Here is a 137,136-nt window from a genome sequence, read left to right as displayed (position 1 = left end):
ACAATATTTGGTTTCTAACACAAGTTACAAGTGCAGTTGAGAAAGAAAAAAACTTACAACTTGAAAATAAACATTTTTTGTCAACAAGTGAATTTAAAATCTTTAGAACCTAAAACTATCTGCATGTGAAATTGTGAACGTGGTGAGATTTGGCGGCAAGACAACCGACTTTCCGCGCAAACCGGAATCATCAACGGCTGTTTGTTGTATTACGTGATTCCCTAGGTCTATCGGCGTTAATTGCCATATGGTTTACATTTACCGTTGACAAAAGCAAGTAAAAATCTACAACTCTCACATGCCACGTTAGTTCCCCGACAGACCAACTAGCCCAAACTCAAAGTGTTCCCTCCCTTGGTTTTAAGGCCAGCCATCCCTCCTATTATTTTTTCTCATTTACTAATTTCGTGAAATAAAACAAAAATTAAATGTCAAAAGTAAAAAGTTAAAAAAGGACGGAAAGGTAAGTAAGAATCCGGAAGGGAGGACAGGAGGCAGAAAGGAACGTGAAGTAAGAGTGAAAATTCTAATGGTTATTTTTTTGAAAAAGGAAAGGGTTAAACTCGGATCAATGATGACACAAGTCTAACCCCCGAGTGGAGGTACATCCCACGGATAGACCTTTTCTTGGGCATTCAAATGAGTCGAAAACAATAACTCATATCCGTGTGGCCGGTAGGATTTGAACATGGGTTCGCCGTATTGGGAATTCTAATGGTTATTTATCTATGGGATCCTCCAATACAGAAGAACAGGTCAGCTCCTGTTTTATTTTTTCTATAAGAGCCGGTCCAACACATCGTTGATATTTTATTAAATATTACCATTAATTTCTTATCCTAATAAATTCTAAAGACACACTTGGAAGTAACTCTATGCCCAGGAGAGAGAAAAAGAGACAGAGTGGTTTTAGAGAGAAAGGGAGACTCTGTAGAAACACATAAATTGTCTTTCGTTGCGCTTTGTTGTTATAATAGCTTTCTCTTAGCATCTGAAGAAGGCGAATAAAGATAGAAAGGGTGTCTCTTGAGATATAGCTTTAAGGATTTGTTCTCTGAAACAAGAAGCAACAAGAAGAAGAATCGAAGGAAAAAACGATGGAGTTATCTGATTGCTCTAATGAATATGAGAAGCTTGTTGTACGGATGAATATGCCCAGGTTTTATTACTCGCTACTTTTTTCTTATAAAGTCACTTTTCTTTTTGATATTATGAAGAAAAATCAAAGATTTTATTACCAGATATTTAATTTTCTTCTTGTAATCAAATCATTCCAAACTTAATTTTTCTGCTAAAAAGAAAATTTATATTCCTTTTTTTACGTTAGTCCTTTCTTTAATCAATTCAGCAATTTCACTAAACAAAAATTAATTAACGTATGATGTGTTTGCTGAAACAAATAAGGTTTTCATGAGTTGATGGAAAAACAAAAGAATCCAACTTGTATGGAAGAAGTCCTTGTCATTTCATGGCTTTGCCGTATACCATTAGTATAATATACAGTAAAATCACAAGTCAATGGCACTTTCAATTTTATTTTTGTATTTTTTTTTGTGTGTTTAGTTGTTTGATTCATACAAAAGAGTGAGGTTAAAGGGTCACTGTCTTTCTGGTCACTTGCAGGGTCGTGATTGACAATGGAGTTTGCCCTAATTCAACTGTCGTCAAGGTTTTTACTCTCACGCAACCTTCCTCTGTTTCTTCCTAGCTATTAGCTTCAAAAATTATTTATATTAAATTATTAATTTTTTTCCTTTTTTTCCGAACTTCAATTTTTTTCCTTTTTTAAAAGATCGATAGCGCAAGAAGCCCAGGGATACTGCTAGAATCTGTACAGCTTCTCACCGATATGAATCTTTGGATTAGGAAAGCTTACATTTCCTCTGACGGAAAATGGAATATGGATGGTAAATATCCCTAATCTTACGGTAATTATACTAATTAAGGAAGTAAAATAAATTATTTGACTCGTTTTTCTTCAGTTTTTCATGTGAGCGATCGTAACGGAAACAAAATAACCGACGAGAACCTAATCCGTTACATTGAAAAGGTAAGAATAAGTTACCATCAACCACACCTTTATCTGTTATTGTTTTTTTTTGTATATTTGTGAACGTTGCTATCGGTATAACAATTTAAGACATTATTAATTTTACTAAACGTTTACAGTCGATCGAGACGTCTCATTACACTAAAAGAGAAGGGTACACCGGTTTAACCGCTCTAGAGCTAACCGGAACCGACAGAGTCGGTTTACTCTCAGAGGTTTTCGCGGTTCTAGCTGATCTTTCATGTGATGTTGTTGAGGCTAAGGCATGGACGCATAACGGGAGGATTGCGTCGATGATCTATGTTAAAGACCGTAACTCAGGTACTCCACTAGACGGAGATTCCGACCGTGTCCAACGTATAGAAGGGCAACTACATAACTTACTAAAAGCAGACGATGGTTACCAAAACGACACGAGGACATGCGTAACTTATGGTGGAAATACACATATGGAAAGGAGGTTGCATCAGAGGATGTTCATGGACCGTGACTACGAGAAGAAGTTTGACTCCGAGACATCTCCGATGGTTTCGGTACAAAATCTTCCGAAACGTGGTTACTCTGTCGTGAATTTGCAGTGCAAAGATCGAATGAAGCTTTTGTTCGACGTTGTTTGCACGTTGACGGATATGGCTTACATTGTATTCCATGCCGCGATTCGAACAGTTGGAGAAACGGCGTTTTTGGAATTCTATGTGAGACATAGTGATGGGAACCCGGTTAATTCAGAACCGGAGAGACAACGTTTGATCCAATGTTTACAAGCCGCAATTGAAAGAAGGACGGTTAAGGTATGATGAAGCAACAAACCATTTCTTATCCGGTTAAATGAATACAAACCCTATCAATTTAGTAGCTGTTTTGTTTTACCTTTATGCAGGGTGTAAGATTGGAGTTATGCACGGCGGATAGACCAGGATTGTTAGCGGAAGTAACACGAATATTGAGGGAGAATGGATCAAGCATTGCTAGAGCCGAGATATCGACTAAAGACGGTATAGCCAAGAATGTGTTCTATGTGACAGATGCAAATGGCAACCTTATTGATCCCGAGATAATCAAATCTATTAGAGAAAAGATTGGGATCAATGATCTAAGTGTTAAAGAACAGTTCCCGATCAGTTGCCGAGATGAAGTTGAGAAGGAACATCAACAAGAACCGCAAAATCACCAAGGACACAATGGAGGAGGGACGGTGTTGGTTTCACTTGGGAGCTTGGTGATGAGAAATCTATACCAATTGGGTTTGATCAAATCATATTTTTAGGAAAACTAAGCCGGGTTACCTACCTGTCCAAATATACCAATTCATTAGTGTTTGTTTTGTTATTAACCCACGCGGTTGAATTGGTGTATTTGGATCACAGATAGTGAAACGGTATTGTATTTAGTTTGGGGTGGGTGGCAAGTTTGGTATTGTTGTTGTACGTAATGAAGGTGGGAAGTTAGTTAAAAATTTGTTGGTCGGTCTTCATGTTGGACCAATAGGTAGTAGAAGGATGTTAGATTGTTAGGTCTTCGTACATTTACTATTTTATATGTACAGATAATATATAATGGTTGTTATTAGATCATTAGCTTGTAAGTCAGTGTATTATTTGTAGTCGTGTAGATAATAATTTAGTTATGGGTTAGTTTTACGCAAGGAGACATACTGGTCCTACATGTGTAATCTATTCGATTAGTTTGATTTGTTTTATGAATCTCGGTTTCATGTGATCTTAGCATGTTTGTAAAAGACTAATTATATTTCTTCAAGATGAAGATAATTGCTTTACATTTGACCTATAAACCATTTAAAAAAAAAGAACTATGGTTTAAGACCTATTGGCCATAGACGTGCGTCTCCATGACGTAACATCCACGTATGTTTATGACAAGTACGATGATGCATTAAAATCCTAACTCCATTGATTCATTTGCTCAAATATAAATTTCTTTTTTTTTTTTGCAAAAAAAGTTCTCTCGAATATAAATTTCATTTCGTTTAAATTTATAATAACACACCACATACGGAATACTAAAAGGGAATTTTCTTTTTGGCTTTTGTTTAAGAGAAAGACATTATGCCACACATGGATAAAAAAGTTTAAATTTCAAATATTGGGTTTTCTTACATACGATGTTGATTATCTGATAAAATAAGAATTAGGATTAAAAAATAGCACCAGAAATACTCTATAAAATCATCAAAGAAAAATATACAATATACATTTAAAATGATATAACTAATGAATAAAGAGAAATCATAAAAATAAAATAAATACGAGTTGATGTATATGGCATAGATGAAACTAAATTTAACATGAGATTAGTTATTTTTTTAAAAAATGGCATTGATATTACCACTTCTGAAAAAGAAGGCAGCAAATTTGAAAACTGAAGGAAGTTAAAATAAACAATTGAAAATTGAAGAATCGCACTCATCATCTGCATTTTTTGTGTGTACATGAGTTCCCTATGAACTAGTTCATAAAAAGAATAAACAATCGAATAAGAAGTTAAGAGAACCTAACTAATCAATTTTTTTTTTTAATTTTTATGTATATATTAAATACAAATGTTTTATCAAAAACTTCGTACGAAAACATTATAGAGAGAACATTTGGAAACCATTTGCATCTACTCAGGACTACATCTACTAAATACTATTACTAGGTCTTAGTAAAACAAAGCAGAATTGGAAATTTGTAACTTGAGGATGTTATAAGAAATAAAATTTGAAGTTAGCATAGATTTTATTTTATTTTGTCACAGAAAGTTAGCATAGAATTAAAAGACAGTATTTATGTAACTGTTTTCTTACACTATTTACGTTTGTGTGTGCGCTAAACTCAACTTGTATATATATATATTTCTTTTTTTCAACTTGTATATATTAGAAAACAAACAGTGATAAAACAGGGAAGAGAAAGAAAAACAAAAAAAACTCTGCAGGCCACCTTTATCTTTTATAAATAATTTTAAATATGAAAAATTCAAATTATTAGATATAAGTACCCACTTTCAGTTTGGACTTGTACTTTTAAAAATTATCTAAATAAAATAATAGTGGAAAAAAAAAGTACCCACTTTCAGTTTCTCAACTTATTCTATTTATTATTTATGATTCTTTTTAATTTATTAATATTACTCCCATCGGATTCCAGCTAGAACACGAATTTCTATATATGCCACCAAATATTACTTTCTCCAAGTTAAAAAATATAAATTTATTGTGGAGGTTGTATCATATAACGCTATACTAAATACATTTCCTTTTCACGAAAAATATTTTATTTTCGAGATTACTTAATTTATTCAGTATTAAATTATAAACGGACAGACAAGGAAAAAGTTAGGAAGGAATGAACACAAATCTTGAAACAAAATATATTAAAATATGTTAAAACGCTTTTAAAATCTTGATATTTCTAAATTCAATCAAATATATTAATTTCTTTAGTTTCATCTAAACCACACAGCATAAATAAATCTAATTTTCTCCACTTTCCTCTCAAACACTTCCTAATTTCATCCTAATAATTTCCAGTCTTTAATTCTTATAAATAACAAGAAAAATATTTTCTGGATAATTTCTTCCTCCTTGAATTTCTATCATAGTCTACTTTTAAAGAAAAAAAATATTCTTGTTCTTACTTTGATATTGCTTGTTTAATTTGTCGAATGGTTTAAGCTTAAAGATTTAGAAAATTAAATCTTCTTAAATACAAGAGAAAAATTTATTCGTCCTTCATATGGAGACTACCGGAGAAGTTGTTAAGACAACCGGCGGGAGCAACGATGGCCTTACAGTGGCGAGATCCAACGCGCCGTCGGACTTTCACACGGCTCCAAGGTCAGAAACTTCAAATCCACCTCCAACCTCCGTAGCTCCTCCACCTCCGCCGCCTCAAAACTCCTTAGCTCCGACCGCGCCACCGTCGACAGCGGAAGGCTTTCCCAGCGGACCGATGAAGAAGAAGCGTGGACGTCCTAGAAAGTACGGACACAACGGAGCGGCGGTGACACTATCGCCGAATCCAATATCTTCAGCCGCACCAACGACTTCTCACGTCATCGATTTTTCAGCAGCAGAGAAACGTGGCAAAGTGAAACCAACAACTGCAAGCTCCTTTGTCAGGACAAATCACCAAGTTGAGAACTTAGGTAATAATGTTTTTTTAAAATACTTGAAATCTTTTTTTTTTGTCTTAAATCGTGTTACTGAATCTGAGTTCTCGTGACTTACAAAGTTGAAAAGAGAGTTTTTGGGATCTTTCTGAAACATGCAAAGAAAACTTTTATTACAAGTGGGACCTCTTTAACTCAACACAACCTTTTTGTCCGTACATACATGGCCATCTACTTATACGTATACTACATGTATTTGTTGTGGTTTTGATTTTTGAAGGTGAGTGGGCTCCTTCATCGGCCGTCGGCGCTAATTTCACGCCTCATATAATTACGGTGAACGCAGGCGAGGTCAGGAGAATATATATATATTTTTATTTTTATATATAAGTATTTATATTGTTAATGGAAAGTGATGATGATTATGGTGGTTAACTTTAGGACGTAACGAAGAGGATAATATCGTTTTCTCAGCAAGGGGCTCTCGCTATTTGCGTTCTCTGCGCTAACGGTGTCGTTTCAAGCGTTACACTTCGTCAGCATGATTCATCTGGCGGTACGTTGACATACGAGGTATGGCTTCAAGCTTAATCCCTCTCTTCGAATATGTGAAAAAAAAAACTGAGAGGCAACGAACACAAACTTATGTAATAAACCGACTCGGTTTTGTCATATTAAGACAACAAACGTGAAATCGAAAACCGAACAAAAACCAAAAACGGTCTAGACTTAATTAGATTATATATCTATAATTCTCTTTTTTTTCATGTCACGTTACTTGATCTTGACGGTTGCTTCTCTGTTTTTTTCATTTAATTCAAGGGTCGGTTTGAGATACTATCACTGTCGGGATCATTCATGCCAGCTGACTCGGACGGGACACGAAGCAGAACAGGTGGAATGACAGTGTCGTTAGCTAGTCCTGATGGACGTGTAGTGGGAGGTGGGGTCGCTGGCTTGCTGGTTGCAGCCACTCCTATCCAGGTGGTCCTAGGAAGCTTCATAGCTGGAACAAATCACCAAGAACAGAATCCGAGGAAGCAGCACAACCACAACTTCCCGTCGTCTCCAATGCCTCCTCCTCTACAGATGGGTACATGGACACCACAACAACACAAGGAGCATGACTTTAACATCACTCTATAACTTGATTTCACAACTTTCTTGGATGTACTAGTTAGTTGAAGTTGTTATACTAAACCGAGATCAATTGATTTGAACCATCAACCCAACTACACCCAAGCGTCTTACGCAGTTTCTTCTCTTCCATCATCGCTCTCACACTTCTCGCATCGTCCCATCTACCAACAGACGTATATATATTAGCAAGATGAGAAAGATAACCAGAAGGATCACTCTCCAGCTCAACGCAGTGTCTACACGCTATCTCCCCAAACTCAACGCTGTTATGTAACCCACTAGCTAAAAGCAAGGCTCCCCAAACTCCAGCGTTCGGCTGCATCGGCATACTCTTTATCACCTCATACGCTTCCTCTAGCCTCCCTGCTCGTCCCAACATATCCACCATCACCCCGTAATGATCACCCGAAGGCTCCACGTTGTGTTCTTTCATCGAGTCGAAGCATTTGTAGCCGTCTTGAACACGGCCTGAATGGCTACACGCTGATAACAGTCCCGTGAACGTTACTTGATTCGGAGTGATCTTCTTGTCGACCATCTCTCGAAACAAACGGTTTGCTTCTGCGGCTAAACCGTTTATCCCGCACCCCGTGATCATAGCCGAGTAAGAAACTGTATCCTTCTTGTTTAGACCGTTGAACAGTTTAAACGCCTTGTCAAACTCTCCACCTTTCATGTAAAGATCGATCAGAGAAGTACTCAAAAGATCATCCGTTTCGATCCCATGTTCCGTTACGTACGTCTCAACCCACGTACCAAAACTCGTATCACCCAACTGAGAACTAGCCGAGACAACGCTCGAGAGCGTGATCTCATCAGGCTGAACACCTGAGTTACTCTCAAGCATCCGAGAGAACAGCTTCAGAGCCTCCTCCGCCTTCCCGTTCTGAGCATAACAAGCTATCATCGCGTCGTAAACGAGCTTCTCCTTCTTGGACATCTGTCCGAAAACCTCCTCAGCAGACTCGACATCTCCGGACTTCGCGTACCCTGAGATCATTGTGATCCAAGAGACGCTGCTCTTCTGCGGCATCGCGTCGAAGTAGGTCCTCGCTAGCTCCGTTTCGCCGCAGCTCATATACCCACCGATCAAAACGTTCCAAGAAGCAGAGCTTTTCGAAGGCATGGCGAGAAACAAAGCACGTGCGCTGCACATGTCTCCTCTTTTAGCATAGAGGGAGATGATTAGATTCCACGAGACCGCGTCCTTCTCAGGAATATCGTCGAACACCTTGCGAGCTTCCTCTAGTTCCCCGCTCTCTAGATACCCCTGCAAAAGCGAGTTCCAAGAAACCGTGTTCTTCTTCTTGTTACCGATCTCATCGAAAGCCTTCTTCGCCATGTCGACGAACCCGAGCCTCGAGTACAAACCGACAAGACCTGTCTGAACATACAGGCATCCGCAAAGCCCGGTCTTAATAGCCTGAGCATGAACAGAGTTACCATCAATCATCCTCTCTATCTTACCACAAGCTCTCAGCGCTGAAGTCACGGCGTGTGAGCTCGGAGGAACACCGGAGTTGTTCATCTCGATGTACGAGTTAACAGCTTCTTTGAACTTCCTATGCTGGCTCAAGAACCTGACGAGACATCCCCACGAGAAAGTGGAGACCTTTGAGCTCTGAATCCCCTTGAGGAGGATTCGTTTGAGGTAGCTCACGGCGTCTCGAGAGAAGTGTTTTGTGAAGTGGAGCGTTTGGTGGATTAAGATGGGCTCGAGATGGTTGCGGCGGTTCAAGAGTAGCTGAGCATGGACTTGCTTGGTCTGTTCAAGTGCTAAGCTTTTGTGAAGGAGGAATCTCAGCCTAGAATCCATCATCGGAGAAGCTTTGCGACGGCGTCTTCTCTGTTGTATAAAACCTGATTGTGTTTTTTGGCTGCTTGCAAACACTCTGACTCAGGCAGAGGCTTTACTGTCTCAGTTTTTTTTTCCCTGTTTGCAACCCAAATTGCTAATAATTTTCTTTCTCTCAATTAATTGAAAACATTTCATCCATATTCCAATTTTTCAAATTTTTATCTCATAACATAGATAAACAAACTAACACATTAGAATTACATAAATAGAACGCTTATCAAAACTTTCTTCTTTGTTTTGTGTCCTTTGGTTGGTTTAGTTTTCAGAGATTTCTTGTCTTTCCGTTGGCTTTGTTAACCGGGATTAGTCATAATTGTTCACCGGTTCATCCAATCATTATCCATTTTCTTGATAAAATCATATGATATTTCATCAAAGAGTAGCAGCAAAAGCATGGTCAACTTACTGCTTATTTATATTGTTCACTATTTAGCAAGTATAGAGTTTGAGTTACAAACCAATACCGGTTTTTACTTACAAATACATATGTAACAATCTATATGAAGAAAATATAGTACAGTTTTATAAAATAATAAACTGTTCTTACTCTATGAGATCATCGGGAGCAACACAAACTAAATATAATGTGCCACGCTCGAAAGTATAGTGTAGTATGGTTAAACCTCATTGCGTACATACCAATATGTTCCATAACTTTCTCGTTCGCCTCAAGATTTTCCCAATAAACTGAGCTATACACGATTCAATCAAGTTAGACGACGGAATAAGACTCGTTCTCACCGGTGAGATCCCGGCGAAACAAACTCCGGTTTCATGAGCTCTCTTTCTAAGGTAGAAGCTTCTACTTCCTATTTCTCCGATTATTTCTCTTTTATCCAAACCTGAGAAATTTACATTAAACTATCTATATTTTAATATTTCATATCAGTTCAATTATGTGGGGAAAAAAAAGCTAAAATCATCAGCTCAAGTAACCTTTTCTTAGTATAGGTTATAGCTCATGAATTATGATGCCTTTCTTTTACATGATCCATGAGTGTGATTTAAAAAATACCTGATTGTTGGACGTTAAGCACAAACTAGATAGTCTAGTACATATATATTATCGAACTAACTATATATCAAACTGAAAACAATTAGTTTTTGTTTTCAGCCAAAACTTTATTTGGTGAAACTTTTAAAGAGTGTTGTCTATAGCTTACACTGGATGCTGAAATGAGAATGATGCAATTCAAAAGCAGCGCCTTGATCGAGTTTTGGTGTTCGTCCTTCTTTGCAATACTTGTCCAGGACGAGTTTAATAGTTTCTTCGACGCTGCAACTCAATTTAACCATTGTTCGTACAGGTCCAGGACTTCCTTCAACTGCTACGTTGATTACTACTTTTCTTGCTTCTCCTTTATTACCCTAAATAAATTATGTCCAAAAGAGCAGCTTTGAGGGGTAAACCGCAACATTTGAATATATTAGGTATTAATAACAGAATCTAAAACCTTGTGGACTATATAAAGAAATGTAGTTTTACAGAATTGACGTCATGAGTTTTGACTTGAAAACTAGTAAAACAGAAATGAGAGAGAAACAGAGTCTCTAACCTCTTGATTGGTCGGAAATGGAGACGACGGCGAAGACAAGCCTAACAACGACGCAGAAGAAGCGAAAACCTCAGAGCGAATCCTTGGCAAGTAGGCGATCGGGTCTGATTCTTCCGTCGGTAAACAGCTCATCGCCAAGGATGGTCGCCGCATGCAGCTACCGTCTCCGTCACGGCGACGATTGAGATTGGAATCTGAAAGGCTTCGCTCGAAAACCTGACTAGTATATTTCGAGCGATGCTTATCAAAAACGTATCGGGACGCCATGCCTTTCGTCCTGAGGCTATGACCTCCGTTTCCGACAGGGACCGGAACTCTCCTCCGGTGAGTCGAATCTGACATTTTGGTGAATTAATATGAGTTTGCTTGAGGAGAAGGAAGAAGAATGAAGCTGAGAGGCTTTGGTGGGTTGCTTGGCAAAGAAGCGAACTGAGGGATTCTCTCTGCTTTACCCTTCTTTTATTTATTTATTTGTTGTTTATAATGTTTTTTTTCAGTAGATAGTTTTGCATAGAAGTAAGTGACTTTTAGCATTTTCAATTCCCAGCCGACCAAAAAAAATCCGACTAAAGGTAATTCAGACGTGGTTCTTCTACTATGATATTCATTGTTACGTTTACAGAAATAATATTTTTTGAGAATAATTATTTATTATTATTTTCTCGACCTATAACTATTATATGATATCCTATCATTATTCTTACGTATTGTTTAACTAAATTAATATGGAAATGCGTATATAATGGTTGCATTGTATTTAAGAAGACTGTAGCAAAAACTATTACTAAAAGATGATAGATTTATGAAGCCAAAACATTTAAATTTTCTGTAATAAAAGGCGTTAAAAGTAATACTACAGTTTTGGATCACTGGATAGTATAGAAGATTACTTCAGAGTCTCTTACTTTTTCACAATCCAAAAGTGTTTATACAGGGAACAAAACTCTTGGATTTGTAGAAATTTGACACGTTAGTCAATAAAACGAGAAACCCAAACAAATTTCGTGAAACCAAACCCTATAACCAAAGTGATAAATATTTTTTTCTGCAGTAAAGTTATAAATAAGCATATACAGAGAGACTTAATTCTCATGTATTTTTATGAAAGTACTATTAGTGATGGGCCTAACTCACACCCAAAAGCTAGCTCAAGAGTGGAGGATTGCCCAATCACATATATATTGCCCAAGGATCACATCATTAAACGATGTGGGACATTCTAATAGCCCCTCTCGAGATGTGGGTGGGAAACGGTCCAACACGGAAACAGCCCAAGCCCAACATCTCGGACATACCACAGCAAGATGGACCATTTTTATAGGCTACATAGATAGATAACTATTTATATGGGAAATCATCTGCTGGGCTTTCACCATGGGCTCTGATACCATATTAGTGATGGACCTAACTCACACCCAAAAGCTAGCTCAAGAGTGGAGGATTGTCCAATCACATATATATTGCCCAAGGATCACATTATTAAACGATGTGGGACATTCTAATAAGTACTACTGACTAAAGGATATAATACTAAACTCATACACTAAAATCAATTAATAAGATTGTTTAGACCAAAACAAAATAAAATGAATTAAGATTTATTAACGTCCAGAATAACATTAGTCTTGTGTGGCTAAGATTGGTCCGAGGTTTGCTTTCAACTTTCTCATTGTTTAAAGAACTTTTAGGCGTGTTGTTAAGTCATCAATGTGTTGGTGTCGTCGACTCTTAAGCTTGATAAAGAGGCGCATCTGGGTCACATCTCTTATTCCATACGCACTCACGTTCACGCGTAGCACACTTGGTTTTTTCAGTTTCCACCGTGTATTACAAGTTTACAAATTAGAACAACCGTTTGTTTTACATTTAAATACACTTTAATTTCATGGCTAAAGTTGAAGACTTTAAAATTTTAAATGTAACGTCACGTTTCGTGATGTAGTACAATTTATATTAACTACTAGGTAGTAACCCGCGCCTTGCGCGGGATGAGATGGTTAGATCAGCAATTTTTCGAAAATATTAGAAAGTATATAAATATAGTTTGGAATTTGGGTTTTGTGTGTTTTTTTGTGTTTAATCTCGGTGGTGCTGATTTTACGGTATAGACGTCACTGAGATAGAAACATATATAAATCATTTACTTGAGTGACATGTAAAAATTTACTGGAACATAAGAGTAAACACAAAACATGTTACCTGGCAACTGCGAAAGCATGTAATCATTTATTTTATCCACTTCATCATTTCTGGGAGTGAGAATGGCTCGGTGTCTATACAAATCCTTAACTGTTGAGGTTTGAAAAGCTTGTCCATAAACTTCTTTTTCCATAGTCTCAATAGTTTATACATATCACCGGTGTGATTTATCTTACAATAATTCATTTGCAAGAACTTGCATATAAAGATATAATTATTATTATACAATTTGATTTTCATATGCATGATTTTTGTATAATAACATACCTTCCTCGTAGGTCATTGACTTCAAACATGTAAGAATTCCACAGAACTTGGCTATATTCTTTGAACCATGTAAGAAGAACTGATTTTGTGTATAATATCTAATTCGAGTAAGATAAATATTATTAATATCTAATCAAATTATATGTACGTAAATATTTGTGTAATCACACTCTTTGCATAGGTTTTATGTATAAATATTATTAATATATAATCAAATTATTATGTATGTAAATTTTTGTGTAATCAAACTTGTTCTATATTTCTTTCTTTGCATCTTATTCTCGAACTCATTTTGTTTATCTCTCTATGGCTCTCTCTCTCTCTCTCTCTCTCTCTCTCTCTCTCTATCTCTCTCTCTCTCTCTCTCTCTCTCTCTCTCGGTATCCCCTTCATCGTAAACCTTTTTTTTGAAAAATATAAGAATGTAAACATTCTTTTAATTCATCGATTATCTTTAAAAATAATAAATAAAATAATAATAATTTGTGTTAAGTTTTAAAATAAAAGAAAAATATTATTAGCTGCAAAAAGATGAAATTTTTTTAACAATTTTAAAACCATCACAAAAAATTAAATCATAAACACTAAACACTATACCCTAAACCCATGGACAAAGTTTAAACCCATGGGTAAAAATCCAAACACTAAACCCTAAATTCTTGGATATACCCTAAACACACACACACACTCTCTCTCTCTCTCTCTCTCTCTCTCTCTCTTCTCTCTCTCTCTCTCTCTCTCTCTCTCTCTCTCTCTCTCTCTCTCTCTCTCTCTCTCTCTCTCTCTCTCTCTCTCTCTCTTGGTATCTCTCTCATCGTAAACCTTTTTTTTTGAAAAATATAAAAATGTAAACATTCTTTTAATTCATCGATTATATAAAATATACAAATATTTGTTATTATATTATGTAATTTATGAATATAAAAAGAATTGATCAAATGTTATTATTCTTTATATAATTTCAAAATTTAGTTACCATAAACCATTATTTGTAATATAATCTAAATTATTTGGCAAGTGATATTAATTGGTTATATATATATTTTTTTTTTCTTTAAATCTAAACTAAAAATAAATAAAATTAAAAATGAGAAAATTATAAAAAATTTCTTAAGACTTCAAAAATGATCGACATGTAAAAACAGTGAGTTAAGTAACTTCTCTTTTAATATATAAGAGGATATCCATTTTATAAACTCTTATAAATAAATTTAATCTGTGATAAATTAAAATTTTAAGCCATGATAAATAATTTTATTAATGTTTTAATTATTTATAAATGACTTATTAGACATATGTGGACATTATAAGAACTAATTATTACTATAATACGTTATATATGAATATAATGTATTATATAAGAATATGAAATCTTTATATCGATTTTTATAAATTGTGTTCTATTGATTATTGTATGTAATATATAAATATAAAAATAATTAATCAAATACTATTACACTTTTATAATTTTTACAATTATTTACCATAAATTATTATTTGTAACATCATTTAGATTATTTGGTAAATGATAATAATTAAGTCTAGATTTACCTTTTATTTTTGATCTAATTAAAATATTAAAAAACTATTAACCAATCAAATTATAAAAAAATATTCTTAATTCTACGTTTGATTGACACTTAAACAAAAACCACTTAAGTGACTTTTAGTTTAATATATAAAAAATCTTATTAATTAATTCGAACTTACATTCTAATCAAACAATGGTTGTGAATCTTATGATGTTAGTGTTGCTTTAGCATACAGTAATGAAATATTTGGTTAACTAATAAAATCAATTTAAATAATTAATTTAGATTTATTTATATATTTTGTTTTGAACTTTTGATTGCATTATATATAAATGTGGCAAAGATGCCCAATGGGGCAACCCTAGATTGAACAATACAAACATAAAAATAAGATGAGCTTAATGATAAAGCCCAAGCTGAAAGTAGTTTTGGAGAACCAAACCAAATAATTGCACCAAGAGACGAACAAACCGAACAGTATACTGTATATTAACAAATCGCCAAATACCGGGATAAGCATACTCCGGTTATTAGAACATCCGGTTCGTGGTAGTCAATCTAGCATGATGCTCTGTGTTGCTCAGTTCATTGTCTGGATGCTTCAAAAGTTTTGGTTCCAATATCTGTAAACCCACCACACATGTGTGGGAATCATTCTTGAGGGCTGTCTACCTCAATTCCTCTCAGGTTATAGCTATTTCTCTCTTTTAAATTTAACGGGTCACTACAAAACTCAAATCTTTACGTTCTCAACACTCGCAAGTTTGTGTCTTTTCTCAAGCGTTTAAAAACAGAACCACCTTACGGTCTACTTTATAAAACATAAACAGAGTCCAGTTACGATTTTAAATAAGCTCCTCCATATCTAATGATATATATACATACAAAGCTCTCACCTTCAAAAAGTCACTCATAAAAAAAATCAAGTATCATTACACTCTGTGCCATGTCTTCAAGACTACGGTCCGTGCAAGAACTTATCAACCTTCGAATTCGTCGCAGCAGAGAGAAACTTCATACAAACAGGAGGATTCACACCAGCTATCGCCAACACCGAGCTCGGCAAAGACCATATCCCATCTCCACATATCAAACCCGACGCCACCACAGTCCCAAACGCGCCCGCCTTGGCCGCATCCACTCTCTCCCACACGAAAAGCACCAAACTCCCCACACACATATCAATGGCAAAGTACGGTCCCAAGAAAAACGGTATCGCATGAAAACATTGGCAGAAGACGGCAAGAATGACTCGGATCCATTGGCAATGTGCTGCACTCGGATCCTCAAAGTGTTTCGCATGAATGAAAAAAAAAGGTTACGTTTCTTCTTATGGAATCAAATAAGGAAACAAAGCAAAGAATTAAATGTTCTGTTTTTCTTAAACTCCCTCACAGAGTGACACGTGGATCCGAGCCTTCTCATGCATTCTCACCAAAATTGTTTAAGGAAAGCCTTAAAAATGCTTCTCCTTTAATATATAGGGGATTTATATCATTGGATAACAGACTATTTCAACGTTTCGTGATGTACTACAATTTATATTAACGATTTATAGTTGATGTCGGTATCATATATCCGTGAATTGGTCACAAATAATGACCACAATAATGGTTCTGAGTAAGTATAAAATAGAGTTTCTTTATAATGTAAGTAAAATAAATTGTATGAAAGAATTAGAGAAAGACAATCTAACAAAAACAAGAAGAGGGCCTCTTCTTTTTTCTTTTTTTTTGACTTTAGACACTGTATCTATCCTAGTCTTGAATTATACGACGCCGGTGACCATAAGAAAACTTTAGACAGAGAAAAAAAAACACAGATGTCCTAAGAAAATGGGAAGTTAAGAGGGGATGAAATATCACTATTATGCTGCAACTGGTTGTATTGTTAGAGAAAGTATTACGAAAAATGGACTTATGTAAAATTACCAATTGATTAAACCACAAACAATATTCAGGTCCAAGTTAGCTTGAACAAACAAGAAGACATATATAAAAGTTCTCTGTTTAATAAACAAAAATTCACGTTCATCTAAACTTTCAGTTTTCCAATTAATCACGTTCATCTATATACTTCGTTCATTTTACCAAAAAAGAAAAGGATCTATATACTTCATTCATATACCAATTGAACCCTTAGACTGGTTGACATAAAAAAAACTTAAGACTGATGAGTTCACCAACCATTATTGGGCTAAACTAACGACTCATTATTATTACTACATACTTAAAATAGCTAGGCTGAGTTTTAGAATGGGCTTTAGTAGGTTTTCTTTCTTCGAAGTCGAGACAAATAAGAAAATGTCCATTTATAGAGCAATTATTTCGGTCATTTGGACCTTTTCCAAGAGGAAAGACTGCCTAATCTGACAGTTCCCTTTACTATACTTTTTTGGTTAACTTTGCGTCACCAAAATGGTTAGACAAAAATCTAGAGCTCTAAACGTTGATGGTGCTGTGGTACAGTGATTGGTGAAATCATTACAGTACAGACGACTTAAACCAAAAGGCCCGGAGATAAGATTGTGAACTTAAAATCTAACCTCCGACCGTTGTTGGTGATCATGGAACAAAACTTAGGTTCACCCCCTAAGGTGAACCTCTACATTCACCCACCAATAGAAATTAGTTAATTGAGATTTGATATCTCTTAAAAAAAGAAACAAAGTAATAATGATTTAATGAAATAAAAATATATTTTTAGATAAATAAAAAATAGTAACAATCATCAAAAAAAATAAATTCTTTTTAATATTGATAAATCCGTCAGAAAATACTAAATCCTAAATTATAAACCCTAAACCCTAAATACTAAATACTAAACCCTAAACTCTTAGGGAAAGCCTGAACCCTTGGGCAAATCCTATACCCTAAACCCTTAAATTTAAACCAAACCTTAAATCATAAACTAAATCTTAATCCCTAAACCCTAAATCATAACTTCTAATACTAAACCTTAAATCCTAAATTCCAAAATGGTTTATGGTTTAGGATTAAGAGTATATGATTTAATATTTGTCAAAGAGTTTAGGGTTTAGGGTTTAGGGGTTCGTGTTTAGAATTTAGGGTTTAATATTATGGTTTATGATTAAGGGTTTAGGGTTTAAGATTAACGATTTAGGGTATAGGATTTGCCCAAGGGTTCAGGCTTTCCCTAAGGGTTTAGGGTTTAGTATTTAGAATTTAGGGTTTAGTATTTAGAATTTAGGGTTTAGGGTTTAGTATTTTTGACGGATTTATCAATAGTAAAAAAAAATATTTTTATAATTGCTACTATTTTTTATTTATCTTAAAACATAATTTTATTTCATTAAATTCTTATTATTTGGTTTCCTTTTTTAAGAGATATCAAATCTCAATTAACTAATTTCTATTGGTGGGTGAATGTAGAGATTCACTTTAGGGGGTGAATGTAAGTTTTGTTCGTGATCATGCATATGACGGCATAATACCGTTTATGTATAATTGGATCGTTGTTGGTGATCATGATAAACTCTATACATAATTTTTCACGATGCCTAAAAGTAGATTAGTTAGATTGGAGCAAGAGACGTCACACATGCTCTCCTACTTTGATAAACCTCACCAATTCTTCAAGTGCAATGGAGGTCACTCACTAGCGCAGACCATTCTTCTTCTTGATCACGAGTTGAACCGTATGTCCAGTTAAGTAGATTATTTAGGTTGATGCTTTCATTGATAAGAAAAGTAGAAAACTATAGTCCTACTAATACAAGAGACAAAGTTCTTAATTGTAAATTATGTGCTCGGGGGCTAACTCGAGAACAAGTATAGTGGGTAGTGTTCATGTCAGTGCTACAGTGCATTCTGCGTGTGTCTTTAAGAAATCTACTGTTTTTGCATTATACCAAAAAAAATCCGAAAGCAACTTTTTGTTAGCAGTAAAATGTGGAGACACACAATCAGTTTTTTTTTCTTTTGGTCAGGAGAATTGATTTTGGATATCACAAAATTAATACACCTTTCATGAACATTGAACTGCTGTATCATGAAAGCATATGATATAACTAAGTAAGATTTGTGGAGAATGTTCAGCGCATGCAATAGCCTTATTGTAAAATATGGTAGTATATGATTAGATAGTTACATGTTAGTGATGTTGGTTTAGTCCGGTTCAACAGAAACCTAGTAGTAGTGCATGTCACGTGACATCACACATGGTTGGTGAGATGTTACGCCACGTCATAACCACGAATATTCGCCAAATCAGTAAATATATAAATGATATAAAAAAAAAACAATATAACAGACAAAATCCAGCTAACAACGACACTCTCCTCTCTTTCTCATCGCTCCACTCTCTCATCTCTCTCTCTGGATCCCACCACGTCAACGAGATCATCTCGCGGAACACAATGATCCCTTACGCAACGATCGAAGAGGCGTCGATGGCCTTAGGCCGAAACCTAACGACCCTGGAGACGCTCTGGTTCGAATACTCCGCCACAAAGTCAGATTACTACCTCTACTGCCACAACATCCTCTTCCTCTTCCTCATCTTCTCCCTCGTCCCTCTCCCTCTCGTCTTCCTCGAACTGGCTCGATCCGCATGGTTCGACCGCTACAAGATCCAGCCCAAGGTCAAGAACTCCTTCTCCGACATGTTCCGTTGCTACCGAGACGTCATGAAGATGTTCGTCCTCGTCGTCGGCCCTCTCCAGCTCGTCTCTTATCCTTCCATCCAGGTAAAGTTTCGACCTTTGTGCTGGATCCTTCTGACCCATGTAATAAAGTTTCGATCTTTGTTGTAATTTGGAGACAGATGATTGAGATTCGAAGTGGGTTGCCGTTACCGTCTTTTGGGGAGATTGCGGCGCAGTTAGTGGTTTACTTTTTGGTAGAGGACTATACGAACTATTGGGTTCATAGATTCTTTCATAGCAAGTGGGGTTATGAGAAGATTCATCATATCCATCATGAGTACACTGCTCCTATTGGGTATGCTGCTCCTTACGCCCATTGGGCTGAGGTTTTGCTTCTTGGTGTTCCCACGTTTCTTGGCCCTGCTATTGCTCCTGGTCACATGATTACCTTCTGGTTGTGGATTGCTTTGCGCCAGATTGAAGCCATTGAGACTCACAGCGGGTAAGGAAGTTAAAAATAGGTTAGATCCATTGTTTTTTTTTTTACTTGCATTGCATCATATCAACTTTTTTTGAATTGTTTTTTCTTTTTTAAAACCAAAGGTTTCAGCTTTCTTTTTTTTTTGTTAGTATGACTATGAAAGTTCAGTTTATAATGGGATCTTTCAATAGCGGTTCACCTTTTTTGTGTGGGGATATATGGTAAAGCACTAGCCTTTTTCTGATACTTTCCACTAGACCCTTTTAGATTTTGAGGATTGTTTTAGGTATAACCTTTTTGGTGAACATTTCCTATTGGTTGAGCATTCAAACATCTTTCTATGATAAGTAAACCAGTAGTTGTATAATATGATGAGGTTGACTTGTTTTGGTTTTGGTTTTGTTTTGCAGATATGATTTTCCATGGACTCTGACGAAATTCATTCCGTTCTATGGTGGAGCTGAGTATCATGATTACCATCATTACGTTGGAGGACAAAGCCAAAGCAACTTTGCTTCAGTTTTCACTTACTGCGATTACATCTATGGAACTGACAAAGTGAGTTTTTTTTTTGAAACTTTTAGATCCTTTTTTTCTGGATGAAATCATTGACAATATGTTTATAATGTTTTTACTTTTTCATCAGGGTTACCGATTCCAAAAGAAGCTTCTTCAGCAGGTAAAACAATTACTCCCACAATTAGCAGAGTATTATCTCTCGTCACTTGCATAGACCTCATTACTTAGTGGTTGTATGTATGTTTTTGAGTTGCAGATAAAGGAGGAGTCCAAGAAGAGCAACAAGCAGAATGGAGGAGATAAATTAGATTAGTAAAAACCTGAAATTTCTTACGGAGGGTTGAGTTTTACTTATCATAAAGATAAGTTTATAAGCAGTCTGCTAATCTAATCAAAGTCAAGAGTCGCAAAAGAAAGTGTAGTTTAGTTTTCTTCTCTTTTCTGCTATGTGTTGTCACATGGAAATGCTCCTTCGTTTTCCATTGGTGTGCGTCTTTTTCGTATTGTTTTTCTTTGTTTAAACTCTTTTTAAGTAAGGCATTTATTATTTTGTATGGTAGAGGAAAGAAGATTAAAAGGAGTGGAAAGTCTGTTTGCAGTTAACTTGTCTATGCATTTGGCTTGTTTTAAAATCTTATTTTTATTTAATAAACGACATAGCGTAAAGATTATCAACAAAGCCCGTCTAGCTCAGTTGGTAGAGCGCAAGGCTCTTAACCTTGTGGTCGTGGGTTCGAGCCCCACGGTGGGCGTTTAAACTTTTTTATTACTTTTGGGAGTAATTTAGGGGATTAAAGTTTATCAAACTTTCTCCTAAATGATACGATAATTGATAGCCAACCAATTTCTAACTACAAAACTTCCAATATTCTTCACATAGACTTTGCTTACAGCCCAGCAAACTCTGGGATTCACCTTTTGGGACTCAACTTTGTATTAACGAAATTTAGATACAGCCGGGTTAAGCAAAGTCTTAGATACTTACATCTGATAATATTCACAACATCTAATAATATTCAAAAGTATATACTGTATATATTTCCAACTCCAGTTTTAAATTACTTTTAACCTTTCCATACAAGTTGCAACATCTCCAACTTCCTAGTGTCAAACATGTATAATTCCACATATGTTCCAACACTTCCTTCCTAGTGTCAAACATACAGTCTTAAGCTGATAGATATACAAATAGTTTTAAGTTTTGACTAAGGCTCCTTAAACTCAGACTTCTAGTTAGTCCTTTCATCAAGTGTACTATCCAAAATGGAAGTACATCTAGCTTCTGATTCAACCTATGGACGTTCTCAGGTCCATTGATTGATGCTATAAAAGCTTCTAGACCTCGTTCATTAAGACCTTTTTTATCTGTCGTTGTCTATGAGGCATCTCGGCACAACTTGGCATTTGCCAACACCAAGATCAGAGAAAGTTATGAGTCTTCATGCCTATCTAACTACTGTAAATTTGTAATGTTCCATTTGGTGATGCAAGATTGGATTTCTACTCCTAAACAGTTTAAAGAGGAAAATACCAATATTTCTCTTCATCCAAAATGTGGAATATCATTTGAGACAAACAACCAATCCACATCTTGTTTAAGGCGGTACGGTTCAAAAGTCATACACCAAAAAACTCTTTTACTATGTGGGTAGCTGTCCTAGATAGGCTGCCTACCCGCAATCGTTGGCATATTGAGTAATGCTCACACCTCTTTCTTGCTACATGTGTTCAAATTCTAATAAATCCATGTATTATCTCTTTATTAACTGTCCTTTAGCAAGGAAATACGACGAATGATGCTCCTAAGGCTCTCTGAAACAAATTACATTTTCGACTCTTGGGCTCAACTGCTGACTTGGTATTCAACAAATACAGATCAGTCAATGCGAGCTTTAAGAAACATTGCAGTCCAAGCCATCATCTACAATCTTTGGGCTGACAAAAACAACAAAATCTTCAAGAATCAGATGTCAACCACATTAGATCTCTTCAAGCTTGTTGACAAGACAGTTAGAAATACTTTTTTGTCAACAGTTAGAAATACTATGAATGTGGCTGAGATAGTTGGAATAAATAAGAAAAATGTATAATTCAAATAAAAGAAAAAATAAAAGTTAGAGAGAGAGAGAGAGAGAGTAGAGTAGAGTGAATGTAATTATGCTTGTTTAAGTTGGAGTAAAAATATATGCGTATTTTACTCTTTTTAATAGTAATTAGAGAAAATAAAAGAATTGTTTTTTTCTCTTAATTGACTAAAATAGAGCAATTCAGGAGAAAAATATACTTACTCTGCTTTACTCTCACTAACAATTCTTTTCAGTCAAAACATATATCTGCTCTCAATACTAGAAAACATTTTAAGCATCTCGTGATCCAATTTGTTGGCATGTTTTTCACTGTTTTCGCTATGCGTAACAAAATCTAATTTATAAACTATTCATACTGTTTCAAATTATGAGATGTTTTAGAAGGTTTATGTTATTTTAAATATAAAATATTTTGAGTTTTTAAGGTTAATTTAACTTTATTTTGAAAAATTGTTCAACCAATTAAATTTTACCGTCTTTTTGATAATTGGTTGAATGGTTTTAAAATTATATATTTAAAAGTATTTTTTAGAAACAAATAAATTTTTCAATTTTTGTATATTAAAGCAAAACATCGTATACTGTGAAAAGGATGGAGTATTAGTTTGTAAACTCTTTTCATTTATATGATATTAATAGTTAAACAAAAAATCCATAACACATGTTTTTTTTTGCTAAAATTTGGTACACATGTTTCAAAGATGTCCGATAAAAAAAAGAAAAAAAAACTTATATAAAAAGGAATGATTAAATATCGTGTCAACCTCTTTCACACAATTTTTTTTTGTGTCAGCCTAAAACATGTGGATTGTAAAAGAAAAGATTATGGCAGAAATCTGGTCGACCGTCACTGCAGCAACTTTGGGAGGACAGGCTCAGTCATAAAATCTCAAAAAAATAGCTTTATAATACAAACATATATTTATAAAATTTAAGATGTGGCTCATGGCATGCCTCACCATCATGCACTTTAGTACAACATGGAAATGTATCATTCTGCTGGACCAACGTGACGTGGTTCGTTTTCGTGTTTGTGGTGGAGACTTGTTTATATTTAAGCTTTACAGGAAAAATAACAAAGTTTTCTGCACGTGACATCTTTTGAAAATAATTATTGTGTTATAGCCTAAATCATATTCTCTCCATTTCATAACATATAATACATAATGTTAGGGAAAAAAGCACAAAGATTAAAAAAAATTACTTTTCTATTAAACTACTACTAAAATTATAAATAAAATCAGTTTACAAAAAAAAATTATAAAAAAAAATTAATTCAACCAATTATTAGAAATATTAAATATAATTTGTTAAACAGTTTTAAATCAAGTTAAAATTTCATACATATTTTAAAACATTTTGAAACATCAAGTATTATGAAACGAAAAGAATATTTAAAAGTTAGAAAGTCAACAAAATATTATACTACATCCTTTTTCAAAAAAAAAACTAGATTTTAGTGTTTTTCACTCATTAAAAATATATATTAAATCACTATTATAACTTTATAAGGTTGACAAAAAAATCACAATTATAAATGCATCATTTTTATAATTATTAATTTTCAGTAACTTTCAACTAATAACAATTCAATAAATTCAACTACTTTTTCTTGAGATTTACAATTTTACATAAACAACATAAATAATCTATATTTGTAAAAAGAAATTAAAAAAAAACATTTATCTTAACGGGAAGAAAAGAGTAAAATCTAAACTCAAACCTCTAACCTCTGAACTAAACATAAACCCTACACCAATAAAGAAACAAAAGGGGATGTCGTTGAAACTAACGAATATATTTATGTATGTATTTTCTTCTTCTTCTTTGATGGAAATATCAAATATCAACTTCCTCTTTTACAAAGAAAATAATATCACCAGATAAGGCATCATAAATTCAATTTTTGTTGCCTTGTCTTTATTGACTAAAATTACAAGTTTCTTTAAACAAAAAAAATTAGAAGTTCAGGATATCATTATCTTATCCTTTCAAATTTGTATGAAGTGAACTTTCCAGAATCAAACTCTTCGGCAAAGAGCTTCTTCATTTCTTATAGTGTAGTCGAAATTTAAATTTCAAAATCTGTACGTATGTTATGACCAATAAAAAAATTATTATCTAGTTTATAAGCAGAACTTCATGATTATTAAATCTAAACCTCCATATTGTAATCTCTGAACTCTATCCAAAAATTAAAATCTTAATCAAATCCTTCAATTTAAACCCAAATCCTAAAATTTAAACCCTAATTGCGTGCGCGCAGATCATACCGCTAATATATATAAAGTAGAGAAGCAAAACAGTACACAAAGATAAGATTTTATTGGTTCGGATTTGCTAGGCGCTGACACTTCTACAAGATATTCTGATACGGACTTCAATTTCCAGTAAAAGGTTGAGAAAAATATGTTAATGGAACCGTTGAAATAATTAACAACAACAAAAAAAAGATGACTTTTGTTGAGTAATGTTCTACTAAAAACAGAAAGGTGAGGTCCCCACTTGGCGGACTTCTCAGAGGTAAAGAAGTAAGAAAACAATTTGGGAAAATCAAAACAGAAGTTGAGAGATTAGGTCACTATTGTGTGATTCTGATTGGTTAAAGCGTCCAAAACCATCATATTCAGTTTCCAGAATAACTGAATTATTTATAATCTTTCTACCATTCTTTATATATTTCACAACTCCAAAACATTGCGGTATATACATTAAAGTGATAAAATATACAAGAGTACCAAACTAGCTCTCAAAGTATGATCCCTTACCCAACCGTCCGAGACGCGTCCGTAGCTTTAGGACGGAACCTGACTTGGTTCGAGACTGTTTGGTTTGATTACTCAGCCACCAAATCTGATTTCCATGTTTACTGCCACACCATTTTAGTACTCTTCCTCGTCTTCTCTCTCGCTCCTCTTCCTTTTGTGTTTGTTGAATTGACTGGCTGGTTTGAGCGGTTCAAGATTCAGCCTAAGATGAAGTATTCATTGTCTGATATGTTTCGGTGTTATAAAGATGTCATGAAGCTGTTCCTTCTTGTAGTCGGCACGTTGCAATTCGTTACTTATCCTTCCATCCAGGTTAAGTATTATTTATTGCTTTTTTGTCATCATGTTATTACTTTTGTTAGCGCTTTTATTAATCAAAAAAAAACTCAACATTTATATTAGAGAAAATATTTCCATATTTTAATTTTTTTCAAAAAAAAAATATTTCCATATTTTAAGCATTGTAAACATATTTTGTAAACCTAAACGCCAAAAAACCTTGTGATATTGAATTGTACTTAAGAGAAGTGATCAGATTTGTGTGTTAATTACAGCTGGTTGGGATTCGAAGTGGGTTGCCATTACCATCGTTAATGGAGACTGTAGCACAATTAGTGGTTTACTTCTTGATAGAAGATTACACTAACTACTGGATCCATAGATGGTTGCATTGCAAATGGGGTTATGAGATGATACATCGAGTTCACCACGAGTACACTTCTCCAATCGGATATGCATCACCTTATGCACATTGGGCCGAGGTCTTGCTTCTTGGTATTCCGACGTTTCTTGGACCGGCGATTGCACCTGGCCACATTATGACCTTTTGGTTGTGGATAACTTTACGTCAAATGGAGGCTATAGAAACTCACAGCGGGTAAACTGAACATCCAAGTCACAGTTTCTTAGTAAATCATAGTTAATTATAGTTTATTTAATCGCTACTATTTGAAAATTGCAAAAGCGTAATTTTTTTTCAGTGGACATTTTTTATTGCTAACAAATAAACTAATGGGACAAAAAATGCAGATATGATTTTCCATGGGCTCTGACAAAACTTGTTCCGTTCTACGGTGGAGCTGAGTATCATGATTATCATCACTACGTTGGAGGACAAAGCCAGAGTAACTTTGCTTCGGTTTTCACTTATTGCGACTATATCTATGGGACCGACAGAGTAAGTATTGACAAATATCACGTAAAGGAAATTCTGGTTTCTTAAAATTTTTGATGAATAATTGACCAGTTATGTTTTTCTAATCACTAGGGTTATCGAGTCCATAAGAAGCTTCTTCAGCAGGTTTAACATTCTTCTCAAACTCAGATTCTACGGTTTGCTTCTTATATTTGTATGGTCTTTATCCATATTTGTTTGTGAAATGGGTGGCCTCTTATACATGGTAGATTACGGAGGAAGCTGAGCAGAAGGGAGGAACGAAAGACGATTAGTAACAAATCAGAAGAGGGTCGAAAGTATCAATCCATTGATAAGATTAAATAATTGTATATGATCCTATATATATATATATATATATGTTAACTAGAAGTGGATTGCTTGTGTTAATAATTTTCCACAATTAAAAATATGTATGTTTTTTATTATTATTTAAAATATGTATGGTGTTAACTAGCTATAGTTACGTATGAGATTACGTGGGGAATATTATTCGAATAAAAACAATTTATTCTTCCTTCTGTGTCGGCTAAAACTGACCTTCACTTCTTCCGTGAAGAGATACGTGGGTCTCTCAGTAATATTATTGGAAATATATAAAATTTGATTTTGGAAATATGCCTTTAGTCAAAAAATAATACTATTGGAAATATATTTTTGTCTAGAAAAATTCTGTAATAAATTTTCTCTTGTTTTTGCCTCAACACTCTCATTTTGTTTTGGATCGGAAACAAACGTTTTCAGCTTGTGTGGTTTTAGCAATCGAATCAGCCAAAAAATTGGCCTGCTGTCTACTAGATACAAATGAAAAAAAAAAAGAGGAAATCATATGAAAAACTCTTGCAATGTTTTGAATGTCAATGAAGATATCGAAAGCTCAATATTATTTAATCTTTATTTAGTGTTTAAGAGCCTGAAAATATATAAAGCTCCTCTATACATAATTTTTTTTTTTGCTTCCGTCAGAATAGAGATGTTAGACCATCTCCAATGTATTTTGTTATTTTCACCTCTAAAATAAGAGAACTCTATAATAAATGTGAGAGATGCTCCAATGTATTCCTCTAAAATAATAATTTTTAAAATATAGAGTAAAAATAGACGAATGCTATTTTTTCTCTATAAATAGAAGAAAAAATAGAGGAAAAAATAGAGATCTCTATTATAAAAAATAGAGATCTCTATTATAAAAAATAGAGATCTCTATTATAAAGGAAGAAATAGAAGTGAATTGGAGCAATTTTATCTTTAAATGCTATTATAAATGTGGAAATAGCAATGAATTGGAAATGCTCTTAGATGGACTAACCTCCATTCAACCGACCCCCATGCAGTGGGTAAATCGCATCGCATGGGTTGGACCCGCTAAACATGTAATTTAGTGGACATTAATTTTTGTCGTTCAAACTCGCTCCGTAGAGAACCTATATGGGTTAAACCAGCAGACCACGGATTGAATTGACAAGTCTACATAAGAATTATCTTCATTGCCCATGCTTCACAATCCCACTGAAAATGACACATGCCTGCTTGTACCATAAAACTCTATGCAGCCATATAAATAAAATAAGAATCAAAATTAAATTTGAAAAATCTGTAAATATTAAATAGTACTCCTATTAGATAATCTCTTTTTTTTAAGATTTGCTAAACCAATAATATAAAAGAGTAATTTCCGTTGAAAGAAAATGAGAAAGTAATTTCTTGAAAACATTTTTTATGAACACACAAATTAAACAATTCGGTCTGGGTTGGCTTTTGGGAAAATTCAAGAGACCCGGTTTAGTTTTAACCAATGCGACTTCACTTAATCCTGACAAGACTAATGATGATGACACATTGTCTGCCCAAAAAACAAAAGAAGAGAGAGATTAGAGTCCGAGTTTGTACGAGAAACAAAATTATCCAGGAAAATTAATGAGCTCTCGAGCTCGATTTTTGTTCTAAAAAATTACATTCTCAAATCGACTAAAGGGTTTGCTCTTCTTTCTGGAGCAATAATAATGGCGTGGAACGTGTTCAAGTTCTGCACAGCACTTCGGGCGTTGGGTTCGATCATGATCCTAGTCGTAATCGGGATCGTCGGATTCTCATACTACGCCCTTGTCGTCGCCAATTACGGACCTTCTCTGTTCCTCGGTGGCTTCGATTCATTACTATCTCTTCTCGTCTTAGCCCTCTTTCACTTTCTGGTAAGTCAAAGCTTGTTGATTTATTTGTATATATGGAGAAGAATAGGGCACAGTCTAGCTTTGCTGTGTATGGTAATGATGTTATACAAATTGAAATTGAAATTAGGAAACGAGTTAGGTAGTGAAGTTATTGATGGATACTATTAAGCCAAGAAAACAATAAAAGGAGTCACCTTTATTGGTTTGGTTTAGTGTAGACTTAGTGTCTGTGTGTTCCTCTAGCTTTATTGTATCTTTGTTATAGATTGTTTGCATTTTGTAGAACTCACAGGCTTAATAGATAGATGGAGTCAGTTCCTTATAATGATGATTGCTACTGCGCAGCTTATAATGTTACTGTGGAGTTATTTCTCTGTTGTTGTGACGGACCCTGGTGGTGTTCCGCCGGGGTGGAGGCCGGAACTAGACATAGAGAAAAGCGATGGAAGCCAAGAGTACACTTCACTTACGGTTGGAGATTCCTCCTCTCATATCGTAAGATACTGCCGCAAGTGCAATCAGTATAAACCTCCTCGTTCTCACCACTGTTCTGTCTGTAAGTTTCTCTTCTATGTGTGGCTCTCCTCTGGTGTATTTTGTTTTCTTTAGTTTGTGAGAGAAAAAAAGGTTTCATCTTTGCGGTTTTTCAGGTGGAAGATGCATTCTAAAGATGGACCATCACTGTGTTTGGGTTGTGAATTGTGTTGGGGCAAAGAACTACAAGTCTTTTCTCCTCTTCTTGGTATGTCAAAGGTTCTTTAACGAATAGGATTAGAAATTTTATTCCATATATACCAGAGATTTTTCTTGAAGTATATTCTCTTATAAAGACTAGATATGTCCATTGATGTTGGCCTAATACTATGTCAAAAAAATGCAGTTTTACACATTTCTTGAGACAACGGTGGTTGCAATATCACTGTTTCCGGTTTTCCTGGTATTCTTTACCGATGGAGATAGTGATGTTACAGTATCACCAGGAAGCCTAGCAGCCACCTTTGTTGCATTTGGTGAGTACAAAGATACATATATAAATTATCTTACTTTTTGTCTGTGTGTGTTTTTCTCGTCTAATTCAAAATCTTACGTTTTTCTTGCTTTCCAGTGTTGAACATAACGTTTGCGCTAAGTGTACTGGGCTTCCTAATCATGCACATAATGTTGGTCGTGCGTAACACCACAACTATTGAGGTAAAACAACTCTCACTTTTGGGGTTTGCTATTAACTGAACTCAAGGTTAATGGCAATAAACTTAGTGACCAGAGTAATGGTCTATTTTGATCTCAGGCATATGAGAAGCATACAGCTCCTAACTCTCCTTATAACATTGGTCGTAAGCAAAACTTTGAACAGGTTTTTCTCTCTCCATCTTACATGCTTTTATAGTAGATTCTTTGGTGGTTAAATAGAAGATTTTTCTCGTTACTAATCTTAGAGAGAAACATAATAAAAGCTTTTTTTATAAAAAGGGGTTTGTTTTTTTTGTTGCTGGATCAGGTTTTTGGAAGGGATAAACTGTATTGGTTCGTGCCACTGTACACAGAAGACGATATGAAAAGGATGCCAGCACTTCGAGGGTTAGACTTCACGAGCAGGTCTGAGGAGGAGTCTGAGCCGCTTCAGTCTCTATGACGTTAAGCTTCAAACTTTGGGGAATGGGTCTCTGCTTTTGTGTATGTATCATTAATGTCTTTGTGTATTAAAAAGATCAATGCTTCTTTTATTGAATTTGATTCTTCGTGTAAAGAAAATACTCAAACTTTTTGCGTTGCATACATAAATGATATTCCTCCTCATTTCTCAATGAGTTCTTAGTCTATTTCATCAAGTTTTCTTTCTTATTGTTCAAAAAATACTAAGCGTGATGTTTAAAGGTTTTGCACGACAACTAGATAGAACTAGAGTTTGATCTGTTCGTCTACAGATTTGATTTTTTTTTTATATAAATTGTTTCAATAATATTTTTAAATATATACTTTATTTGAATAATTTTAGATTTCTACTATTCTATTTGGATCTTTTCGGATCTGATTCAAACTCCGTCCATATTTATAATATCTGAATGAAATTTTATTTTAAAACAAAAAAATGTAAAAAACTATTTGTACTCAAATATATGCTTGAATGTTCATGTCTAACTAAATCTGTGAACAAATAATTTGTTTTAATTAGTCTGAATCTTTGTCATGAATGAAGGAATTTCATTTAAATCTATGAAATTATTATTGTTAACCCATAAATGTGAGTTATTATAGTAAATATAATTGATGAAATAGTTAGGAAAAGTGAAAAAGTAAGATATAATAAAAAAATTAAAATAGTTAAGTTCATTTAATACTTTGTAATAAATACTATCAAATTAATTAAAATACAATAAATGTAACAGTTCAAATTAGTTTAAAAAGAAATGAAAATTTGTAAGAATCTACTTAAAATATACAAATAATATTTTGTACTTATATTTTAATAGAATAGATTTATTAATTGCACAGAGAATGTTATTTTAAAATTCTAATACAATTTGTATTTATTAATATTAACTGTGCATGTATATATCTTATAAATAATTTTATTTATCTCAAATACTATTAACTAAATAGTTGTAATTATTAAAAAAAATAGATAAAATATTGTTAAAAATATCACTAGCTACATCTAGTTCAATAAATAAAAGTTTATACTGTCTAAACAGCTAAATCAAGTGGCATTTAGATGCAACATGGCAAAGTTACATTTCTTATAACTATTTTGTAATAAATATCCCAAACTGACATTTGTCAATAAAACAATATACAGAAATCCTAAGTATAATTAGGTATGGACATCTGGCTTTTCGGGTCGGGTCTTGGCGGATTCGGGTTTTCGGATTTTAGATATTTAGATCTAATAGGATAACTAAAATTTGTCGGTTCGGATTCGATTTGGATCCTATCAAGTCTAGGTCGGATTCGGATATTCTCGGATTCGGGTCAAGTCGGATCCTACACACAATAGACTTAATAGGGTAAACATATCGGTTCAGTTCCTATCCGAGTCAAAATTTTCGGGTCGGTTTCGGGTCATCGGGCCATAATCTTATCTAATCAAGCCATTTTTAGAAGAAAATCTTGAGAGAAAATTGCATGTGTAACGTGTAAACCATCAGCCAATCATATTGCAACTTTTGTGAAAATTATCTCGAGGAGATTCCCTTGTCCTCTCAGTGAAAACTGCATAAAAAGGGTTGAATAAAGTCTCACACTTGCAACAACATCTCGAGAGGTTTCTTCTCTCTTCTGCCGAGCGTTTGTTGTTCAAAGGTGTTCAAAGGTATGAACTTTAGATCTTTCTCCTTGAGTTAGCACCGCGGGTTCTGCTGTTTGGTTTGCCTTTAGGGTTTTCGTTAATACCGATCTTTAAATGAACTAGATTACGTTCTTGAGTTGCTTTCTAACGTTGGCCTCGTCTTTCCTTTTCGAATTTGCATTTGATGTTGCTCATGCGTTTTGAAGTTAGGGCTCTTGAGTCACTGTAATAAAGATTTGCACTTGGGGTTTGATCATGTTGTGTTTTAATTGGATTAGCTTTTTTTTACTGTTGACGTTGTCACGTTGCTAACGTTCAGATTTGTTTGAAGATATGTGATCTTGTGTTTCTGAGATTCAGTTGTTGTTTTTTATTTTGCATTTGAGGATTCTTATATGAATTATATTGTTTTGTGTAAGTGTAGCAACCAGGGAAGATGCAAGGAGGTGGTGGAGATCCTTTCGACTTTGGTCGTCGTCTTGGTAACTTTGGAGGCTCGTTTGGTGGTTCTTTTGGTGAATATGGTGTCCCGAGCAATGGTCCCCCGAGTCCGATGTCTAGTTTTGGAGGAGACTCTATTGGCCCTAACAATGGACCTCCGAGTCAGATGCCTGATGTTTTCGGAGGAGACTCTATTGATGGTTTTGGTAGATCTAATGGTGGTCCTCCGAATCAGATGTATAATGTTTTAGGAGGAGACTCTGCTGATGGTTTTGGTAGATCTAATGGTGGTCCTCCAAGTCAGATGTCTAATGTTCTAGGAGGAGACTCTGCTAATGATTTTGGTGGATCTAATGGTGATCTTCCGAGTCTGCCTAATTTTTTCGGAGGAAGAGATCCATTTGATGACCCTTTCTTCACCCAGCCTTTTGGTGGTACCATGTTTCAGCCCAGCTTGTTTGGTCCTCCTACCAGGGACCCTCTTGCAGAAATTTATCCTGATCCATTAGGGTTTATCGAGAATCATCATCACCAGCCACCACAACCGACACTATCAGATGGACCGACTATTGAAGAGATCATTGTTTTAGATGATGAGGAAGAAGGAGAAGTATATCAAGAGACGAGAGTAATCCTAGGGAAACATGGCAGGTCAAACAGTGGGGTGGAAGTTGAGGAGGCTATAGCTGAAGGTGATAACCCCTTTTCCGAAAAAAAAATCTTCTGCCTTGATCTCCAAGGAAGGAGATTGTTTTGGTTTCTTTGTAACTTGACGTGTGTGTTTATGTTTCTGTAGAGAGAAGGATCACGCATATGCAAAACATGAATGCAAATGCTATGGTAGACAATGAACAATGGCAGCAACAAACTCAAGGTTATAGTTTTATTTTTTTGAGAACTACTCAAGGTTATAGTTTCCAAAGAGTGAGATTGTATATATTTTTTCTGTGTAACTTGACTTGTGCTTCATGTTTCTGTAGAGAGAAGGATCACAAATATGCAAAACATGAATGAAAATGCTGTGGTGAACAATGAACAATGGCCACAACAAACTCAAGGTTATAATTTTTTTCTTTTTTTTTGAGATTTACTCAAGGTTATAGTTTCCAAGGAATGAGGTTGTTTTGTTTCTGTGTAAGTTGACTTGTGCGTTTATCTTTCTGTAGAGAGAAGGGTCACAAATATGCAAAACATGAACGAAAATGCTGTGGTGAACAATGAACAATGGCCACAACAAACTCAAGGTTATAATCTTTTTTTTTTGAGAACTACTCAAGGTTATAGTTTCCAAGGAATGAGGTTGTTTTGTTTCTGTGTAACCTGACTTGTGCGTTTATCTTTCTGTAGAGAGAAGTATCAGACACATGCAAACCATGAATGAAAATGCTGTGGTGAACAACGAACAACGGCAACCACAAACTCAAGGTTATAATTTATATTTTATTTTTGAGAACTACTCAAGGTTATAGTTTCCAAGGAATAAGGTTGTTTTGTTTCTGTGTAACTTGACTTGTGTGTTTATGTTTATGAAGAGAGAAGGATCAGACACATGCAAACCATGAATGAAAATGCTATGGTGAACAATGAACAATGGCAGCAACAAACTCAAGGTTGTAATTTTTTTTTTTTTTGAGAACTACTCAAGGTTATAGTTTCCAAGGAATGAGGTTGTTTTGTTTCTGTGTAACTTGAATTGTGTGTTTTATGTTTCTGTAGAGAGAAGGAGCACACACATGCAAAACATGAATGCAAATGCTATGGTGAACAATGAACAATGGCAGCAACAAACTCAAGGTTTTTTTTTTTTGAGAACTACTCAAGGTTATAGTTTCCAAGGAATAAGGTTGTCTTGTTTCTGTGTAACTTGACTTTTGTGTTTTATGTTTCTGTAGAGAGAAGGATCACACACATGCAAAACATGAATGAAAATGGTATGGTGAACAATGAGCAATGGCAGCAACAAACTCAGGGTTATAGTTTTTTTTTTTTTTTGAGAACTACTCAGGGTTATAGTTTCCAGGGAATGAGGTTGTCTTGTTTCTGTGTAACTTGACTTGTGTGTTTTATGTGTCTGTAGAGAGAAGGATCACTCACATGCAAAACATGAATGCAAATGCTATGGTGAACAATGAACAACGGCAGCAACAAACTCAAGGTTATAGTTTCCAAGTTAGGAGATTCTTTTGGTTTCTTTTAACCTGACTTGTGTGTTTATGTTTCCACAGAGAGAAGGAGGACACACATGCAAAACATGAATGAAAATGCTATGGTGGAGAATGAACAATGGCAGCCACAAACTCGAGGTTATATTTTCCAAGGAAGGAGATCGTTTTGTTTCTATGCATGTAACTTAACTTGTGTGTCTATGTTTCTGTAGAGAGAAGGATCACACATATGCAAAACATGAATGAAAATGCTATGGTGAACAGTGGACAATGGCAGCCCCAGCCTCAAGGTTACAGTTTCCAGAGCTCGTCTGTTACTTACGGTGGTCTCGACGGAAACTACTACACTTCGTCCACGACCAGAAGGACAGGAAGTGATGGGGTGAGTTGAAACAGTTTTAACATATTTTCCTTGTGTATATAGTTTTAGTTTATGCTTAACTACTCAAACTTGGTTTCATTGTGTAACAGTTAACTCTTGAAGAAAGCAAAGAAGCTAATACTGCAACACTCGAAGCAGCGCACAGGGTTTCAAGAGGTTTCCATAACAGGGTAGGTTACACTTTATACACACATACCTTATAAGTACCATGAAAATCATTTTCCTTTGTTTTTGGATCATATAAAATGTATAAGTGATGTTTTCACCCCTTGCAGGGCCACACGGTTGAGCGTACACGCAACTCGGATGGTCGTGTTGCTACAAACCAGATCTTGCACAATCTTAACGAAGGTAAGAAACACTTTCCTCATGCTTCAGAAAGATTCCATTATGTAGATGAGAGAACCTTGAGTTCATATCACCATAGAACCGTTTATTTCTCTTGCTGCAGATGAATTGGCTGGTTTTGAACAGTCTTGGAGTAGAAATTCTAGAATGCAAATGCAATTTCCCGGTCAGTCTGGTTCCTTTGGCAGTAAGTAGTCAATCTTATGTTGTAGGTTTCTCGTTTTTCTTACTATGTTCCGTTCCGAAACAAGAAGAAACACTCTCTTTTCGACATTTATTTCAGGTGGCTTTGTTAACAGAGAGCAACAAATGTTGCTTCCTCCGCCTGATCCAAGCTCTTCTCGTGCAAGAGGAGAGCCGCCTCACAGAAGAAGGAATGCAACGGATTCAAGCAGACTGGGTTTCTAAAGGCTTTAAGTGAATGTAACCAAAAGACTATTATATATATACTTTACTTATGTTGTTGCATTGTTACCGTAACATGTATTATGAGGACATGATTTGAATGGTTTATAATAATGGTATATGCTTGTTTTGCTTCATCAACATGTTCTTTACTGCTTGTACTCAAGTGATTAGATCAAGCCTCAAGGGTTTTCTTCAGTCATTGACCATTATAGTTCCTAACTAGAGTTTCGGTGTAAACGTTTAAAACTCATTATAAAACTCTTTCTAAATGGATTTGTAATCTTTATATTCAAATGTAAGAAACTTGTTTTCAACTTACTGCATTTGTAAAAGATTTCCTACTGCTAGTACACTATATCTTCTATAGATTTCCATTGAGAGAAGCCATAATTGTTGCTGGTCCTTTCAAGTTTGAGAAAATGTATTTTCTAAAGGCTTTAAGTGAATGTAACCAAAAGACTATTATATACTTTACTTAGGTTGTTGCATTTTTTTCTCTCTAACTACTAGTCTTGATTTTTTGAACAACTCTAACTACTAGTTTACTATACTAGTCTATTATATTACCTTTACTATGTACTTTATATTGCATATTTGTTATACGGTTTTAAGCTTAGAGATCATTACATATTTCCATGCATTCACACCGTAACCATACTTTGTGGCTCTTACTATGTTTAAAAATGCGCTTCAGTTTTGAGATCAATTATAGTTTATTGTTTCTCTACTTAGTATTTATGGACAATTTACTTCCGGCTTAAGCTTAGAAATCATTCACACCTTAGCCATACTTTGTGATCATTACATATTTCCATGCATTCACACCTTAACCATACTTTGTGGCTCTTAATTAGGTTTAAAATAGTGCGCTTCAGTTTTGAGATCAATTATAGTTTGTTGTTTCTCTACTTAGTAATTATGGACAATTTACTTTGCAGACGAACAACATTAACTATACATGTATTAAACTTTAATTTTATTTCACTTTTAATGTAAGACTTATCACATGTGGACTTCTGGTAAATAAATAACTATATATGTATAAATATGATTTTAAGGGAATAACCAGTATATTGTACAATATAAATGCTTAACTAATATCGTTTTCTACTGTGTATTAATGGATAATTTACTTTGCAGACGAGCAACATTAAGAGAAATTCCCACAAAAATAGCATAACTTTTTTTCATTTTTGAATGTTAGATTTATCACGTATGGACTTTTTGGTAAACAATTAACTAGATATGTACTAAATATGATTTTAGTTGAATAATTTAATTATTACTATATTGTACAATATAAATGCTTAATCAATATCATTTCTCTACTTAGTATTTATGGACAATTTGCTTTGCAGATGAGCAACATTAAGAGAAATTCCCACAAAAATAGCAGAACTTTAAATTTTTCATTTTTGAATGTAAGACTTATCACACAGGGATTTTTTGGTAAAATAATTAGCTATATAGGTATTAAAATAATTAGTGGTATAATTAAATTATTACTATAATTAGTATATTTTACAGTGTGAGTGCTTAATTAATATCGATGACACAGACATTAGTTGAAATTTTTTTGATAACCAGGATAAGTATAAAAGCAAAGTAATATAGCATACTTCTTTATTCAAACATAAAAAAACCTTTAAAACATAGTCAAGGATGATACTTGAAGCACCAGAGTAAAAACAACAATAACGACGAGAACATAGATAGTTGAAGGAGAGAGAGCTAAGCATATAGCTTTTCTCTTAATTATTCTACCAAGGCAAATATTAAAAGCTTAATTAGCGTCATCGATTGGCTTAACATAAACACCAATTTGTCGTAGAGAAAGTTCTGTAGACTTGCCATGGAACCCAACAATCTTATGATCTTTCTCCTCCAACTTGAACGGCACTACGTCCTTATATCCGTCACTTGGATCGTTTTCCAACACTGAATATGTTGTAATATTTGTGATGAAATCAAGCCTCTTCATTTTGTAGTATATAGACTCAAACTCGCTGTCATCAGCTGCAGAAGTTAGCAACTTTTGACCGAAGAATCCTTGGACGGATATGATGTATTCATTATTATCACAGAGCTTGAACTACACACAAAACGAAATTTATGCATCATATTTAAACGTCATCAAATTAAAGAAATAACGCTATCAATTTGGAAAATAATGTGGGATGCATCATATACCTCTTTTTTATCACCAATTTCTTCGAAGTCCCCGCGAACGTCTCCAAGCACAATCCCCGTTCCGTTGGCATATTCAAACGTGACCGATATCACAGACTCGTAGCCGTAAGATACCGTTATCACACGAACATTGTCGTGGATCCCATCATCCCACTCTTCACCAAAGTCAATACCTTGTGCTTGTAGTTTCTTGACCGGAGGAGCTACCACCACCGCGAAATTTGCACCAAGAGCATTGACACGATCAACGCAGCACCTTCCTCGGAAGCCAACAAGCTTATGAAACCCTATTGGCTTGAGGAAGAACTCGTTCTTAGCAACCGCTTTTCCAAATTCCTCAGAGCTTCTACCCATTGATGTGTTGAAGATTAAAGACGAGACAAAACCATCAGCATCAATAGTTCCCTCCACGGAGTTAATATATTCACCATCTTCATACCGCAGCTCAAACTGCACCAAAAAAATCAATTTTAAATAGATAGATAGATTAATATTTTTTTTCTTAAAAACATTTTAAAATGAATATTTGTATACCTCTTTACGTTCGTTTGAATCCATGCCGTGACAATGAGTTATACGTTGGTCTCCCTTGGCATACACAAACTCAACGGAGGTCACACGGCCAGCATCTTCTCCAACACACACTTTCCTCAGACCGTCATAAGCCCCATCATCCCAAGAATGCCCATCGGACCCACCTTGAGGCTCTAACTGCGTTAAAGCAGAAGAGACCACGTCAAAGTTAGCTTCTATGTCGTCAAGAAAACGACCAGAGCATCCAAGGAGCCCAACAAGCTTCGTTCCATTTTCGCCCTCCAACTTGAACTCGAAGCTGTCAGCTCCAGGCTTACCAAACTTCTGAGATGTTCTCCCGTGTGATGTCTTGAATTGAAGCTCTGTCACCGTACGATTAAGCGTTTCATTCCACATAAGGATATCACTATCGTATCGGTTAGCTTCTCCACGTGTTCCCTCAATGCATGTGATGTATTCGTCTGGGTCATTGACTTCAAACTCGGACTTGAAAAAAAATTAAGAAAAAAATGAGTAAAAACAAACAGCAATAATTAGAGCAACCAAAAATATACAAAGTTTATGACTAATATTTATTTATATTAAAATCGAAATATTACCTCTGTGATTTGTGTTCCTCTTTCGCTTCCATGTTCTAGCTGCACGACATCTCCATTTCTCACGTACTGGATCTTGATGTAAGCGACGCCTTGAGAGTCTTCTCCTATAATCACTTTCTTTACACCGTCGTAAACACCATCGTCGAAGTTATACTTTTCTGAGTCTTCTGACATTGTTTCTACTGATGAGAGTGTAGACATAATAAACAAAAACGGAAAATAAAACTAGAGAGAAAGTTATTTGTGCCTTTTGATTTTCTTAGCTCTGATGAAAGTGAATGGATGAGTCTCCTCTTATGTGCATATATACTGAAACTATATGGTACGAACCGATCTTCTTTTCCCTAACTACTATATTACTTTTACAGTTTTACTATATACTTTATATTTCATATTTGTTATACGGTTTAAGCTTAGAGATCATTGCATATTTTTATCCATTCACACCTTAACCATACTCTGTGGCTCTTAATTATGTTCAAAATAGTGCGCCTTAGTTTTGAGATCGATTGTAGTTTGTTCTTTCTCTACTTAGTATTTCTGGACAGTTTGCTCTGCAGACTAGCAACATTAAGAGAAAGTCCCACAAAAATAGCTTAACTTACAAAAAAAACAATTTTGAATGTAGGACTTATCACATATGGACTTTTTGGTTAAAATTAACTATATGTATATTACATATGATTTTAGTGAAATAATTTGATTATTCCTATAACTAGTAAATTGTACAATATAAGCGCTTAATTAATATCCTTTCTCTACTTAGTATTTATGACAATTTGCTTTGCAGAGTAGCAACATTAATAGAAATACCCACAAAATAGCATAACTTCAACAGATCAAGGAGTGAAAAATAGGGAATCATCCATTAAACTAAAGTAAAAGTGTATAGAAAATTGAAAAAAAAAATTAACGATGCAAAGAATATAACGATGTATATGATACTTCTCCAATTGAAATCGAATCAAATCATCTATAAATTATTACTATATTTATGTAAACCGACCCGGTTCTTTCTGAAGAAAGTAAAACTTAAAAACCAATTGTTTGTGATACTGCTTAACCGGAGAATCATACTCCGCACAAACGTTTTCTGCAAACGAAGTTACTAACTAAAATAACACTTATTCACTCACTCATCATACAGTTTATCTCCAGAAGCAGTGTCTCTATATTAGGCCTATTGTCCGGAATCTCCTGAGTACAGCATATCCCCATCCTCGCCATTGCAACCGCCTCTGTTTTATCAAACTCTTGACCGAGAAGTTCATCAATGAATAATCCACAATGCTCTCCATTTTCAGCTGCAATCCTCATTGAGCTTGTAAGCATGAGCTTGCCAGAGAGTATTTGGAGAATGATCACTCCAAAGGCGAAAACGTCGGTTTTCTCGGTGAATCTTCCCGTTGTGACGTACTCTGGAGCTAAGTATCCCATTGCTGCACTTGTTTTGAGTGCTGAGAAGACCAAATCGTCTGCTAGAAGGTTGTGAAGACCCGAATCAGCGATCAACGGGTTGAACTGCTCATCGAGTAGGATCTTCTCCACCGATATGTTTCGGTGAACAATGGTATGCTTCTTCTCTTGATCACTTCCATGCAAGTAAGCAATACCTTTTGCAATCCCTTTGATGATAGAGACTCTTGCAGGCCAAGCAAGAACTCGACCGGTCTCGTTTTCTTGCAAGTCAAGAAAACTCGAGAGCTTTCCTTTTGAAGCGAAATCATATATGAGGAAGCACTCTCCTCTGCCTCTAGAACAGCAGAATCCACGCAGCTTCACTAAGTTTTCATGTGACATGGAGGACAAAAGCTTCAGACCGTTCATGAACTCGGCTTCCTCGTTCTTGCAACTGCTTATGTTGATGCTTCTGATAGCTACAAGAGAACCATCTCTAAGGACTCCTTTGAACACCGAGGTAAAGCTGTTTCTGCTCAACAAGTTAGCTTCCGAGAAGCATTGTGTTGCAGATTCAACCTCTTCTAAGTTAAACCTGAAACTGCTGTTAACAACAAAGAGATGATGAGGCTCTTGTGAGAACTCAGCTCCGTTTCTGCTGTCTCCAAGAGGATCCCATTCTTTAGTGTAGGCAAGACTCATGAGTGGCGATGCTCGAAAGTCTTTTTGCTGATCCGTGCTGAGTCTTCCCTCTGAAAGCTCTGCTGTGTTACTAATCTTCTGCTTCCTTCTTCTGTAGCGCAAGAAGGTTAATAAACCGGCACCAAACAAAGTTATAGTGACGGTGATCACGCTTGAGATCAAAGCAACTTGTGGGAGTTTAGATGAGGTTTTATGACAATGTGTTTGGTTGCAATGACTTTTGAGATAGACTGAGTCTGAAATGTCATGAAGAGTTGACTTATCAGTGTCTTTTTCACCCTGAGGCTGCTTGATTTCGATGTTTGAATCATCAAAAGCAGAACAAGCTCTCAAAGAAGGGAACTCGATTCCACATAGCCCTGTGTTGTTCTCAAACTGGAATCTCTCATTCAACTTCTTGAGACCTTCCACACAAGATTTGAAAAACATTAGTTAAGAAAAGTCAAGTCAAGAAGACAGAGAGAGAAGCTTTACAAAGACATCACCACTCACCAGGAGGAACAAAGCCAGAGAGAGTATTGTTGCGCAAGTCAAGTGTATCAAGCTGAGGAATGTTGGCTAGGGTTTTTGGGATTGGTCCTGAAAGATCGTTGAAGCTCAAATCAATCCTACTCAACATACTCAAGTTTCCCAAACTGGAAGGAACCTCTCCGGTTAGTTTGTTGTGTTGCAGAGACAGAACACTAAGCTTCTTCAAGGATCCAATGCTCTTTGGTATCTTCCCTGTTAAGCTATTGCAGCAGAGATCCATAACTACATCAAAAGACAGACAACAAAAGCCATTCAAATCAGATCGGTCTAAAGGATTGATGAATGCTAAAAATATCTATATCGTGTTGTTTACGGTAACTCAGCTCTGTTTCTAGCACTAGCTCTAGCTCTGGCCAAGTCTAAATCAGTTAAGACAACCTAACTTCCGGTTAATCTAAACCGGTTTAAAAGTTGTGAGATGCTAACTAACCTTGCAAGCCAGCCATGGAGCCGATTCCCGCCGGAATCTCGCCGGAAAAGTTATTAACATTGAGATAAAGATCTGATAACTCAGTGAGATTTGAGATCTCTTGAGGTATCTCTCCGGAGAGACTATTGTAGTGTAAGTAAAGACCAGACAAGCATTTGAGCTCTGCGACGGCCGGAGATAGTTTCCCGGTTAAGCGTTTCCCTTGTAATGATATGTTGGCGACTTTCAGATGCTGGTTGCAGGCGATTCCTTCGAAGGAACCGTCGCATGGGTCGCCGTTGAACGTCCATGACTGGAGAAGCTTGTTCTCGGGGTCAAGGGATGATTTGAGCTCCATTAGAGATTTCAGCTCGGCGTTTCCTTGAACAGTTGGTGAAGTTGTAAGAAAAATAGAGAGGAGAACAAGTAACGTGGCGCTTAAGGCATCCATTACTGCTCTTTGCTTACTTATTTTTTCCTCTGTTTCGCCTTTTAAGCAGAGAGAGGGGAACTTTTGACGAGAGCCCAAGATTTCTCTTAAGCTAAGTGTCTAAGATTCTTCTTCTTCTCTCTCTCTCTATTAAATTTTTTTCTTTCTTGACTTGGAAAAAAGAAGTAAAGGAATGAAACTTTCAACGAAAGCTACGTAATTTATGGAGCAGAGTACTCTGTTTTCTTGCGGGTTTGGAGCTAGACGAAGAGAATATGTAAAACTTTAAAGAGGGGACCCAACTTCAGAATCTAGGACAGAAAAAATTTCTGTTTGTTTCTGGGAATTGGAAAGTTTAGCTTCAGCTCTCGTGAATCAAAGTTGTGCAAGAATATTTCTTGTTTTGGAGAGAAAAGGAAGGGGGAGAACAGAGCTTAGCTGGTGAAAAGTGGGAAGGCAACAAAGCATTGAATACTCTGTCTCTGTGTCTCCAAGAGAGAGACGTGTACTGCTTTTGAAAAGGAAGGCCTAAATCTTGATGACTTTTTTGGTTTTATTTGATGACAGTTAAATGTTCACACCTGTATCTTATAATAAGTGGGAAATGTGATGTATTTCCATGAAATGTAATTGGCTTTTTTGTTAGATAATTTACTTTTTGAGTTGATAACTCAGTGTAACTTAGGTTTTTGGCAATATTTTAGTAATCTCCTATGCTATATTTTTCTGAATATCACTCGAAATCATAACATGTAGTATTAATTACATCGTATCAGTCACTTTTAACGGAGATCTTTGCCACAATGACTAAGATCATTTCCAGCTAAAGTTGTTACAAAAATTTCGAATTGAATCAAAATACATTTCTTGGATGATACCGATATTAGTAGTCTTATGGCTGATGGCTCTCTGCTCTAAGTGTTATTGACTTATTGTTAACAAAATTTACCAAGTTATATATTTTTCTTCACAAAAAGATAGGATGATTGAATCATTAGAAGAAACACATTAATTTAACTAGAAAACAACATATTTTATTATTTTCAAATTATAAAAATATCATTAGAATTTATACTAAAATATTTATAGCTCCTTAAATTTGAGAACCGGCCTTCCACCTATGTATATAAATGGTAAAGTTGTAAAGCGGCTTTCGTGTGAGAAAAATGATAAAACGAGCGTAGAGTGTAGTTGAAGTTCATGTTTGGCGATTGGCATTTTTGGCTTATAGTCATAACTTTGGAATCATTTTAAAACTTGGATCATCCTTTTGCTCTTTGTCGAGACTCCTTTGCATTCTCCACGTGCACGTACGTGTTTACTCGTGCATACACTCCTACACATTCACATACCGTCTCTAAAACCGAGCAGATTTTTTGGATTAGAATAGTTGATTAAAGAATCTTTTTGTTTAGATCTGTATGTCTTATAATGTCTAAAATGATTACTAAATACGAGTTTATACGGTTTACAAAAGTCAATGATAATATCGAGATCTAGTGGACAATCATTCCACTAGCTCTTACTTTGTATGCTAATCAACTGTAAACTATAAAGTAAACTGATAAATATTTGAGCTTAATTACTAGATTATTAGTTATTTAACTATAAGAAAAACCATTTGCTAGTTCATGCATGTTGCAGTATTATAAACCCTATGTTTTGAACATGGAAGTTTGACTATTAGAAGAATCCAATGCGGACTCCAACACTCATCTAATTAGGTAAATATGCATGTCCTTTAATTAATAGAGACGATGACCACAAGGTCCACAAGTATTCTCCACCGTGTGACAGATTAACAATAAGCGATACTGGTAAAAATATTAACAAAAACAAATTAGTGGAACAGTCGTATTATAAATCGAAATGCATGTGTTTGAAAAAACAAAATATAATAGTATAAGCAGTAGCAGCATTAAATCAAGGTTTTCAGGTGAATACCATAGTAGCCAAGTGTTACTTTTGAAACAAGAAAATCTGGAATAATTGGTGGTATCATATCAGAGACATTTTTATTCTTAAAAATCATTTCTTTGACCTTTTTAAATTTGAAGATGGAGGAAGGAAGACTTTTGATTTACTTTTATCTTTTCTTTAATTACTTTGATGAGTTTGAACTTTAATTGATTGTTTTACTCGCAACTTTTGTCTATTTTGAATCTCTTTTTGCGCTTGTCTTCTTTTTTGAATCTATATCATTTATCTTTAAAGAACTTTTGAAATATTTGTACTACTGACAATGGAGTTTTATCTTAGAATATAAACACTACAAGATACCATGCTAAGTTCCAGTCTTCACGGCCTACTTTTAGGTCAGCAAACTCTTACAGTTGATTTATCAGACGAATGTATAATTTATGTCTTCAGGAAATTTATACTCTTTTCTCAATACGCAGTGATATATTCCATAAAAGTGTCCTTTGATTGGACCCTCACATACGCTATACATAAAGTTGCAACTTTTACTATATTTGTTTATTCTTAAAGTTGGTTTTGTATGATTAAGGAAGACTAATGCAATAATCTCTCCACCATTCTCGGTAGAAATGTCGACTTTTAACATGTACAGCATTCTATGAAAGCAAAACAGCGGAAAAAAACATACAAATAACCTGAACTGCTACAAAGATACTTGCCAACTAACATTGAAATTTGAAAAGCGTAACAACAATCTAGAAGTGTCATTAAAAACAAAAGAAACGATCATAAGTTCATATAACATTCATAACATGTCACTTTTTTTTTTTGATCAAAAACATTCATAACATGTCACCATAATCGAAAAAAATACAAATAAATGGGGTACACAATCACTAATCAGCCACGTTCTTATCTCCAAGTACCAAATCTTCCTTCTCTCGCCACACCGCATGAACCTCGTCCGTGCGAAACCGCTGCGTAAAGGTAGAGTCTTCCAACGGCGTTTCAATACCGTTAACAAACGCGAGCAGACCCGTGTAAGCAATCATGGCTCCGTTATCGATGCAGTAACGGTCATCCGTCGCAAAAAGCCTACCGTCACGCTCAGAGCACATAGTCCTCATCATATCCTGCAAACGCTCGTTACACCCAACTCCACCAACTATCAAAACGTCTTTCTTGTCACAATGAGCCATCGCTCGTTCCGTTATCTCAACCAACATCGCAAACAACGTCTCCTGCAACACCAACCAACAAATCAAAAAAATAATCATTAACCAAAAGCGTCTCTCATTTTATGAACAAAAAAAATGATAAGAGAGACTTACTTGAAGGGAGTAGCACAAATCAGCTGGTGTGCACTCGTTGTTCTTGAGCTTCTCCTCTGCAGTAGTTTCGATATAACTCAAGATCCCACTGAACGATACATCCATACCTTTAACAGCATAAGGAAGGTCAATAAACTTCTCTCCTTTCTTCGCAAGCTAGTACACAACAAAGAAACAAACAGAGTTAGGTTCTTGAATCTTGAGACAGAACACGGTTCTTGAACTTTTTTACCTGCTCGATGTTATAACCAGGACTCGGATCATTAGACAGATTCAACACCCTCGCGAACCGGTCCAAGCAATTACCAACAGCGATATCAATAGTCTCACCGAAAATCCTATACCTCCCTTCACTATAAGCAATCACCTGAGTGTTCCCACCGCTCACATACAAAACAACAGGATCATCAGCACCAGTAACAACCCTCCCCATCTCGATGTGAGCCACGCAGTGATTCACACCGACGAGAGGCTTCTTCCAGAGCTGGGACAGCACCCTGACGACGATGGCCGAGACTTGCAAGGGAGCGCCCATCCCGGGGCCTCTGGTGTAGCAGATGCAGTCGATTTCTTCCGGGGTGATTTTGGAGGTTTCTAGAGCTGATTTGACTAGGGGAAGAACGTGGTCGAGATGGTGATGGGCAGTCTCTCTAGGGAGGAAGCCGTGACCAGGTGGGGTTATGTACGTGTGGCGAGGGTTGGCTAGGATTGTGCCGTCTAGCGTTACGATTCCGACGCCGATCTTGTTGGCTGAACCCTCGAAACCTATAGCTATCTTTCTCTTCATCTCTTTCTCTGGTTACAGAACAATAAAAAACAGAGGAGGCAAGAGTATAAAAGTAAGGATTAGATGAAGAAAGATCCAAACTTTCACATCTATTGACTCGTGAAACTAGTTTTCACAAGACATAATTAAATAGAGTAATCATTTTTCATGGTCTAGTATTGATACTGAGAGAGATTCGACAACTAATGTAAGAAACTCATGATGTAAGAATCAAAATCCAAACTAAAAATATGAACAACAAATGTCTCAGTGTACATTTGAAACATACCTCAACTTCTCGGAGTCAACTGTTTTCGAGTAAGGACACAGTTGCCCTTTATCTTCTCGGGAACACGTCTTTACAGTCTTCCCCTTGTGATGTTCCCTCTCGGTCAAATTGGAGGCGTTCGAGCTTGAAGCTCTGTGTTTTTTTTTTCTTTTTGCTCCACAGAGATTTAGGGTTCTGGTTCAACTTTAATTCGGGTTTGGTTTGATTATCAGTTGGAGATTTCGGTTTTATTTCAATTACGATATTGAATGTTTAACCAGTTAAATGTTTTAACCGGTTGGGATTTAACCGGCTGGTTTCCTGGGGTAATTAACGCTGTTAATTTCGCTGATAACTCCAATCGTAATAGTTCAAACATCCGGGTTCTAGCCCGGTTTCTTCTCGTTACTTGATTAACTGTGATATGTCGGGTTAGATAATTGGTGTATAAGCCCAACAACCTAAACCTTGTCTTTGTTGCCTGTAGTAGAATCATGGCCGTTCCAATATGATCTTGAAAAATATCTTGGCCCATATATAAATTTTAAAAATCGTCAAAGCTTAATTAATACACAAGACACCAACCTAGCAACTAGAGTTATAGCGTCCTAACCACTAAACCATAAAACTATACTACAAAATGATGTTCTTTAAAATGATAATGAATTCTTGCGTCTAAAGCTTTAGTTTGTTAAGTTTTAGGTCAAGGTCAAGGTCAAGGTCAAGGTCAAGGTCAAGGTCAAGGTCAAGGCCAAGGCCAGATCAAGATATTATCCCTATAGTCATTGTGGTCATCTTTTGTCAGTTAGAAGTTCTTTCCCATAATCGTGTATCCCTATATAGTCATTGTGGTCCGAGGCCTTAAACACATACATGTATAGCTTACTGACCCATGCATGAATATGAATTGAATTGTCATAATTGCATTATTTATACCAACTACCAATTAGTTAAAAAAAAAACGTTTTCAACTACCATTCTATCATTTATGGGTTCTTATAAATATCATGCAGCGTCCAATTTAAGAACCTATGACTACATTTTCTCTTAATTTTGTATTTTATTAACTTCTAAATTATTAGATATCCACTATAATTCACTGTTGGAAAAGCTCTTACGATTACATGATATAATTGGCAAATGAAAAATCTAAGAGACTATGTAAATAACTAAAAATATTATATATGATCAGCTATTACAAAGCATTTAAACTTTTAAAATTACCACCACAAAATAAAATAAAAGTAAATAAGAACCAATTTTTTTTTGTATAAAAACAATCAACCAACTTCTTTGAACCAATCTTTCCTTCATGCTTAGTTATTTAAGCTGTGTAGAGTTTGGGATCAGACAACCTTGGAACAGGAATAGCCACAAGTGGACTCTTCAACTTAAGAACAAGCCCAAACTTCTCTTCAACCTCAAACTTCTGTCCTTTAGGAGCTTTCCAGTCAAAAGAGTGAAGAAGCGACGCAATGTTGAACAGAACAAGCCTCTCAGCCATGTTAATCGCCGCGCAAATCCTCCTCCCCGATCCAAAAGGCAAATACTTGAAGTCACCTCCATTGAAATCAAGAGAGTTCTCCAAAAACCTCTCTGGCTTAAACTCGTTTGGTTCATCCCAATGCTTAGGATCTCTGTGAATCGCCCAAACGTTGATGAATATCTTCGAGTCTTTAGGCACAGTGTACCCCGCAACCACAGAGGTTTCGCTGTTCCTATGAGGCACAAGAAGAGGAAGCGTAGGGTGAAGCCTAAGAGTCTCTTTCATAACCGCTTGTAGATAAGGAAGCTTTGGTAAATGCGATTCTTCGACGATGCTGTCTTTTCCGACAACTTGATCTAGCTCTTGTCGGATCTTCTCGAAAACTTCCGGTCTACTAACGATCTCCGCCATTGCGAATTCTGACGCGTTGACCGACGTGTCCACACCACCAAGAACCATGTCCATAAGCAGCGACTTGACGTGTGTCAACGAGAGAGGAGCTTTCTCGTCGTCGTCTTTAACCCTAATCAAATACTGCAAGAAATCTTCTTCTTCCTCGCTTTTCTTACCAACCATCTTGACGTGACTCTCCATAACACGATCGAACAAAAGATCTAGCTTCTTCACGTGGACTTTCATCTTCTTGACAAGTCCTTGGAAGTCAAACCTCGCGAACATGGGGAAGAAGTCAGAGTAGTTTTGTATCCCTTCGATGTCGGAGATATCCGAGATTAGGGTTTTGAGCTCGTTTCCCAAGCTCGTCCTCTCTTCTCCTTCGACGGTAGCTCCCCACATCATCCTCGTCACGACGTTGAAGATGGAGAGGAAGATCTGCTCTCCGAGGTTGACGGGAGACCCGTCGCGAGCCATCTCCGACATGTAAACGACGGTCTGTCGTGTCTCTTCGCGGCGAGTGGTGTAAGAAGCCTCGAGAGTCGGCGTGGTGAACATCTTCATGACGCAGAGCTTGCGTAGCCTCCTCCAGTGGGTGCCGTAAGGAGACCAGAGGATGTCTTCTCCGCCGTAAGTGTTGATCTTCCCGACTTCGGGGAGGTCGTGGTTCGCGAAGGTTACGTCGTGGGTCTTGAGAACCTCGCGAGCCATGTCTGGGGAAGAGATGACGATCGCGAGTTTGGAGCCGAGGTGGATTTTCATGAGAGGGCCGTGTTTTTGAGTTAGGGCTTGGAACTGAGTGTGGAGGATGTCGGAGTTTAGGAACGGGAGGTTTCCCACGATGGGAAGTGGCCATGGTCCTGGAGGCAACGGTGGCCCGTTCTTGGATTTGGCCTTTCCTTGAATCCAGAAGTAGCAGAAAACGGCGAAGAGAGCAGCCACGGCGAGCATGATGGAGCTGTATGGGTCCTCTGTGTTGAGGACCGTGGAGAGAGTGAAGTTAGAAGAATTCGCTTCCATTTTTTCTTTCAGACAAAGATCAATATCTCTGTGTTTGAGAGACTTTGGTTTGTTACTGGAGGTTTTAGTGTTGTGTGGGGTAGATAAGATAGGGAGTATGGATCGAGATTTATATTGTAGGCTCGGGGAAGACTGATGGTATTATTTTATTATCAGTATATTATTATAATCTAACTTGTAAGAAATTTCTTAGGTTCCTTCATATTCAGAACTCAAAAGTGAAAAGATTTGCGATGGCGTTGAAATTAGTATAAGATTTTGCAGGTATTTTTTAGAAAATGCAGAAAAAGTAACAGTAAACCGGCGTATCTTATTTACACAAATTAAATATTTTAGTAAAACCAATTGAAATGTTATATAGTTACAAATTTCATGAGTAAAAGTTCTTTAAAATAGTCGAAAATATATTTTGCATTATGAGAGGGAGGCATTTAATAATAATACTAATAAATAATAATAATAATAATAATAAATATTAATAAATATTCTAATATTAATATTAATATCATAATAAACGAGAGAAGAGAGCTATAAACGCCAATCTTGACTCAGTCGCCCCCAGTGTTGAAGTCCCGTTCAATAATTCACAGAAGAATTTAATGGTGTACTAACACATCACTCCACTTGTGAATATTCAAAACCTTATCAATTATCCATCAATTAATAATGGTAGTAATAGGTTGAATTTGACTTGTTTTATTGTGTGATTGCTGATTTTATTTTGTTTACCTTGGATATTTTTTTAATGCGTTAAAAGTAAAATACAAGACTTTTCAACGTCGTGAACTAATTTTATTATTTGTTTTTATGTCGGTTGTTGGTGTTACTTGTAAGACCGGCTAGTCTACAGGATTTAAGCTCAATTTTGTTCCAACATAAAAACTATATTAAAATCAAAACGGTAGAATAAATTCAGCAATTCCAAGTTCTCGTAATTAAAAATTAAAATGATCAAAAGCTAAAGTTTTCTATTATATTTGTTCAAAAGTCAAAACACTCAATTTTTTTCACGTAACATTCAATTTCCCAATTAACATTTGAATTTTACAAATCAATGAGCTAATCGTTTTTCGTAACAGAGTTAAATGTAAATTCTAAAAAAACAAAGTTAAATCAAGAAGAAAAGGTACAGAGTAAGCGTCAAACAACTGACAAATGCAAACAATAGAGCTTATTTGGGTCAAAAAAAAGAAAAAGAATTGAGCTCTATACAGTAGAACTTCTATAAATTTATAATATTGGGACTTTAAAATTTTATTAATTTATAGAGATATTAAATTACAAAAGTTTCCTTTTTTAGTTTTTTTTATTTTTTATTTTTGTTTAAAGAAAATATTTGATTTTATGATATGTGCATTATTTAAATTTTAGAAATTTGACATCGATATTGTTTTATTATCTTATTTGGTGTATACTTTTATGTTTCTTAGAATTGTTATGTGATTTTCGATATAAATTTACTAAATACTACCAAATATATTGAAATATTAAAAAAATATGTATTTTCATTGTAAATATAAAACCAACAATATAATGTTTAGCTTGTACTTATATAAAAATATATATTGATATATTATTAATTTATAATTTTAATGGAACTATATATTTACATGGGAGTTTTGAAAATATTATTATCTTATTATTTTATCGATTTCTATCATATTTTACACGGCCCAAATTGGGATCGGAAAATTTATTAATTTATAAAAATTATTAATTTATCGAGTATTAATTTATAAAGGTACTACTGTATTATGTTTTGTATATAAAATAGAACATTGATCAAAAGAAGGTATATAAAATAGAACAAAAATAATTAATGGCTACAACTGCTACTACATTCAAAAATAAGGTCAACAAAAGCGAATTAACTTTTTAAATTGAGTCATCTTGACATTACTACGAGACCAAAACACACAAACATCATGAATACATACATTCTTAGCAGATCCCATTAGCTTCTTCTCCTCCTCTTCTTAAAACTCTTTATTTTCTTCTACTTTACCTAATAACCCACTCTCTGTCTGACTAGACGTGTGCAATACCTGAAACTCCAAACGAATCCGCTACATTATAGTGTCACTGATAATTTGATATCCTCCTTGTAACATTTTAACCACACATTTTTTTTGTCACCGAATTTTAACCACACATGTTTCTCCAAGTAACACGGCAATGGCTTCAGTTCAGCTATCATGAACTCTTTCTCATACACATCTTTGCTCTCTCTGTTAATTCATCTTCGACGTTCTTCTTTTGTTTCTCCACACTCTCCAAAACGTTTAGCTCTCTTTCAGTACCAATAATCTTATTCCTTCCAATTCTGCTTTTGCCGCTTGTTGTTGCCAATGGCGGAGGCAGGATAACTTTTTACCAGGGTCAGGTTGACAACAACTTCAATTTACAAGGGTCATTGAGCTAGTTCTGTAACATTTCATCAAAATTATTAGAAGGAAAATACAGGAAAAAAAATTCATGTGGGTCATTTGACCACCCTAATTACATGCTGGCTCCGCCACTGGTTGTTGCAGTATTGGAAAGTAAAATGGTGGCTGCATCTGAAACTCTGAAATCAGCTTTGGTTTTTCATAATCATGCAACCGTTACTGGCAGCACTGCCTTTTGGTGGTAGAGAAACTTGGGTTTGGTTTTCTTCGGTTGATCAGCTTCGAATTAATCTGAATAAAAACGTCTATGGGTAGCTTGGAGTAATTTACCTATCATGGGCCTAAATATAATTTCAGAAATAAGTTGGGCCTTAAAATATTTGATCATCTTGATGCAAGACCCAACAAGAAGCTTGAATTTCTTTCAGATCGGAAATATTTTCCTTAGTATGCTTAAATATTTAAAACAATTGACAGAATTTGTACAAAAAACTCCGTTTTTATGTAAGGACTTTTCTTACTGAAGCTTGAGGAATAGCATTCCAAAAAGGAACTGACCAAAAAAAAAAGCATTCCAAAAGAGAACCAATTAAACCCATCATCTCCCAGATAAACATAAGTTAAATTTCCAGATTGACCAACTGTATATCCAAGTAAGAGATGAGAGAGTTCCTCACAGAAGATATATATATGCATGCATAATATAGTGACGATGGCATTACTCGTAAGTAACGTAAGTGGTGACTTTAAAATGGGAATAAAGCAAGAAGATGATTTAAAAGTTTGATTAATGGAACAAGCGATGACTAAGAGTCTTGAATTTTAATTAATTACTATAATTAGTACATGAGAATTGTAGAAATAGAAGAAAGTGGTGGGGTTTAGAGCGGAAGTACCGATTACTAAGGTGTTGGACTGTCACTTTATCTGAGTTTAAGAGACTTATCATATGTTGCACAAAGAAAAAAAAGGAGACTTATCATATATATCGCATTTGAAGACCTTTTATGCTAATAATTAAGGGGACCTCACATAGTCCTTTTTTGTTCACGTAAGATTCTTATGTAGAAAAAACATAAGATTCTTGAGAAAATGAAGAAAAATACGTTTATTACTTGTTAGTGTATTAAAAACAAACTATTTCGTTACAGTTCATTTGTTTTTAACAAGAAAAATAGCAATCAATCAGAAAAGACAATTTAAAACCGATTTGCAATGGAATTGTTGTCAGAAGTCGGCAGTGTGCTTCCGCTTATGTATATATAGAGATGCATTTTGTTAACGAGCAACTATAAACTAATTTTATTTGTTTTTCTGCCATTAGGGTTAGTCTTAATCACACGCAAACAAACACTTGGGACTTGTGTATGTTACATTTTTTCTGGGGGCCATGATTAACAAAGAAGACAGGAGGCACAAGTTGTACGATAGTTTGATAACCACTTCCTAGTCTTTTTAATTATTCTGATAAGATAGAAATTCAGTAAATATACGTATTACTTACCGAATAATGATTCAACCAACGAGATATATAAGAGTGGTGAATCTAGTGACTCACAGCCACAGGGCAATGTATTTTTGGAGGTCGTCAGAAGTGGGAACATATGTTTTGGCGTGGACAAATCGGAGTAAGAAAATTTATGTTTTGTAAATATTCTTTTGAGCAGTAGCACGAACACACAAGTCAGCGAAATAGGAATCAAGAAAAAACAATGCTAAAGCATTAATTACAAGCTTATTTCATTGAAATTAGCTTTGTCATTGTCTCGTAGAGCAGAAATATAACACACTTCTGATTAGTTACCATGTGAACATATAGATGTTCTAAAAGAAATAACAATGTAAATTGCCGAATTAAAAGTCAGCAACCTTTCTTTGAAAACTAGTTTCAGAATGAAAGCAAATGAATGAACGCTTTGGCATTGCACTTCAATGGCCCAAATTTAGTTTACATATGCAACATATCAATACCGTTACACCAAATTCCTAAAATGCCATATTATTTAGAATTTGGGTCACAACTCACAACTCTATATCAGTATTTTTGAACCAAAAAGCTCTATATCAGTATGCAGGTCAATGCATATCTCGCTTTACATAGAAGTATAAAACAATGTCATTTTTGTTAAGCTTCCGCAATAACATTCACCTGACGTTAATATCATATTTAGCATACATTCTTTTATAGAAGATTTTCTTGAAACACTTCAGATCTGAATAAATAAAGCACCTAGTCACAGAATCACACGTCTGGTTAAAATTTGTGTAGATTGATACGATAAAGAATATTTTAGTTTAAATATTGAAACAAAGACTACTTTGTAAGTTTGTAACAATACCATGAACCCAAAATTGCAAGTCACCTACAAGTCGCAAGTCAGAACTGTCCAGAACCGAAATTGATATAGTGATATTATACGTGTGCACCTACGTGTCAGATACATACTCGTTTATGTTTGTGTTACCGTATCGACGACGAGATATATTCGTTCTAGTAAAAAGGTTAGTTTGTTGATATGATTTGGAGTGTTATTCTTTTTTTTTTTTTTTTTTGAACAACTATTTTGGAGTGTTATTCATTCTTTACATTATATCGTGGGACTATAAAACATACGAACCTATCACCTATGTATTTTTTACTTTGAAAAAAAAAACATGTATTTTTTTATATAGAACAAGTATTTGGGTAAAAAGCATATGAGGCGCACGTGTGATTGCGTACGTTGGCACGCACCCTATCCTTTCACATTAGTTCCAAAGTCATTTTCACCAACCAAATGCAACATCCCCAACACTCCTTTCTTTGAGCCTATTTGCGACAGATTTGACAAAGTAAGACAAAATATACTTCTTAACCTTAATCATTATATACTAGATTAATCTTATTTATGTAACCAGCTTTAATATTTTAGCTAATTAACTCCTAATTGATCAATAAAAATAGAAAATATATGAAAATGAACAACTCAATATAAAATCTAAAGGAACCATTGTATGTGTGTATAATTCATTATTGCAATAGATATTCATAGATGAAGTAAGATACAAAAAATCTTCTTCCAAAACTGTTGTAATTTCCCCATCATGACATCTGTATATACATATGTTTATGTGTACCTTAAAATATACACATATGGATAAACGAGCAATGCATAAATCTGATTTAGAGCATATATATTATTTTCTTTTTTCTGTGATTAATTATAATCTCGTGAAAAGGGTATATATATAATACTATAAGTTACAATAATTTCTGTATCTTTAATATATTCCCACAAAATAGTTAATTGTATCATCTCTGATTTGTTAAGAAAGAGCTATATATGCTATATAATGAAAAAGTTGAATATTAACAGTGAAACTATGCTTCTTTTTAGTTAATGAAAAGAAAACTTAGGGCAGTAAGTTTGTCGCTTGAATCTGTAGTGAGCTAAAATTTGTTTTTTTTAACAAGCCCTTTTACTTCTCTTGGTAAAGCTATATGTTTTTCTATAATTTCAACAGCTGTATCATATGTAATATTTAAACCACTAATATATCTTACATATCATTTATAGTATATATATATATATCTATATATTATATATGCACTCGTTTGACAAAATTGATAAATACAGGTATATATTATTTTTTATACAAATGCGTGTGCAAATTCATTTTATTTAATATCAATTTTGGGGGAAATGTCTGATCAGAAGGTTATATATATAGGTGGGTAAGCTTTGGTAAGCTTATGACATAACTTGCAAGCTGTTGAGATTTCAACCCTCAATAACTTTAATTTTCGCATCTCTCTTCCCTCCTGCTCTGTTATAATCAATCCCTTCGAACATATATAGAAATCAAACATATTATAGGCAATAACATTAACAAATAGTTAATATACGCAGTAATATTTAATGGGGAGGCAGCCATGCTGTGACAAGCTGGTGGTGAAGAAAGGGCCGTGGACGGCGGAGGAAGACAAGAAGCTCATAAACTTCATCCTCACCAGCGGCCATTGTTGCTGGCGTGCTTTGCCGAAGCTGGCCGGTCTCCGCCGCTGTGGAAAAAGCTGCCGCCTCCGGTGGACCAATTATCTCCGGCCTGACTTGAAAAGAGGCCTTCTCTCTCACGATGAGGAACAACTTGTCATCGATCTTCATGCTCATCTCGGCAACAAGTAAGCTTTAATACCTTTTTTTGGTCAAATAAGCTTTAATACCTAATCATATGATTATTCGACATCATTTTTTTATTCTCAATCTTTTGTATTTTATTTGGAGCTTAAAACTTCTCAAAATATGTTTATTTTTTACGTTAACTAAAACCAAAGACTTAAGGTAATTAAACATTTGGTTTGGATCGTGTATAGTAATGAAAATGTGTAGTACTGTCAGTTGTGGATTGTGTATATTAATTGTGCCAAAACAAACATTAGATAGTTCCAAAGAAGATGGTCAAAATAGTAGATTTTTTAAAAAACTTTAAAATAGTAGAATTGTGTAGACGAACTAATTCGTTTTACATGTATTTTTCTTTGATATAAACTTCAAGCCAAAGTAACGTCTTTCTCTTCCAAAGATATTGTTAACTTACTTTTGTCAATTTCCTTGTTTTTATATTCCAAGATTTGAACATCTCCACCAACACTTCGTATATTATTATATAAGATTCTTGTGATTCATAATTTCTAAGATTATTGGTTTACTATAGGTGGTCTAAGATAGCTTCAAGATTACCCGGAAGAACTGATAACGAAATAAAAAACCATTGGAATACTCACATCAAGAAAAAACTTGTTAAGATGGGAATCGACCCTGTGACACATCAACCTCTATGCCAAGAACCTAATAACACCAATAATCCCAAAAACCTTTCCTCGACTTCAGATGATATCTCAATGAAACCAAGGAGCGGCAGTACCAAAGAGACAAATGGCACGATTACGGAGGACGAAAGCAGCAGCACGGTTACTGGTCAAAACAGTTCCGCGGATAACGAAAATCATCTACTTAGTAACATATATAATTATGAAGAATTGTTTAGTCACTTATGGTCCGAGGAAACTCCTACCGCTGAAGCTTCGTGGAGTGATAGTAACTATGGTTTTGGTGGAACATTACATCATCATGACAACAATATGTCGGGGGCAGGAGCAGATTTTCCGATATGGTCGCCGGAAGGAATCAACGGTAAAGATTGGACGTTTCTGGATTATTGCCAAGACTTTGGTGTACATGATTTTGGGTTTTGACTCTCTCACACATGACATAATGGAAACTCTACGGAGATGAGTCACACGAACTAACTAGGATCATGTTGTATGCATACAAGTGGGATATATATATGTACATACATGCATGCAAATATAAACTCAAGGATACACCATGGTTTCCAAGTATTACACATTAGTCTATAGTGTATGTGGGGATTCGTCAAAGTCAAGGAAAGATAAGTTTAAGTCTGTTAGGTTTTGTATAGTTAATTATTCACATGTTCCCATCCAAATCCAAAGAAAGTTGTATGAAAATAATGTGAATGTATATTTTCGCTACTAAGGGTCCAACTTTAGGTTAGAATAAAACTGTGGAGAGTTTGAGACACACTGTCCTCTCCTGCATGTGTTGTATTTTTATGTTTTTTGTCTTCTCTTTATTGTATAGATTTGTATGCATGAATAATCTTAATATAAATATTATTATGCAAATTAATAAATGTTAATCTTATGCATCATTTTGCGTCTCTGTTAATAAAATTACTCCTTCAAATCTAAGTTACGTTATAAGAAAATGATCCATCTAAAAATTAATTTTGTTATAACCTCGACGAACAAGACGATTATCAATAAACTATTGTTATAAGATATAACCTCGACGAACAAGATGACGATGATGTAAGATTCGCCATCAACGTTTGAAACTTTTAGCTTAGAATAGATGTGGCTCTTATTTTGGGATTGTTAATCTTTGACCATGTATTTACGGTATTTTCATTTTTCTTTTTCTTTTTATTGATGATTTTCTAAAATGATATGGACTATAATCAACTAAACTGAATATGTGGAGGAATTTATCAATGTAAATCAACATCACAATCCTTCCCGAGTTGAATCACTTGTCACACCAATCAATTGTTTCTGGCAAAAAAAAACCATTGAATTGAGCATTTAGCCGTAAAACAGTTTTGATTTTCATATCGTTTTCAGAATGTGTTCACTAACTAACATTATTGTAAAATAACTGCCGACAAAAAAATGTAAGATAACTTTAGGAGTAGTTTTTTTCAACCTCCAAAAAAAATTCAGCAGTGCACATAATTAATAGTTAAATAATTTTAGGGCATAAGTTTTTTTTACCAACCTCATAATCCCTTCAAATTGAAATGTATGTACTTGTCTACAAGTTACTATTAAATTACAAGTGTCAGATTCTTATACATTCAAATAAGTCAAACGGTAAATTAAGTGTTTGTCTGTTTAACTTCAAAGTTGTTTTTATAGATTTTCAGGTCAAATCATTTGAAATGAGAGATACTCATAGCAAAAAAAAAAAGAGATGATACGACTACAAAGTTAAATGGGAACGTAAAACCGTCAACACTAACTTGTTGTATATATTTGGTCTCGACATATTTGTCAACGAACGATTTAAACAAAAGTGTTCCTTTTATTCTTCATCACCTTAAATGCCCTTGGAAAAACATCTCCACTGAAGATTTACGGATCACAAATATTACACAGTTTTCTCTTGAGAATTGCCAAGTCGTCTACTCAGATAGTGCAAAACGTACACTTGTATATAGACTATAGTAAATTTTTGGAAATGTCAAAATGAAATTTCAAATGATATCTACCTTCACATCTATTTTTTTCTTACAACTATCATAAATTATTTTAAAAATCCTGATCTTTAGCTACGATGATCGTCAGTAACTGACAAATTATTAAATTATAATATTTGTTCGGTTCCTACCAATTCTCATAACACAATGTCACGGTCAATATGCAAAACTCAGAAAGTAAAAAACGAACATGAGATAATATTATTAACGAACTTGTGAAAAGAGTAATGTTTCATCTGTTCAAACTTCTCTCATAACGAAAACATCAGACACAAAAAGATCCCCCCAACATATATCACTCATCTCACGAACTTAAAAACACACATAAATTGCAAAAGACAAAAGCTGTTTGCTCTGTTTTCTCACTTAGGTCCTCCACCTCCGAGGTTGCCCATCATCTTTGCAATCACCGGAGCCACCTTCGGGTTCGCCTGATGCTTCGCTAGATTCGCAGGGTTCTTCATCACTGATTCAACCACATATTATAACATTACTTAAACCTCACGGTAACTCAAAACAACCAAGTATCAACATCAACAAGTAATTTTAAATACCATCTTGAAGAGCAGCCATCACTTCTGGGTCGCTAAAAGCTGTCATTAGCTCAGGATCCTGCTCACAAAAAATAATGAAACCATTCTCACAAATATCAGATCCTTTCTTTGTTCATGCAAAAAAAATCTTTGTCACACTCTTACGTTGAATATTTTGCCGAAATCAACACCAGCTGGCATACCACCAGCGCCTGCACCAGGCATACCACCAGCTCCTGCACCAGGCTTTCCTTCCGGAAATCCGCCTGGAGGTCCTCCTGGCATACCGCCTGCACCGGGCATACCTCCCGGAAATCCACCAGGCATACCACCCGGGAAACCGCCTCCTGAAGGTCTGCTTGATGATGATTGTTCTTCTTTCTTAGCTTTATCATAGGCAGCCTTACAGAACAGAAAAAGATAATTAGACAAAACCTAAAGCATGATTATCCTATTAAACCACATCTAGCTAGCTAACTGATAATGTCAAAGACAAGTGAGTATTAAGACTGATTGGGTAATCATGGTCAAACAAAGCCATTACCTGAGCTTCAGCGCGGCGACGTTGTCTATCACGTGCAGCCTTTTTGTCATCTCTTTCTTTCCGTAGTCTGTCATACTTCCTACGGTGCTCCTCAAGCTTATGAGCATTCGGCTCAACCTAATAAATTTCAAGAAAGTGAGTAACAGAACTTCACTGGTGCATTGTTTAATGAAATTCAAAAACAAGAATCAAATACCTTTTTGAGCACAGCACTAATCTCCTCATCGTAGTCTATAGTAGACGCAAGGTGAAGGTCTTTTGCAGCCTCTGCCCATTCTCCTAGCATGGCACGAGCCATACCTCGTGCCTTGTATCCCTTGGCAGAATCAGGGTTTATCTGCAAATCCAAAACAACGCAGAAAGATTTAACTGTCATCATTAGAAAAACAAAGTTCCTTGAGAAAATAATTATACCTCCAAAGCAGCGTTTGCGTCTCGAATAGCAGCGTTTGGCTTCTTCAGCTTAATGTAGACACTAGCTGAAACAGACAAGTTAAGCCACAGAGACTAACTTTACTTTGCTACTAGAAGTTAGAAGAAGTACTCTACCTCTGTTTCCATACATAATAGCTGATGTGGGATTCAACGTTATGGCCTGAGTCAGATGCTCAATAGCTTCATCGAACTTTCCTTCAGAGAGAGCCTCCATGGCTTTTCCCTTAGTTTCTTGAGCAGCTTCTCGATTCTCATCGGTCACTTCCACCGACGCATCTCCCATCTAACCCAAAAAAAAAAAAAGACAACAAAAGGAGTTAAAAAGAGATATAAGCAGAGAGAAAACACTAAAATCATATACTATTACTACTACCTTCTGAGGAGGATCATTATCAGGTTCAATAGTCTCTCCTTCAAGCTCCACATCAGATTCAACAATCTCATCCTCTTCTTCTTCTTCCTCCTCCTCAACTTTGGGTTTTGGTTCTTCAGTTTCCTCCATATCTTCATCACTCCCTTCTTCCACTACGAAACTTTTCTGTTAAAAAAAAAAGAAACAATCAATCAAATTCATCTGCATAACACAACAAACCAATCTCAACCAAAAGTAATGATGATCTACCGCTTTGGAGTCTTTGTGTTCTTCATTAGCAGCAGTAGGAATCTTAGCACCAAGACTGAAACCATCACAAAGAGAGAACACTCATCAAATGAACAACAGAGTATCTTCACAGATCAAAGACAGGACCTTCCTTCAACAATAGAGAAAAGGGTCTTCCAATCCCACGAGAGATCAGTATATAGCAAGTAAATATAGTCACAAAGATCAAAACTTTCAATATAAGACACGAACAAGGAGACACTTTGAACTAGCAGAGAGACATAAAGATCAAAACTTTCTGAATCTCTCAACCACAACAGATTATACAAAACCAAAGCAGACAGATTAGATCGGAAGCATAAGAAGGTGGGTTCCCACCTCTGGAGATAGTCGCGGAAGAAGGAGAGGGAAGGTGTAGAGAGCAGTGAAGGGTCAGACTTGCACTGCTCGACGAAGAGCTTGAGTTCACTAAGCTTCTTCGAATCCATCCTTTGCGATCGGCGAGGGGAAACAAAGAGTGTGATTTGGTTTAGGTACGAAGAAGTGTTTTGGTTAAAGTCTCGTCTTTTTCTTTTTTTCGAGTCTTTTTGTTTCTGATTTCGAAAATATTGTTCTAGCACCTTCTTCTTTCTTTCTTTCTTTCTCTGTCTTAAACGGATAAGATCATTGTCGGGTTTTAACCGGACTCGACCTTTTTCGTGATACAAAACCGTAACTGATTCAATTGAACCAAACCGAACAAAAGTCTTTCGGAACAGATATAAAATTCAATATATTTTAATTATTAGGTAGGTTGCATAATTGCACACATATTTGTTTGTTATTCACGGCTACAACTCATTTGTTCCGATCTCGGTATTTTATAACCCGTCAACAAGGTCCACAATATTAAAAGGGAAATTGCATCATACAGCAATCAATAAAATGATAATTAAACCCATAATCAAAAGCCCTATCTCACCGATATACACCACCTACATTATAAAAAATACATGTTTTATCCTCTTCAATCAACCGGGAAACCGTCTGAATTTTAAAAAAATTTAATTACCGTAACTGTTCAAATTAACTGCGTGGCCTTTCAGTTTACACACACTTCCCTTATTTACTTTACCTTTTCTCTTTTGTCGGACATCGTGAACAATGTCATCTTCATCACCATAACTCCTCCGCCTTCAAACCTACCAAGTTCCTCCATTTCCTTCTCTGTTTTATAACCGATATCGGAGGAAAGCCATTATTTTCCTCCGGCTGTTACGGTAATTGAAGCTTCGTTCCGGCGGACGGTGTAGACGAGGGCGTGAAAAGTAAGTTCGATTTCTGTGTACCATATTTTCTGTAATACTAATAGTTAGTGATAATCCAATATTGCTCAAAAAAAAATAGTGATAATCCGATAATAAATTTCAGAAGCAGACGTACAACCATTTACAAACAAAGCTTGTTACAAATGCAATGACCAACTAAATGAGTTTTCGAGCTGTCAGATTATGGAAGAAAACAAAAAATACAAACAACAAAATAAGAAAGAAGAAGAATTACAGGAGTATTTGATAAGCCCAAGCTTTAATTAATTAAAAGAACAGACTTGCAGCCAAACCAAGTAGACCAATTGATGCACTGATCTTCTTCATTGCTCCTCCATTGGAGTTTCCTGCTTTGCAACCAAATCGAAATCGATTTAATTACCATGACATCACCATAACTCTTGTTACAAATTTCACTAAAAACTATTAACTTCCAGGACACTACAATCTCGCCATCCGTTCATGGAATAATCTAGTAAAATTGTGAAGATTCTTGAACATTTTTGTCTAATACATTCTTCAAAATCCGATTCTGAACATAATTAAGGTCATTTGTCTGTAGATTATGGTATGCTAGCTCAACCGCTACAACTAGTTATACAAATTACACCCATATAATACAAGTAAAGATGTGAATATATTATATCATAAGATTGAAACTATAAAACACTTATAACCACAAAAACATAAAATGCGAGAATGTTTAGTTAGGTACCTTTGCAGGCAAACTTGTCAGCAACGCCACAGTCGTTGTGGTATACTTCCAACAGAGCTTGCGTGACGTTGTTGTCAGAAGAATGTGCGATGAAATCGTCGCAGAGACAAGTTACTTGCCTATCGGTCGCCGATTTGAGAGCGCTGCAGCAGTCATCAGATGGCGTCAAATTCCCGCTTAAGTAGCATTTGGTGAGGGTGTCAGTGATCAACAAAGCGCACACTGGATCCAGCTTTGGCATCGTTTGTGCTTCCGTCCACCGGGGAGCGATCATGACCGCTAAAAATAGCATCGCTGTCGCAACCGCAGCTGCTGCCGAGATTTTGTTAGTGTAAGCCATGAAAGATCGTTGTCTAAACCGGGCAAAAAGCAAAGCTCTGTTTTGTTTTTGTTTTTGTTTTGAGTATTTGTTCGTTTTCCTTTGTTTGTAAATGACTTTCTCAAGAGTACATTATCATCATCACCATATATATACATTGTGTTAGTGGAGAGTTGGAATGTATATCGTTGATGTTACTAATACAAAGTCTTAACAGAATTTTACATCGTTGACCAGATCTCTACGACTTTCTTCTTTCTAAACCCGTAAGTTCCTGGCATTTGATTCGTTCTTCGCATTTGATTCGTTCTTTAGCATTTGATCTGATTATTTTTTTGAGACTGGATATATTTATATTTTATAGAGAACATTACCTAGTCTTATTACAAAATCTATTCAAATGGCCTGTATTTGCTGACCAAATAATAAATATATACATATAAATGTTGGCACAGATCTTAATGTTTTTTCAAGGAAAATGAAACTAAACTTGAGGGTGGTGCATTACTGTGTTGACGTGAGAGCCACTCTTGTACGACCGATCCAAAGCAATCAACAAGTGCCATTTCGATGTTTTTGGAACATTAACATTTTCGAAATCCTTTTCTCTTTATCAGTTAATTCGAATTGAACATGCATATGTTTGTGTGCGTCTGTTAGTGATCCACATTGATAATGTTGATGTACCTGAATTTTAGAGTGTTCCAGACGTTTTCGAATATTGAAAAAATGGAGATAAATATAACAGTAAGATAATGAAAAGACCAAAACGATCATACTATAATCATTTTTGTTTGGTCGCTTAAACAAAAAGAAGAAAGCTCTAAATGCTATGCATGATCATTATATATAAAGCCCTGAATCAATACTATATTTAGAACTAATACTAACATGCAAGCTTGACATTATTAGCAGTCTAATTGGATTTTTTTATGACTCTGATATCCAGATAGCTTCAAAAAAGATCCGATTAAAGTTAATAATCGTCTGTTGGAATTAAGCCAGAAAACTCACCGAAAACATCCAAAAGAACTGCATTTTTCATTCTATTTTAATCGACGATAGCCAAGATTCAAATATAAGTGGTGAAATTCACAGTGGTGAAATTCACAGCTGTCAATCTTTTATGACTAGGCCACAAGGGACTAGTTAGTCTAATTGGATTAATCATTAATAAGGTCACTACTTGATCGTTTATACCACATTAAAAATGGCCAAATGGCCAACTTACTAAAAACAAATTTAACGTGCTCATATAGCACTTTCAAACTAATCGAATAACTAGCTCAAACTTGTATTATTATTCTTGATGGAAATATCATTGAGTTGACATCGCTTTTGTTTATGATAGACATTGTTACGTGAAATTATTAGCAATTTGAAAAGAAAAAAAAAAATATTTCATGAATTGTTATAAACTGTTGTGTTATTTTCTATTATCGATTTATTGCCGTATGCACGGTTTTGATGCAGTAGCTCAATAAATTCAGACAAACAAATTAATCAAAGTTTAGTCTCTTATCTTGACTTTCTCAGAATCACATTCAACTTCTTCAAAGTTGCTTAGGTCACAAGTAACATCGCTCTGTAAAAGCTTTTGAAAGTTTCAATAGCTCGGTTGACCAATAAATATACCATCCAACCAAAGAACGACCTCTTAACAAATTCGGGTGCAAGAAAGATTCTGATGAACTTCAACAGTCAAGTGGTTAATATCTCAATGCAAGAAATAGCAACAATTCCATTCTTTTATGTAAAGACTTGGAATGATAACAATAAACAGTTCATGTCTTTCTTTTATAATATGCGAATGATTAAAAAAATTATTCTGGCCAAAAAAAGACTTGGAATAATGATCTCTGTATGTATATTTTTATGCTTCCGAGCAAATCTGAGAAGTTATAATCTTTTAATGTCGTCGTCATTCTTAGAGAAATGTAGTGTCGTTTCAGGATCACTCTTTGGTTTTAGACGCAGGAAACAGATTAAAAAAGTTAACTAATCAACAAAAAAAATTCGCTAGAGGGAGGGGTCGAACCTCCGACCTTGTGGTTAACAGCCACACGCTCTAACCAACTGAGCTACTCCAGCTTCACTTTGTACCTTCTTTTTGTACTATATTAGACACTAATTACATAGTACAATCGTTGTTCTCCATCTAAAATCTTTGATTGGAAATAATTAAATAAACATGAAGATCTACAAAATTGTAAGACTTGTAATTGTTAAATCTTTGTATTACTCGTTCGTTACACTAAATATGTAACATAATCTAGCTCCGAACCACATTTTTCCCAATTAGTTGTGCACTAGTATTATCTCCCGTGCTATGCACGGGTATAGTATTTTTTATATATTTTATAAACTAAAGAATATTATAAATACATTTATATAATTAAAAATTATTTTTGAGAGTTATTGTTAATTAACATAAGAAAAAATTGAAAACTATTATAAAATATTTTAAAATAAATAAATAACTAATATAAAAAATGAGGGAACTAAAATCTCTTGAAGAAGAATAATTAATAATGTGCCAACCTTAACTATTCACATCATTTGACTGTATTTTGCTAGTTTTACATCTAACAAACTATATCAATATACAAATCTATATTAATTGAACATTTTTTTTATCTATTGAGATCTTTTTTTCAGTAAAAAGTAATACTCAAAACTAACAGGATGGAATAATTTAAATTGAATTCACTTTTAGACGCAGTAAACATAGAATTGAAAACTTAGATGAAAAAAAAAAAGGTTGAAAACTTAGACACATCATATCTTTGTCGTTGTTCGTTGTTAAAAAAAAAGCTTTGTCGTTATTAGGGGTGGGCACTTCGATTATTTTATCGGTTTGGTTCGGGTTCGGTTCGGTTTGGTTAATTCGGTTCAATGATTTATCCAACCAAAGTAAACCATAGTTAGTTCGGTTTGGATCGGTTTCGGTTCGGTTTGAACTCAGTTCGGTTTGAATTCGGTTCGGTTTTAAAACACAAACGCATGGTCATAAAATCATCGTGTTGACGATTATAAAAAACTAAATTATGTTGACTAAATTCATTATAAAACCGAAAAAAACTTTTAGAAACACAAAACATTTATAAGAGCACAATCAAATCAAAGTTAACTATAATAAATAGAAAATTAAAAAAACATCATTAATAATACCTCTACAAAATAAACTATGTAAACTAAATATAATGTAAAACTGAAACAAAAACTTTAACAAATTATAAACATCAAACAAAAATTAATTAAAGTAAATAAAAAACTAAAAAAAAAATCCTTAATAAAATTAACAATAACTTTAGTCTTAGCATTTTAGTATATTGTATATTGCTAATATGCACATTGGTTATGGGTTCGGTTTAGTTTGGTTCGGTTCAACGTGGTTTGGTTCGGATCGGGTTCGGTTTGGTTGGTTCGGGTTGGGAAAATCTTAAACCTAACTGTTTGATAATAGACTTTGGTTCGGTTCGAATCGGTTTCGGTTCGGTTGGTTCGGTTCGATCGGTTCGGTTCGGTTTTTTTGCCCACCCCTAGTCGTTATTGTATAATGGTAAAATCAAGCTGCTCCAACTTTACATTCTTCCCCATCTTTTTTTTCTTTCCTATGTATGTATATTGAGTTTTCTTTCTTGTGCTCATCTACCTTTCTTCCTTTTGATTGCTATAATTCTTCTCCCATTTTTATTTCAGAGGAAAGCTACAAACTTGATATACTATATCATTCAGAAAAAAAAAGAAAATTCTATTTTGATCCGTACGTCAACAAAATTAATGCCACTTTATGAACATAAAAATGGAAAACTAACATAAGACTTGATCTTGATCAAGTCATGGGGTCGTTGTCGTTTCCCCTACCACGCTATTATGCCCCGTTCGTAGCTTTCTAGTTCACCGCATGTTTCTTTCTTCTTCCTCTTCTTGGTGTTGCTTGTTTGGGGCTTTGTAGTTGTGCTTTAAGGTGAGTCTTTTACCCTCGTTTTCTGCAAAAAAATCACCAAAAATATGCAAACAATAGATTAATACCGTTCATCAAAGAAGAGGAGTGCATTTGAAATGTGATTCACGTATTCTGTTTACTTTTACCTTCATCAAAGAAATAGTTATTCTTATGTTTAATATCTGTAATGGGTAGAAATATAAATGCTTGATTAATGATAAAAGAAAAAAAAAACATTTTTTTGAACTTGTCTGTTGGGACTTTTCTTTTTGTCAAAACCCGTTGGGATTCTTCTCCATCTCTTTCCTCTACCTTTACGGTTCAAACCAACGCGGAACATCATATATAAGACAAAAACATGACTAAAAGTCAATTTGTATACGATAAACTCATAAACAAATTTGTAAGATAGTTGAATACGCTCTGTGAAAGAATATGTTTGGAAATTGTCAAACAATATTAAAAACATATTTGCAAATATCAATTTATACATAGTAAATTCAGATACTTACCCTTTCAAAAAAAAATTCAGATACTTACCCTTTCTAAGTTGTTGAGAAAGATCTTAGTTTCTTTTTTCGAAAAAAGAAGTTTTGAACACAGGAATCTCTTAAACACCATCTCCAACCTGAATCATGCAAAAAGAATTAGAGTGTTAAGTTAAGAAGGAAAAAAATATGAATAGAAGCGAGACTTAAACTTGTGTAATTTTTTTGCTACACTCAAACATACAAAAATGATGAAGAAGAAGCTACGGCCTACGGTGAAAAAAAGAAGAAGATAGGGAATACAATCAGTTGCTTGAATGTTATATAAGAGTTAAAACTGTTTGAGGTCGTGTGAGAAAATATAGGGATATGAACTTGAAATTTAAGTATAATAAATATTTATTTGAGATTAGAACGTGCTAGTGTCGATGAAAGAAAATCAAGGAATTTATGTTTTTAACAATTTTAGGAAACTTTTAAACGTACAGATTTTTTATTGCCATTACTTTTTTTATTTACAAAACTATGCCACATGTCAATTTTTGATTGGCGAGATGACTTCCGTTTTAGTATATAGGGATCTGTTAAACATTGGACTAATTATACGAATTCCTTGTTTAACTTTAATTGGTCATCACCTAAAAGAATCAAATTAACAAGTTTCCTACACATTGAAATAATGAGAATGTAATATTGGATAAATGATCAGTTTTTAATCACAAAACTTGTTTTGCAGAAGCTTCACAAGCCTAACCATAACAATATTGAATTCATGATTTTATATCAAATTAACTTGATTCATTAGAATGTAAACACAAAGATATATATACAACTCAAAGTCGGTATTATAAGCCTAACAATAATAGGAATTGAATCCTTATTTTACTAGTCTAGACCTTATCTCAATATGAATATGCCTTATCTATCCAACAAATAACCTTGCTCCATACTATCATAACTAACCCCCACGTTGTAATAAACTGTTGATAAAAAAAAAACTCTTGATTCGTTCGTGTTGGTAACATATACTGTACTATATTTGGTACTCATGACAGATGCTACACAAAAAAAACTGTGTAATAAGGAACAAAACAACAATGACATCTAGACGAAATCAAGAATATATAGAGTTTCTACTTTCTGTATTACAATATTTAAATGAATTATTAATTTCATTACAAAATACATACTCGAATAACATAAAACTAAAATGTATTGGTATGTTTGTATAACCTATTAAGTTATTAACTGATGATATTCGCATCAAGTGGATGGAAGTTCACATCTCTGCAATTGACAATTTGACATTTGCACCTTTTTTTTTCTCATCAGCTAAATATTTATTTGTTTATTTATTAAAGTCAAAATTAGAGAATCTTGAAAGTCCGCTTCTGTCGGCAGCGATCCCATGCGGCGATCCTCGTCTGAACCTTCTCAAAATCCGACACCCGACAAGGTATCGTAATCCGACCCGATTGTTCAAACCCGTAAACGCGCTCAGCCTGCTCCAGCAACTGCCCGAACAGAGGATGGTTAAAGTAAATCACCGGAACCACCACCCGCCGCGTATCGTCGCCGGACTCTCCCACGTGAACCACTAAATGTCCCTTGGGAACAGCCGTCGGTTTCAGTTCATTACCTAGCCGGGCCTGACCCGGTTTATTTCCTCCGCAAAGCCTATTAGCTCCACGACGGAGGCACCGTGCTAATGAGCAGATTTTTTTAACCGGGTTGAGGATTCCGGTCAGACATTGGCGCTTCCCGGTTTGGATTCTTCTACTTCGGATTATCCATTTGAAGATCTTTACGAATCTGTGTCCGATCTTGAAACCTCTGAGCCTCTTCATTGTTATGCAGAAACAAAATGAAAACTTTTGGAGAAATTGTGATTTAAAACTACGTTTTTTGAAGTGGAGAAGATGATTTGATCGAAAAGAATGAAGCTTTGATTTGCCCTCTGTTTTGTGTTACAGTTCAAGATGAAGAAGAAGACTTGAGTTGGTTCTGAGAATAGAGCAAAGCAACCCTCTTTATATAGCCTTTGAGGTGTGACCGTTGAACGGTAATTTGTGTGTGCGTGTGTGTATATACCCACATGTGCATATTTGATGTGGTGTTTTCCAAATTTAACATGTCACTAGCTAAGTGCCAAATCTTTTTGATTTTTTAATCTAGTAAATAGTTTGATGTGTATTTTACAGTTCTTTATTTTCTTGAAATATTATTTTCATCGTATCATGTAAGTTAAGAGTAGGTTTTACTTTTTTCTAAAACAAAATTAATTCTTCGTTCTTAACATGTTTACCAAAAAAAAAAAAAATTAATTCTTCGTATCACGAGAAATTTATGTTTATCGAACCTTCGTTGCTGTTTACGCACATGAGGCTCTATGTTCAGGTAAGACCGGACTATTCATTCAAGAGTATTTGTCAAATTGTTGGACAAAAAAATAACATGCTATTCACGATTTTTTTAACAAGTAGAAGAACGAATTAACGGTTAAGCTTATGTTTTTGGTGACCAGACCTTTTTGTATGGTGTATATCATTACTGAAAGGTCATAGCGTGTTAACGTTTTGAAGGTCAAACTCTCAATTAATGTGCAGAGGCTTTTCAAAGTTAGTCTCAACTTTTGTACGTACGGTAATATGCATTTAAGTGTTGACCTGACCCAAAAGTTTCCTTGTACTGTTTCTTTTATCCCAAGTTCTTCATTGGTGATATATGATCGTTGTATTCGAACTTTAGAATGTTGATGCATCAGCATGATGTCTGTCAGTGATTCTAGAAATGACTTTATTATATTTTCTCTATATGACATATCCAAAGTGATTTTTATGTGTTCACTTGTTATTAAACACCATAATAAACACACCAGCTATTGTCTAGTGAAACTTTTTATGCGTACGCAAGTAAGTTAAAACAATGTTTGTTGTTATAATTGAATCTAGAGGACCCGATTTGGGTTTATTGTTATTATACTCATTTGTTTAATCATCTAAATGTTCAATATGTCGTCTAGTGTACATGCACATATGGGCGTGTCTATCAGTCTATGCATATGGACTGGTTAAGTCTTAGTCTAAGTTTGATAAGAAAACTCGATCTATCCATATAAATATAAAGAAAAACATTAACGGCCATGTTTAAAGATATACACCAGATATGGAGATCAAACATAAACCTTCTACAGATATTAAGTTACTTCAGGTCAAACAAAATAAATATTGTGAGAAATTTTTTAATTCTTTTTTAATAAAACAGAGGATGAAGACAAAAGCCAAACATGTGTGTAGGAGAGACATGGATTAGAGATTTGGTCGGCAGTCGGCACGGTGCGTGCGATCTGCGTAACATGCTTCGGTTCACAGAAAGTGCCCTTTCCTTTTCTCTTAAAAATTCATAATATTCCAACAAGCTTTTTAAAAATATATACATGTGAATAAGACATGCTTTTGTTACCAGGCTGAGATTTTCTATATCAAAATTTAGACTAGCTATGTTCTTTTTTAGTTGGTTCCAAAAAAAAAGGAAGCATGACTTTGATGTTAATCAATAAAAAAATTATTGGGCTATTTCATTTAATCATTAACCAATATTTATAGGTTGATTGACTTTCTATCACGGTTGGTCAATGTAGAATATGAATGCACCCGACGCTCTGTAGTCTTCGCAAATTAACCTCGACCACGGTTTAATGATCTCTCGTGTATGAAAACTCTGTATTAAGGGTTAATTTAAAATAAATGTTCATAAATCTCTCACACATATCTCAATAGTGTTTTCTTGAACTATATAATATAGTTCTATAGTTTGTAAGACATTTTCTGAAAAGTTCATTATAATCGTAAATTAGATACTAGATTTACTTCTCGTCAAAGATGCATTCACAACTATTTTATTAAATTCAGTATATTGCATTTGGAAAGAAAAATAGTTGTTTGGCGAAAAAGAAATGAAAAAGAAAGAAATTGGGAGGCTTTATGGAATAGAAGGATAGGAAGTAACAAATATATGTACTTTTGTGTACCTAATTTTGAAGCATTCGGTACAATACACCCATCATGCATGTGTTCTTACCTTATGACTTTGTTTTTCCTTTAACTTCCATTCTCCAAATAAATTTCTGTAAAATATATGTATGACATATAACTAACGTGGATTTGGTTTACTTATTCTATTAGATAAAGCGTAGTTGAGTTGTTACAGCATGTATCAGAGATTATGAGCTAATGCATGCGATATTGATATCTTTCTAACATCACTTATTGTGGGATACCAGACATAATCGAATATATTGATACAGTACTGATCACATATACAGTTTAGCCTTCTATCCACCAACGAGACGAATAAAGATCTTGGGATATAACCAAATAATCAAGGAGGAGTATCTAGATAACCAGTTCATATATAAAAGCTTCACATGATATATGTAATTATTTGATGTCTTCAATAACTCAAGATGCATGTTTTGATGATAATTTCGAGCTTCTAATGACAACATGACTTAATTATTTGTACACAAATCTATCATAAACTAATTTAGTTATGTTAAAAACTTAATACTAAATAGACCACATGAATCCTCCCAAGCCGACCGAGTAAGATTGAAATAACGACAATCTTAGATATATAATTCTATGCAGGGGTCCATTGCACGAAATAAGTTATCGCAGTTTTATATTATACTTGGGTGTCTTATTTTTAAGATTCAATGAATTTTAATGATGTAAATATATTCTCACAAAAAGTTGACAATAAAAAAAATATATTCTCACAAAAAAAAAGATTCTCAAAATTTATTGAACATCCAAAAAAACTTAGAATGTTTTAAACTGTGTTTGGTTTCATTTTTTGAAATATGAATTAAGAAAATATTTTCCAAGAACAACTTAATAGTGATAAACATATACACAAGACAAAAATACGAGCAGCAAGAGACTAAGATGGAAAGTAAAACGTCAGATACGTTTCGGGGACAAAAAGACAATATGATCAAATGAAAATAAAGTTTGCTATGCCAAATTCTAAATTTGTTTACTTGTTGTTAATCCACCAATCACGGATCTTAATGTTTTGATGCTAAATATATAATCATGTTCCTTATCCTTTTGACATTTTCTGACTTGAATTATATAATCACTAGAATCCAACACCAAACTAGTCAATAATTATACATCGTTCACCAATCACTGTTGGTATAATCAGATTCCTAACATTATATATCGTGCTATCGAACTTTCAATTTACTAGATTTCAGGAAATGAATCATATTTATTTACAAATTAAACGACAAAGAGAAATAAGAAAACAAACTTTCTCATGGCTACATAAAACAGTGCATTATTTCTAGCATATATTAATGTACGAGATGGTCTTACATTTGTTTACTATTCATAGTTACGTGTTTACGTTTAGTCCGCTGAAAAAAACCTTCTTATAATTAGTGTATACTTCTTCATACGAGACCAAAGAGGGTTTTCAGCTAATCTGTTGTTTGTATGGATCTTACTGGTCGCTGAGCAATGAAGGTGACAACTTTTAGTGAACATTCCCTAAATTAAATCAAAATCTGCTACCGACCAATTCTATAGAGAAAGATGATGGTTTTATTTATCTAATCTTTAGGCTCTTAGAGGCACCTCGATCCACAACTTTTCTCGTCTTCGTCTGGTTTTTGTTATGGCATAGAAAGCCGTCTCTCTCAAATGGCAGAAAATACAGATATAGCAACTGCTGATAGAATTCATCATCTTCCACAACTTCAGGGTCTGTTTTTTCTTCAACAAATATTTTGCAAGTAAAGAAGAAGAAGATAGAAAAACTCAATTTAAGCTTATTGGTTTCTTCAAGTAAAAACATAAATGTATTTTTGGAAGTAAAGAAGAGGAAGATAGAAATACCTTTTTGCAAGTGAAAAAAGAAAATAATTTTTGCAAGCAAAACGAAGATGACAGAAGAAAACAGACCTTAAGAATTTGTATAATAATTGGTTAAACGTTTGATAATTCAAAAAATTAGGAACAAGATTATAAAATCTTTGACTAGCTTAAATTTAGGTAGAGTATTTACTGCATACAGGTATTTGCTTATGATTTACATTTTGTATACAAAAAATCATTCACATTTGTAATTTAACTTCTAAGATATGAGATTTTTGTTGATGTAGGCTTATGATTTGAGTTAACAATTTTATAAAGAATTCAAGTTAAAGTTGTAACTCTGAGTACAACATATCTTAAATCAAATTTAAAATAAAAAAAAAAATTTAATATTTGGTAACATTTTTGAATTAGAAACTTAACTCAAACTTAACCAAAGGTAATTCTTGTCATCGATCAAAGCCAAAATATATACATGTCAAGAATGTGTAATATTAGATCGATCAAATGAGTTGATCAAACAAAACTGTGATAGTACCTCTTGATTTGGTTCCATGGTTCCCCCAGGCTCTATGGATGGCCATCAAGCCCAAGTTCTTGGATGGATTTATTTCCCAAAACCAAAACTTACGTTCCAGAAACAAAACTTACGTCAACCTAACTAACATTTTCAACTTTTGGATAAAAAGAGTAAACAAAAGGAATCTAATGAATCAAGACAACTTTCAAGTCTCAACAAAAATATATGATGAACCCTAGCTATTTCTTCATACAAACATCTTGCAACTCCATAAAAAAAATAAAAAATAATGACTTCATAGATGAAACAATTAGATCGGTCTATTCTATACCCCTTAGATCACTTTCAAGGCTCTTGGAACGTGGCGTAATTGGTATAGTACTATTTTCGTAATGTATGTGTCATCTTGGTATATAACAACTATCCGTTCAAATTTCATCGAATGTCTCTGTACAGATCACACCTTCACTAATAATTGAATAAAGCCAAAATTTGCATTGAACATTACCTTTAGTCTCTCAAGTGTTCGAGAGCAGAATGGACTTAAAATTGGAATAGTACTAATGCTTGAACCGAAAGAAATTGAAATTCAGGATATTCGGTTTAGTTTTCAATATAACCGACATCACCGATTCAGTTATCCTGCATTCCCTCCAAAAAACAGAGCGACCTTCCTTACGTATAAAAGGAACACTCAAGAAAAAAAAATCTGAGAAACAAATCGTCTCCGAGAAAATGCCTTCCCCTTTCTCTATCTTCTCCCGCAAGAAACCCACTCGTCGTTTCAATGACTTCTACGCCGACTGGTCCAAAACCCTAACCGACAACTGCCTCCCTCTCCTCCGCCAATCCCTCTCCTCTGCCGCTTCCGCTTCCGTCCTCTCCTCCAACGTCGACCTCGTCCTCCGCCACCTCGTCTTGTACTACGAAACCCTAGACCTCGCCGCCGACCCCAACACCATCCCTTACCTCCTCTTCCCTTCGTGGCGCAACTCCCTCGAGACCCCCTTCCTCTTCCTCGGCGACATCCATCCTTACCTCCTCACCAACCTCCTCCGCTCCTTCATCGACCGCGAGAATCAAGATTCCGACTACGAAGACGAGGACACCCTCCGCTTGATCCCAGACCTCGTGAACCAGCCGCTGAAGATCGCCACCGCGTGGAAAGATCCGTCTGACGAGCTGGTGATGAGGATTGATCAGATTGAGTGCACGATGAGGCTTATGGTTCCTGTTCTTATGGACCGCGTGAGGAAAGCGCAGAGAGGGTTCGTGTCTCGCGTCTCCGAGAACTGGATCTCGTCGTATCAGGTGGGGAAGAAGAAGAAGACGGCGGTGACGGCAGCTTCGGCGGCTGTGGAGGATGCGGCCAAGGCTGAGATGGAGGAGCTTGTGAGTATCTTTGTCGATGCGAACCGTTTGAGGAAGAGTGTGATCATGGACATCGTTGGAGCTACGAGCGAGCATCAAGCAGCTCTGTTTCTTGAAGGGTTGTGTCAGTTTCTTGCTGGGTTTAAAGATCAGGTTCTTCTCCAAGATTTCGAGGTCGTTGCATTGCCAAATTAGGAGAAAAAAAAACTCTGTTTTCGTCATGGTTGAATCAAGATTTGATTAGTTGTAGAACGTTTCAAAACTTTTGTAAATTTCTATGGAGTTTGCACCCGGTTATGTTACAGATTACATGCTATTAAAGACGGTTACAGCCGGTTCTCATACGGTTAAAGATGTAAATGTTGAGATTTTGAACAGATGATATGTTTTTGTAAGTTTTTCACTGTTCTTGGAAATGGAATGTTGCTTACTTGTTTAGCCCACATGTCAAATCGTTTATTTAGTTTTCATTTCGTTTGGAATGGTAATAGTTATGGTTTGTTTGGATATTTTTGGTTTGGTTTCTAGATTGATTGGTTTTCCTTCCATTTCAACATGTTAAACCAAATTTTGCATCTAGCTGCAGAGCTGCCCATCAGTGGAACCCATCGCATAGCTGAAGAACATTATCGAGCCCATAAGCCTAGAATTGTATCTAACCTTTATATGTCCAAATGGTACAATTGTTTAGACTAGGCCCACCAGCATTGGAGACTTTTTAAAAGACAAAGGAGCATGCACCGTTAAAATAAATAGCATAGTTTGAACTTTGATGTCGATTAAATTATTCATCTTATGAACGTGTCGTACAAATAAACTTTTGTTTGTTTTAAGAATTAACTGAAACAGTTTGAATATATTGAAGTAATTTGAAGTTTACATGGTTTCAAACGCTAAAAATGAATTAATTAGACGTTTACATGGTTTCAAACGCTAAAAATGAATTAATAAATCGTTTACATGGTTTCAAACGCTTGAAAACGAGGGCAACTCAAAGTCTTCAACTACTCTGTATTAGTAATAAACATAAGGATTTGACAATAACGTAGGCGTCGACCAACTAAGTAATCTCCTTTAGAATAAACGAGGGAGTTAATTAATTGGGCGTTGTCTATATAGAGTGATAGAGAGATTTCAACCGATTTGAAATTATCAAATGCTCATGCACATTATAATAATATATACATATTGCCTGGCCAAACTAGTCTTATATTATTTGAACAAAAAAAAAAATATATATTATAAGATACACGACTTATTCTCAAGGACTTCTTGAATCTATTAGTGCTTATCACTTCTTCTAATTTCTTTAACGAGCCACTGTTAGCTGGCATGTTTGAACATGCGTATAAACGTCCAATAGTTATTTATCTATGTTCAGATACAATATAATATAAGAAATGTCTTTCGGTGAAAAAATGTTAAACAAAAATTAAGCTATGTATAGCATGTGGTATATGAGTCGTTTCTATCGTAGTATAAGTGGATCGTGATTCGTGAATATAGGAACTTTCAGTACATTTTCTGGGTTTTAAAGACAAATCTAATTAGCTTTTTATAATGAAGTGGTTTTCAAAGATCTTTATCTGGTTACTGGCTAGAACCTCATAACTGTGTATGAATTCGTACTTGACACAAAAAATAGTATGCCCACATACATACCTTTTTATTTTAAAGATCTGACTACATCCATACTCGGTTGATACTTCATGGTAGTTATATCACTATATGCATACTCTGTCACGAAATTAGCTGAAAAGTGTGTCATTACTGGGTCATAGTATCAAATTTTTGGAATAATATATACGATATATGCTTGCATGTATAATACGCATTAGGATACGTGGAGACACATATGCAGGTGACTTATAACATTTATATGTTATCATATAATGTTTGCCTTATCATTATCAGTCTGATAACATGTGAACGTTGACAAACTGAGCTTATAGTTAGTGCCTTAGTGGTCGGCACACATTATTTGTTAATTTTGTTTCATTATTGAATGAACATTTCTTTATGTATAGACTAGTTATAAATTATCACATTATGATTTGCCAAACAAGGTACCGCCGGTACCAACAAAGAATAAAGGTCACTACAGGCTGTTTATTCTTTATAGTGATAAAAAAAATATTGCAAAGACTAAAAGAGATAAGAAAAGTAACGGTGATTTTGTCTTTTCAGCCGCATGTTTACATTGGTATGTCGCCGGTTTACATTGCATTGACGGAAGGACCGACGGAGTAAGATGAACTGGTTAATATACTAATACTTAACCCAAAATGCTGTTTTAGATCGAGGATACATTGGATCCTTAAAATTTAGCAAAGACACTTATTGAATCTGTGAATAATGCACTTGCAAGTAACCGTCCATGTTTCTTAAACTGTACTATTTTCAAATATACATCACTTATATTCTTACAACATTCATGTCACTGTTGTGATTCTCTGCTGTTTTAAACTATTCTTATTTATAAAATTCTTCTAGTATATCTCTTACTCTACGGAAGACGATGAAAATTATTTAGCAATAAAAATAGAGAGAAAAAAAAACAATTTTCTTTTTGAAATGCCCCCTTAACTGATCTTGTTGATTTTGGGAGAAATGCTTTTGATGTTACATAATAGATTGAATATCACAATGTCTGATCTGTTGGATCCCTTCTGACTAATGTCGAAATATTTTTAATTGTCTGAATTTGGATCTCCCTTCTGACTAATGTCAAAATATTTCTAACTCTCGACTAACCAAGTAATAACAACTTTATTCTCATCAGAAATTAAATTCAGAACAGATAGGTTTAGACCATGCTCCAAGTTTTAGAAGATATTGATCTGTCAAATACTCGAGAAGGTGTGTGATTTATCGATCTGTAAAATACTGGAGAAGTTATATTTCTTTTGTCAAATCCGAATCATATATTTGTCATTTTCAGATGTGTCATCTTGGCGTCAGTATACGTTTGTGACCGCCACCAGTCATAGGTGCAGCGTTGGATACACGTGGAGAACTTTCCTCAGACAAAACTAAGGGCCTGACTGGTGTAATCGCAGCGGATGCGGTTGCGGTTGCGGGAGTTTGCGGGTGCGGGTGGTTGCGGTTTTAAGCGTTTTCTAGAGATTTGTACGACTGGTACAACTGTTAGAAATTGTTGCGTTTGCGGGACTCTTATGACTGGTAAACTACCAAACGCAACATCTGTTAAATAACAATTTAACAATATTTACATTTTATGTAATTATAAAAATATTAAAAATCATAATAATATGATAAATATAAAATTTATATTTATAAAATCATATTATTCAATTTTAAAAATTTATAGAAAATATTTTAGTTTTGAATTTTTATAATATAAATTGAAATATAATATGAATACATTTTACAATTTCTATTATTTCAATTGAAATTTTTTATTGGATATTTTTAGTATTATTTTTATTTATTCTGTTTTTAAAGAAAAAAAAATTTACCCTCCCGCAACCGCCCGCAACCGCAAACGCTAACTGGAACCAGCTTTTGATTTAAAGAGGTTCGGAGCGGTTTGAAGCGATTTGTAGCGTTTTCTGTGATTGTTTCGAAACGCCAACAACCGCTATGAACCGCAAAAGTTGCGTTTGCGGGTGGTAGCGGGAAAACCAGTCAGCACCTAAATCTACCTGTTTTCTTCTTTTTTTTGACATCTTTTTCTTTTTTTCTTTTTAAATCGTAAGTCTAGCTGTTTTTTTCTTCTTCTAATTTCGCTTCTTCTTTTTTTGAAACCAATTTCGCTTCTTTTTTACCTTTCCCTTTTTAATTCATTTATTAAACATATGCAAAATCATTACTTCTTCGCTGCAATTTATGTTTTACTTTAGTTTCTTCGTTATATGAAGATAAATCTTTCTCCTATGTTCTCAATTTGTGAGAAAATAATTTCGTTAATCTACCATAATGCGTAAAACAGTATTTATATGTAAGATCCACCGTCCACCATCAATAAAGTGATCACGGAGAGCTAATTCCAGCCGTACATTCAGTACAGGGACCCACTTTACAACTCAAACTTTTACTGGTCATGTAGTTACGAGTCCGTGATTTCCAACACCATTAACTAATCGTTAAACTTTTATAAACCTCTAATTTATCCTCATCAAAATTACACATTTAGCCTCAGCATCCACGTCATTCTGTCATTTTCACTAAAAATATACGTGATGGTATATGTCAATTAGAATACATTAGTGTGTTGTGTGTATATACATCTTAATTTGTTTGAATGTCGACATAATTCGCGAACAAGGTATACAAAAAAGGCATATAATGTGCCGAAAAATGACACCGGAACTAAAATAGCCAGTTTATTTAAATGGGCCCATGAAGGCCCAACTAACACGCTGTTACGTCACCATCTCAGATTTAACACGTGGCGCCTGTGCTTTATTCAACTCTCTTGACTCGTAACCACGTGTGTCTATTAGCGAACCAGCTCCCTTTGGCTAACAAACTAACGTCCGCCTTTAGTTTTTTTTTCTTTCTTCTCGCTCAATTTATTGTAGGTTGTAACTTCTTTATTAGTCAACACGGTTTATTAAATTGCTTCTATTTCTTTTTCTGTAGTTTCGAAATAGTAGTATATAGTATTTCCTTCAATTCATTTTAAATGTTGTCAAAATTTTTAAATTTTATTTCATTATAAGTGATTTATATTTTTAATGTAAATGTGATATCATAATTAAAGATTAATAAAAATTTTAATAATTTTAATATATGTTAAGAAATCTTGAACGACATATAAAAACAAAACTAATTCGATAGTAATTTTTTTTCTCTTTGGAAGTGAGAATTCTAGAAACCGTCAGATGTAGTAGTAATTTAGACGGCTGAGTAATTGAGTTTATTGCCTAAAAATCAACGACCAATTCGTTTGGTCAAGGAAGAAAATATATATTTCTATATAAAAAGGTGTGGACTGTAGAATGTACAACAGAACATGAACTGTAAATGCATTGCAAAACATTACTAATTCTTTTTTGAAATGTGAACATTGAAGTAATCAAAGATTCCACCCCAGAATCTGCCTAATGACGAACTCGTTAATCATAAACTAATGTAAATAGTTTTTTTTATTCAGGGAAGCTAATAAGAAACTTAACATGGTCTTAATGGCAAATTTGTAAAATAAATCATACACGTATGGGTGTTTTCGACATTTAAAAGAGGTTAATAACCTTGTTAACCACGTCTCTGCTCTGTCTGACTGTCTCTTTGAGAAACGGACCTGTTATTTGGTTTCTCAAAAACTCTATAAATACCAAAGCCCCCATCTCCTTCTTTTTCTCTCCCTCTCCTCTTTCTTCTCTCCCCTAAAACTCGGGATTTTCAGTATATTCTCTTGCAGTTTTTAGGGTTTTCGTAAAGAAGGAAACAAAAATAAAAAAATATCTCCTTCTTGACTGATTTCTCCTTTCTCGATCTCTAAAGATTCTCTTTCCAAAAGGAGAGAAAATCTGCATTCCTTCTTCTTCCTTGGTGGTGGCTGTTGCCGTTGCTTTGCGTTTACACCTCGTTTGAATCAGGTTTGAAATCTGCACCCCTTTTTGATTCATGAATGGTGGTGTAACATTGGTTTTTCAAGCTGGTTAGATCCACCCTTTTAGGTTTAGCGTTTTCGAGATTTTTTTTTGGATCTCTTGCGTTTTTGTATCTCTGTTTATTTGCAAAACCCTTCAATTTTACATATCTTGAATGTTACTTTCGGCTGGGTTTTTATTTACCTCTTTTGATAAAATAAATAGTGAATATGACTGACTTTAGAGACTAAAAGTTGGCATGTTTGGAATTGTTCGTCTGGTAGTATATACGCGTTCTTTTGGACAGTTTTGAGGACAGAAGAAGAAGCTATAAGTTTTATTTGTCGGTAGCCTTTGATAATAATGATAGTATTATTGGCTGTCATATAGAGAAAGGCAGTTGAAGACTTCTGGTACTTGTCAATATCAGTGGCTCCTTTTCTCTAAAGCCATTAAACAACAATTAAGATGATTAGGTAAAAAGTAAAAAACAAGAAGAAGAGTTAAATAAAAGAGAAAGGACATTACTTTCTTGTTGACTTTGTTATGTTCTCTTCTTTATTGTGTTTTTAAAAAAGTCCCTCTTTTGCAGTCTTATTTACTCTGTCTCTGGTGGATATGCAGGTTTGTAGTTGAAGTTCAAGATCACTTTAAAGCCTATTTCACGTATTAAAAGCCTTAGAGATAATAAGGTAATGTGAAAAGAAACGCTTTCTAGTTTCCAAGAAACACATTAGCTTTCAACATTTTCTGAATATTGTTTTTTTTTTTGTGTATTCAACTTAGTGTTCACTTTTAATTGACCGTTCACCAACAAGCAGTGACAAGAAAACGTTGAAGAAGTGTTTTTTTTTTTCCATTGACAAAACCGTTGGATAAAAAGTGATTTATAAGATCCCATCGAAACTCTCTCTCTTGTTCGAAAGCATTCTGATTTGGATGGATATTAACATAAACAAGACTTCCCCTGTTCTCCCTGAGCCTACAACACCAGTCAGCAAATCAAGACTCGGATCCTCCTTCCCTTCAAGGAGATTCGTCAGTGCGAGGAGGAAGAACCCTAAGCTCGACGATGTTAGATCCAATGGTTGGTTAGAAGCAATGATTTCCTCTTCCCCACCACGTAAGAGGCTTGTCAAGGATTTCAACGTCGAGATTGCTCCTGAAGATGACTTTGCTCAACGGGCTTGGATGGTATAATATAATATCTCATGGTTTGATCTCTTTATTATTTTTCTTAGTTCTCACGTGGTTTCATTCTTGTAATATTGACAGCTCAAGTATCCTTCAGCGATTACCTCTTTCGGGCATATTGCAGCTCAAGCTAAGGACAAGAAGATAGCTGTGTTTCTAGACTATGATGGAACACTCTCTCCAATAGTCGACGACCCTGATCGTGCCATCATGTCTGATGCGGTAAGAATCAAAACCCCTTTAGTATGTTCTGCTCTCTGGTTTGAAACACAATTTGCTAATTGTTTGCTATCTCTCACAGATGCGTGCTGCTGTTAAAGATGTGGCCAAGTACTTCCCAACAGCAATAATTAGTGGTAGAAGCCGTGACAAGGTAGAGACTTTTTAAACCATCTATTAAACTGTATCATCACCAATCCAACCAAAAGTTAAAAACGCTAACACAGTTTGGACTTTGCTCATGTGTCAGGTTTACGAACTGGTAGGACTAACCGAACTCTATTACGCTGGTAGTCATGGCATGGACATTATGACTCCTGCAAGTGCTAATGACACCAACTGTATAAAATCCACTGACCAACAGGTACCAATCATTTTGTACCTCATTTCAAATTTATATGACCAAACAAAACTCTTATAATCTCTTTTTTCCTTTCTTTTCTTTTTTTTTTAAAAATAGGGTGAGGAGGTAAACCTCTTTCAGCCAGCTAAGGAGTTCATACCGGTCATCGAAGAGGTTTACAAAAATCTCGTTGAGCTAACTAAATCTATCAAAGGTGCAAAAGTAGAGAACCACAAGTTCTGCGCCTCTGTTCATTACCGTAACGTTGATAGGGAAGACTGGGAACTCGTTGCTCAACGCGTTCATGACCACCTGAAACAATACCCTCGTCTGCGTCTAACTCACGGGAGAAAGGTACATATACTTGGAATGAACGTAACATCAACAAGGTCTCAATACAGTTAGTTAACTACTTGTTTTGTTGACATGATCAGGTTTTAGAGGTTCGTCCTGTGATCGAGTGGAACAAAGGGAAAGCAGTTGAGTTTCTGTTGGAATCTCTCGGACTAAGCAACGATGATGACTTCCTCCCAATCTTTATCGGAGACGACAAGACTGATGAGGATGCATTCAAGGTACTAAGGGATAGAGAGCATGGTTTTGGAATATTGGTTTCGTCCGTGCCAAAAGAAAGCAATGCATTCTACTCTCTTAGAGACCCCTCAGAGGTACTAATTACATTATAATCTTTAGTCTTTATCATCACATATGCTATGTTTTATGTGTAAATGTAATGGTTGGTATAAAATGGTGTTGCCAGGTGAAGAAGTTCCTCAAGACTTTGGTGAAATGGAGAAAGATGGAAGACTCCACAAGTATTTGATGATTGTTTAGGAGTATCAGAAGAGCTTCATCCAACGCTGTCTTTTTATTTTATTTTATTTTATTTTCACTTTTTAGTTTCTGTTTTTTTTTAACAGTTTCGGCATTTATATTTTAATTTATCATTTTTCCATATTATCCATGGTTAAAAAATGTTATTACAATCAAAACTCTTTTTATAATTCATTTCATAAGTTTCTTAAGGGAAATCTGTCTCGAATGGCACACTCAGTTTATAGAATCTTCTGATTCAGATTATAGATCCAAGTTTAAAAGAAAATGATTAGATTGTACTTTAGTATCAATCCCAAGTATATAAAAAGAAAAGTTAGGCTGGATTGGTCTTCTTTGCTACGTCTAGTGTCTTTGTGCTGACGCCATTACCTCTGCCTTCCTAACTGAAGGATAACGAGCTATGAACATCTCTCGTAATGTTCTTGTATGCTGCTGGTGCTTGATCATGTGCGGAAAAGTCCAGTCATAAGTGGAACCGGTATATGAAGATCGTTACCGGTTCATGTGCATACTGCTGGATAATCAAATAAAGGATACTGAGCAACAATAACCCGAGGTCATGTTGTTATTCACATCTCCTATCCATGGATACTGGTCATGTGGTTAGGAACAACTAAGCTGGTACATGTGCTGATTCGCAAATAGAGAAATCTGAAAAGCCTGACCCTGCAAATCGTGATTTTTATCTGCGCAAATCCTACATTAGAGTTTATATCAACATATAATCTCAAAAATATTAATGTCTTCTACTGAAATTGCTGTGTAAAGAAATTATTCACTTACCATCTTGCTGATCAAATCCTTAAACAAAGTCTATCTTTCTTGAGTTTGTGTTTATCATAAGCTCGTCACTCTGTTTTGGAGGGAAGGTAATATAACTGAATCGTTCTAACTGTAACCACCTGCGATCTCAAAAAATTTTATTGGGTTCGTTAAAATCACCATTTAAATCTAATTTTGCCTATTTATTTGCTTTTCTTATTTTATTTTTGTCAACATTTGCTATTCTTATTTTAGAAATCAAAATTTAACTGTGAGCAAAAAAGGAATTAAAATTCAATTATTGAATTTGAACCCACACATAACCCATTTTCCCCGTTCACGCCATCCGAATTTATTGTGTTCAAAATCGCACAAGCACCGTTAGATTCGCCTCTGGATATCAATAAATTACTTTATGTTTTTAACCAAAAGATTTAGTCTCAGTTACTACCCCCAAATTAACCAAAATCGTGACAAAATATTGAGTCCTTGATGGGTTTTCTATCAAATTTATAAATAACAAGGGGCCAAATTAAAACATTTCTCGAGAACACTAGCACCTATTGTAAATTACCATAAACATTTCCTACCATTAATAAAGAGAGAGAACATAAAAAGAAACAAACCACCACACTCACTCCGACAAAACTCCATAACTATGGCTTCCAAATCCACCGTCACGACATTGACCATCTTCTTCTCCTTCTTCTTCATCGAGCACACCGTTTCTCAGCAAATCTCAACCGTCGATTCGGAATGCACGGGCCGTTGGATCCACATCCGTACACTCCCATCACGATTCAATCTCGATCTCCTCTCAACTTGCAACCACTACCCACTCACCGACGATCTCTGCCCTTACTTAGCCAACCACGGCCTCGGCCCAAAGACCCACACCCGCACCCGAAGCTGGTACCGAACCGACCCGCTTCTCCTCGAACTCATCTTCCACCGTCGGATCCTCGAGTACCCGTGTCTCACACCCGACCCGAACCTCGCCTCCGCCGTCTACCTCCCTTACTACGCCGGCATCGACTCCCTCCGCTACCTCTACGGATCCGACGTCAACTCCAGCGCCGATCACGGGTCGGATCTCCTCTCTTTCCTGACCCGAGACTCCCCCGAGATCTGGGCCCGCCGCTCGGGCCACGACCATTTCCTCGTCATGGCCCGGCCCGCCTGGGACTTCTCTCAGCCGTTGACCGTTGACCCCGCCGATCTGGGGAACGTCTTTCCTGGAGCGACCCGAGTTTTTCAACTTAACGGCGTTAACTCTCGAGTCGCGTTTCTGGCCGTGGCAAGAGCAAGCGGTTCCTTACCCGACGTCGTTTCACCCGCACAGCTTGCCGTTTTTGGAGTCTTGGATCCGAAGAGTCCGTCGCTCGCGGAGAACGTCTCTCATGCTATTCGCCGGGGGAGGAGGAACGTCGTCTACTCCGAACATCCGCCGGAGCATCCGGCTAGAGTGCACGAACACCACGACCGAGACAGAACAGGAGACCGAACAGGAAAAGATCAAAACATGCGACTTCGTGGACTGCTCGAACGGGATCTGCGAGCACGACCCGATCCGGTTCATGAGACCGATGCTGCAGTCCTCCTTCTGCTTGCAGCCGCCGGGAGACACTCCGACTCGGAAGGCGACGTTCGACGGGATCATCGCCGGCTGCATCCCGGTGTTCTTCGAGGACCAGACGGCGAAGATGCAGTACGGGTGGCATCTGCCGGAGGAGGAGTACTCGGAGTTCTCGGTGACGATCGCGAAGGAGGATGTCGTGTTCAGAGGGGTGAGGATCGCGGATGTGTTGATGAGTATACCCAAGGAAGAAGTGGCGAGGATGAGGGAGAGAGTGATTGAGATGATGCCTAGGGTTATGTATAGACGGCATGGTGCTTCCATGGGGTTGATGAATAAGAAAGATGCTGTTGATATCGCTATTGATGGTGTTTTGCAGAAGATCAGTTCTAGGGTTTGACTTTACTTTACGACACACTTAAAAACAGGGATTTGTTATCACGTTGTTGTTGTTTGTTTGGTATCTCTTGTAATTTAGTTTGTTCATGGTGAGAAAATTTTGGATTAATCTTAATTATATATAGTATTTTGTAAGTTGGATTGAAAATGTGTTTTTTGGTTGGTTACAGTATGATATATACTCTGTTTTTGGGGACAATTTGGAGTTTAAAAGCCACGAGAAAACTAAATCTCAATTAAAAAAAAAAAAACTCTGGTCTGTGAAGACATGAAAGATCATTGTGAAGACAGGAAGAACGTTTGATGACTTGAACTATTCCTCTGGTCTGATTTGGTGTCTGGAGTCTGCTTCCACTTCCCGTACCTTTTTTTTTTAAAATGCTTTCGCTTCGTTATTGAATACAGTTACACTTCTTACTTCTCTATACATTGATGAAATCATACGTTTTGTGATTATATTGATTTCGAAAAGTACATGCAAATGTTGGAATTTATAGTCCTGGCGTGGACATGGAGAAGAACAGATAGTAGCCAAAATCTTTAGAGCAAGCACAAGTATTATAAGGAATCCAAACAGCATTAAGAGGAATATTACTCTATAAGAGTTGAAATAGAGAACAATTAACTGTCTGATGTTTAAAATGAAAAACCGAATGCTCATAAAACACATTTATTGAAATCCAAAAGAAAAGGCTCCAAGTCATATGTTGGAAAGCCATGAACATATGGCTCTCTGACTTTTTGCGTAGACCATTTATGGCTTGCAGCATCTCCTAGAACCCACAACACAGAGTCTCAAGTAATAATAAAGGGATATGAAAGCATTGGACAAAGTTACATAAGCCACTTCATATTCTCCACATAATCTACATAGGTATCAATAAATCTATACTGATGCGTCAACTCTTGAATCCCCTGAACATTGACATTTGTAAAAGTTTCACCTTCCAAATTGTAGAAGATTAGGTAAAGAGAATGTTCATGGTTTCCCGGCGACCCCCACACAAATTCACCTGTACTAGTCATTCCTACAAACCTGGTACCTGTGATCATGTTCTTCCCCAAAGAAGACAGTTCGTAGATATGCTTGAACCATTTATGATTTTCAGCATCTTCTATAACCCAAAACACAATCCTGGTTTGATAAGTATCCTCCCGACGATGTACACCTAATCTATCTTTGTAGTTGAACAAAGTCAAAGAAGAACAAGTATTAGAATACCTCATTTCTTCGTTCGTGTTGATAAAGCTGAACTTCTCAGACCCAACGTTGAAGCAAACTATCTCAGAAGAATAATAACTGCACCGGCCAGTTCCGAAATATAAAACACCGTTTATGCATAGTTCACGCCATATTATAAAGTTCTCCTCAAAATGGAATTTGCGTTCGACCGGTCTCCAAAAACGCTTTCCAGGCCCCAGTGTCAAAACCTGATGAGTATTATCTCTAACTTCATAAGGTGAAGAGGTCCTAGTCATACACAACACTTTGAACTGTTTACGCTTTGGATCGTAGCCTAGATACATTCCCACAATCTTGTCTCTCGCTTCTGTGTCCTTAGCAAGTAAATTCTTTTCTCTCAGAAGCACTTTGGGCAAGGTTAGAAACTCTCCCGTGGCAGGGTTACAGACCACCCGTACCTTTTTTTTTCTCCGTTCCTGAAGCAGGAACAGTCCACAAACCGGTGTACTTGTGGAAGTTGCAACTTGTTTGGGAAAAGACGTATAAGGGGCGGCTACAAGGGAAGAGTTATCGTCTGGATTATGAGGCTGAAGTGTAGAGTAGAGACACAACTTACCATCAACTTTGAAGGTGAAAAGGAGACGTGGACGAGTGCTAGACTTTGTCAGAAACAGCTCAGTGAAATCTTCACGGCGAAATATGGATGCCCAGGATTTTGATACGCAACGAAACCTAGCTATGGTCTTTGCCGGAACCAGAGAGAGTACATCCATGAGCAGATCAACTGGGATTGGGTTCGATGATTGTGTTTCATGTCGGCAGAACTTCTGTTTCAACATTTTCACGGGGGATGGATTTTGCAACCCTAGAAAATATTGTACGTTGATTGACTTATACATTCTATCATTATTTTATTGATATTTCTATAGATTTTTATAGATTCATATTTACCTTTTTCAGAAAATATCAGTCCTTTTGTACAAGTAAACATATGATTAATTTTCCTTTTTCTAAAAGTTTGCAATAATTAGTCTCTTCCAATAAAATATGTTTTTCTGTTAAAACGTTTATTTGGTTATAATAAAAATAATAATGATATACATAGAATTATGCTAATATGGTAAAATGAATGCAAAAATTATTCATTGCAAGTTTTTGGTTATTTAACTAGTGTAAAGTTTGTGTGCCATTTTAATAAGGAAGACTCAGAGAATAAGTGTGGCTTGATCTATGAAAATGGATTGTTGCGTGTTCCTAAGGATCACATGCTCAGATGCTTTCTGACCCTATCATGGCCATGGATGGAGATGATGAAGAAAACTCTATAAATGAGGATTTGTAATTCATCTCTCTTGGTGTTGTTATCAGTAAATTTGGAAAACTGATGAGTTTCTTCCATCTCCCAGACGCTCACTTTTGCATGGGTCAACGTCTTCTTCTTCTCTGGATTTGTTGCAGGGCTGTTTCCTCCTTTTAGCTTCAGACCTCTCAACTCTCTACAATGCCAACAGTATCTGAAACTTCCTAATCTTATCTTATAGCCAAAATACCATTTCCGCTGACTCAGAGATTCAGATCAATTTTACGTTGTGCACTGTGGATGTTAGCTATGTGACTATGTGAGCTGCCGTTCGTGGTATGTATCTAGTTACATAAACAACGGCACATGTCTGTTTTCTATTGCCGGTTTTGTTTACATTCATGAGCTTATCGTTCACGTCTCAGGTACGTCTTGAACTTGTTTGGATTAAGAGGCTTCTTCAGTCTTATTCGTGAAGATGAAAATGGTTAGTGTTCCCATACTACACCTCACTTCACACCACTGTTCAGTGTCAATGTCCTGGAGAATTCTTTAGTCATTGCAAGTCTTCTGTTTCTTATGCAGCAGCTGATGAGACACAACGAATGATACGAACTGGTGGATTAATGGATTTGGTTTTGATGCATCAAAGGTATATATAATAAGAACCTTCTAGACTTTCTTGGTTCATTCTGATCTTGGTCCAAAACTGATAATTGTACCGCTGCATTTGCAGATTGATGGGCCACAGAGAGCTTGAGTGCAGAGAAAGATGGTCTCAAGTCTCGACATTATTCAACATGCGTGCACTGAATCTATTTTGAGAAAACTTGTGCAGAAGAAACATTCTTGTTCTTTAGTTCTCTGCATGTAGCTAGATTCTTCTGTGTTTTATTATCATCCTCCATTGTTGTCACAAAAAACGATATGTACCAAATTTTCTTTAGTGATACGCAATTTGGTAGAGGCTTTGTGAAAATGTCTCAACTGAACTATACAATTATGTTCATGCTTCTAATTAATAAGTTCTTTAGAATAGTAAATTCATACAAAACAGATTATTCATAGTGTTGATTACCCTATAAAACTAGTATAATAATCAAAAACATAAGTATTGAAAATAGTACAAAGGAAAACAGTGCACCTTAGCTTTAACTGATATGTTTGGTAGAATAAAAATATTATTAAAACACCACTGTCTTATGTTCACAGTTGAATGATTTGTTATCCTATGTGTTACTGTTATCTAACATTGATAACACTATTTTCCTTATTGGCACCGTAGAGATTTCTTCCAATCAACAATGAATTAGACTTAGGTATATTATCAAAATCATTAACGTTGTCCATAAACCTTTAGAATAGAAATTTAATATGAAGCCAAAGTTTTTTGATCATAGAACGGACTACAATCTAATGGGCTAAATGAAGAAAGGCCCAATATAAATATATTTTTAAAATGTCCATACGACCGCTTTTCATGGAGTATATTCTCTCTTAGCCCTCTAAACAGCGTCGTTTCATCTCGCCACTCTTTAACGACAGTCAGTTATGTCTCCGTCAACGGCGGCGACTTTCCTCGGCCCCATTTTAGCGTTTGACGCCGCCGTCTCTACCGCAATTCACACGGCGGCGAAGCCGTTCCTCCCGCCATTCATCCTCATTCTCCTGGAGATCTCCGCCGACTTCCGATTCTCCTTCCCGGTCTCCCTATCCCTCCTCCTCTCCCCTCCACTGCGCCATTTCCTCGTCCCCTTCCTCCTCGGCCTCCTCCTCGATCTGATCTTCGTCGGGATCGTCAAGCTGATCTTCCGCCGCGCCCGTCCCGCTTACAATCACCCCTCGATGTCCGCGGCGGTCTCGGCCGATCACTACTCGTTTCCCTCGGGCCACGCGTCACGCGTCTTCTTCGTCGCCGCGTCGGTTCACTTCTTTACTCGTTCGTCGTCTCAAATGGCTTCTCCGAGGAGCGAGACGTTCTTAGACGGGTGGGTGAGGGATGGTGGAGAGGGAGTTGTGAAAGGAGAGGTTTTGGTGGGGGTGTGGATCTGGGCTACGGTGACAGCTGTGTCGAGGATTCTGTTGGGGAGGCATTACGTGCTCGACGTTGCTGCTGGTGCTTGCTTGGGTGTTCTAGAAGCTCTCTTTGCTCTTCGGTTTCTGAGGTTCGAACAGGTCTTAGAGTGGTAAGAACAATGTTTATTGTTATTGATGTAATGGTTTGCGACATCAATTGGATTTTTATTCGATTACATTGTCAAAACAATGGTTCAGTTTATGTTTCGTGAATTCAAAGTTTGTGTTTTTTTTTTGGTTTTACTACATGCTCTTGTATGAAATGAAATATTGTGTTAAATGAAAATACTTGTTCGTTGTGTTGCGTTGAAAGTAAAAGGCTAAACCTTTCACATTGATGCTACCGTTACCTGAATATGGACCTGAGATTATCTGTGAGCCAGTGAACTAGCGGATGAGTATAATCTCCTTGGTTTACTTGGACAACTTTTACTATGTTTTTTCTATCTATGTAGATTCAAATGATAAATCGAGAGGGAGAAAAAGCAGTGCATGTGGAATGTTGGGAATGAGACCATGACTGATTGATTTGATGTTTTATGCGTTGCTGTGAACGTGTTATGCTTGCTAATAGTAGACTATGTTGCGTTTTTACCTGTGAGTAGGTTTCTTTTTTTTCTGTACTCTCTTTCTTAGTGTAGTAGCCAACATGTTTTTGTTGATTGGCCGCTCGATCTCGGTGGCTTCTAGAGTCTCTATAGCTTCCCGTTGTTGGATATACTACCGCAAGTTCAGTTGCAGGTTTTCACTCGAATCAATCTCTGCCTCGTAGACCGCCTTTAGTTTGTGATAGTACATCAAAGGTTCAGTAGTCAGTTAGTAAGTTTAAGGTTGCAGGAGATGCGTGTGAACTTGGACCCGTTTCTGCAATATGTAAGAGACTGTCTTCTACACTCGTGGAGCAAACTGTGAGCCATATAAATTGTTTGGAACAGTGAACCTGCCGATGAGTACAACCTCCTTACTTTACTTGTACACCTTTTACCATCCTCTTTTTTTTTAAATCAATGTAACTTCAGAAGATAAATCTAGAAAAGAAAAGCAATGGCATGTGGAATGTTGGGAGTGAGACCATTGACTGATTGATTAGATGTTTTTGCGTTGCTGTGAACATGTTATGCTTGCTAATATCTGTGGTTGGTTCCTCTGCGTTTTGGAATATCTCCTACCTATGAGTAGGTTTCTATTTTTTCTTTGCTCTCTTTCTTATTGTAGTAGCCAATATGTTCTTGTACTATGTGACAGAGTCTTTTGTTTATCGTCAGAAAAAAAAAGAATACCGTTGCTAAACTTCATTTGGCTCGATCTTGATGCCTTTTACATTCTCGATAGCTTGCAAGTTCGGCAGCAGGTTTTCACTCGAATCTCTGCCTCTTTTGACCGTCTTTGGTTTGAAAATCTCTTCTTTTCCTCAAGGTTGGTGAAAGGTGTGGTTCTGACAGGCGTATAGGCTTATAGGTACCAGTTTCAACAGGTAATAATAGTAAGTTTACTTAGAGTGTTTAAGGTTGCAGGAGATGCGTGTGAACTTGGACCCACTTCTGCAATATGTAAGAGTCTGTCATCTACACTCTATAGATGATTACTTTCTTAAAAAAATCTCCCCATAATTGAAGCTTGAATGAAAGGTGGTGCATGATTAGTAACTCCAAGACTGTCTTCTCACTATTCGTCGACATTTCTTTGTAGAAATTTAGATCAGTATTATTTAATGTGATTGATTGATTTGACATTATAAACTTGCAAAATCATCGCTGACAGAGTTTGTTATGTGTCAGCTTTTCCTACAGCATTTCCTGCAGGATACTCAGTTGGATTTGACTGAGAAAAACAGAGTCAAGCTTAGATAGCCAAGGAGGTGTATAGTTCCTAAATCTCAAATTTCAATTATTATAACTTTCTGACGGTAACAATCTCTCTTCTATTTTTTGTATCCACCATATTGCTTCTTGGATTGGTTCTTGGTGTTAACCAGATAAACCAAAATACCAGAACCGATCGGTTATTAGTTTGGAGTGAGGGTAGATCATTTGTGAGGGATTGGTATGTGTTGTTATCTTTAGTATTATGTATGCTGCAAAAGTAGAGGCACACAAAGTAGGATGGTACATCAAGAACAATGCCCACCATTGGGAAACTTTTTATTATGAGTTCACATGGTTCTTTACTGTAGATCAAACAAGGACATACCTTGTTTCAACCTTAATGATCACCTTTGGATTAGTCTCTTGCGTTTCTGTGGCTATAAAACAAACCCCTCTTTTAATATTTTAGTGTCCCTACTACCATTGTGAGGACCCCTGTTCGAAAACGCGGCCGGAGCGGCCGAGTACTCGCCGGAAAACCGCTTGGCGGAGCTTCACCGCCGCGATTTTGGTATAATCGCTTGAAAACTCGGCTCAGAAAAAAAAAGTTTGGGTTATGAAGATTTTGTGCTCGAAATCAGTATAATTATTGTGTATAAGATGTAAGAACAAAAGAAACTGAGTTTAATTGAACCAAATAGCTTAAAATGGTGATTTAGGTTGAAAAAAATAAAAACGGCTGCAAAATTAGGGTTCAGACTCGAGGAAGAAGATGATAGGAAAACTACGATTTTACCCCTATATTAATAAAAAAACAAAAAAAAACAGCATACTTGGGCTTTGAACCTGGGTTTGGGTGTTTGGGAAAGTCTAACCGACCACTGGACCGCAAGACATTTATTGTCTAAAGCGATATAAACATTTATTAAGTGTATATGTTGTGTAAAATAATTAAAAATTTAAATAATTTATGAAAATTACGTCCCGCGTACTCCCCGATTTTATCCCGCTTTTCTAATAACTCGCTAGGCCCCAGTGTGCCGCACGCGTAACGCCTAGCGAGTTTTCGAACATTGGTGAGGACTAGTCGTAGTTTTTTGACAAAAAGAAATAGAACAAATTCCAGTTTAATGATTAGCAAAAGGGAGAGTGATTAGGGAACAGTTAAATCACTCATAGAAAGTTCAAAAAAGAAAAGAAAAGAAAAAGAAGTGATCCTTTGAGTTGAGAGGTGATGATGGAACATTGTTGCAGTGAAATCTTCTTTACATCTGAGTGGCAGAGAGCTGGATGGGTATGGTCATCTCTTTGTTACCATTTTTGTGGTGAATTATTGTTGTACTAGAGTTTCTTATTTTTGCCCTAAATTTTGCAAGTCAAAGCACTCCTGTGACTGTGACCTAACTCAGGTAAAAAGATGATATCATGCTGTTCTGAGTTCATCATTATGTGTCCTGCACTAACATCCCCAAAAATAAGGAAAAGAAATTGAAAGGAAAATTTTGGGATTTTGACATGTGAGTAACTCTCTTTTTGATATTAAATATCTGAAAGAGAAGAGGATCGTACCAAACAACACACCCGTAAAGGAATTCACTTTCTTCAGGTTCTACTGTTTTTCTCTTGGGGTTTTGTCTGATATTGTTTGAAAGAAAGTTGATTATGCTTGTTCAAGTTTCAAAATACCGCAAATATTCATCTACCAACGTTTCAGCTTATTTTCTTACAAATTTTACGTGTGTACAATCAAATCATTTGTTCCGGTTAACGCATATTCTATCACATGGCAAAGTCTTAGTAGCACCAGAGATACTTTCGGCCAAATAACTGAATAAAGTAGTCAACAGATAACTCAGATTTCATTGTTATTTTCGTATTTAGTATTAAATTCACCACTATCTATTATTTTTTTTTTTTTTTTTTTTTTTTTTTTGATAACCGTGGGGGTTCCCAGGCGGTAAGCCCAGACTAATCCCCACGAGGCCTTCCATCCGGGCACGCACGATTATAGGCGGGAAGGTGGCCAAGGCGACTCGAACCCAGGGCGGGCACTCCAGCTGGAGTTCCATTACCACTAGGCCAAGAGCTCTTGGTTACCACTATCTATTATTTAATCATCTATTTTGTAACAATCTTTGTTTCATACTCTGTGAATGAACCAAAGGCGTGGTGGTTTATTGTAGTAGGAGTATAAGAAAGTTAATTGTTTTGTATACTGAGTTTAGCCCTGTTTATTACATATAGTGTTAATTTTAGTCAAGATTTTGAAAGGTAGATTTCAATTATTGGAGGAAATTGCCGGAGCAAATGTAGGCATTAAATTTAGGACTCAAAAGCTTATTCCTTAATTTTACAGTCAAGTACATCTAAAATATTATCATAATAATCTGAACTTTGGAAATGTAACGTCTTTTGTAAGAAAAGTTCCCTGGAGAACTTTAAAGGTTATCGTTTTTATAAAGGTTAATCCATAGTTTTAAGAGAAAGGGGAACTACGAAACAGTGTTATTTACTTCTTCAAAGCCACGCAAGTGGCAATCCGTACATAAACAATAAATATGAGAATCTTTTTTTCCTACCATCTGATACTTCAAATTATTAACATGAAATCAATTCAAATTTGGATTAGTGGTATAAAGAGATCAAGAGAAGCTACTAGGAAGGCAGCTAACAATGGCAGAAAATACTCTTGGTAACTCGCAGAGAAAACAGGGTGATATCTTTTCTTTTTATTACTAAGCTTCTAGTTCATTCCGTATCGAAGATCATTGATTAAAATCTAAAAATATCAGTTCTGATTGGAAAAGATTGTACTGTAAAACAATGCATGAACCATGCGTAGTAACACGTGGACATCAAAATCAATATTTATCCCTAATAATGTATACTACTAAGGGTTCAATCGGTCTAAAAAAGCAAATGGTCAAAACAATATAAATATATTTAAATATTTGTTTTTCAGTTAAAAATAATATTAATTATCATCGTTTACAACTGTTGACAAAAAAAAATTATCATCATTTACAACTAATTTTCACTATTTATTTTATTATTTTGGAAATTATACACTTCCACCTTTAAAAATGCGTTAAAATGTAATTGCAAGCCTTTTTACAAAAAAATAATAATATATCATGGATTCACTTTCTTGTTAATACTTTTAACTATAGTCAATTGTTTTCAGCACGAAAATCATAGATCATTTTCTCTTTTATATGTTTGTTTCTTGAAATAGCATATTTTTAAAACAAATAATAAAATTACTAATTTAAAGCCTTTTTCTCAATTTATTTTACTAATTTAAACGATACAAAATGGTTGATTTGTTATAAAAATAACTTAAATTTATGTCAGAATCATGAAAACATATTACTAATTATTATTTATAAGTATATTTGTTTATTTGAATATTGTAAATGTTATTATATCAAAAATAAATTATTTAAAATATGATTATCACTTCTCAAAATACTTTGACATTCGAATTTAAGATTTAGAGATTATTATTTAGTATTTAATATTTAGGAAGAGAGGTCCGGGTAGATTTCAGTAAATATTTTATAAATTATTTTAATTATTTATAAATTACTTTTAATTTTAATTTAATTTTTATCAAAAATTATAAGGTATTTATAAAAAAATTAGCATTTAAAGATAAACTAGAAAAGTAATATCAAACTTCTAGTAAAATTGAAAATTTTCCCTTTTAAAAATTAAATAAACTATGTTATCCGAATAAATAGTTAGAGTATTAAAAGTAAATAATAATAATAATTGGTTTCAAAATATGATTTTATAATTTAATTGTTTACATATACATATCTGATTTATTATATATATAAATTATCTAAATATTATTAATAAATACAAATATTATTTTTAATTATTAGATATTCTAATTCTATTTAACATTGATTACCTTCGCATATAAAAATGTTGAAACTATTATTTTAATACATTTGCATTAAAAATATTTAGTCCTTAAAATCATCTCTTTTAAAAGGAAAATATTAAATTTATTATAAGTAAATTGATATAACTAAATTTATTAGTTCAAGTGTTTTACTAAATTGGACTGTAATTTTGGTATATGATTTTAAAATATATGACTTATCATTTTCCATTTATTCAAATGTATATAAATTATAAAAAGATAAGGAAACAAATTATAAAATAAAATAAACAACATTTCGATTTTGTTAGAAATTATATACAGATATTTTGTTGGAAGGTTTTGTTAAAAATTATTTACAATTCTGAGAACTGAAATGGATTTGGATTCAAATTTATAATTGATTATAAACATGTTTAGGACTAGTTGATGCAATGTCAATATATTTGACATAAATAATAAAAAAGTGAAAGATTTTATAAAAATTTAAAACTTTATTAACGTGTTGCGTTTTGTTTTATGTTGTTGTGATATTACTTGAGTTAAAAAATAATGTTTTTCTAATTGTGGAAATCCGGCGATCGAAATCAACTGATTAGTTTCACGAAGTCTATGGCACTCTATGTATTCTTACAATTTAACGTAATTCTGAATTGTAACAGGGGATTTTAAAGCCGGATCTGTATTAAAATCAAATATTCCTCAAGAATTCTAGTCCACCACTGCCTGGTTGTAAAACAATGTTCATTGTGATTTTTTTTTTCTTTTTGAATGATGCAAAATATTGCAAAACCAAGCTCAACTTGGAAATTTGTTGAGCTTTTAATTGGATAATTGAGTGGGGGTTGATGAGTGTGTAATGTTGAGTACTTATGAAACATGGATTTGATATGCAAGCTTTTTGTGTTGTTCATCTTTCCTCGACCTACGTTTTTGCTTATTATTTATCTCAACGATCTCTTCCTCCCATTGTTACATTCTTGTGATTTTTCAAGATAAATTCATTCCATTGGATTCCTTTATCTTTGTCGAATTTCAAATTCTAAATTAGTGTCTTACTGTCTTGTATTGGACTTTATTTACATCATATGCCATATTAGTTCATACAGTTATTTTACAACTAGTTCTTGTAAGAAGATAATATTAACATATTTTTTGCTTAATTGTTTCCAACAAATTCTTATACCAAATGAGCAACCAAGTAAAAAAAACGATTTGAACTTTTCCCCCTCGGAACTAATATCTATATAAATACTGTGAAATATATTGGTGAAATGCTAAACTCGATATACTTCACAAATGTCCCCAAAACTATTTTGCTAAAAAACACTCGGATAACACAAACCTTATAATAAATGAAACCAACTAGTAATAACTAAATCATACTAGTAAGTTAATTAAAGTTGGGTTGATACCAAAATTAAAAGAATTTAAGACACGATTAAGAACAGTTGATGATTTTAATAGGGTATTTAAAATTAAAAAATAAAAGTATAGGTAAAGTAGAGAGAAAAGAAAAATTGGTTCTCTGCATAAATGTTTTTCTGACATTTTAGAACCTTTTTCTCCATTTGTTTTAAATATCTTTTAGAAGAATTCTATTGTTGAGGTTGCTATAACAATCATAAAAGAGTGAGATTACCGAACACCAAACGTAACCAAATTCCAAGAAAACATTTGATAGCAAATTTGAAATTATCCGTTTTTAGCACAAAGATATTGACTTTTAGTTATCCAATTTTCTATTAAAAAGTTTAAATACATAATCCACTATCATAAATCAGTAAAAGTAAATCAGTAAACCAAATTTCTCAAAAAAAAAAACAGTAAAAATAAGATTTTTTTGCCTTTGCAAAGCTTAAACAAAAAGGTATATTTGGAAAATTTAAATGTACAAAGTACAAACATATGTTCACATAATTAAGTTGTATACATATATCTTCGAGCCCTGTCAAATTTCTTTATATTTTCTTTATAACGGAAAATTATCAAAACAATATCTTTATAAAAATTATTAATTTTGTTTCTTTCGTGAGTTGGATTAGTCGCAACAATTAGGTAATCGATTTGCCTTCAGTTTCTTTTATCAGAAATATATAAAATTAATGTGATGATTTGTACATTTTTTTTTTTATTAAGTCATATAGATGGGTCCTAATTCTTATAGATGACACGCTTTTTCTTATGTAAGGCTAGATTTTCCAACATTGTTTGGCAATTAAGTAGTGTGGTTCTTTTCAATAAAAATTAAGTAGTGTGGTTGGACATTTAGTCAAAAGTGAAAAGACCTTAATGGATACATTTACTGATAACAATAATTCCCTCTACTTGACTTATTTTTCTTCTAAATTTCTAATGTAAAGTTGGATAGTACTTAATTAAAAAAATATCTTAACTTTCACATCCAAAAGAAGAGGATAGAAAAATTTATTGCTGTCTTTTCCGTTTTGGTAGCTTTGTGTAAAAAGAGATATACATATTTTGCTAAGTAGAAAAACACCTTGTGAGTGACATATTGTCATAAATATTTATATAATTGGATTTCCTAAGTTTTTAACAACATCTTGTCTAGTCAATAGTGAGAACAAATAAACATTGTTTTCACATTAAGAATAATAAACTCATCAACTTACCAGCAAGGCAGCAGACGATTCTTTTTTTCAATGTCATTGTATGAATTTATAAATCTCAAAGTAAAGTCTAATGCAATCAAATTATAGCCTTTTGTCATTTCTGTTAGCATTATCATGCACATGGCAACATATATATGTGGATCCCCACATTAAATAGAGTCCATCACTTTCCAAGGCAAAAGCACCTCTCCCAAAAGCTTGAAATCAATTATTGAATTTTGACGTTGGTTTTTATCTAAATGACTGGTTAAAACATCTCCAGTGTACTACTCTATTTTTTATTTCAAAATAGAGTTGAGCTTATTACTCTATTTTCTACTCCAAAATATAATATTTAATATATTATATTTTATATTTATTTAAAAATTAATAATATCACATTCATTTATACTATTTACAAAATAGTTCATTTTTAATTTGTAACATTTTTATTAAATAAAATATTAACATAATTATTTTATTATATAAATAAAATTACTTGACAAATTTTCAAAAGGAAACATTTATTACATTAACAATTACATTACATAGTTTAAAAATAATAATACATCAACTTAAATTATTCATTAGAATTAGTATAATTTTCCTTTGTATAGTGCTTATCTTTTTTTCTATATGTATGATCTTTTATGTTTTATACTATATATATTATGTTACATAAAATAGTTCATTAGACGGCTATTTATAAAATTAAGAAATACTAACAGTAAATTCTATAATATGTATAGTAAAATAATATTAATATAATTATTTATAATAATATTTATTAGAAACGAAAAAATGTTTAAATGTAGAAGACTATTTTATAAATAAAAAGTTCAACTCCATTTTGGAGTAATGAGTTAGTTTACTCCATATTTAGAGTAATCATGTCTATTGTTTCATTTTGGAATGAATTTTAGAGTGAAATTGAAGATAATTTTACTGTAAAATAGAATTATGATTTATGAGTGAATTTTGGAGTGAAGTTAGAAATGCGCTTATATTCGTATATACAAATAACTCAAACATTAAATTAGCTAATAAACTTCTGAAAGATGATATTTTCATTACAGTACAAAAACATTAACTTTTTTTTTTCTTGGTCAAAAAAATATTAACTCTGTTATCAGACAAATTATATAACCGGTGTAATTCCGAGGGCTTAGCCTTATTTGCAAAGTGATTTGTCACATGTCTTCTTTATAATTACTTTTACAAAGAAAATCTGATATAACTATTAAAATTGGTGACATGACTTATGATTAAATATAACATGGACAATTACATTTAATGTTGATATGTATTTTTGGTAAACTTTGTAAAATATAGCAATAACTCATACATTACATTTAATATTGATTTTATATGTTTGGTAAATTTTTTAGAATATGGTAATTACTCATAAATTATCAGTAAAATAAATGTATTCAAATATTACATTATAAATTTCGAAATATTAATATTGCTGACAAACAAAAAAATCAAAATATTATTTAATTTTATTTCTATGATTATACAAATTTTATTACTAAAATTTTCAAATTTTTCTAATTTTTTTAAGATTATAATTTTTAATCATAATATCATTAGTTTCTTTTAGATATCTATAAATTTTATAAATATTGTTTAGTTATATTTTTGATAACTATATAAGTTTTATATGTAAACTTTTAGTAATATTATACAAGTTTATTTAATATATTTGACCAAAAATAGATAAAGTATCTAAGATTAAAATATTAAATATAAAATATATATTCTTAAATATAATTTAAGATTAAAAACTAATTTATTCTTAATTTTATGATTAATTTAATCAAAAATTTATTATTATTTGTCAAAAATAATAAAATATATAATATTAATATTTTAAAAAAATATATAGTTTAAATTTTTAAAAAAATTTATCACTGCACATGGTACAGAAAAACACCTAGGTTTAATAAATATTAATTGGATAATAAAAAAAACATAATGCTATGTAAATGTTCTGCCGATCAAAAGCAAAGTCAAATATATTATGTATCTACGATAGCAGCCATCCATTTTAAAAAGTTAAGAAAAAATAAATAGACCATCCTCTGAAGCATCTCTCTCTCTCTAATTAGAAATGATATTATATATCATATATTAATAGTATAGCAGTGAAAAATAATTTTTAGTCGACTAATATATTTACTAAAATTGTAGAAGATTATATAAATGTGATATATATATACCCAAATGATATATGGTTTTTGTTTGTGTTGGATACAGAGACGATTAATTAATATCATATTTTACTGTTAAAAAGTTTAAATATTGTTATTGCTGATATACTAAAACTATACTATAATTTAACACCTTTAGCTATAAACTAATAAAAAATAAAATTTTGAACTACACAATTTTATTATTAAGAAAACAAACACTACACAAGTTTAATATTGTCAGTTTTTTCTTTTGGAGAAGGTGCATATAGTTTTTATATAAGATTTTAGCAACGGGGTCCCTCTGTTCCAAAAAAGGAAAAACATATCTCAACAATAGATCTGTACATAGCGTTTATTTATAACCAAGTTATCTTAATATTAAAAACTTAAACAGATTAGACATGTGATTCAGACTAACTATCTTAATACTAATATTTGGGAACAATGCCACTTATCAGGGACATATGGCTTTCTACGACGTTATCTAAAGATAATCTTGGTCTCAGAAACACAAAGACACGATATGTACCACTATTATTGATCAATTTTTGGGAGTTAGTGGGTTCGACGTGATTCCATCTTGGTTTCATATTAGTATGACAATTTTTCTTTGTTTTCTTATTATATTTGTAATTAAGTGACATAGTTTCTAATTTAAACCACAAGTTTTATAAGTCACATCTAATAGTTTTGTTGTTCTCAATATATGATATTTTAGTATATCTTGCAGTACTACAAATATGAATACGGATGAATCCGTTCTTTACAATATATAAATTATTCTCATACACAATATAGAAAATTATAACAATTTGCAGAACTTTTTAGAATTAAAAATGTTTGTTTGTATTGATTCAGCTTCAGCGAAAAACCGTGTCCCAGCTGGTTATATAAGGAGGTTCACGCACTAATGGTCTAATCAGGACTTCCGGTTTAGAAGTTTGTAGCTAGTACAGTTTCAAAAAAAAAAAAGTTTGTAGCTAGTGGATAAAATTAGGGAGTATGAATTTGTTATAGACATATCAAGAGTGCTCTTCACCACCTTTCATTGTTCTCGAATACTGTCATCGTCTTCTCACCGTAAAGTGATGTATAAGTGGATTTTCTTAGGATTATTTAGCCGACACTTATGGGAAATGAATATTAAAAGGTAGTTCACCGTATTGTGATCGTCTTCTTTGAAGTGAATCTTGTCATCGTCTTCTTTACACTAAAAATTGACCCTATTCAATACACATACAAATATATAGTGGAGGAGCCAGCCGGAAGATTCACCATGGGCAAAATAAAATTTCAACTTAGAATCATGGGAGGCATTAGAAGGAATGTTAACACTTAATCATAAAATTTTCAAATAATCAATGAAAATATTTCTTTTTTCAATAATCCATATGGAGCAACTGCCCACCCTACCACCTCTCTACCTCCGCCACTGCAAATATATGTACTTTCGAATTTGTAACTTAACAAACTAAACAAGACAAATATTATAAATCTTTATATATAACATAAGAAGGTGTTTGAACAAAAAAAAAAAAAAACATAAGAAGGTGAAAAACAAATGATAATTTTCTTAGATTGGGGAGATGAAAACTTGAAAAGTAATACGATGTTCAAATAACTATATATAATTTTATTAACATTTTACGGAAAAAACTATACATAAATTTTTATCAAAAAAAACTATACATAAATTCGAGATATAAAAATTAATACGGAAATGAACCGATCAAACTCAAAGAATACGGAGAATGATATGTTGTTTGATCAAGGTGTCGTCACTATCGGTGGAAATATTCTAAATATCTCAAAGAAATCCTATTGTTTATCTATACGCGTAATTTTGGTTATGCAGTCGGGCATAATTTTATGCTTGTCAATCGTTTTCAATACAACAACTAGACCATGAAGCGGGCGGATGTTTATTTAATTTTTGATTTACACTAAATGATATATTTGTTAATAGTTACTTATGATACATTCAGATTCATACCTACTATAGGATTAGGGGTTCAGTTGACACATGTTTAATTATGAAATAATTGGTTTTGTATAGGAAGCCAAAAAGAATCAGCAGCTAAAATGGTATTAGTATATGTATTGACACACCTAAATCTGGGTTCACATCTCTAAATTATACTTATGTTATCATATTTTTAAAATTTTATATATCATGACATATGTAAAAAAAATTGATGGGTCCGCCATTGGATACATTGAGTTCTTTTTGAATTTAAAAAAACAATCAAATCTGTGAAAAATTTAGTCGGCTCATTGTTATTACATTTTTTGTTAAGGCCATAGTGTTTTAGATCAAATTAAGTTGGTCTAATGGCTCATGACTCCCCTCTCTTATTCTAACCGACAATTTTGTTTTGTAACCGTTCGGTGTTTAGAAAAAAAATATGAAGAATGAAATAAATATCTCGACTTTCGGTGTTCTCCTATGGCGATAACGATTTCAAAACTCATTAATCGAGGGTCTAATGTTTGATATTTGTGAATCTGATGTTTTTTCTTTACGAATCAAGGTATGGAGTAATTAAATCTCTTTTGAAATAATTGGTTTATTTTTCATTCTATTTTAAAGTATATTGTTTGCATATCTAGTTACACCTAGTTAATTACTAAATGTCCATAACATTTATAAAGCAAATCAATTGTTTCCTAAAAATAATGTAGTTAGCAAGAATATAGGCAATTACCGCATTCTTAACTATTTACTTAATCTTATATTTAATATTAAGTACTCTGCAAGTTCAGTTAAACAAATTTTAATAGGAAGAAAACATAGATAATTTATTCATACAATAATTTTTTAGATTTGTTGAGAACTAACTCTATGTGAGGTGAATAAACATTGGTTTAGATGAAATGGGAAATTCAATTTTATCTTGAAATTATTTTAATAGAGAATAGAAGTTAAATTTTATTTTACGACAATAAATAATTTCGAAATTAATATCCTAGATTTTTTTTTGATAACAAATAAATAATTTCGGAATTTATTTAATACAAGAGAAGTTAAATTTTGTTTTAGAACAACACATTAACTAAACTGAAAAAGACAAACATTAAAATAGAGACTATCTATTAATAAAGAGAGTGATAAAGACACATTTAATAAACTGGTTAAGACAAACATTTTTTAGGAATGTTATTAATAGGGTCAGTGGCATGCAAGTGTAATTAACATTGAAAACTCAGAGGTATTTTACTTCTCTTTTAATAATAATAGAGATGACAATTATTAGTGAACCTATTATTAAAAATAAGAAGAATAATACAGTGACAGTCAGCTCGAATGATAATCTAAGCCGAGTTTTATGTAAAAACGTTTTCTTTGTCAGAATCACTTCCCGTAGATGACTGAGTACAATTCGGGTTCGCAAGAGTAAAAATTTTATTTTAAAATAAAATAACTCTATAGTGGATTTGAGTTTATTTCAGATACTTTTTAAAAATATAGTGAAAAATGTAATAATGAACGAAAGTAAAATGATTATTTTATTTATGAAATAAATTTATATTTATTATATTATAGGATAAAATAAAATTGAATTATAACATTTGCTTACTCTAAACTCTATTTTAAAATTAAGTATGAAGTGGAGATCGCAAACGAGTACAATTCGGATTGAATCTTATATAATCGCATGGAATCGCATAGACGGGTATGCATCTAAACATACGTTTTTGAATAATTACATTCACAGCCTCTAGTTTAGTGCATTAATTTTTGTAAACGGAGTATAACATATCACTGAAAAAGAGAAAGAAAATTCATACTTGTATTAGTTGCCAAAAGAAAATGCATATAAAAGTAAAAACTGAACTTTTACAGATCTTTTAAGCAAAAAAAAAAACTTTAGATAGCCTTTCTTCATAAAAAAAAATAAAACTGAACTCTCACGCGTGTGAGACAATGGGACAACAAGCCAGTACCGGGTCATTCACGCCACGCCGGTCCACTGCCTCAAACATCCCACGGTCGATGCTATTTTGTAATAAATGAGAATCATAAACACTGATATTTTATATATACATCTGACATGATGAAAAAATATATATATACATCTGACATCAAAATTATAGATTACGTACTGTTTTCTGATATTTCATCTCAACAGCTTTTGCTACTTATGGACTCTTTTTGTAGATGACAAAAAATATATTACATATCCATGGAGCTTTTAAACATTGTGCTTAGTGTAGTTGATCCTCTTGGTGGGTGAATAGTTATATACTTTGAGTGATATAGTTTTTTTGGTAACTTTGAATGATATAGTTTTGATATTTAACATTGTATAAACTTTGATAGCAAATAATTTAATTTATACAATGTTATTTGCGTAGAGACACAAATCAAATATCATACTGTAGGCTCTTTATTTCTAAAACCACTAGGTTTGCTTTTTTTATCAATCGCAACCTCTTTTATAACGTCAACTAAGATTTAAAAAAAAACTCAAACATGGTAGAAACATTCATTCACATGAAGGAAACTGTAACGGTAAAAAGCTAAACATAAATAGTATAATTCAAAACATCCACCGTAAGAGAATAAATTTCACAGAAAAAATCTAACTCAATAAGCTTATATAACCAAGAGAAATCATATTCTTTGTTAATTTTTTTCTCGTCATTGGGTATCACCAGTTACAAACCACGATTAAAATACTTCTGAAATCAGACAATATAAATTCTATGAGTCTTTGTTCAACAAAAAAAACCTATGAGGCTGTGATCATTACTTTTTTTTTGTGAAAAGAGCCTTGTCAATTTGTCATTACCTTTTTTACCTTCCAAAAATCTTAGATAGAACTGTCAGCAGACGCTCAGGAACCATCCACCTCCTATTTCCAGGAGAGAATTCTTTCACCACAGTCCTTCTTTATAAGAGGAGATTCTCATCTGCTATTCAAAATGTGGATCATCAATGATGCAGGAACATCCGCACCTCATTCAACGACAGCTTCCTTTCTAACATCGCCCCTGATTACGGAAACTTTGGCAATACAAAACGCCATGATCTCTGCTCACAGTTGTGGGTTAAACTCTCTCAACTTAAAAGCCCTTATTAAGAAGCTTCCGGTTTTTATTTATAATTTAAACCGTTTAACCTATCCTTTTATTGCTTTAGTTTTCTTTAATGTAACAAGTGAGTTTCACTCTCTGTCACTGAGTTCTCGATTTGTAATCTTCAGATAAGATTAATATAATCTTTGGTTTCATAAAAAAAAAAAAAAAGAACTGTCAGTAACTTGGTAATTTACCTTATTCCAAAACCAAAGTGGGTTTTGCCTTGATGTACGGTTTGTAATTTAACTTAGTAACTAGATTTTGACCCGCGCTTTCAAAGCGCGGATTTATTTCCTTTATTTTTTTTAAATTGACAAATATTTAGGAAATGTCTTATTTTCATATATTTGTTTTTTTATAAAAAACTTAAGCTTTTTATCTTTTTTATCGTGTTTCATTTTAAAAGAGTATAGGCATGAGCACAATATCCGGATCCGAAGAACCAACCCGAAACCGACCCAAAAATCAGGGTCCCGAATCCGAACAGACACAGGGTAAATATTCGAATGAGTTCTAAATTACTATATCCGAAGAACCGGTCCCGACCCCGATCCGAACCGAGAACCGAATGAGTACCCGAAGATATTCGAAATGTGAATATATATCTAAAAATATATGTTATAATTATATATATAATTATTTTAATATTTTAATTTAATATTATAAGTTAACTATAGTAGTTATTTTGGTACTTTGAGTATTTTTTGATAAAATATGATAGTTTGAATAATAGTTTACCCAAAAAACTGTATGGAATAGATATTTTTGGTTATTTTTGGTTACTTTTGAGTAATTTGGAAACAAAAATTTGAACCGAATCAGATACTTTGGTTACTTTGAGTACAAATAACCGAACCCGTTTTAGATACTTTGGTTATTTGATTATTTTTCAGGTTCTTATGCATGAGAACCGAACCCCACCCGGACCCGAAATTTTATAATACCCGAATGGGATTTAATTTCAAAACCCGAAAAACCCGATACCCGAAAGAACCAATCCGTACCTGAATGTATATCCGAACGTCTAGGTCTAATGAGTATTTATGTTTAGAAAACTAAAATTTAATGAATTAAGTTGGTATAACTCTGATAAATTAGTTTTATTATGTGCTTAATCTTTTAATAAAAAAATTATATACTTTTAATAAATATTTATACTTTTCAATCAAAAAATCAAATTTATATGAATGCTTAAATTATATTAAAAATAAAAATATAATAATTAATTGATTAATTTTTGTTCACTACACAAAATATTAAGAATGATTGAAAATAAATTATTTGAAGTTGGAGAAAAAAATAAAAATTGAATCTGATTTTTTAATTGGCCCAAATGACCCAAGAGAAATGATGTGGGCAGTGGGCTGGATCCAAAAAAAAAAATCCAACATAGATGTGCTATTAATATTAATTGATTGCCTTTAATGAAATATGTAATGTTAGTAAATAAAAGGGTATTTTTAGTAAAAAGATCAATAGGATCATGCTTTAATAGTATAAACTAGATTTTAACCCGCGTTTTTTAAACGCGGACTAATATTTTGATGATAATTTTATATAATATATTTTATCTTTATTTAAAGTAGGTTTGAGTATAATATCTATAATCAAAATTCTGAATCGGATTCAAACTAAAAACTCGATTTGTACCAGGTCAAAAATGTAAGAAATACCAGAATAAATCTCTTAAGGTGGTACAAAACATATCCAAACCCAAAATGTTATTAGTCAAATTTCAACAGGTAACCCAAAAACCGAAAACCCGGAAAATTCTAAAACCAATCCAAATGTCTAAATTAATCATAAGTATAAATATTTGAAACATAAATATGAACTTCAAATATTTGTTTCTATATTTATTTTGAAATGGTATTTAGAATAAGTATTTAAATTTTAATTAAAATCTTAAATATCCAATTATATATAAATAAGTATTCACTTCTTATGTTTTTCTTTTAAATTTGTGATTTAATTTCGGATATATCTGAACCAAAATAATATAATTCGAATCTGAATGATATATGGTTACTTTATAGATTTTAGGATATGCTATAAAATAGAACCATAACCGGTGTGTTATATTCTAACATGATCCATACTTATATATAATTTTTTAATTTCTTATATTTGTATAAAATTATTTTATTATAATGTTAAATAAATATTTATTTTAATATAAATTAATTATGGCGTTCGACCCGTCTCATACTTGATAAATATTTACATTTTCATGAAATAAGCTGCAAAAAACTGTAATTGTAAATCATAATATATAATTCAATATACTATATAATCAAATAATATTACTGCCTGCTAAATTTAATATTTTATTTTAAATTCTAATATATTAAATTACATGTTAATATGATAATTTAGCTATTATATTAAATATACAAATTATTTATGCTTTTAAATATTTTATTTTAATATTTTACATCAATAAATTGAAGTATGTTGTAAACTGTATAAAATATTTTATCATGCATACGTAATTCTTTTAATTTATAATTTATAAAATAGTTGTAATTAAGCTATGTAACATATATTATTTACTATAATAATTTAATTATCAATATGAATTATGTATATATAAATATTATAGAATGATATTTCTTATTTTATAAATCAAAATGAATTAATATTTATTTGTAATAAACTTTAAAAATAACTACGAATTTCCATTTTTTAAAATACATATTACAACATTAAATATCTATATTTTAAATTAAAATATATTAAAAGATATTGTCAAAAAAGAAATAGTAGAAAAGATATTGGTAATATCTTTTGATATCTTATTTTGAAATTATTTAAACAATATATTAAGATTGTATGTATTTAATAATAACTAAATTTGTTATATACAAAATACTAAAAATTAAATAAATTAAATGGACCAACCTAGACTATTTGTAGGTAGATAAAAATAGGACTCTATTTTAATAGATTAGATTTATTTCCCCTCGCTGATAAGTCACTTTCGGCAAACAAAATACGAGGAAATTAATGATTATAGTGTTCTTTTTTCTTCAAAAAACTATTTCATTTACCCTACGGACTTGCCAATTTCCTCTGAGTTTTATATATATTTATATTACAATGCAGTAGATAATATAAATTACAGTATTTAGAATGTTACTTCAAGATATTATACTATTTTGGTAAATAAAAATTCAATATTGTACTATATAATAATGATTGCATAAACATATTCTAATTAGATTATACATTTCTTTGCCAAAAAAAGATTAGAAGTTACTGTTTTCTTTTGGATATTCTAAAATGAAAATTATCTACACGTCAGAATGAATATATCAAAGTTATTTTTGCTGTTGTCAGTTCCCATTTTACATTTTATCCATTTTTTTTCACAAGTGACAGCCTATCATCCCAAATTCCCAATATAACATGAGCACGTCTTGTAACAAATCGGCTTAGAAGTTAGAACAAAATAACACTAAATTCGATTAACAAGGTTGATAGGTTAATATTTAACAACTTATATTATGTATGATAATAAGTATGTGATAAAACGTATAAAATAAGATAAAAATGTATATTAAATATTACAAAGTGTTTTCTACCACATTTACCAAATAGTTTGTTGAACTGTAATCATGGTGAAACTGTCAGTGACCTTGATTGTTTGAAATCAAACTATGTGATTAATGTTGTGGACCTATCTTCTGATTTAAATAAATTAAAAACAAACCTCTTTGTAAGAGTATCTAATTAAGGATAAATTATCTAATTAAGGATACAAATTAAAGATAAAAGAAGTCATTTTAATTCCTTTCATATCCTTTTCAATATTTGGAAATTACAAACTAAAACCACCCAACATCTTTCTCAATTCTCACTCATCATCATCATATATATACACACACAACATACATTATATACATATCCAGAGAGAGAGACCTATATATGTAAATGTATTACATAAAGCCTTTATAGTTGGGTTGAAAGCTTACGCAGTCTCACATTAAAGCAACAACCTCTCTCTCTCTCTCTCTCTCTGATTCTCTTGTCTGAGAAATCTGAGTTTCAGAGCTTCAGGTTCTTTATTCTTCGTCTTCTTCTTCTTCAAGTCGATCTTATCCCCAAATCTGCATGCTTCATCTACCACTCTCTTCGATCTCTTTATACATTTTTTAATTAATTTAAATAAAAAAATAATCTCAGAGATGAATGTGCTTCGAAGTCTGTGATCGGAGACACCTCCCCGGAGTGATCGGCGATATATAAAAACAAAAAAACAAAAATGCGGGTGAAGGAGCTGCATCCCCTCTGCTGCATCACTCTGGAGAGTCCACAGACGCTCGACGACGACGACGGCGACGATGCTAACAAACCGCCGCTGAATCTAGCTAGGTCGAGGAGTCTTCCGGCGACGTCGCTAACCGGTGGATCCAACCGGAGGAGCGTGACAACGGCTGGATCGGTGGCTGGGATCTTGTACAAGTGGACGAACTTCAGCAAAGGATGGAGATCTAGGTACTTCCTCCTCCGCAATGGAATCTTGTCTTACTCCAAGATCCGGCGACCGGAGAATCTGAATCTGCTCTCTTCTTCGGACGACGTGAGGCTCATCGGAAATATCTCCGCCGATCGTCTCTCGAGGATGGATAGTTGCAGTGGTCGCCGGAAACAGGAGAAAAGCGTCGGCATTGTTCATCTTAAGGTATTATTTATTATACATTTACAAGAACTCCAGATTTTATTTTATTGATTTAAAGTGTTTTTTTTTTTACATCTTTTTCTGGGGAATGGAGAAGTCTTTTGTTTATCACTCATAGTTTGAGAAAATAACCAGCGGTTTATAGAGTTGTTCATTATGTTCTTTTGACGGAAATAAAAAACCCTAAATTTGATTTTTGCTTTTTGGTATTAATAATTAATCTGTTTGGTATTAAATTTTATGCCAGCTTTGAACTTGCTGTTAATCTCTTAGTGGGTCACATCAACAGGTGCTTGTTTGGTTTTCGAAAATTTAAATGGTTGCTACAAATCTGGTGTTCTGTAGCTTTAGGGTTTTGTTCGGTGGTCAAATTGGTTATTAGTGTTTTTATGTGTTATAGGTTCATTTTCTAACTTCGTTTTCTTTTCTTCCTATTGGTTTTCAAGATTAACCCATTTGCCATCCGTCAATATAATTTTTGGATTCTTATCTTTTTGGGAGAAAAAGCCAAGAATCCTTAAGACATATGTCAATTTTAGTCACTAGAACTATGATCTTTTTTCTTCAGATGCATAACTAAAACAAGTCTATTGAAATTTGGACACTTTTCACAGCTTTCTCTTTGATATTCTTTGCCCTTTGCATGTGCTTTGATTTGATTTGTCTTGGCTGGCAACTATACTTAGAGTAGATGGATATAACCATTTTAACTTTTCATTGCCACATTTAACTTTCGAATTCTCCTTGACTAAGAAAGCTTAACTATAAATGAATTCATTGGAATAGGCTTTTATGTGTATAGTATTATTATTATGTGGATTCAATTATATAGTTTTTTTATTAAAAAAAGGATCTTGAACATGCTTTGGTGCGTAGAATTAGTCGGTTTTGAAATAATGGAGGGTGGGGTCTTGCCAATTATATAAAAGACCTGTTTTGACATGCTTCTTGCTTGACAATAAGAAAACGATGGCTTGTTCTGAATTTTTCTACAGGCATACTCTTTGCTTGATTTATCAATTATTTTTTTAAATAGATATTTTCTTTAATCTAAGTTCTCCAAAGCTGATACAGACGTTACATTATGATTTTTTGTTTATGTTTCTGCTTATAAATAATAGCTTTTGTCTTTCTTAACCTATAAAAAATCTAACGTGCCTTATCCAGTCGAAAGTGATCTCTTCATGGGCCCAGCTTGTTGATTTGTTCCTAGTTCCAATCTTGCAACTTCAAGCTTTTTCCAAAGTTGAGCTTTTAGTTTTTGAATTTTTAGTAGATGATAGAACTTTGAGAGTTTTGATCCAGAAACTGATTTCTAGTTGGAGGAATTTGTGGTCTATGCTTTGTTTCTTTTTTTGTTTGTCTTCTTATTGATTTGATTAAGTACTTGAGCTTGTAATTAGATGTGTATAATCTCAATGTTTTCTTCCAGCAGGTTTCGTCCTTCAGAGAAAGCAAGTCTGATGATAGGAAGTTCTATATATTCACAGCGACTAAGACTCTTCATCTGAGGACTGATTCCATAAGTGATAGAGCAGCTTGGTTACAAGCTTTAGCATCTGCAAAATGCATTTTTCCTCTCCGGTCACTTAATGGGGATTTCTCCTTCACATCACCAAAGGATTTGTCTATATCAACGGAGAGATTAAAGAAACGGTTGCACGAGGCTGGAATGAACGAGAATCTCGTAAAAGAGTGCGAGCAGATCATGCTATCAGAGTTTTCTGAGATGCATGGACAGATCAAACTTCTTCATGAAGAACGGACAAATTTGTTTGACGCATTGAGGCAGCTCGAGGTAAACTTATATGGTCACGGTTGAGGTTTGGTTTCTCTTGTGTCTGATTTGATGTTGATAGTATATTAGTATTGTAGCTACTTGTATGTTTAATCTAAGAGGGTTCTTGTGTTTCTTTTCAAAACTATATTCAAAGTTTCATAGTTGCATAGTACATAGAAGGTCTAGAGCCTAAAGTTAATTGGTATGTTTGCTCAAGAGTTGATGATGTCCGAGTGATAAATTCTGAGTTCATGTGTGATTAATCCATATCTTGAATGTTCTATGGTCTGATTTGCAATTGGAGTGGCATCTACCATGCTACTAATCAGTATTTTAGTCATGTTGGCTACTTAGTGATGAGAGTTTTCATGTGTATAGGAAGCTAATCTCGAAGCTGGAGGATCAGTGATCCATTCAAGTCTTGGACGTGGAAAGTATAGTGGTACATGCTTTAACGTCTAATCTCTTTTCCTTCTCAGTGTCCATTTTTGTTCAATTGCATAGACTTCCTTTTTGTGTTTGGCTTGACACTATTTGGTTTCTAGAATGCAGCACAACTGCTTCATCTGATGATAAACAAGAGTTTGAGGATGTCTCTGAAGAAGACGAGCCTTCCTTCCACGACACAAAGGAGTACTTTAATGAACCTAACATCGGTTCTGGATCCAATCTATCTAATAATAACTCTGGATACGCGGATATCAAGAGAAGAACAAAACTTCCTGATCCAGCTGAAAAAGAGAAAGCTGTGAGTCTTTGGTCAATGATCAAAGACAACGTTGGAAAAGATCTCACCCGAGTTTGCCTCCCTGTCTATTTCAATGAACCAATATCATCCCTCCAAAAGTGCTTTGAAGACTTGGAGTACTCTTATCTTCTGGACCGAGCATATGAACATGGCAAATCTGTAAGTGAAAAACAAACTCTCTCTTTACTTGTATTGCTACACTACATTCTCTTAGCCTGTTGTTTGATTTCTAGGGGAACGGTCTCCTAAGAGCCTTGAACGTTGCTGCTTTCGCTGTCTCTGGCTATGCTTCTACTGAGGGCCGGCACTGTAAGCCCTTCAACCCTTTGCTTGGAGAAACATATGAAGCTGACTTTCCTGAAAAAGGAATACGTTTCTTCTCTGAGAAGGTATTTCTTTCAACACAAAAGCTAGAATGTGTAACGTCAGAATCTTTCTCAAGACTATTGGGAATATCATTCTTTTTCTTTTTCTTTTTAGGTGAGCCACCATCCAACTGTTATCGCCAGCCACTGTGAAGGTAAAGGGTGGAAGTTCTGGGGTGATACTAACCTCAGGTCAAAGTTTTGGGGGAGATCGATTCAAGTGGAACCTGTTGGAGTTTTGACTCTGGAGTTTGATGATGGAGAAGTATTTCAATGGAGCAAGGTATATATATATATATACAAACTTTGGACTCAGTTCTGCTGTCTTTTTGGCTCTGAAATAACTTTTATAATGATCTTTGTTTTTTTTAGGTAACATCGACTATATACAATATTATACTAGGTAAACTCTACTGTGATCATCATGGGGTGATGCAAATCCGTGGGAACCGCCAATATTCTTGTACACTCAAGTTTAAGGAACAGTCTATTCTTGAGAGAAATCCACACCAGGTGAGTCACAATGATATGCTCTGTATATGTAAATCCAAATGTACTTGAAAACAATACTTATGTGACGAAGTGTACATTTGTGTAGGTAAATGGTTTTGTAGAAGATGTGGCTGGGCAAAAAGCTGCAACGGTATTTGGTAAATGGGATGATTGTCTTCACTATGTTGCTGGTGATGGAGTTAGTAAGACTAAAGTCAGTGACCCTGCATCAAATGCCTCGTTACTGTGGAGAAGGACTAAGCCACCGCTCAATGTAACTAGATACAACTTAACCTCATTTGCTATTACACTGAACGAGCTAACACCTGGTTTGAAGGTATGTTCAAATGATTTTTTTTTGTTATGTGCATGGATCCCTGTTTCTTCTATACATGCTATGTCTAATCTTTTTGCCTTTTCTGATCTTGTGTAAATAGGAGATGCTTCCTCCCACAGACTCAAGGCTAAGACCAGATCAAAGGCATCTGGAGAATGGTGAATATGAGAAGGCGAACTTAGAGAAACAACGTTTAGAAAGAAGGCAAAGAATGGTACGTCCACCTTTAACATTTCACCGGTCCATGAATTCTCGTTTTGAAAGTTATGTTTTAACATCTCTTGTTGCTATGCAGTCGAGGCAACTTCAGGAAAGCGGGTGGAGACCGAGATGGTTCGAGCAACAAGGAGAGAATGAAACGTTCAAGTACACGGGCGGTTACTGGGAAGCAAGAGGACACAAGAAGTGGGATGATTGCCCAAATATCTTCGGCGAGTTCACGGAAGAGCAGCTAGCTGATTCTGCTTAAAAAGAAGTTTCATGTTCAGGTAACATTACTCATCCTACACGATCTTGTAACCAGCTAAGCATAATATATTTCCTAGTAGTTTTTAAATAGAGAACCCGAAACAAGAAGGTATGTTTTTGATTAATATTTTGTTTCTTGCATTGAAGTCTGCTTAAGAGAAAATTTGCATCGGACAGCATTGGAGTTATTTTACACAGAAGAACATGGGAAGAATCAAAAGCCAACTTCTTTGGTTTCAATTTTCTGTTTGAAAGAAGGGCATAGAAGAGGAGGATATCAGAAAGGCTTTTGGTCATATAATACTTTCTTTTTGGTGAGGATGTGTAATGTTTTATCTCCTTCTGGTAGAGTGTCTCTCTATCTCTCTGTCTCTTTCATTGTCTCTCTCGTTAAATAGTTTGAGATTAATGTTTAGTTTGTTGGTCCATTTGTATTTAGTTAACAAAAATATATGAGGGTTTAAATACATCCAGGCAAAGACAGTTTCCTTCAAATCCAGATTCCTGAGTACTTTCTTATAGTCCCAATATGTTAAACCATAAATAGATTGAAAACCAAAACCAAACCGGAAATAGATTGAAAACAAAACCAAACCGGAAACAAAATTGACCAATCAAACCATCCCGCCAAAGTCAACACTACGAAACGAGTAAAAAGCAAAATCGAATTTCGCAACCTGCCTCGTCATCATTTCGTCTATTAAAGCAGAGTTTGAAACAATAGAAGGCGAAGAAGAAAGCAATTCGCTACCTAGAAAAAAAATGTCAGTCGTTGTTGACTATGAAGCAGATATCTACCTAGACGCACGCCCCACTTACCCCGCCGAGTGGTACTCCAAGATCGCCGCTCTCTCTCACCACCACCACCTCGCCTGGGATGCCGGTACCGGAAACGGCCAAGCCGCAACCGCCGTATGTATCACATTTTTCCGATCTATTTTTTTTTTCAAAATTCAATCTCTGATTTCATAACGGTTTTCGCCAGATCGCGGAGCACTACGACAGAGTAATCGCGACGGACGTGAGCGAGAAGATGATAGATCTAGCGAAGCCGTATCCGAAAGTAACTTACCGTCACACGCCTCCGTCGTTGACCGAAGACGAGATGGTGGATCTGATCGGAGGAGAGAACTCCGTGGATCTGATAACGGTCGCCACCGCCGTACACTGGTTCGATCTCCCGAGATTCTACGCGATCGCGAAACGTGTCCTCCGCAAACCGGGAGGGATCATCGCCGTGTGGAGCTACAGCACGGACATGGCGGTGAGCCCCGAGTTCGACTCGGTGATGGCTCCGTTTACTGAGAAAGCGCTGCCGTATTTTAAGTTCCCTGAGTGTCAGTATGTTGTGGACGGTTACAAATCGTTGCCGTTTCCGTTTGAGAGCGTGGGCCTGGGCTCCGAGGGTAAGCCCATTGAGCTGGAGATGAAGAGGACGGTGTCGTTTGAAGGGTTCTTGCGGATGGTGCGGTCGTGGTCTGCCATTGGCGCTGCTAAGGAAAAAGGAGTTGACTTGTTGTCGGAAGATGTAGTGAAGGAGCTCGAGACGGCTTGGGGTGGATCCGAGTTGGTTCGACCCATCGTTTACAAGTCGTTTATGCTTGCAGGAACCGTTAGTAACTAGCTCCTTTAACCGCTCAAATTTGTTATGATTAGTTGAATAATAGTTGTAAAGGTTTGTAATGAAAGGAAACTATGTGTATACGTATTATGATACCAGTCTTGTGCCAGATTAATTCGAGAATATCATAGCACCTCATCATGTCTAATCTCACGAGTCGCATCCCATATGTCCTTTGAACTAAAAGTATCCAAGTTACGGTCCTCCACTTGCCAAGTAGGTTAATACCTGAAGCTGTTTCTCTGATCGTCCGGTATTTGATATCCCACTAATTAAGACGTGAAAGTATCCATAACGAAGAGAAAAGAAGAATAGCCAGACTCGTTAATGTATCAATGAGCCGAAAAGATTTTATAGTTAGGCCCGAAGCTCTTTGGGAAAAGACTGATCTAAAGATTCTTTCGGTTAATACTTGATATCCAACTGGAATTAGATAACAACAAAATATAAACAGAAAAAGATAAAGTATTTGTATATTACTTTTTTTTTTTAATCAGAACCAAGAGATACAACCTACGGCCGGAAAATCTAAATTGAAGAACATAGTTAACAACGAAACATGTAAAAACAGTACAAATGTTTCACTTTATTTTCAACCACATATAGATATTGCTAACACGCATATAATTATTAGAGAAGCATATTTGCACCATTATTATCCGATAATAGGGAACTGGTGTCTTATAAGAGAGAATTAGGCGCATACGAAATCAGCTGGGGGAGAAACACCGCAGGGCCTAAGAACCTCACCAAGTCTTACACTGATCTCCAATATATTGAGAACTGACAGTTTTAAGGCATTGCAGATGCAGACAGAGGCCACAGAGGGGGCAAGCCCAGCAACTAGAGAACAGCATTGCGTCAGCGGTAGAACGTTGAGGCCCACGATAGAGGTAAGCCTGTTGACACAAGCTTGGACCTGGGTTGAGCTTCTGGGACATATCGGAGCTTGAGGTCCAGGAGCTTGGGCCATGGTAAAGCCGAAGAAGACGAGGTTGATGGTGAGGAAGAGAGCTATGGTGATGTTCTTTGAAGCCATGTTTTGAAAATTCTAATTAAGCTTCTTTTTCTTTACTTTTTGTATGTTATTGGAGATGAGGGTTGAGTAAGTCGTTTGGGAGGTGAGAGTTCCTATTTATAGATATTTTTTTTTGTAGGTTTGATTGCTTAAAGTAGCATGTACTTACTTAGACCATCTTTATCGGTGGGACAAATAAAAGGTCCTTAGTATATTTTAGTAATATTTTTAAGTTAGGGACAAAGTTTAAAGACTTTTCTAATGTTGTAGATTATTGGTAGGACAAAAAAGTCCTTAACATTTTTTTGATCAAACCAAACTTCATTAATTATAAAAGTTCAAACTCCATTCAAGGAGGACATACAAGATAGAAAGGCATTACTAGCCAAGGGAGTAGCCATATTACAAGCACAGCAAAACACAAGAAGGATAAGGGATCAAATAGCTAATAAGATCCAAAGAACACCAAAAGACCAACTCTCTGAAAGGAGGCAAATGAGTTCTTGACAGTCTGACTTGCAAACAAGCTTGGAAATGCTCAGTAGAACGGCTGCAACTTGTGCGTCCAAAAGAGCTAGACACTCTGTAACAATTGCAGGAAAGTCATAATACCAGGAAGATAAACATTGCAATAGATACATAATTCAACGGAGGTGGCACTTGGATATACTTCCCAATGAACAAGAACCGATTAATATCAAATATAATTCATCAAGAACCAATCAATTCGAACACCACTACCACAATGAACCAATCAATCTGAAACCTAAATAATCAAAAAAGAAAACAATCAATTTAAGACCTAATTCATCCATTTCAGAACAAGTAAATCAAAATCCCCAACTGAAATTCGAATCTCAAATCCGCTACAGATGGAAACATACCAACAGATGAAGAGACGATAGCGGAGCCACAACCAAAGGTCTTGAAGCGAGCTTCATCACATCACCGCAGGTGAGTCCCGTACCGATGCTGGGATCGTTCTTGTGGAAAGACCCGACTTTGTGGAGGATTTCATCAGTGGGAGAGAGAGAGAGAGAGACGATTGTGAAGAAGACGAAGAAGCCATTGAAAGGTGAATTTTCAGAGGAGATCAGCAGATTACAAACCTGCGTGGAAGAAGAAGAAGAGAGAGATAGGGAGACGGAGATGATGAAAACAAGAGAGAGACAGCAAAGGATGACACGTGTTTCCAAGGACGCGTTAAGAAAAGTTCTTATTTAGTTAACGATCCTTCTATTTTTCCTGTCTTTTTTATTTATTTTTCGTTCTTTTAATGTTAAGAACCGTGTATTTTACAACCGATAAAGATGGTCTTAAGATTTAGTTTCAGAATTCGCCAGCGCAAATTAAAAGTCAACTGAAATAATTATACACTACAGCTTCATCATATGGATTTTTTTCATAGCACGAGACATCAATATGGGTGGTTATTTTTGTTTTGTAGTATATAACATTTATGATATATTGATAATTTTTAATTGTCTGTAGTTTGTTGATTGCTCATATTGTGATTGAATACTAAACCAATTAAAATGATATGCTATATAATATATCCATCGATTAGTAATTTTTAATTACCTTAATCATTTTGATGTATTTATTTATAAACTAAGCACTGATTAGTATGTTTTTATATATTAATAAATCTATATTTCCAAAATAATATATTTTATGTTAAATAAAATAAATAGATATGTTTCTAAGTTTTTTATAAGCCAAATAAATTTTCTTCTATGTTTATTTTTGAGGAAATATTAAATCAATATTCAATTATTTTATTCTTATAATATAACAATATTTGTGTGAATAATATTAATCATCAAATTATTTAACATATATTTGAAAATAACTTTATATATTTTAAATAAAAAAATTATAATTATATTTTGTATGTGAAATGAAACAATAATATACATGAATTTATAATATTTAAGTTTATATGTAATATTTTAAATAAATCTGATTAATTTTATTGTAAAAATTGATTAGAGAATATTCTTGTTAATGAGTAATGGTTAGTGAATATTCGTTAGAGGTTTTCCCGGCGGATAAAACCCAGATTTCCGGTGAACGGTGTTTAGATGCTAATCGGGAGTTTGTTGGGACATCTATATACCAGAGTCATAAAAAATAATGGTAAATTTTGCATTTTAAAAGGCTTATTTTCAAAAAGTATTTCAATTTTAATAATATGGATGAATGTAGTTTAACTGAACATAGTAAAATTTAGTCCTACATGGACATGAGCTGCATCTTCCCAAAGATACAAACTTAAGGGGTATCTAAACCTCATCTAGTCATCTATAGAAGAGGTTTGGCAAAGAACATTTAATTAAGGCTCAAATACAAAACCTAACAGAGTTGTTTTTCTACCTGTAGTCATTTTATTGAGTTATTACTGTTAATTCAAAATATCGGCCACAGAGACTGATATTTTGATATGTGGATTAGTGGAACAACATCAACACAAGAGCTTCCGAATTCCGATTGAAGAAAAAGAGTGTTTCATAATGAAAATTTAGTATATAAATTAATCAAGCTTGACCACTGAGTAGGATAAATATGGATTGTCATCTATATATATAGTAAAATGGCTTGATCGTAAGTTTAATGATACGAACGAAAATCTCGTAAGGCATAAAACTCTCTTAAGAAAGTTGACATTTCATTTTTTTTACTAAAGTTGACATGGTTAATTTGCCTTTATGAAAATTAGAAACTGTCTTATTGTAAAATAAATATATACTTCTATATATAATAGAAAAGATATTGACTTTTTATTGAAATTTAACTTACAAATATTTAAGAGTATATTTACTTATTTTATTTTGGAAATATTTTTAAAATACTATATATTTGTGAGCAAATTTGATATGCAAAAATAAAATTAATAAAATCATAAAACTTTACAAATTTTCAGTGTAATAATAAATCAAATAAAACCAGGATTATTTTCATACAGTGTTGTTTTAATAGAATCAGATAAATGATCACATATGTATGTTTACGTGTGTCGATCCAGTACCGGCCCTGAAAGGAAGCCAAAGAAGCATTGGCTTCCGGCCTTCGATATTATTAACAAATATCGGCCTTATTTCAGTAGAATGTCTTTAGCACAGTGGTTTACTTGGCATTATATTGAGGTAAGGGGCTTAGGTTCTAACCATTTTGGCAGACTATTTTTCTAATTTGCTTCCAGCCTTCTTAAAGTCAAGACCGGTGCTGGTCGATCTAATAATGTGTATGTTTACGTGTTTGGACAACCTAAATGATCAAATATGTGCTGCCTAACTATGGAGACTTCGCAGCCAAGGTAACTTAGCTTATTCACATTCCTAACCTAAACCCAATCTATATGAAAAAAATATATAGAAAAATGAAACCCACGGAGCATGCCCATTTACTCAAGTAGCAAAACCGACATATTACTTAACTGATAACAAACTTGGGATAGAATTGAACATAACAAATCTGAAGCTTGATTGTCAATTTTCTTATTATTAGTTTTCGCTTCCGCCTCAGAAGTTATCAGTAGAAAAATCCTGACCTCAATTCCATTCAATATACGAAAACGTCAAAACTTCGCCAAAGATTTTCTCGCCATCCACTTTTGGATAGATTTACTCATTAGACCAAAACAAGCAACTGAATGCACCAAATTTATAGCCTGCAAGTACCGAAAGACGTTTGCTAATTACATGACTCAATCCAGATTATGACGAATCTTGTTAAGGGATTTCGCATATCGCTATACCCCTTTTCTAAAATGGCAAACAACAAAGAAATCATCTTATATCACAGAAAGGTGTATACATCAAGCCTAAACATCGAACGTAAACAAATTTGACGACAAGTTACAAAACATTAGTTGTTCTGAATTTTTAATTAAAAATCATATATATATATATATATATATATATATATATATAATATATATAACAATGTCACATATCTATCTTATTAAACAGAAACATTCTGTTGGACCTAAATTTATTTTTTAAATTTTTAAATTAAATACACCTTTATACTTTATAGTTAAACCTACATTAAATCACTAATGTTTTTTTCTTTATACTACTATCCATGTTTCCAAACAATATACTTATTTCTTTATACTACTATCAATGTTTCCAAACAATATATTTTTTATACTACTATTAATGTTTCCAAACAATACAATAATTAATCTTATTTATTTTATATCTATCATTTTCTCTTTAAAATTTTGTAGAAATGTCATAATTTCATAAATTGCAAAATAATGAACTTTAAAATTTGGATTATAAGATTACAAATTATGAAACTATTACAATTTAAATCCAATTAGATTACATATCGGTCATCCATCAGTTCAATCGGTTAGTCTCAGGTTTTACTGATTTTTTAATATGAATATTTTAGAAACCTAAATTGAATTGTCAGATCTCCGGATTAACCGGTATAATCAAATCAGGTTGAATTTAAAAACACTGATTTAAATGCAAAAATATTTTAAATACACACTCTTTAAAAATTACCAAAATATTTGTTAAGTTATTAGTGAAATTTTTCATCGTAAAATATTACGCGCTTCCAAAGCGCGGGTCAAAATCTAGTTGTAATGTAAAAGAAATGAGAAAAATGTATCTTCAATTCTTCATACAAAAAGTTTTCATCTAACGACTCAGATCAGTTTGAGTGCCCGACCGAGTATTCATCATTTTGGGAAATTGGTTACTGCCGCCTGTAACCGGTAAAATCTTAGTGTAAAAACAGACTACTGCAACCCAATCAGCCTTTTTTCTTATAATAAAATTACTTGAACTGAAGCCACCTTTTAAAAAAAAAAAAAAAACTGAAGCCACCTATGAGTCTTAATCACAAGAATAGGGTTCGGCAATAGAATAAATGGCTGAATGCAAACGTATCTGACCCTCCAAAAGCTGCTATAAATACCCACAGCCTCACCACACTTCGATCCACCAGGTTCCGTTAAGTAATCCTTTCTAAGGACAAAATGGCTCCACATTGTTCAACTAAAACCATAGTTTTTGTCCTTGCACTGATCAGCATCTTCTTCCTCAGCGAAACGGAAGCCCAGAGTCGGTCTCCTCCACGTCAGCCTCCGGCTCCACGCCGTCCTCCAACTCCACGACGTCCTCCACCTCCACGCCGTCCTCCACCCCGCCACCCCCACCACCGTTTGTTTGTCCACCATGTGTTTGTCCACCACCAGTGTTTCCACCAAATAACCCACCACCTGGGACTGCACCACCTGGGACTACACCACCCGAGATTACGCCACCAGAAATTCAACCACCCGAGATTACACCACCAGAAATTGAACCAGTAATTCCACCACCCGGGATTACACCACCAGAAACTGGACCAATAACTCCAATACCAGAGATTCCACCACCTGAGAGTACGCCGCCACCAGAAATTCAACCACCCGAGATTACACCACCAGTAACTGAACCAATAACTCCACCACCAGAAACTGGACCAATAACTCCGCTACCAGAAATTCCACTACCCGAAATTACACCACCAGAAATTCAACCACCCGAGATTACACCACCAGAAACTGAACCAGTAACTCCACCATCCGGGATTACACCACCAGAAACTGGACCAATAACTCCACTACCAGAGATTCCACCACCTGAAAGTACGCCACCAGAAATTCAACCACCCGAAATTACACCACCAGAAACTGAACCAATAACTCCACCACCAGAAACTGGACCAATAAATCCGCTACCAGAAATTCCACCACCCGAGATTACACCACCAGAAATTCAACCCCCGAGATTACACCACCAGTAACTGAACCAGTAATTCCACCACCCGGGATTACACCACCACCAGAAACTAAACCAATAACTCCACTACCAGATTTTCCACCACCCAATACTACTCCACCAGAAATTCAACCACCCGAGATTACACCAGAAACTGAACCAGTAACTCCACCACCCGAGATTTCACCACCCAGGATTACACCACCCGAAATTGAACCAAAGACTCCACCACCGGAGATTACACCATCACAAATTCCACCACCTGATATTACTCCTCCGGAGATTGAACCAACAGAAATTACACCACCAGAAAGTCCACCACCAAAGATTTCACCACCACAAATCGAACCAGAAATTCCGCCACCTGGGATTACGCCACCTGAGATACCACCACCAAAAATTTCACCACACAAATCGAACCAGAAATTCCACCACCTGGGATTACGCCACCTGATATTCCACCACCAAAAATTTCACCACCTGATACATCACCACCAATGAATCCACCATCCGGGACTCCACCAAAAATAACTCCACCACTTCCTCCTCCGAACTTCCAACCACCACCGCCCCCATTCCCTACATGTCCCAGGAATGCTGCTCAACAAAGGGCATGTGCCAATGTTGTAAGACGTTTTGGGAATTTCCTAGACTTTGGAAGGGCACAGCCATGTTGCTCTCTTATTCGCGATTTGTCTGATCGCGAAGCAGCAGCTTGCCTATGTGGATTTGTGCAACCACGAGGTCAACGACGTTCCCCTCCTTCTCGCAATATTTTTGTTCTTTGTAGGGCTTGTGGTCGCAGGGTCCCTCGAGGCTTCATGTGTCCATAACCTTTTCCACGTACCCTTCGAATTACCTCGATACACAATAATACATATACTTGCCACTTAATACAGAACTAAATGATTGCGACTTTTTTACTTTCTACTAATAATAATGTAATAAAACATCAATGAAGTCTCTGCTGACCTAATTTGCATTGTCTCATTATTGCTGTTTTCATGATTTCACGAAACATTGGAGTTTATAGATAGAGACAATTAGCACGACAATCTTGAAAATGCTCAAGACGTCTTGAGCAGAGAAATTATCCCCCAACAAATTCTTACATGTTAAATTAAAACACAGACAAAGTGGGTGCATAATCTTATGTTCTTCTCTTTACCCCTGCTTCAAAATTTTATGTAATTTTTGATTTCCGAACCGATTGTTAGATACGCTCCGATATATTAGGTTCTGAAGACGTAAACTTAAACCTTGATATCACTTCGTTTAAGTTTCCATGGTAACAGAAGAAGTAAATTGATTGGAAGAACTCAAGTTTGAGTAACAGAGCAATAACTAGAGCTAGAATAAAAGAAAATGAGAAAGAGATATGCTCATGAGTTTATACAAATACATCGATGTCTGTACGACACCACCTACATCTGGCCGAGAATCTTGTCAATGTTGTCCTCAATAATATGGCCATTAATGAATGGAATGTATCAGGGAAATGGGTCATTCTCTTTAAGAACCTAACTTTTACGGACAAATCGTTTCAGATTTTCATCATCTATTTCATTTGTTTCGTTTTGGTGATGAAATAAATTTTAAATATAATACGAAGAAAATCATAGAAACTGTAATGAAGTTTTCTCAAATTGTAGAAACTAGAAACAGATGAAACCAGTAATTAAATCTTAAACCAAGATAGATGACATAATGTTTCTAGAGTAGCAACATCTAGTTGGATATGACAGTCTAGGTTTAGTATTTGTGGAGTTATACTGTTTATATTAAGATTTAGTTGGATATGCATGCTACCATTGAATGTGATTAAGAGTTCTTTAACGATCAACCTCTATGTATGTTAATTATGTACTAATTAGGTAAGTATATGTAACTAATTATACGAAACTTTTTAGTCCATCAACACACAACCTCTATGTATGTTATGTACCAATTAACTATGAGTACATTAACCCATATTTTTAATATATTACTTAGCAATTTTTAACTTGGGAATTTGTGTCCAGAATACGTTTTGAGTGAACGGTTTTTAACTATTAATCTTAGAACTAGATTCTGACCCGACCTTTTAACTATTAAAGGGCGGGTATATTTTTTGTTTTAATTTTTTATTAGAAATTTAACTTTTATATTTGTTTTCTCTAATTATATTTGTGTTTTTCTTTATAATAATATCTATGTATAAATCTTAATCAAAATCTATTTATAAAAAATAGCAATTTAAAAGTTGATATGGCATACTTTTGACTCTTTGTAATCATATGCATTTATGTCTGTTTATTTGTAATAATATTTGTCTATTCTAAATCTTGACCCGCGGATATATGTTGGTTTGTAATTTTTTTCTTTCTATAAATATGTAGTTATATATTAAAGAAATTTAATTCATAAATTTTCGTATAATATTTTTATAAATTATTAGTAAGAGGTTTTGATGATTGTATTGAATTTGTGTGTTGTATAACTATACAATTATGTCATGGTCATTTCACACATTAATTTTGTATTTTATTTATAAACAGTGATTAGTTTTCTTTAGATAAAAGAGTTATAGTTACAATTGATATGTGTTTGGAATGTCAATATATATTGAAATATGTGTTTGGGATGTCAATATAAATTGGCATAAATTTAATTAAAACAAAGTCGACTTTTTCGAATGTTTTTGTTTCTTCGGTATCTGGATTTCTAGTCACTTACTATTATAACATCAATATTTATTTATATATACATATATATATACATATAAAAGTATGGGATAATTTGCAAAATACCCTATTTAGGATTTGAAATTTGAAAACTGCATTTTCTATTTTATTTTTTGAAAAATACACTTCTTTAATTATGAAATTACTTGTTTACCCAAGATATTTCAGTAATTAATATATTAATTTGAAATTAATATAAAAATTCATAATTAATAAAAAAATATCATTAAATTTTATTTTTAAGATAAATATGTGTGTTGAGATAAATATGCTATTTTATCATTTCTTCAACGTACCATTGAAGTGTAGGACAGTAGTTGGATGCTCTCTAGAGATGATGAGATAACAGAGTTTGTGAAGCCATTTGCAATGATGATTCCACATCTTGTCAGATCATTGGCTTCTCCAGCTACCAAAAGGGTTTAAGTGATGCTGATCACAATAACAAGGTGTAAGAAGATTCCACAGAACATACAATCTGGTGATTGTGGTGTTTATGCTATCAAATATATCGAATGTCTTGCATTAGACGTAGATATGGAGCCTGGACTGTGTGATGCTAACATTGAATCTATCAGGAAAAAGCTTGCAACTGATATGTTCGCTGAAGGAAATCATTTTGATGATGATCTTTAGAAGCATTACCTTTGTTTGGTTTTAAAAGTATGTGCTTTTTTCTGTTTTTGTCTTTTACTTTTACGTTTTCAGATGTTTTTACTTAGGTTTTCAGTTTGCTTTTCTATTTAATAGCATATGTGTTTTTTTTTTCACTCATGACATCCTCTCCTCTTTAGTACAATGGTTCCTGAGATTGTTGTGAATTGACTACGGGATAAAACATAAAGCAACTAATTGGCTGTCTTTGTGATGACTGATAAATTTGAGTTGAAATATGTTGATATTTGTGGAAATCAATTTTAGAAACTTTCTCTGCCACTACTGTACTTCTTCCTTGGTTGTAAAATCACTAAAGCAATTCTATACGATTCAACAAACATAGCATACACACAACATATATTGATTCTGCTGCATTGCTTGTAGTGATGTCGTATTTGTCTCCAGGAAAGTAAGCTCGTGACCACAGGTGAACATCCGCATCCTCCAGATGAACGCTCAACTTATGATTCTGACGTCGTATTTCACTGAAAATCAGGTCAAATTCTGCAGTTGTGTAAGCTTTGATGGCTGTCTTCACAAGGCGAGCAATCTTTCTCCCTCCAGGCTGAGAGATGACATTCTTTCGTAGATGATAGGTGCATATTCCACGCTGAGCCAATGGATACACTTTTGCAACTGCTTTTGCAATGGCTAGACATCTGTCAGATATCACTACTAAACTAGCATCATCAGTTACAATAGATGTCAATCGGTTGAAAAACCACTCCCAAGATGCTTCATTCTCAGCATCAACTATCCCAAATGCAAGAGGATACACATGAGAATCACCATCCTGAGCTGTTGCAACTAGCAAAACTCCCTTAAATTTTCCTTTCAAGAAGGTGCCATCAACAACAACAACTCTCCTCATGAATTTAAAACCCTTGACAGAGGCAGCAAACGAGAAAAACAAGTACTTGAACCTATGCTCAGAATCAACCTCGAGGGATGCTATTGTACCCGGGTTAGCCATAACAAGCTTATGCATGTATACTGGAAGCTGCGTATAGCTACTTTCTGGAGAACCTAATACCTCTGTCTGAGCCTCTTCCCTAGCTTTCCATATCTTCCAATATTTTGAATCAAGACCATATCTTTTTTTCATAATACTGGAAATCAACTCTGGTTTCATATTTAGACCTGAATTCCCAAAGTTTTCCAGAAGAAGCTTACTTATAACTCTGGAAGAAGCTCTCGGTCCACCAATGTTTCTGGAAAAAACATGTATGCTTGTCGATGTACTTTGTTACCCAGAAAAACTCACTTGTCGGATTAGTCTTGGCAGCTCTAACCATCCACTTGCAGCTTGTGTCTACACATTTGACAACTAACAACTTCTTGTCTGACTTGCTGACAACCATTCTGAATTTGCGTTCAATCGAAAGCATACGTAAACTCCAAGACAGCTCTGCTTTATTCTTGAACCATTGACCTTTTTTAATGACCTTTGCATCATGAAAATTTGAATCTTCCACTTCAGGTTCTTGATTACTATCCTGTCTATTAACATTCTTACTCTTCACCACTGCAGTGTCTTCAGGATTGACCGTTGCAGTATCTTCATGATTGAAACCTTGATCATGGTTTCCTAAGATTCCATTCTTCACTGAAATACAAAGACGCAGAGGCATGGATTTACACATCTCACACATAGAATCCCACTGCCTATCATTGTTCACAAAAACAGGAGGCGTATCCTTAGGCATGTCTCGAAGCATTGATTCCGGTAGAGCATAGCTGAATTCTAACTCATTACTCGATCGGTTGATACCGAAATCTTCATGAACCATCTGAACCATCTCGTCAAACTTCAGCCCTTCCTTAATCGGCAATAATCTACTTCCTGCTCTTGTATTCACCATGAATTTCCATGATTCGTGATTCAGCTTCCACTCTCCTAAAACTCCAGCCAAATGCAACATGATTTCCTAAAAAAAACAGAATTTTTGTCAGAATAAAAGAGAATCAGAATTACAAAACTGGTATTTGATTCATGAAGCAACAAACCTCTCTCAGATGAGAGGAAAAATCTGTGAAAGGAGAAAAAAAAATACAGAGATGGAAAAGAACGAGAAGGAAGGAGACGAGAGAGTAGAAGACGCCGTCTTGTTTATTTATTTTTTTAAACAGTAAGATATTTAAAATATATTTTGTAGATTGTGTAAAGATTTTATTTTTTTAACAAAATCAATTTTTAAAATATATAGCTAAATTAGAGAAATACTAGGAATGGACAATTATGTAAATTTATATATATATAAATGTATTTTTTCCAAAATTTTAAATAAAGGTGTAATTTTCAAATTATTTTCTTATGGAAGTGTATTTTTCCAAATTTCCCCTAAAAGTATACATAAATATATAAATACACAACACAAGAAAAACCAACGAAAAACCTAACTAAAAACCTAAATCTAAGCCGCTGTCTTCCTCTTGCACCGCACCCTCGACGCTTCAGCCATCGTCAACGCTTCAGCCACCATCACTTCAACTTAAAAAGAGATGGAGTAAGAGATCCAAATCTTCTCAGCTTGACAATGGCGACGAAGTTGAGACCGTGACGACCGGAAAGTTTGAGATTGTCATCTTCTCAGCTTGCCAACGATGGTGAACTTAAGAACATGACGACAGATTATCTCCACAGCAAGTTTGTGATTGCCATTTGTACAGCGAGCAAGCACGATCCTTTAAAGCATTAATTGAGAAGAAATTCAGATACTGAAGAAATGTATGGTTGGAATATGTATTTTATTTTGGACTTCAGGCCCGAACCTTTAGAAAAGCAAAATCCATAACTCGAACTGTTTCTTTATAGAAGGAAACCTAAGTGTCTACGTCAGTGTTGTTAAACCCGGACCGAACCGGCGGTCGGACCGGGTTCAACCGTGAACCGAACATCAAACCGGGTTGGGTTAATACTAAAACCCAATTAAAATTGAATTGGTTAAAAACCCATATTGAACCGTTAAAAATTCGGGAACCAACGACCCAACGAACCGACAAAACCCTGGTTCGTAGAGAAAACAAAAAAATATTAATAAAATAATTAGTTTTAAAAATGAAATAAAAATAGAGTTTGTGACAAACTGTAATTCATAAGGTATTGTCATTTTGACCTTTTTTTTTGAGTCTGTTACGTCTCTGCAAGACTACAATTCACAAGGTATTTTATACTTTTGTGTAGGCCTCGGCATTCGGATTACCGGTTCGGATCCGGATCGGATGTTTCGGATTTCGGATATTTCGGAACTAGTGAAAATGGTACCGATCGGATAATTTAAAATTTCGGTTCGGATACAGTTCGGTACCTGTCGGATCCGGTTCAGATCCGGTTATATCCGAAGTAACCAAAAAATTAACGGATCCGATTAATATTTATAAATTTATATATATATATATAGATATAAACTTTAAAATACATATATAAACACTATAGGATGCATTGGTGTAGTGTCATGTGATGTGGTAAGTGTAGGATGAGGTTCATGGTTCGATTTGCTAGTGATGCATATTAAATTTTACATCTCGGATACCTGTACGGATCTCGGATTTTTCGGATACCCATACGGATCTCGGATTTCTTGGATACCCGTACGGATTTCGGATATACCCGGAACCGATCCGGTACCCGACCAATTTTAAAACCTCATCCGACCGAGTATTTTTCTAGAACCGAACCCGATCCGAGACCCGATTTTTCGGGTAATTAACGGTTCGGATTTTCGGATCCGGATAATTTGCCCACGCCTACTTTTGTGTTTTGATGTCTTTGCAAAACTTTTGCGATGTACTAAGCAATAGAAGAGAATGATCAATAAATTTGATTTCCAGCAAATTCAAACACAGAAAATCAACAAATGTTACATATATATACATATATAGACCAACTTTTGGGTTATATCGGTTATATATGGATTATGTCGCAATGCATGAATCATGCTCTGATACTCATATCAAATTAGATATATGTCAACTGAAAACCAATTGACTATGAACATATTAGTCTATATCATTTATATTCTTATATAATCATGTGACATTTTGTTTTGAATAATGCCCCTCCCAAAAAGAGAGCTAACAAATGAGAAAATTAAAGAGTAAAGCTAGACTGTTTCTGCATCTTATTTCATTCCTGTCAACACCATGAATCTTGAATTTCCATATCAAACCAAGATCCATGAAATCCAAAAAAAAAAAATCCATGATCCTATTTATATACATATATATCAAACCTCCGATCATATCCCAATTCTGTTTTTTTGTCGGATCCTGATTTGATATATTAAATCATACAGATATATTTGGGAGATTCGATTATGTCTGGGTCACATCTTGTTTGGATTACAGATTATGGTGATGAGAACATTGAAGTAAAGAGGGTAACGAAAATTAGGAAAAGAGATTTGTTTCTTATCATAATTTGTTCAGTTTCGGTGAATCTTTACTTGCATGCTTCGTTGACTACCATTTAATGTGTTGATTAGTCTTTTTTGTTAGAATGTTTTAAAGAACTCGCTAACGTCTAATATTAAATGTTTGATTAATGATGAATCACCTAATACTTGTTAACTTCTTGGCCCCTCAACATGTAGCTCGGGTTGCAGCTTCCCAAAGACATATACACACACAAGATACGTCGATATCTAAGCCTCGGCAAGAAAAAGTGCTTTAGGGAAGAGATTAATGATAGTAAGTATATTTGGTTAGCCCCAAAACACTATAGTAAAGTTGACATCTCATAATAACAAGACGTCATATTAAATAACTACGCTTCACTATTTAAGCGCTTACTCTTTATATATTTTTTAATTGCACTTACATCTAACTTTCTAGAATCTTAAATCGCATAAGATAACTGAATTTCACTTATAACGTGCTTCTAGATTTGACATTTTCTGAACTGTGCTAATTAACTGAACTGTTCTAGTTAAGCAAGGTTTAATAGTTTAATTGATGTTTTTAGAACTAAGCGGGTTGCTGGTGATGAACGTTGGTAAACTGTTTTTGTTAGGACTCTTGTTCTTGTTTTTTTACTATGTTCCCATCTCTAACCTAAAAAAGGTTTGTAAGATGGAATTCATGGAACATGCTCACCAATCTAGTCCAGCTAAAATAAAACCTCCCACGAATATATAACCAATCACCACTTTGCAATAGAATTGATCGCCGCTATAAATATATTGCTAATGCATGCATAGTGCTTCAGTCCCATCTCCAGAATATTATACCCTTAAATGGATAAGACGTAATTCATCTCCATGTAAATAGCCTTCATCTAACGACTACGACCGATTTGGATGCCTAACCTATTTATTATACTCCATCGATAAGCTAATAGAAGCATCCATAACCGGAAAATTTCCTACTAGCTTAGGCATTTGAGCAATGAAACCACCTCTGAGCAATAAGTAGGTTTGGCAATGGAACAAGTGGCAGAATGAAGCTCCAGTTTCATGTATAAATACTCACAGCCTCCTACATCTAAGTTCACCAATTCCAGTACAATTTGACAAAATGGCCCCACATGGTTCAGTAAAAACGTTAGCTCTCTTCCTTGCAGTGATCAGTATCATCTTCGCCAGCAAAACCGAAGCCCACAGCTTGCCCCGTCACTGCCATCATCCACCGCCACGGGTGTGTCCACCGTGTCCACTACCACTGCCGCCTCCTCCATGTCCAGAAATTCCGCCTCCACCGTGTCCAGTACCAGCGATTATTCCGCCTCCACCATGTCCAGAACCAACGCCTCCTCCACCCTGTCCACGACTCCCACCGCCTCCACCGTGTCCTCAGCCACCACCTCAGCCACCAACATCACAACCACCACCACCTCCAAACACACCACCGCCTACTCCATACTCCCAACCATCACAGCCTCCATTAAAGACTCCACCACCACCTCCTCCAACTACACCACCACCGCCTCCACCAAAGACTCCCCCACCACCTCCTCCAACTACACCACCACCGCCTCCACCAAAGACTCCCCCACCAGAGACTCCACCACCACCTCCTCCAACTACACCACCAACGCCTCCACCAAAGACTCCCCCACCAGAGACTCCACCACCACCTCCTCCAACTACACCACCACCGCCTCCACCAAAGACTCCCCCACCACCTCCTCCAAACTCCCAACCAACAGTGCCCCCTTCCCAAACTCCACCACCACCTCCACCTAATGTCCCACCACCACCTCCTTCTAACCCCCAACCACCAATGCCTCCACCGCAGACTACCCCACCACCCCCTCCACCAAATGTCCAACCACCACCTCCCCCGCCTAGCACATGTCCGAGGAATGCTGGCCAAATAAGGGCATGTTCCAATGTCCTAAGACGTTCCGGAAATTTCCTAGACTTTGAAAATGCGCAGCCATGTTGTTCGCTCATCCGTGATCTTTCTGATGCCGAGGCAGCTGCTTGCATATGCAATTTGGTGAATGCACGACCCCACACTCTTTCTCCCGATATCACCATCCTCTGTAGGACTTGTGGCCGCAACATTCCCCGAGGTTTCGCCTGCCCATGACCAGCTGTTCATGTCCAATCCCAAGCACCTAAATACTAAAACATACACACCACTTACGCCACAACTAAAGCATTTGGCCTTTTCCGTTCTAATAATAACAATGTAACGAAAATCAATAAATAACTGTTTACTTTTCCATTCTGTGTTATTTCATTACTGTTTTCCTAATTCTGTTAGATTATTGGACTTTAGAACACTTCCACTAGTGAGAGATTTGGAAAAGTTTACTATTAATTTAGTATTAGTATATCATATAATTTGATAATATAATAGATTTAATTATATATTATAAAAAGTAAACTAAGAAAAATGTTAGATGAATTTTATAATTTTAAAAATATGTGTGCTTTTACTATAAGAGACTCACTTAAACCCCCAATGAGAATACTCTTATGATATATATACAAAATGATCGATAAATTAATCAAATCTCGAAAAAATGATTTCATATAATCTTATGATGATTTTGATGTTTCTGCTTTAATATTTACTTTTAATCAATACTCTCTATCACTTTAAGTTTTTTTTTTTAAGATTTCTATTTTGTTTTAAAATAAGTGATGTTTTCACTCTTCTAGATAAAATTTAACGTCACTTAAAATTTGTAACCAATTACAAAATATTGTATATTTTTTATTGGTTGAATTCGTTTTATTTTAAGCTATTTTATATAACAAGATAAATTACAAAAATTTATATTTTCTTAATTTTTGTGAAAAGATCTTAAAATCAAATTAAAATGATAAAGATGGAGTATAGTTCTGAGTTAATGTTTGACTAGATTTTGATTCATATTTTCAAAATACGGATTTATTTTCTGATCCATTTTTTTCTTTTTAGTTTTTCTAATGAAATATTCAGTGATAAAAAAAGTTTCATGTCTCAAAATCTTTGTTTACTCGCATTGTTATCGAAAAATTGATTAAAATACAATAAACTAGATATCATTTTTCAAAAATAGACTCAATCAAAAATATCATAACATTTAAGATTTAATGATTATATTTAGAGAATTTACAACTTCACTCGTTTTTAATTTAAAATAGAATTTGAAATAAAAAATGCTTTAATTCTAATTCATTTTCCATTCTATAATATAGTAAAAACAAATTTATTCTATTTACAAAATAATACATTTATTTTTCATTACTTTATTTTTACTCCAAAATAAAGTAAGGTTGAAGCAAAATCAATCCTATTATAGAATTATTTTATTTTAGAGAAAAATAGAATTTTATATTTGAGGTATTTTTATTTACAAATTTTGACAATTACCCTATAATTTTTGTTACAAAAATGTATACAGAATTATAAACGACGAAAGACATATAGAGAACCAATTTAATATAGCACCAATAGTTACTTCCAAACTCTTATTAATTATGCCTATCGCCAGCTAAATTCCGTAAGGGTATAACGTGGTCGGTCCAAACAAATATTTTAAGAAAACCCAATTACGAATCAAATCATTTAGCTTATAATTATATAGCATTTAGTCCTCTTCTCAAGCCATTCAATTCCCCCTATAAATACACACTAAACACTCTTCACTTTCTCCACCACTTCTCGACTTGAAATTAATTTATAGGGCTTTTTTCCCATTCCCTCAGTAACCAATGGCTCTTAAAGACTCTCTTGCTCTCTTCCTTCTCTTCAACATCCTTTTCTTCACCCTCACTACAGCCACCCGAAGTACCAATTGTCCTCCTCCACCACGCAAACACAACAAACACAAACCTAGCCCACCATCTACACCAACCACCACGGGAGCTTGCCCTAAAGACGCCTTAAAGCTTGGTGTTTGTGTTGACGCCCTAAACTTGTTGAACGATGTGACTCTCGGAACTCCTCCTGTGACTCCATGTTGTAACCTCATCAGGGGTTTGGTCGATCTTGAAGCTGCGGTTTGTCTTTGCACTGCCCTCAACGCTAGCGTTCTTGGCATCAAACTTAACCTTCCCATCAACCTAAGTTTGCTTCTCAATGTGTGCAAAAGAAAGTCCCCAGCTGGCTTCCAATGCCCTTAAACTCAAAGCGACGTCAATCGGATAAATTAAAGCTTGAATCTTTTATTGTAATGTTTTCTTTTGTACTCGTTTATTTGAAGTGGTGAAGTTCAAGATGAACATCAGAACATCAATGAGTTTGTGTTGTTTACTTTTGTTGTATGGCGAGAGCGCCTTGCTTGAGTGTTACTCCCTTTATTGTAATTTGTTCATTTGTCGTATTGAATAAAATATCAATGATTGTTTTTTTAGTCAACACGGTTTTTCCGTTATTTTAATTTTCAGTGTTTGTTATGAAATTATAATTTGCTTCAATAGCTAGTGAATACAGGATAAAATAACTAATTAATTTATGTTTGGCCCGTGAGTGTGGTATTGTTGCTGCCCACAGCAGACGTGTACAAAGTGTAACAAGACTACAACACTAGTACTGAATTTGAGCTATATATATATAATTTTTATAATCGAACTATTTACGAATATATCTCTTATATAAAATTAAATTTTAAAAAAAAAATTTACTAAATAATAAAAATTTATGAAATTTTACATTTTCTAAACATTTATTTTTTTAAAAAAATTGTACACATAGCATTTTCGTAAGCAAAAGTAGCTGACGTAACATCCACACGAACATAAATAAATGATGTGGCAGCTGATGTGGCAACTGGTGTATAATTTCTCCGAAAATTTATAAATCGGGTATGTTTTGGTAGAGTCATATAAGTTCAGGTATACTTTGACAGAATCATATAAGTAGATATGAATTGAACATATGGCGATATCTTGGATATGAAATGACTGTTTTCTGAGAACTAAACTAAATCTCTTAAATTATTTATATAAATTTATAAATCTAAGCTTATCCTTTAAATAGTAAACCCTAAACAATAATCCATAGACTCAAACACTAAAATATTTTTATTGGACTTTTTTTTAAAAAAAATATTATTCAACTTATAGTATTTCAGTCATTTTTTTAATGTTACCATTTTCAAATAAAACTCATAATTTATTGATATTTAACTTTGACAAAAAAAATTATTAATTTTACTTTCAACATAAAAGAAATAAAAATTAAAAGATTTTTTTTTATTATGAAACTACTATGTGCATATACAATCTAATGATATTATTGAAAATGATTATTTAAAATAACAAAGAAATTATCTCTTTTATATTTTATTCATTTTGAAAAATTAATGACTAATTTATTTTTTAAAATTAATTAATTTAATAATATTTATATAACATAAATTTATATATTAATGTCACATATCAAATTATTTTGTAGATCCGTCCATGATCGATCAACTTTTTTTTTTTTGGATAGATCAACTTGATCCGGGTTGATACTCCAACCACTGTTGACACATCTGTGCGTGCCAGCAAAGGAGACTTTTTTCACTTTTGACAAACTACTACTAAATGAATAATGAAGATATGTGGGAGACATAATTCGATTTCAGATCTCTCCCGTAACCAG

The 137,136-nt window shown here is 34.4% G+C and overlaps 27 protein-coding genes, 2 long non-coding RNA genes and 2 other non-coding genes across 43 annotated transcripts; 18 read left to right on the top strand and 13 right to left on the bottom strand.

Annotated features, from left to right (window-relative positions):
* The first annotated feature begins 760 nt into the window (after positions 1-760).
* Positions 761-3,765, top strand: LOC108825723 (ACT domain-containing protein ACR7). Its single transcript, XM_018599073.2, has 6 exons — positions 761-1,159; positions 1,624-1,669; positions 1,793-1,907; positions 1,983-2,050; positions 2,170-2,841; positions 2,931-3,765. The coding sequence occupies exons 1-6, from the start codon at positions 1,098-1,100 to the stop codon at positions 3,315-3,317; spliced, it is 1,350 nt and encodes a 449-aa protein (XP_018454575.1). The 5' UTR covers positions 761-1,097; the 3' UTR covers positions 3,318-3,765.
* Positions 3,766-5,506: 1,741 nt separating this feature from the next.
* Positions 5,507-7,377, top strand: LOC108816596 (AT-hook motif nuclear-localized protein 2). The gene is made up of 4 exons (XM_018589166.2): positions 5,507-6,199; positions 6,444-6,514; positions 6,605-6,736; positions 6,986-7,377. Exons 1-4 carry the CDS (start codon positions 5,788-5,790, stop codon positions 7,307-7,309), a joined length of 939 nt encoding a protein of 312 aa, XP_018444668.2. The 5' UTR covers positions 5,507-5,787; the 3' UTR covers positions 7,310-7,377.
* On the bottom strand, positions 6,786-11,162 carry LOC108816608 (pentatricopeptide repeat-containing protein At4g22760). Its single transcript, XM_018589174.2, is given in 4 exon segments — positions 6,786-9,130; positions 9,785-10,003; positions 10,325-10,529; positions 10,718-11,162. Coding segments are annotated over 4 exon segments (2,538 nt in total). The 5' UTR covers positions 11,060-11,162; the 3' UTR covers positions 6,786-7,358.
* Positions 11,163-18,986: 7,824 nt separating this feature from the next.
* Positions 18,987-20,875, top strand: LOC108822182 (methylsterol monooxygenase 1-2). Its single transcript, XM_018595211.2, has 5 exons — positions 18,987-19,423; positions 19,501-19,823; positions 20,213-20,360; positions 20,449-20,481; positions 20,578-20,875. Exons 1-5 carry the CDS (start codon positions 19,094-19,096, stop codon positions 20,632-20,634), a joined length of 891 nt encoding a protein of 296 aa, XP_018450713.1. The 5' UTR covers positions 18,987-19,093; the 3' UTR covers positions 20,635-20,875.
* A 125-nt stretch (positions 20,876-21,000) lies between these two features.
* On the top strand, positions 21,001-21,073 carry TRNAK-CUU (transfer RNA lysine (anticodon CUU)). Its single transcript has one exon. It is a non-coding gene; the product is annotated as a tRNA-Lys (tRNA).
* Positions 21,074-25,095: 4,022 nt separating this feature from the next.
* Positions 25,096-26,868, top strand: LOC108819044 (methylsterol monooxygenase 1-3). Its single transcript, XM_018592032.2, has 5 exons — positions 25,096-25,488; positions 25,731-26,053; positions 26,206-26,353; positions 26,444-26,476; positions 26,581-26,868. The coding sequence occupies exons 1-5, from the start codon at positions 25,165-25,167 to the stop codon at positions 26,623-26,625; spliced, it is 873 nt and encodes a 290-aa protein (XP_018447534.2). The 5' UTR covers positions 25,096-25,164; the 3' UTR covers positions 26,626-26,868.
* Positions 26,869-28,186: 1,318 nt separating this feature from the next.
* On the top strand, positions 28,187-30,341 carry LOC108819033 (probable protein S-acyltransferase 13). The gene is made up of 7 exons (XM_018592020.2): positions 28,187-28,542; positions 28,867-29,077; positions 29,172-29,263; positions 29,402-29,531; positions 29,627-29,712; positions 29,810-29,875; positions 30,020-30,341. The coding sequence occupies exons 1-7, from the start codon at positions 28,354-28,356 to the stop codon at positions 30,152-30,154; spliced, it is 909 nt and encodes a 302-aa protein (XP_018447522.1). The 5' UTR covers positions 28,187-28,353; the 3' UTR covers positions 30,155-30,341.
* Positions 30,342-31,724: 1,383 nt separating this feature from the next.
* LOC108840817 (uncharacterized) lies at positions 31,725-35,667 on the top strand. Of its 10 annotated transcripts, none has more exons than XM_056991844.1 (16): positions 31,725-31,831; positions 32,232-32,940; positions 33,045-33,122; positions 33,229-33,306; positions 33,415-33,492; positions 33,596-33,673; positions 33,781-33,858; positions 33,965-34,042; positions 34,141-34,179; positions 34,326-34,403; positions 34,474-34,551; positions 34,626-34,795; positions 34,885-34,965; positions 35,071-35,146; positions 35,247-35,330; positions 35,427-35,667. In XM_056991844.1, the coding sequence occupies exons 2-16, from the start codon at positions 32,244-32,246 to the stop codon at positions 35,549-35,551; spliced, it is 1,896 nt and encodes a 631-aa protein (XP_056847824.1). In that variant the 5' UTR covers positions 31,725-31,831; positions 32,232-32,243; the 3' UTR covers positions 35,552-35,667. The 10 variants fall into 10 exon arrangements, with proteins under 10 accessions (XP_056847824.1, XP_056847823.1, XP_056847835.1 ...); XM_056991843.1 differs by having other exon boundaries at positions 34,141-34,218; XM_056991855.1 differs by lacking the exon at positions 33,415-33,492 and having other exon boundaries at positions 34,141-34,218.
* A 1,659-nt stretch (positions 35,668-37,326) lies between these two features.
* LOC108841577 (jacalin-related lectin 45) lies at positions 37,327-39,075 on the bottom strand. Its single transcript, XM_018614327.2, has 4 exons — positions 38,875-39,075; positions 38,276-38,761; positions 37,742-38,191; positions 37,327-37,643 (listed from the first exon to the last, which is right to left on the bottom strand). The coding sequence occupies exons 1-4, from the start codon at positions 39,073-39,075 to the stop codon at positions 37,335-37,337; spliced, it is 1,446 nt and encodes a 481-aa protein (XP_018469829.2). The 3' UTR covers positions 37,327-37,334.
* A 721-nt stretch (positions 39,076-39,796) lies between these two features.
* On the bottom strand, positions 39,797-42,856 carry LOC108819054 (somatic embryogenesis receptor kinase 4). Its single transcript, XM_018592043.2, has 3 exons — positions 41,936-42,856; positions 41,467-41,727; positions 39,797-41,378 (listed from the first exon to the last, which is right to left on the bottom strand). Exons 1-3 carry the CDS (start codon positions 42,363-42,365, stop codon positions 40,003-40,005), a joined length of 2,067 nt encoding a protein of 688 aa, XP_018447545.2. The 5' UTR covers positions 42,366-42,856; the 3' UTR covers positions 39,797-40,002.
* Positions 42,857-44,976: 2,120 nt separating this feature from the next.
* LOC108820428 (uncharacterized) lies at positions 44,977-46,829 on the bottom strand. Its single transcript, XM_018593373.2, has 4 exons — positions 46,651-46,829; positions 45,828-46,390; positions 45,596-45,751; positions 44,977-45,505 (listed from the first exon to the last, which is right to left on the bottom strand). Exons 2-4 carry the CDS (start codon positions 46,380-46,382, stop codon positions 45,161-45,163), a joined length of 1,056 nt encoding a protein of 351 aa, XP_018448875.2. The 5' UTR covers positions 46,383-46,390; positions 46,651-46,829; the 3' UTR covers positions 44,977-45,160.
* Positions 46,830-47,791: 962 nt separating this feature from the next.
* On the bottom strand, positions 47,792-49,628 carry LOC108843628 (flavonoid 3'-monooxygenase CYP75B137). Its single transcript, XM_018616860.2, has one exon. The coding sequence runs from the start codon at positions 49,526-49,528 to the stop codon at positions 47,954-47,956; it is 1,575 nt and encodes a 524-aa protein (XP_018472362.1). The 5' UTR covers positions 49,529-49,628; the 3' UTR covers positions 47,792-47,953.
* Positions 49,629-55,668: 6,040 nt separating this feature from the next.
* Positions 55,669-57,585, top strand: LOC108843459 (MYB-like transcription factor ODO1). The gene is made up of 2 exons (XM_018616661.2): positions 55,669-56,077; positions 56,611-57,585. The coding sequence occupies exons 1-2, from the start codon at positions 55,815-55,817 to the stop codon at positions 57,149-57,151; spliced, it is 804 nt and encodes a 267-aa protein (XP_018472163.1). The 5' UTR covers positions 55,669-55,814; the 3' UTR covers positions 57,152-57,585.
* Positions 57,586-58,915: 1,330 nt separating this feature from the next.
* On the bottom strand, positions 58,916-61,474 carry LOC108843458 (FAM10 family protein At4g22670). The gene is made up of 10 exons (XM_018616660.2): positions 61,229-61,474; positions 60,872-60,926; positions 60,623-60,787; positions 60,364-60,532; positions 60,229-60,293; positions 60,011-60,151; positions 59,815-59,931; positions 59,436-59,672; positions 59,292-59,349; positions 58,916-59,203 (listed from the first exon to the last, which is right to left on the bottom strand). Exons 1-10 carry the CDS (start codon positions 61,336-61,338, stop codon positions 59,100-59,102), a joined length of 1,221 nt encoding a protein of 406 aa, XP_018472162.1. The 5' UTR covers positions 61,339-61,474; the 3' UTR covers positions 58,916-59,099.
* A 459-nt stretch (positions 61,475-61,933) lies between these two features.
* Positions 61,934-63,361, top strand: LOC130508451 (uncharacterized). The gene is made up of 2 exons (XR_008942891.1): positions 61,934-62,157; positions 62,865-63,361. It is a non-coding gene; the product is annotated as an uncharacterized LOC130508451 (long non-coding RNA).
* Positions 62,226-63,387, bottom strand: LOC108840337 (non-specific lipid transfer protein GPI-anchored 33-like). Its single transcript, XM_018613171.1, has 2 exons — positions 62,873-63,387; positions 62,226-62,504 (listed from the first exon to the last, which is right to left on the bottom strand). Exons 1-2 carry the CDS (start codon positions 63,210-63,212, stop codon positions 62,425-62,427), a joined length of 420 nt encoding a protein of 139 aa, XP_018468673.1. The 5' UTR covers positions 63,213-63,387; the 3' UTR covers positions 62,226-62,424.
* A 1,821-nt stretch (positions 63,388-65,208) lies between these two features.
* Positions 65,209-65,282, bottom strand: TRNAN-GUU (transfer RNA asparagine (anticodon GUU)). The gene has a single exon. It is a non-coding gene; the product is annotated as a tRNA-Asn (tRNA).
* Positions 65,283-67,292: 2,010 nt separating this feature from the next.
* LOC130508452 (uncharacterized) lies at positions 67,293-67,957 on the bottom strand. Its single transcript, XR_008942892.1, has 3 exons — positions 67,873-67,957; positions 67,681-67,768; positions 67,293-67,452 (listed from the first exon to the last, which is right to left on the bottom strand). It is a non-coding gene; the product is annotated as an uncharacterized LOC130508452 (long non-coding RNA).
* A 774-nt stretch (positions 67,958-68,731) lies between these two features.
* Positions 68,732-69,747, bottom strand: LOC108840476 (auxin-responsive protein SAUR36). The gene has a single exon (XM_018613306.2). It carries the CDS (start codon positions 69,473-69,475, stop codon positions 68,996-68,998), a length of 480 nt encoding a protein of 159 aa, XP_018468808.1. The 5' UTR covers positions 69,476-69,747; the 3' UTR covers positions 68,732-68,995.
* A 4,985-nt stretch (positions 69,748-74,732) lies between these two features.
* LOC108840967 (protein INAPERTURATE POLLEN1) lies at positions 74,733-75,756 on the top strand. The gene has a single exon (XM_018613761.2). It carries the CDS (start codon positions 74,769-74,771, stop codon positions 75,597-75,599), a length of 831 nt encoding a protein of 276 aa, XP_018469263.1. The 5' UTR covers positions 74,733-74,768; the 3' UTR covers positions 75,600-75,756.
* A 4,954-nt stretch (positions 75,757-80,710) lies between these two features.
* LOC108822326 (probable trehalose-phosphate phosphatase G) lies at positions 80,711-83,722 on the top strand. Its single transcript, XM_018595371.2, has 9 exons — positions 80,711-80,968; positions 81,587-81,654; positions 81,749-82,156; positions 82,238-82,378; positions 82,458-82,529; positions 82,626-82,739; positions 82,836-83,072; positions 83,153-83,386; positions 83,479-83,722. The coding sequence occupies exons 3-9, from the start codon at positions 81,902-81,904 to the stop codon at positions 83,539-83,541; spliced, it is 1,116 nt and encodes a 371-aa protein (XP_018450873.2). The 5' UTR covers positions 80,711-80,968; positions 81,587-81,654; positions 81,749-81,901; the 3' UTR covers positions 83,542-83,722.
* A 1,160-nt stretch (positions 83,723-84,882) lies between these two features.
* Positions 84,883-86,440, top strand: LOC108816843 (probable xyloglucan galactosyltransferase GT19). Its single transcript, XM_018589406.2, is given in 2 exon segments — positions 84,883-85,527; positions 85,529-86,440. Coding segments are annotated over 2 exon segments (1,317 nt in total). The 5' UTR covers positions 84,883-84,975; the 3' UTR covers positions 86,294-86,440.
* Positions 86,441-86,946: 506 nt separating this feature from the next.
* On the bottom strand, positions 86,947-88,358 carry LOC108839463 (putative F-box protein At1g53360). Its single transcript, XM_018612222.2, has one exon. The coding sequence runs from the start codon at positions 88,312-88,314 to the stop codon at positions 87,127-87,129; it is 1,188 nt and encodes a 395-aa protein (XP_018467724.2). The 5' UTR covers positions 88,315-88,358; the 3' UTR covers positions 86,947-87,126.
* Positions 88,359-90,265: 1,907 nt separating this feature from the next.
* On the top strand, positions 90,266-91,152 carry LOC108839792 (probable lipid phosphate phosphatase beta). Its single transcript, XM_018612564.2, has one exon. The coding sequence runs from the start codon at positions 90,327-90,329 to the stop codon at positions 90,963-90,965; it is 639 nt and encodes a 212-aa protein (XP_018468066.2). The 5' UTR covers positions 90,266-90,326; the 3' UTR covers positions 90,966-91,152.
* Positions 91,153-110,348: 19,196 nt separating this feature from the next.
* On the top strand, positions 110,349-115,805 carry LOC108842541 (oxysterol-binding protein-related protein 2A). 4 transcript variants are annotated; one of them, XM_018615484.2, is made up of 12 exons: positions 110,349-110,496; positions 110,623-111,121; positions 112,551-112,916; positions 113,277-113,340; positions 113,444-113,805; positions 113,880-114,035; positions 114,127-114,294; positions 114,384-114,524; positions 114,610-114,840; positions 114,941-115,054; positions 115,136-115,328; positions 115,456-115,805. In XM_018615484.2, exons 2-11 carry the CDS (start codon positions 110,702-110,704, stop codon positions 115,307-115,309), a joined length of 2,196 nt encoding a protein of 731 aa, XP_018470986.1. In that variant the 5' UTR covers positions 110,349-110,496; positions 110,623-110,701; the 3' UTR covers positions 115,310-115,328; positions 115,456-115,805. The 4 variants fall into 4 exon arrangements, with proteins under 4 accessions (XP_018470986.1, XP_018470987.1, XP_018470988.1 ...); XM_018615485.2 differs by having other exon boundaries at positions 110,353-111,121; positions 112,554-112,916; XM_018615486.2 differs by lacking the exons at positions 110,349-110,496; positions 110,623-111,121 and adding an exon at positions 112,216-112,363 and having other exon boundaries at positions 112,554-112,916.
* Positions 115,806-116,018: 213 nt separating this feature from the next.
* On the top strand, positions 116,019-117,067 carry LOC108842542 (uncharacterized). Its single transcript, XM_018615488.2, has 2 exons — positions 116,019-116,220; positions 116,294-117,067. The coding sequence occupies exons 1-2, from the start codon at positions 116,071-116,073 to the stop codon at positions 116,930-116,932; spliced, it is 789 nt and encodes a 262-aa protein (XP_018470990.1). The 5' UTR covers positions 116,019-116,070; the 3' UTR covers positions 116,933-117,067.
* A 321-nt stretch (positions 117,068-117,388) lies between these two features.
* On the bottom strand, positions 117,389-118,042 carry LOC130494277 (putative lipid-binding protein AIR1). The gene has a single exon (XM_057003138.1). It carries the CDS (start codon positions 117,966-117,968, stop codon positions 117,624-117,626), a length of 345 nt encoding a protein of 114 aa, XP_056859118.1. The 5' UTR covers positions 117,969-118,042; the 3' UTR covers positions 117,389-117,623.
* Positions 118,043-118,536: 494 nt separating this feature from the next.
* On the bottom strand, positions 118,537-119,335 carry LOC108827420 (uncharacterized). The gene is made up of 3 exons (XM_057004331.1): positions 119,328-119,335; positions 118,832-119,162; positions 118,537-118,713 (listed from the first exon to the last, which is right to left on the bottom strand). The coding sequence occupies exons 1-3, from the start codon at positions 119,333-119,335 to the stop codon at positions 118,702-118,704; spliced, it is 351 nt and encodes a 116-aa protein (XP_056860311.1). The 3' UTR covers positions 118,537-118,701.
* Positions 119,336-121,218: 1,883 nt separating this feature from the next.
* LOC130508691 (36.4 kDa proline-rich protein-like) lies at positions 121,219-123,758 on the top strand. Its single transcript, XM_057004329.1, has 2 exons — positions 121,219-121,263; positions 123,000-123,758. The coding sequence occupies exons 1-2, from the start codon at positions 121,219-121,221 to the stop codon at positions 123,756-123,758; spliced, it is 804 nt and encodes a 267-aa protein (XP_056860309.1).
* An 8,869-nt stretch (positions 123,759-132,627) lies between these two features.
* LOC130508690 (leucine-rich repeat extensin-like protein 3) lies at positions 132,628-133,644 on the top strand. The gene has a single exon (XM_057004328.1). It carries the CDS (start codon positions 132,628-132,630, stop codon positions 133,642-133,644), a length of 1,017 nt encoding a protein of 338 aa, XP_056860308.1.
* Positions 133,645-135,160: 1,516 nt separating this feature from the next.
* Positions 135,161-135,906, top strand: LOC108823991 (14 kDa proline-rich protein DC2.15). The gene has a single exon (XM_018597316.2). It carries the CDS (start codon positions 135,261-135,263, stop codon positions 135,669-135,671), a length of 411 nt encoding a protein of 136 aa, XP_018452818.1. The 5' UTR covers positions 135,161-135,260; the 3' UTR covers positions 135,672-135,906.
* The last annotated feature ends 1,230 nt before the right edge of the window (positions 135,907-137,136 follow it).

The sequence above is a fragment of the Raphanus sativus genome, chromosome 2 (assembly GCF_000801105.2).
Source record: "Raphanus sativus cultivar WK10039 chromosome 2, ASM80110v3, whole genome shotgun sequence".
NCBI lineage: Eukaryota > Viridiplantae > Streptophyta > Magnoliopsida > Brassicales > Brassicaceae > Raphanus > Raphanus sativus.
The sequence above is the reverse complement of the archived record's forward strand: the minus strand, read 5'-3'. Positions and strand labels throughout refer to the sequence as shown.

What these genes read in the sequence shown, in the direction of transcription:
- LOC108819054 (XM_018592043.2), bottom strand. Translation starts at nt 42,365, where the DNA reads ATGGATGCCTTAAGCGCCACGTTACTTGTTCTCCTCTCTATTTTTCTT. An exon ending in CTCCATGGCTGGCTTGCAAG is followed by an intron (nt 41,728 to 41,935) that starts GTTAGTTAGCAT and finishes CTTTTGATGTAG; the next exon opens with TTATGGATCTCTGCTGCAAT. An exon ending in CTCTGGCTTTGTTCCTCCTG is followed by an intron (nt 41,379 to 41,466) that starts GTGAGTGGTGAT and finishes CTTGTGTGGAAG; the next exon opens with GTCTCAAGAAGTTGAATGAG.
- LOC108840476 (XM_018613306.2), bottom strand. Translation starts at nt 69,475, where the DNA reads ATGAAGAGGCTCAGAGGTTTCAAGATCGGACACAGATTCGTAAAGATC.
- LOC108825723 (XM_018599073.2), top strand. Translation starts at nt 1,098, where the DNA reads ATGGAGTTATCTGATTGCTCTAATGAATATGAGAAGCTTGTTGTACGG. An exon ending in CGGAAAATGGAATATGGATG is followed by an intron (nt 1,908 to 1,982) that starts GTAAATATCCCT and finishes GTTTTTCTTCAG; the next exon opens with TTTTTCATGTGAGCGATCGT. An exon ending in TAATCCGTTACATTGAAAAG is followed by an intron (nt 2,051 to 2,169) that starts GTAAGAATAAGT and finishes AAACGTTTACAG; the next exon opens with TCGATCGAGACGTCTCATTA.
- LOC108839792 (XM_018612564.2), top strand. Translation starts at nt 90,327, where the DNA reads ATGTCTCCGTCAACGGCGGCGACTTTCCTCGGCCCCATTTTAGCGTTT.
- LOC130508691 (XM_057004329.1), top strand. Translation starts at nt 121,219, where the DNA reads ATGATCAAATATGTGCTGCCTAACTATGGAGACTTCGCAGCCAAG. An exon ending in ATGGAGACTTCGCAGCCAAG is followed by an intron (nt 121,264 to 122,999) that starts GTAACTTAGCTT and finishes TGCACTGATCAG; the next exon opens with CATCTTCTTCCTCAGCGAAA.
- LOC108820428 (XM_018593373.2), bottom strand. Translation starts at nt 46,382, where the DNA reads ATGAAGAGAAAGATAGCTATAGGTTTCGAGGGTTCAGCCAACAAGATC. An exon ending in CTGGTTATAACATCGAGCAG is followed by an intron (nt 45,752 to 45,827) that starts GTAAAAAAGTTC and finishes GTTGTGTACTAG; the next exon opens with CTTGCGAAGAAAGGAGAGAA. An exon ending in ATTTGTGCTACTCCCTTCAA is followed by an intron (nt 45,506 to 45,595) that starts GTAAGTCTCTCT and finishes TTGGTGTTGCAG; the next exon opens with GAGACGTTGTTTGCGATGTT.
- LOC108840337 (XM_018613171.1), bottom strand. Translation starts at nt 63,212, where the DNA reads ATGGCTTACACTAACAAAATCTCGGCAGCAGCTGCGGTTGCGACAGCG. An exon ending in TGACAAGTTTGCCTGCAAAG is followed by an intron (nt 62,505 to 62,872) that starts GTACCTAACTAA and finishes GTTGCAAAGCAG; the next exon opens with GAAACTCCAATGGAGGAGCA.
- LOC108841577 (XM_018614327.2), bottom strand. Translation starts at nt 39,075, where the DNA reads ATGTCTACACTCTCATCAGTAGAAACAATGTCAGAAGACTCAGAAAAG. An exon ending in GAGGAACACAAATCACAGAG is followed by an intron (nt 38,762 to 38,874) that starts GTAATATTTCGA and finishes TTTTTTTTCAAG; the next exon opens with TCCGAGTTTGAAGTCAATGA. An exon ending in AAATTGGTGATAAAAAAGAG is followed by an intron (nt 37,644 to 37,741) that starts GTATATGATGCA and finishes TTTTGTGTGTAG; the next exon opens with TTCAAGCTCTGTGATAATAA.
- LOC108842542 (XM_018615488.2), top strand. Translation starts at nt 116,071, where the DNA reads ATGTCAGTCGTTGTTGACTATGAAGCAGATATCTACCTAGACGCACGC. An exon ending in ACGGCCAAGCCGCAACCGCC is followed by an intron (nt 116,221 to 116,293) that starts GTATGTATCACA and finishes GGTTTTCGCCAG; the next exon opens with ATCGCGGAGCACTACGACAG.
- LOC108823991 (XM_018597316.2), top strand. Translation starts at nt 135,261, where the DNA reads ATGGCTCTTAAAGACTCTCTTGCTCTCTTCCTTCTCTTCAACATCCTT.
- LOC108839463 (XM_018612222.2), bottom strand. Translation starts at nt 88,314, where the DNA reads ATGTTGAAACAGAAGTTCTGCCGACATGAAACACAATCATCGAACCCA.
- LOC108819044 (XM_018592032.2), top strand. Translation starts at nt 25,165, where the DNA reads ATGATCCCTTACCCAACCGTCCGAGACGCGTCCGTAGCTTTAGGACGG. An exon ending in TTACTTATCCTTCCATCCAG is followed by an intron (nt 25,489 to 25,730) that starts GTTAAGTATTAT and finishes TGTTAATTACAG; the next exon opens with CTGGTTGGGATTCGAAGTGG. An exon ending in ATAAGAAGCTTCTTCAGCAG is followed by an intron (nt 26,477 to 26,580) that starts GTTTAACATTCT and finishes TATACATGGTAG; the next exon opens with ATTACGGAGGAAGCTGAGCA.
- LOC108822182 (XM_018595211.2), top strand. Translation starts at nt 19,094, where the DNA reads ATGATCCCTTACGCAACGATCGAAGAGGCGTCGATGGCCTTAGGCCGA. An exon ending in GCCATTGAGACTCACAGCGG is followed by an intron (nt 19,824 to 20,212) that starts GTAAGGAAGTTA and finishes TTTGTTTTGCAG; the next exon opens with ATATGATTTTCCATGGACTC. An exon ending in AAAAGAAGCTTCTTCAGCAG is followed by an intron (nt 20,482 to 20,577) that starts GTAAAACAATTA and finishes TTTGAGTTGCAG; the next exon opens with ATAAAGGAGGAGTCCAAGAA.
- LOC108840817 (XM_056991843.1), top strand. Translation starts at nt 32,244, where the DNA reads ATGCAAGGAGGTGGTGGAGATCCTTTCGACTTTGGTCGTCGTCTTGGT. An exon ending in TGAGGAGGCTATAGCTGAAG is followed by an intron (nt 32,941 to 33,044) that starts GTGATAACCCCT and finishes ATGTTTCTGTAG; the next exon opens with AGAGAAGGATCACGCATATG. An exon ending in ATGGCAGCAACAAACTCAAG is followed by an intron (nt 33,859 to 33,964) that starts GTTGTAATTTTT and finishes ATGTTTCTGTAG; the next exon opens with AGAGAAGGAGCACACACATG.
- LOC130494277 (XM_057003138.1), bottom strand. Translation starts at nt 117,968, where the DNA reads ATGGCTTCAAAGAACATCACCATAGCTCTCTTCCTCACCATCAACCTC.
- LOC108840967 (XM_018613761.2), top strand. Translation starts at nt 74,769, where the DNA reads ATGCCTTCCCCTTTCTCTATCTTCTCCCGCAAGAAACCCACTCGTCGT.
- LOC108843628 (XM_018616860.2), bottom strand. Translation starts at nt 49,528, where the DNA reads ATGGAAGCGAATTCTTCTAACTTCACTCTCTCCACGGTCCTCAACACA.
- LOC130508690 (XM_057004328.1), top strand. Translation starts at nt 132,628, where the DNA reads ATGGCCCCACATGGTTCAGTAAAAACGTTAGCTCTCTTCCTTGCAGTG.
- LOC108843458 (XM_018616660.2), bottom strand. Translation starts at nt 61,338, where the DNA reads ATGGATTCGAAGAAGCTTAGTGAACTCAAGCTCTTCGTCGAGCAGTGC. An exon ending in TTCCGCGACTATCTCCAGAG is followed by an intron (nt 60,927 to 61,228) that starts GTGGGAACCCAC and finishes TGATGGTTTCAG; the next exon opens with TCTTGGTGCTAAGATTCCTA. An exon ending in TTAGTGCTGTGCTCAAAAAG is followed by an intron (nt 59,932 to 60,010) that starts GTATTTGATTCT and finishes GAAATTTATTAG; the next exon opens with GTTGAGCCGAATGCTCATAA.
- LOC108843459 (XM_018616661.2), top strand. Translation starts at nt 55,815, where the DNA reads ATGGGGAGGCAGCCATGCTGTGACAAGCTGGTGGTGAAGAAAGGGCCG. An exon ending in CATGCTCATCTCGGCAACAA is followed by an intron (nt 56,078 to 56,610) that starts GTAAGCTTTAAT and finishes GGTTTACTATAG; the next exon opens with GTGGTCTAAGATAGCTTCAA.
- LOC108822326 (XM_018595371.2), top strand. Translation starts at nt 81,902, where the DNA reads ATGGATATTAACATAAACAAGACTTCCCCTGTTCTCCCTGAGCCTACA. An exon ending in GTCTAACTCACGGGAGAAAG is followed by an intron (nt 83,073 to 83,152) that starts GTACATATACTT and finishes TGACATGATCAG; the next exon opens with GTTTTAGAGGTTCGTCCTGT. An exon ending in CTCTTAGAGACCCCTCAGAG is followed by an intron (nt 83,387 to 83,478) that starts GTACTAATTACA and finishes TGGTGTTGCCAG; the next exon opens with GTGAAGAAGTTCCTCAAGAC.
- LOC108842541 (XM_018615484.2), top strand. Translation starts at nt 110,702, where the DNA reads ATGCGGGTGAAGGAGCTGCATCCCCTCTGCTGCATCACTCTGGAGAGT. An exon ending in AGCTAACACCTGGTTTGAAG is followed by an intron (nt 114,841 to 114,940) that starts GTATGTTCAAAT and finishes TTGTGTAAATAG; the next exon opens with GAGATGCTTCCTCCCACAGA. An exon ending in TAGAAAGAAGGCAAAGAATG is followed by an intron (nt 115,055 to 115,135) that starts GTACGTCCACCT and finishes GTTGCTATGCAG; the next exon opens with TCGAGGCAACTTCAGGAAAG.
- LOC108819033 (XM_018592020.2), top strand. Translation starts at nt 28,354, where the DNA reads ATGGCGTGGAACGTGTTCAAGTTCTGCACAGCACTTCGGGCGTTGGGT. An exon ending in TTCTCACCACTGTTCTGTCT is followed by an intron (nt 29,078 to 29,171) that starts GTAAGTTTCTCT and finishes GCGGTTTTTCAG; the next exon opens with GTGGAAGATGCATTCTAAAG. An exon ending in AGTCTTTTCTCCTCTTCTTG is followed by an intron (nt 29,264 to 29,401) that starts GTATGTCAAAGG and finishes AAAAAAATGCAG; the next exon opens with TTTTACACATTTCTTGAGAC.
- LOC108816596 (XM_018589166.2), top strand. Translation starts at nt 5,788, where the DNA reads ATGGAGACTACCGGAGAAGTTGTTAAGACAACCGGCGGGAGCAACGAT. An exon ending in TCACCAAGTTGAGAACTTAG is followed by an intron (nt 6,200 to 6,443) that starts GTAATAATGTTT and finishes TGATTTTTGAAG; the next exon opens with GTGAGTGGGCTCCTTCATCG. An exon ending in TTACGGTGAACGCAGGCGAG is followed by an intron (nt 6,515 to 6,604) that starts GTCAGGAGAATA and finishes GGTTAACTTTAG; the next exon opens with GACGTAACGAAGAGGATAAT.